This window comes from Diuraphis noxia, unplaced genomic scaffold (assembly GCF_037042655.1).
Source record: "Diuraphis noxia isolate RWA-SAM2 unplaced genomic scaffold, SU_Dnox_SAM2 contig0004, whole genome shotgun sequence".
Lineage (NCBI taxonomy): Eukaryota > Metazoa > Arthropoda > Insecta > Hemiptera > Aphididae > Diuraphis > Diuraphis noxia.
The window spans coordinates 29,682,922-29,827,100 of NW_028301714.1; the positions used below are offsets into that span (position 1 = coordinate 29,682,922).

The 144,179-nt window shown below is 27.7% G+C and overlaps 6 protein-coding genes across 8 annotated transcripts; 3 read left to right on the plus strand and 3 right to left on the minus strand.

The window, feature by feature from the left end:
- The first annotated feature begins 14,726 nt into the window (after window positions 1-14,726).
- On the plus strand, window positions 14,727-20,466 carry LOC149055935 (uncharacterized). 2 transcript variants are annotated; one of them, XM_089226612.1, is made up of 6 exons: window positions 14,727-14,835; window positions 18,210-18,296; window positions 18,374-18,463; window positions 18,534-18,620; window positions 19,011-19,167; window positions 19,489-20,466. In XM_089226612.1, exons 5-6 carry the CDS (start codon window positions 19,014-19,016, stop codon window positions 19,689-19,691), a joined length of 357 nt encoding a protein of 118 aa, XP_089082738.1. In that variant the 5' UTR covers window positions 14,727-14,835; window positions 18,210-18,296; window positions 18,374-18,463; window positions 18,534-18,620; window positions 19,011-19,013; the 3' UTR covers window positions 19,692-20,466. The 2 variants fall into 2 exon arrangements, with proteins under 2 accessions (XP_089082738.1, XP_089082737.1); XM_089226611.1 differs by lacking the exon at window positions 14,727-14,835 and having other exon boundaries at window positions 17,154-18,296.
- Window positions 20,467-24,046: 3,580 nt separating this feature from the next.
- Window positions 24,047-26,489, plus strand: Prosbeta1 (proteasome beta1 subunit). Its single transcript, XM_015510883.2, has 6 exons — window positions 24,047-24,219; window positions 24,345-24,412; window positions 24,505-24,636; window positions 24,695-24,824; window positions 26,018-26,162; window positions 26,217-26,489. Exons 1-6 carry the CDS (start codon window positions 24,145-24,147, stop codon window positions 26,390-26,392), a joined length of 726 nt encoding a protein of 241 aa, XP_015366369.2. The 5' UTR covers window positions 24,047-24,144; the 3' UTR covers window positions 26,393-26,489.
- A 5,830-nt stretch (window positions 26,490-32,319) lies between these two features.
- Window positions 32,320-36,681, minus strand: p23 (cytosolic prostaglandin E synthase). Its single transcript, XM_015510880.2, has 5 exons — window positions 36,443-36,681; window positions 33,429-33,615; window positions 33,123-33,335; window positions 32,902-33,048; window positions 32,320-32,814 (listed from the first exon to the last, which is right to left on the minus strand). Exons 1-5 carry the CDS (start codon window positions 36,454-36,456, stop codon window positions 32,743-32,745), a joined length of 633 nt encoding a protein of 210 aa, XP_015366366.1. The 5' UTR covers window positions 36,457-36,681; the 3' UTR covers window positions 32,320-32,742.
- Window positions 36,682-38,781: 2,100 nt separating this feature from the next.
- On the plus strand, window positions 38,782-47,355 carry Dhdds (Dehydrodolichyl diphosphate synthase subunit). Its single transcript, XM_015510885.2, has 5 exons — window positions 38,782-39,277; window positions 40,675-40,836; window positions 43,974-44,122; window positions 46,533-46,717; window positions 46,793-47,355. The coding sequence occupies exons 1-5, from the start codon at window positions 39,117-39,119 to the stop codon at window positions 46,997-46,999; spliced, it is 864 nt and encodes a 287-aa protein (XP_015366371.1). The 5' UTR covers window positions 38,782-39,116; the 3' UTR covers window positions 47,000-47,355.
- On the minus strand, window positions 47,056-68,274 carry cv-d (vitellogenin-like lipoprotein). Of its 2 annotated transcripts, none has more exons than XM_015510897.2 (20): window positions 67,632-68,274; window positions 59,631-59,809; window positions 59,321-59,527; window positions 58,936-59,091; window positions 58,147-58,280; window positions 57,934-58,084; window positions 57,670-57,848; window positions 57,280-57,602; window positions 56,545-56,717; window positions 56,148-56,365; window positions 55,159-55,604; window positions 54,244-54,448; window positions 53,846-54,119; window positions 53,566-53,699; window positions 52,588-52,699; window positions 51,013-51,447; window positions 48,295-48,412; window positions 47,631-47,791; window positions 47,409-47,557; window positions 47,056-47,347 (listed from the first exon to the last, which is right to left on the minus strand). In XM_015510897.2, the coding sequence occupies exons 1-20, from the start codon at window positions 67,669-67,671 to the stop codon at window positions 47,158-47,160; spliced, it is 3,984 nt and encodes a 1,327-aa protein (XP_015366383.1). In that variant the 5' UTR covers window positions 67,672-68,274; the 3' UTR covers window positions 47,056-47,157. The 2 variants fall into 2 exon arrangements, with proteins under 2 accessions (XP_015366383.1, XP_015366382.1); XM_015510896.2 differs by having other exon boundaries at window positions 55,159-55,607; window positions 67,632-68,271.
- A 7,291-nt stretch (window positions 68,275-75,565) lies between these two features.
- Window positions 75,566-115,560, minus strand: LOC107163444 (uncharacterized). Its single transcript, XM_015510886.2, has 4 exons — window positions 115,437-115,560; window positions 85,592-85,794; window positions 84,276-84,444; window positions 75,566-76,734 (listed from the first exon to the last, which is right to left on the minus strand). The coding sequence occupies exons 1-4, from the start codon at window positions 115,547-115,549 to the stop codon at window positions 76,371-76,373; spliced, it is 849 nt and encodes a 282-aa protein (XP_015366372.2). The 5' UTR covers window positions 115,550-115,560; the 3' UTR covers window positions 75,566-76,370.
- Between the last annotated feature and the right edge of the window lie 28,619 nt (window positions 115,561-144,179).

Consider the following 144,179-nt stretch of genomic DNA (forward strand, 5'->3'; position numbering starts at 1 on the left):
TACCGCCTGGATGGCGGACGGGTGATGGTTGTGATGCGGTGCGGGGAAAAGGGAGAAAGGCGCGATTTAGTTTCGGGTACAGTTTTAAAGACGAACCGCGCGGGACGGGCGCGTGGCGGGGTGTGACTGAATGGGTGGAGCAGGGTATGGACGGATGAAAAGCTACCCCGGAAAATAGAGGTGTCCGACCGCCACCGTGTCCGGTTTCCGGTGTGCCGATCGTGTCCGGACGAGCCCACTATCCTCTCCCCGCCGGCCGTGGCAACGGCCGTCACCGGTTTTAATTCCTCACCCGCGGCCGATGCCGATTTCCAACGTTTATATTTATATTTATGAGTATGAAATGTGCGCCCGATGCGCGGTAGACAGAGGTGTCGATTGCACGGCAGGGGTGAGGTGATTGAACCGTTTAAAACCCGTCGTCGTCAATGGAAAATCGAAACGAAAGACGTCGCGGCATGCCACTCGACTACCTGTTCGCCACCGTGCCGACGATTTGTTTCAGTTAAAAAGAAAAAGAAAAAAAAAAAGGAAAAGGAAAGGAAAAATATAACAAAGTTACCTTCTTAATGACAGCTACCCTCGAAGCTTTACGGTCCCGACGACTAACCCTTATCCCCTAAAGTTTTCCGCGTTTTACACCGCGGCACGCTTATTTCTTTCAATTGTTTTCCGACGAAATTCTTTTTTTTTTCTACGCTCTCGTCATGGGTTAATCTGTTGTTTTTGTTTTCTCGCACTATTTTTGCGCCATAAAAAGTTTTCGACTTAAAATAGATTAATTTTTTTTCTCACAATTTTCCTTCCGTACAGCATAATATTGTCTGATACCGATCTCATCCCACAACTTATAAGCAGGTACCTACCCGCATAATCCGACGTTAATAACAAACCACGCGTGACGTAAAAAAAAAAAAAAACGCTCGCCAACATTAGTGGGTATTATCCTACCGTCAATAAATACGTAATGTGCGTTATACCCAGAATATTACCTATAATACGACTATTACAGAGAACGATTTTGTGTTTTCGGTTCAGTCGGGTTTCACGACATTAAAGAATTATCGTTTCGACGTGTCAACCACCACCGTACAGTTGCGTTAAGATGTGCGTCACACACCTAAACATATAACATTATTACAGTATATATGTATGTAACATTATGAAGTGGTCGATATCGTAGTGGTCGTCACCGGGCGTACCTACTACGAATATATTTTTTTGCACCGAGCAACGGAAAATCTCCCTTCGGACATACGCACACACACTTATGCGCATGCAAAAGACAAAAGTTAGGGATCGGACCACGCGCGCGCACACGTACACGTACAATGTACATATATTATTATAAGCACACGCACGCACACGCACACGTATGCATATAAAGCATGTGTATTCATACACGCACACACAAACGCTTTCCGCCAGGGTCCGTGGCGTGGGCAGTGTAAAGTGGACCCAAGAGCGTCGGACCGCTGCTGGGCAAGGCGGTGGGGCGAAAGAAGAAGTGAAGCGGTGGCGGTGGCAAAGGGACAAGCGTCGGCGGTGGCGGGAGGGGGTAGTTCGGTTCGTCGACGTTAGGGAACGTTCCTCCCATATTGATCGGGGCTGACCAAGGCCCGCGCGCTCATCTTATGCAGAGCAGAGACCGCACCGCTCCGCTCCGCCGTGCCCGCAGAGGTTTGGCCGGGGACCGCCGCCACCACCGCCCTCGGGCCCTCACACCGCCCCCGCCCGTCCTGGCGCTCCGCCACCGCCACCGCCGCCCGCCGACGATCGCCTCGCCGAGCCGCGTGTCCGACGCGGCCGGACACTCAGTATGCAAGTTACATACTCGAAACGCCGCGCGCCGGCGGGAGGGTTGGTTACGACCACCACCTCCTCCACCACTTCCTATACTGCCGCTGCTACTCCTCCACCGCCGCGGAGGCTATATATACGTGGATTCTACTCGCCGCCGACCACCGTCAGCGACGTCCATTATGACCACCGCGCCGCAACGTCCGCTCATGCTTGCTGTGCTGCCGGCCGTTGTCTTATCGCAGGAACGCGACCGGCCGCGTTACGTGTGTGTGTGTGTTTGCGCGAACGCGGGGGTTGACGGAACACGGTTGTGGTGGTGGTGGTGGTGTTGGCGGCGAGGCCGGACGACGTCGTGGAAGGGGGTGGGAAGGGACCGCGTAATTAAACTACCATGTTAGCCGGTATGCCAACCCTTTCGCCCAGACCACCACGGCCACGGATTCGGCGTAATATTTCACTATATACGCACGCACACACACTATTCGCATATTATATTATAATATGTATTATATACACCTTAGTGCCCGCGATGTATACACCTCCGCCATAATATAATATTATGTTTGCTGCTGCGATAATAACTCTGCATTTTCGTTATTACCACGAGAAATATTATAAAATTCACATTTTAATTATGCGCCTGATAATGTCCGTGGGATGGCGGCGGAGGGAGACGAAGGCTCGGAAAGAATATCGCGCAACGTCTTGATGTTACGAGTGCCTACTTCCTACTTCCTACATACCAATTATATTTGATGGACAATAACACCGCGACATTAGGGAATTGTGAAAGAAACATCCCGGCTGAAGTATAAAATGATTAGGATACCGGAGTGCAAACGTCGCGGTTGGTCGTAAAATAGTCAATGCGCGCGTTTGAGATAATAGGTTTGAAATAGCGCTTTTAGAAAGTCGTCCACCCATACGCACATATTGTTTAGAGGTACGCTTAGGTCGACGATGATAATACTAGACATTTGTGAAATTATTTCTCAGTAAATCACAAAAGTGTGCGCGTGCTCGTACGCGGATTTAAAGTGACTGTAAATTTTAATAGCGTCGAGCCTCGAGCCACAGGACACCGACGACGACGAATGCGCGCGGTTAAGAAATATATTATTTGGGATCCCATAAAACTTTTCATACTAATTTTGTTTTTCTTTTCGGAAACAATTACATGTATTTATTTCGCGAGCGATCGACCGTAATCCTCAACTGGCTTTACTTGTCTACGGGTTAACGTTTCTCACACAATCGAAATAATCGAATCACCAGCGATTAACTGAGGATAGATATGATTTTTGTTGTAAAATAACATTTATCGAGAGATAAATATGAATAACTACTATATAGTTATAATAACGCGCCGTTAGCAAAGTATAATTTGTTTAAATTTTATAAGATATGTGTATTTATATTTTATCGTGTTATAATCTAAAACTAGTATAGGTAACTTTTCTTATGATATATTATAATAAACCTAAGGTACACATATGACTTTAAGGTACTATCAAATTATGAATAATGAGTCTAGACTAACGATTTCGTTTTTAAAATAACTAATTCTACGTAAATTACTAATGATATATACCAACTATATTATACAGTGTATAGAATTTACTGTACAGTATAATAGGTAGTGAGGTAGTCGTTTTCACAAAACTTCAAGGAAGTAGGTGTTTGAATTTAAATGTTTCGCTTTTATTATGGATAAAAAAAATAAAAAAATAAAAATATGCAAACAAAATTGTTTTCATCTTCACGGTAAAGACTGCCAAAGCGTAATTACATTTTATTCTTGTTCTATTTTAAATTTCTTATAATACTCACTGACTCCTGCCATTGAATTGCCATAAATTATTATTTTTAATAATACATACTGTATTAAAAAGAATTAACTAAGTCACAGGGTATAAAGGCGATAGCCTCAATCGCTACCCTTGAAATCATCCCTAATGATACTAGAAACTTTCTGCTTATGAAATATTTCCTATAAAAAAAATACTTACACTTTTTAGCGTGCAATAAAAAGTAAAATACTTTATTTTACTGAAAGTTAAATTTTTAATCAATTTCAACTTTTACTTTACTTACTAAATTATATGTATTTTTATAGAAATGTGATTTTTATGGTATTGTAGTTTTATTAAATTTAAGAAAGAGTTTCTTTCCTAAAATTGTTTTTGTCTATTAATAAAAAATAAAACATTTGACGTTTATTAATACAATTTTTTTTATTAATATAAAAAAAGTATTGGAACAGGATTATTGGTATTAATAAAAATCATTATACGCTAATTTCAAACAAATTCTCTTCTTTACGCGGCAAATTAAACTGCAATATTAATATTATAATACTAAATTATTGTTAAATCGTTATAAACATGATTAATGCAACGGTAACACGTTGAACTTTAAAAAGGAATAAATTCTTTGATTTTGTGAGAATTACAAATACAGACAACGACAAAATATGTTTGTATATGTTTTTCGAATGCAATAATTAAATTCTGATTCGATTACATTAAAAATGAAATCTAAAAACTATGCGATTTGGTATACATTTCTCGTTCTGAAAATTTAATATTTGTTTTGGATAATTAATGCATTGTATTAAATCTTAAATAATTATCCAATTGTGTGTTATTAAATTAAAATGTCATTAATTTCAGAATATTATTTGAAAATTAGTTTGTGTTTTCTATATTGAACATTATTTCAATATTAGTTGATCCAAATACTACGCACTAATATTGTGATTTATTCACATTTGAATTAATATTTAATACGTTTTCCAATACGATTTTAATGATTATATTGAATATAAATAAGAAATAGCGTATAATAGCTAGCCTTATAAGCTAGCTTATATATATAAATTGTTATGTATGATTAAGAATGTAAACAATAATATTTTGTTTTGTGAGATCAAACACAATATTATTGAACATTTGGTCATACCTACTTAAGTCTTAGAACATAGGTAGTAGATACCTAGCATTTTACAGTTAACTACATGCAAATTGCAATTAATATTATACAATTACGAGAATTTAGGATTAACAATAATTTTGATGTGTATTATTATATATACATTTATACAAACACACAAATATTCAGAAACCAAATAATTTAAAGGAAAATTTCAATTTGACTTTAGTTAGGGATATATACTTAAGTTCATATTGTGTTTAAATGATTATTTAATATGCTACGTAACATTATATTCACAGAAAATGAATTACCAAATTCTTACAAATTGTAGAATAGAAATATGAGTTGAAAGTAAGAAATATTTCTAAAAAATAAAACATCATCCGAATTAGGTAAAAAAGATAATTCAAATAGCTACATAGTAAAATGGTATGCTGAAATTATTTAGATTATTTCTATTTATAACCAAGTACCTATATACATTAAGTGTATTTTTAATTCAATTCTCATTTAGGTGAAAATTTTTTCTTTACATATTATAATAAAATAGCTTTTCAAATTAAAACCAATCACAAATTTTTTTAAATGATACCAAAACGTTTAAAATCAACCTGGTGACTGTTTTAACGGAACATCGAGGTATTTGGGGATGCAGGGTATGAACGAAATGCATAGTTTCCTTAGTTTCAAGAATTCGGACAAGGTGGACGACAAATAAAATAAAAATCAATATCATCACCTATACATGAATATTATAAACCTATATTATGTGATATATCCAATAACTTTTTACAAAGATTGAGCGTAGGTATATTGGTAGGTATATATTATTATTTTTACATAGTAATTATATAATATGTTGTACCTATTTTGATATAAATTGAAAAAATTAATAGTTTTTTTTTTAATGTAAATGACAAATGTGTATTAAGATAAAATTACATTGTTATTGATTTTCCAAGAAGAAAAAAGTAAAAAATAATAGTGAAACTTTTGGTTACTCAATTTTCATGATAAATAAATTATGATTAACAGATTAAGTGACTTAAAATAATATACTCTTAGTTGGAAAATAATATTATCAAAATAATAAATTTGTCGGCAAATTATTTTTAATTTTTAATATCAAAATTCGATGTCTCGTACATCCAATAATTGATTATAAGCGTTCGTTTTATACATTTAAACATGCTATTAATGTAATATATAATACATTATTACAATTTACAGTATACTAGACAAGTTACAATTTGTTTTTCGCTTTTCAGAGAACCAGAGTAGGTATTATTATCGTCCAGTGACCGTTCTATTGTCACGAACATATATGTAAATACCAGCTAAGGTGGCAATATCGACCGTCAATCGGGTGAACGGAGTTTAGATGACATCGGGGGGAGAACACAGTATTCAGACTAAACTTGTTAATTTTAGCAGATTTGAATTTGAATTTAATTCATCACAACGACAGAGTTACTTCAAATTGACAATATATTCTTACTGTTTTATGTCTACTTAAAAACATTTTACTCAACATTTTCGATTGTCAAAACTGAAAATTGTCATAGTCTTAAAAATGTGTAGGTGTACCTAATCAATAATCAAAAATTGAATACAATAATAATGTATATGTATATAATATGAATACATATAAATTGTATACATCATAATTCATGATTTATAAGGAAGACGATAAATATCTATAAATGTATATATTTAAAATTTTTTTTATAAATTGTTAGAGTTTGCAACAAAATAAACAAATCAATTAAATTTATTGCATTATTTGTGCAGGTAATATACGTATTTTGTTAAGTATGGACGTATAGTAATGTAGACTATCACAACTTCTAAGTAAAAGAAAATCATATTCTAATTAAATTACAATTTTAAATATAAATTATAATGTATTAGGGTAGAATTTATGTACAACACTAACAAATTACCTACCAATTTATTATTAACCTTTATTTAAGCTATTAATTTACGTAAGCTAATATATTAAACACCGTTGTATCGTACACCTTGTATGAGTTTTGGGTACATAAATGTATGATATATACGTATTGAGTACGTAGGTATAAAGTATGTAAAATAAAATAATATTCAATATAATATGTAATTTAAAATTTATATTTAATATTATAAATGAATAATGCTCAATTGGTATTTTTTCTAGACTAGTGCAGTTTATGTGTTACCTATTATACATAGAAAGTATATAAATTTATTTTAATAATTTATCAGATTAAATAAATATTATTAACAGTTATTACGATGAATAAAAACTATATACCAAAACCAAATAAATAAGCTTAAATATTTGATTAATTTAGTTAACTATGAAAGCACACTAACCGTGTCATTGTAGACATTAGATAGAGATTAAATACTTTTACAATATTTTCAGTATTATTTTACTAAATGATAAATTATTAAAAACATTTTATAATTTAACAGGACTATTATTTATTTACCAGCATAATATTAAAATATTTTTGAAACTCGGATGATTTTATATTATTAGTAGGTATTCAATATTTTAAGCCAACCGATTATAATATGTTTCACACCTATAGTAAGTATAGGTACTTTGTGTTTAATTTGGTAATATACATAATTTTTGATCATTTTGTACAATGATATAATAACGAATCATGTGGAAATTTTTGTTTATGGAAAGAGTTTCCCACGGGGTTCAAAGGACATCTGTCGTTCAAAATACTGCAGAATACCAGATAATAGCATAAACACTACCACCGCGCCGTCACCGCAAACAGACTACAACGATGTTTTTCAACGAGATATATATGCTGGAGTTGAGTTCACAAATACAATTATTGTTAAGGTGCCTACTGTATAGTAGTGAATACGGCGTGGTTATCGAAAAGGTGGACAGCTCCGTATATTGTTTAGTTTTGTGCGTCAACCAGTTACACCTGACAGCTAAGTGTTATAATATTGAACATATGAATTTTCATCAATCAAAAAACTCAATCGTGTCATTAGAACCAATAAATACCTATTTCGAAAAACTGCACAAAAATTATAAATAATTAATCAAAATAGATATGTAATTTTATTTAAATTGAAAAGGTTATTGTGAAAAAATAAATAAATACGTAAATAAGTAAATATTAATTTTTACCTAATATGTTACAATAATAATGAAATAATAGATCAGAGGTTAGATAGGATGTTAATAACTTAAGACACAATAGAAAATTAAATGTTTATGTTAGTATAGAAAAACGAAGTATCATAAGATGGTAAATTTTTCATTTAAAATGTTACCTTTTGTTGGAATTTGGAAAAAATAGATTTTTATTTTATTGTTACAATTAGTTTTTTAGTTTTAGTTTTTACGTTAAAAACTACGAAAAAATATATTATAGTATATTTCATCAAACCGATGCCCGTTTATAATAAAATCTATTTCATACATTTTCATACTCAAAAAAATATAATTTATTTAAGTTAAATTAAATGGGTAGTTAAGAATTTTTTAAATGAGATATTTATTTGTTTGATTGAGAAAAATTTCTGAATTTTTTTGTCCGAAGACACTTTTAATAGTGGAAAATATGCTTTTTAAGAGGTCAAAAACATAAAGTTCCTAGAAATTTTCTTACTTGAAGAAAAGAATTGGATAGAACGGAAATTTTTACACAAACTAGTTTTTGAAAAATTAATTTTCTTATTTAATTATAATTCAAAAATAAGCAACTCAATCAAACGCTCAAAATATTCAAATTAACTTTTATTTTTTAAGCTATTGCCTATAATACATTCATTACATTGTCCTACTCAATGACAAAGTAAAATTGTCGCCTACTGTACAGCAAAGTGGGGTTGTAGTCTATTTATCCACTTTTTTAGATTTATTGCTATAAAATGTAAAATTTGGTTTTAAAACACAATATAATAGAATGATTAAAAATGGTTAGAAAAGTCGTTGCCAAGTGTTGTCATTTCAAATTTTACTAGATTTTATAAATAATAAGTATTTATGTATCTTTCGTCCCATATATACGTTTATGATATAAAATGAATTTAATTATCTGTAACCGAGTTGATTCTTGAAATTAAAATTCCTATACTAGCGAGCCCAGGGTTATTTTAGGGGCTACATTAGTAGGGTCTGGGATTATTTTTGGTAAGTACTAAACGATAGACTAAACATTTTCTCTTCCATTTTAATAGACTTAGAAGTTAGAAGTGCTTATTATGATCTATATTAGACCACAGGCATGGTTAAAATAGTTATATAAATTATGTATAAATAAGTAGGTAATAACAAAAATCTGTAGTACCTGCAGTGTTCAATCCTTAGTATTCAGAACCCAACTTAGATGCACCAATGTTATCTTAGTATTTTATTATTCAAATGTATTTATATTTTAATATATGTATATGGATCAATAGTTAAAATATGTTACGGTAAAAAATTAAATTTTGTTATAGAAAGAAATTAATTACCTAGTACTCCTCAAGACAGGCTTATTATTGCATTTTGCATCAATTGAAGCAGATTTAATAAAACAATATGTCACTCAAAAACACAAACAAAAATCTAAATAAGTAGATAACATTTCATTTTCATAAACATTTTTTTTTTAAATAAAAGTATAATATATATATAGATAATTCATTGTTACTAGTTACTATATTACTTTTTTTATACATTCTAAGATTAGTTTTGTGAAAAAAGTTTATAAGTTATACAAGTGTTACAATCTAGCAAGGTTAAGTTTTAAAAATAAGTTTGGAACCGCTGATATAGATTATTATGCTTGTTTCATTAAACCAGTGAGGTATCAAAAATCGTTATATTTGTGTATTTCTTACCCATATTGGTCTTAATATTTTATATTCATTATATCGGTCTTTAAAAACTGTAAAACACAAAATGTAATAATATAATATAAAAAAGCACTACTCAATATTTTCCTCTACAAAAAAAATCTTGGAATCATAATTATATAATATGTTTTCGTTAACACGTACCTATAACCATGCCAATAAAAAATCAGATTTCCGAAAAATCAGTCAGAAATAAAAAAAATATTGTATCTAGTCCCAAAGCATATAAATGTTAAAAAAATAATAATTGCAATACAAATCTACTAATATCAATTGTCAATAAACACTAAAGAATTATTTTTTTAGTATGTATATATAATATATGAAAAACATTAAATTGCTCATCATATTATAATTGATTAAAACTTTTTTTTCTTTTTGAGGAGATAATCATGATTCAGGCGAATGGCCAATCCCAATTTCAATATTAACTCAGCACTCCTTTAAACTTAAACGGGGTAAATTTTCACTTCCCCCGCCAAAAATTACACCATTCTTATAAGAGTCTATTTTTTTTCAAAAGTTTGCAGTCAACTTTAAGTTGTTTGTAAATGTAAATAGTATACACATTGATAAAATATGTTTTTCCTCTGTCACGCGTATGTTGTGTGGTATATTTAGATTATTGATTTTAATTTATTTATTGTACTTATAAGGAATCATACTGAAATGCATATTAAATATATAAAAATTATATTGAATTATAATTTTCACAATTTATTTGTTATTCCTCGGTAGACTATAAACATAACATTAATAAAAAATAAAACAGCGATAGGTAAACAATATATCCATATGTCATACTTCTCTAAAACGGCATTGAGATTTTGTAGATGATTAGAATTGTAATACCATTTAAATAATACTGATATTAATTTAAGCTTATAAATAAATGATTTCTTGACATACCCAAAAATAATATTTATATTTAAAATGTCGATTCTGGTTGTTTCATTTTTTTTGTAGTTGGATTTAATTTCGTCCAATTTTGGAAGACACTCCATCAAAATGTTTAGATAATATACCAACTATATCATTAATTTTTCATTTAAGTTTTAAATTATAATGAATAATTGTATTGTTATCAGTAGTCATTGGCTCATTGCTCATATTTTCAAAGTTAAAGGAGATGAGCGGGGCTGGAACGATCAATAACAGCGCTCCTGGCAAAATAAAAATTTGCGCCCCCTCCCTAGATTTTCAAATTTAATTATATCAAATTTTACGCCCCCAATTCTTACTCCATATTTTTTATATATATGTCTAAATATAAAAACATTTTTATTGTTACAATAATTAATTATTTATTTTAATGCTTTATTTTTGAACAATTTATTTATTTCACTTTTTCCTTACCTAAAAGTACTGAGATGCATAGATAATTACTTACAAGATAATATTAATGTGCAGTGTGTATATTTGACATTTATCATCATAAATAACATTTTTAGTTGTACATCTCTAAAATGGTTTCCATTATCAACGAACTCAGTTTCATAACACATATTATGCGCAAATAGAATCGGCGGGGGGGGGGGAGGTTAAGTGTAGCCTGAAAGTAGTGACTTCGGCTATATCCCCAAATATATTTGAATAATAAAACAATGTTTATACCAAAAAACCGTTCATGTATATATCTTTTCTTTTGATGGTGGGCAGTGACTACTTTGCTATACATTATAGGTGGGCCACTGTTATGGATAAATTAAATTTAAGTTAAATGGACAAGGAGATATATCATTAGGTATACTCTAAAAAAGTTTCTGAATAGAGAAAGACCGTTAGCCAATATCACTAAGTCTAATTTTTGTTATTAGTCAGCCTAGGATATTTTATATTATGTTTAAATTGAGAAATATAATTTAATTATCTTATATTATTATGTTAGGTTGGTTTAATTTTTTAAGAAAACATAACATATTATAATATAATATTTTTATTTATTTTTATGCCCTTTGGTTTCAGCATGAACTGCTGTTTATGAGGAATCTTGTGTTACATTTCCAAATTGTTGCCCGAGTGGCCGAGTATTTTTTTTATCGACATGTCGATAGTACAGAACCCGATAAAAATATGCCCGTAATATGATGGTAATTTATTCACGAGGAAAAATTATGATCTAATTAATCAAAATTCTTTTATTTTTGATGGTATGAAAATAAGCAAAAGTGCAGAGTCCAGAATGTTGTGTAACAAAACCCATAATTCTTACAAAAATTGTGGATTTTGATTTAGACTTTATTATTATTTTATTAATTTAATTATTCATAGAAATCTATATCTGTGTAAATAATTAAAAATATAATTATGAAACATAATTAATATTTGATTTTGTCTCAACTACCGATATTTTTGTAAGAAAAAAATATATACATTTAAATTCTAACCATGAACTAAGTTAGTTCATAACATCAGATAGTTACATGGGTTCCCATAAATAATAAAATAGATTGCTAACTCATGATAATATGGTTGAAGTCAAAATCCACCATTTTCATGAAATGATTCAAATCAAAAAATTTACAACTAAAAACTATTATTATGATAGCTCCGTAGAGGGAGTAATTGCATACGCCGCACCTCCTCCCCTATGAACGCATAATGTTCGTACCTTTATTTTAACTCTTCTCGTTGCGAAATATACATTAGGTAACAAATCACACTACTAAGTAAAAATGAGTTTATAATAGAATAATAATGTGTATTGAATAGTCAGTAGATATACTATAAATACATATGCTAGATACAATAGCGTTTTTGTTTTCTAAACCATTTTCATCAATATTATATTATGTATCTTAAAAAATAGGGAAATGGTTTGTTTGGAAACTGCATGGCCAAGCCCTCTAGACCCTAGATCTTTTATTATTATACCGGCCCTCTTCACGTTTCTTCCGTGTCAAGATGGGTTGCGCTTTTTGATAACTGAGTTACTCTGGTATACTAGTAGGTATAGTACAATATATACATATACTAATACAATATGTATATAATATATATGATATAGGTGGAACCGGTCTATGCTCTAGACTCTCTCCCTAGTTTCACCACTGCTTTCATACATCTATATATGTATAGTATATACGAGTGATAGCTGGGTGTTATTCGAAAATTATTATACAATAATATCATATGCACATATATATGATGAAAATGTCTTCAAAATATGATCATAATATAGTTTTTTTTTTTAATTTTATATTAATAATGATATAAATATTGATGATTCTAATAAAAAGTTTCAAAAGACCTCTCGCATGTTGTATTTCAATATAAAATGAAAACACCCCCTAAAATGAAATTCTGACTTCGCTCCTGGTAAATGGTATTTACAATTCACAATATGGATAAATTGTTAGAACTTTATTTGGTTTTCATTGCATTCATATTTAAATACACTGGTATACTGCTTTCAGCGTATGACGTCACGCTGCATAAATATATATTTAGCCATGCTTGTTAGTATTTTACCGAAATCTGTGTACCTACGATATTTTGTATAATTTTAGATAATGCAAGCGTAAATATTAGCCATGAATCATGATTGAACTAATGGAGTAGATTGTAAATTGTCCGAAAGTAAAACATTCACGATCATTTTTCTTCTCAATTAATCGGTAGTCTAAACACTCTAAACAGTCAACAGTTGTCGGTTGTAAATCAAACAACGGTGTAAACCAAAATCCTGTTCGACTATCTCATTTTTTTTATTATGAAAATTATTAAAATTTTGTTTATGGGTAGCGCAATCTAGTGAAAAAAATATACATTCACAGTTGGTTTTTCACGTTCATAGGGCATGCTCGAGTGTCTTTATAAAGGGGCAATATACAATTTCGTTGCCACCGATCATGGCATTTGTGTTTTTTAGCCGACGACTAAATTAATGATGATTAGTGTGAGTGTGATTACTGTGATTGTATGCTGACTATGCTTGGACAGCGGTACCATAGACATGTGGGCCTATGGTTGGTACCGAGCTATCTTCACACGTGCTGCACACACACACACACACACACACACACACACGCGCGCGCGCGCGCGCGCGCGACGACAACACCGCCGACCAAAAATTAAAAAATAATCTTATTAGTAAACTGAATCATATATTTATTATTGAGTATTGTATTGTACTAAAATTCAATAGTAAAATGTCCTATAATAAAAATGATAATTAATAATACTATTACATATTATAATCACATTTTTTTCTTTTTCGTGAGGGTGGAGGTGGGTCACGTAACCAACAAGTAGTAAATTTGTAGGCAGTCATTACAAAAAGGTTGGGAAACACCATATAATTCCCCATTCATTATTATTAGAAATTGAACAAAAAGGACAAAATGACAAATTAAATGAGTGACAGGCTCAAATAAAACTAAAAGTTATAATATATTAATATTATTTTATATTATATTACCTATATGAGGGCTGTTTGTGTGTACATAAGAGATGTGGAAAATCGAGAAAAATGGAGGTGTAGGACAAAGGTGGCCGACTACAAATAGTTGGGATTAAGGCTAAGAAGAAGAAGATATTACTTATTAGTTATTAAGTAGGTAAATATTGTTATTGTTATAATCGATAAGACTGACAATAAATTATCAAAAAACAATTAATGTTATTGAATAGGTACTGAGCACAAGTCGTAAATACAAATAAACGATTGTTTAGGCATACGGTGGTTACTGGTTAGAATTGAAACTTCCAAAACAACGTGGCGTAGAAGGCACAAGTTCGCTTTGCCCTCATCGCCTATGCTATTAGATAATTTATCATAGGTAGAAATTTGGTTGAATTTTAGAGGGGGCTTAAATTTTTCTAACGAAATAAAAAGTGAGGGCTTTGTAAATGTTTAATAATTTTGGAAGCGCTTTCAATATTTTTCTTTAGTATTATTATTATCTTTTTTTTGTGGGGGGGGGGGGAGTAGAGGTAGCCCCGCTTACATTGTTTCCCCCCTTTTTTTCTGTTTGAACCAATGTAACGATTTACAGATTACTGACTCATCATTTATGTCGCGCTAGCCGATTTAGCTTAGGTTAACAGAACACAGGAACGTAGAGTACGAGCATATATGTATATTATAAAATATAGTCAGACAGTCGAGTCTAAACCACGGTCGTGTCCAAAACACATTGAAGCCTACCTTGTAAAAATCATTTAATAATTGTTCAGCTCGCGCTCCGCTATTCCTGTGATCTTCAATATACTAACCTCAAGAACAGGGTTACTCAGGTGATAGTGTACTATATACTATATAGATATTATTCAGTTATTTAATAACTTCTTGTTTTGCATTACTATATCGTGTTCTATTGTGTTAGTCTATGAACGCAGGTCATAAGTTCCTAGGACCTGTAAAATATAACTTAGGAAACTTTATTTGTATCGATCCAACAACCCGGTTCTCAAGACCGGTTCGTGTAGTAGGAATAGCTAACCAACTACTCCTTAACTGGATAGGATTTGGTATAAATATCGACAACCACTTAATTTTGATAGTCGAAGGAGGTGTGTTGCACCAAAGACGCCGCGGGGACTGCTTGCGCATTTCGTCCGCGAACATTGTTTTCCCCTACATGGTGGAAAACGTATTGTGAAAGAATTCTATTTTGCGTTTTCATCGTAACGTGTTACATCTTACATTACACGACAGACATTATTTTATCAAATGCTATAAATGATATAATATGCAATATAGGCCAGGCAAAGAAAAAAATCCCAACCAAAATTTTTTTTTTTAAGTTTTGATAGTATATGCCCTATAACATACTATAAAAGTCCCCATTTATCGGACTGGAGCTTTTTTATAAGCTCATGAAAGTTTAAAAATACCTATGAGCTTTTTTAATATTTCAAAAAATATTATAAATATTAAAAAAAATTTTAAACAAAAGTTATTTATTAGACAATTTACAAAAAAAAAGTTAATGACAAAAATCACTTACATAGGTGGCCTAGGGGCTAGAGTTATAATAAAAGTACCAAATTCCAAGTACTAACCGGGACATTTACCAAAATAATTTCAACAAAGTTTTTTTTGCTTCGGTTTGATTCGGATTACGAACTAATCACTAATGCGTGACGGACCACGGTGGGCAAAAGACATTATATTATATAATCATAATTTTTGTATGTTCTATACTTAAATCGTATTAAATATTAATTATTATCAATAAAAATATACAACCAAAGTCCTAACTACGATCGTGGAAAATCGTTGAAAACATAATCTAATGGGATGACTGTAACTGGGGTGTAAACTAGGAGTGATGAGTGCCGAGTGGTAAAATATCGCATGACCAAATATCGCAACTAAAATATCGCGAAACCATTATATCGCATGGAATAAATATCGCTAGTATACATATATTATTTGACTGATTGTAGTAGTAGATATTTTTTTATTTTTTTTTTTACTAAACGAAATATACCCTTGGCGGTACCCTTAATTGGTAGACGGTAGGTAGTATCCAGTAATTTTAATAATATATTAGATTCATTGTACAGTAAAAAATATTATAATTGACGTACATTTCGCCAGCCCCCTCCCCAACCAGTATGATTTTTGAATTTCACAAACATTTCTCCAGCCCCCTTATATATTTTTGAATTTACGGTTAAACCAATAACGCACAATAATTCTGAAATTAGTCACACAAATTCACACTAATGGCACACTAAGGTATAGCAAAAAAAAAATTAAAAAATCATACTTGGGGGGGGGGGGGCTGGCGAAATGTACGTTTATAATTGTATTAAAGTTTTAAATCCTACAAGTATTATACCAGGTGATTCTTTTATCATTGAACACTCATTATTTCAAAAATTATTATTTTACATAGTTTCAAGTTGTTCAAAAAACAACGTTTTTATAAAAAAATTATTTTTAAATATTTTTTATCCTTATCATTTTTTTACTTTTTTGAATGACAACATAGAGTTTTAATTTCATATTCTAAAGCAGAATATTTTTCTAAGTATTTTGATTCATAAAAATCGAATTTAGGACGAGTAGTTAATGAGTTATAAGTATTTAAAGTTTAGACAAGCGGCGGGAGTAGTGGACAAACATTTTGCTGCGTAAACTACTCGTCCTAAATTCAATTTTTAAGAATCAAAATACTTAGAAAAATATTCTGCTTTGGAATATGAAATTAAAACTCTTTGTTGTCATTCAAAAAAGTAAAAAAATAATAAGGATAAAAAATATTTTAAAATAAATTTTTTAATAAAAACGTTGGTTTTTGAACAACTTGAAACTATGTAAAAAAATATTTTCAAAAACACTAGTAATTTTGAAATAATGATTGTTCAATGATAAAAGAATCACCCGGTATATTATAACATAAGTATTATTAATATTTATAAATAATTTAATATTAGGGCCGAACGGATATGTGGAGGTGCCTAAATAAAATTACAGTCAGCACGGTGCAATGGTACATTATATATTTCTAGTATTTCTACGTATGCGATTTGATAAAAAATTCAGAAAGAACAAAATACGTTTATTTAATGAAGTTTGACTAATAACACTTACAAATCGAATATTTAATAATTAACTATTATTAAAAATTCTCAAAATGTCATAGGTTTTGATACGATTGAAACTGTTAAAAATCAAAATTGATCTAATGGAAATATTTGAAATGTCAGAAGTAGACACCTGAGCACATTTTGATAAAAAAAATCATGGTATGTGCAAAAATTTAATATGATTAAGTAAATTGTATAAAACAAAACTTGAATTGCATCAGTCAATTTAATAACAGTAGTATAATAAATTAAGTTATTAGGCAGAACTTCAAAATAAAATATGAACACTGCAAAATAATATAATTTTCAATGTAAATACAACCCAATACAATTTAAATTTTGTCACCTAATCGCCTATATTACCGAGGATATATTTCGTGTAAAAAAAAAAATGTATAAAAATTATAAAAATTACTCAACAAGGTGACACCAGTAAATTTCCTCCGACATCAAAATCCATTATTAGGTATTCAAAAAAACAATTAAGGACCACCCGACGAAGGATTAATAATGACCTATACTTTAAGTCGAACAAAAGCTAGGTACCACATCAAACATAAAATCTTATTAAAATCGTTTGAGTAGTTTCATTAGCATTGGTATTTTTTTATTATATCATGTTATCTGACTTAAATGAAAGTATAAACAGCATAATATTTATAAATACATCACTAGGTACCCAAGAATATATTATCTGCGTAACAATTAAAATTAATATTTGACAATTTAACGCCTGCACGGACCGTTACGTTATTTTAGTACCTATATTTTTATACACAAAATATAGTGAACGACTTAATTATTATTGCTTATTGAAAACTACAATTGTCTGGGTTTCAAGATGAAGACAAAATCATTTATAGCACTAGGAGCAATAGCCGGTATAGGATTGGTATGGATGAGCAGGCGATTTTTGTACAAAAAAGCAAGAGGACTTTTAAAGGTACACATAATTATGCCGAATATGTCAGCATAATCGAAAAGATAAATTAATTTTTTACAAACGTAGAAGTTAAATACATTTATACACGAAATTAGGTTTTATAAAATATTGTGACTTAAACTTTTAGAACGAACAAGATCTAATAAATGTACAGAGTACTTCAACTGCTCAGCCTGCAAATATAGACGACGGCATATCAAAAAATGATAGTGATGTAAGATGATCAATTAATATATCTTTTAAATATATACGCAATTAGGTTTTATAAAATATTGTGACTTACACCTTTAGAACGATCAAGATCTAGTAAATGTACTGCAGAGTACTTCGGCTGCTCAACTAACGATAGACTACGTCCGCGACATTCCAACGACTGATAGAGTAAGATTAATATGTCTTTTAAATGTATACGCAATTAGGTATTATAAAATATTGTGACTTAAACCTTTAGAACGATCAAGATTTCGTAAATGTACAGAGTACTTCAACTGCTCAGCCTGCAAATATAGACGACGGCATATCAACAAATGATAATTATGTAAGATGATTAATTAATATGTCTTTTAAATATATCCGCAATTAGGTTTTATAGAATATTGTGACTTAAAACTTTAGAACGATCAAGATCTTAATAATTACTGGATAATATTTTAAAACATTTTATTAAAAAAAATTGATAATCTTAAGCATTCATTTGTTAAGAGGACGCCACATGGACAATTGTTGTCTTCGTCTTACACACATAAAACATTTCAATTAGGTACTTAGATATTTTTTATTTTTTAATATATTTTGGTTGAGTTTGATTTTATATTACGAAATATGCTTGTATTGGCAACATTAATGTTCATTAAATTATACAGTTTAATGTTCATTATTACACTAGATATAATAGTAAATATTATAACTTAAACCATTTTTTCTTTAGGTGATGAACCACTTTGAATACAAATTGAAGTACCGACCAGTTCTCTTATTAAATGAAATTTATCCATATATCAACTACACAGTCAGCGTCATAGCGATTTCTCCGCCAGTGATAATGGTGGGGTGTGTCATCAATGGTCAATCTATTAATGCACAAAGTAATATTTTTATATTGTAGATATTGACAATTTTAATATAAACTATGACTTAATTTCAATATTATATTTAATTTAAGTTTCACTTAGATGTAATGTATGATTTTTATATGATCACTTTAATATGTATAATAATAATATAAACGATTTTCTGTCGAAAAATTAATGTCGAGATTATCTTAATCTAAAAAAAAAAAAATGTCTATTTAAGATTTAAAAAAAAGATTATTACGACAAATATTGGTTGGATTAATAATAGTATTAATATTTAAAATTGTTACAACAATAATCACTAATCACTTTTATCGTTGCTTTTTTATGTAGGTTCTTCAAAAAATGACGCCAAAAATATGCTTGCCATCTGGGTATTGAAACACTTTTGCGAAAATGAAAGTTATAACGGCGCACATACACATAAGCGCGTAAAAAGGTCTTTTTCAAGACCAACAGTGTGTACGAAACCACACGTTGACAATTTAATTTCACACTTTTGTCAGGGAAACTTGACTGACGAAGGTGGTTTGTAAAGAAATAAGTTACAAGAGGCTGATGAGGGAAAAACGCACGCACCAATCAAGTAACCCGCACCACTGCAAAAGTGCGACATTCTCTCGTCACTCTTAATAAACTCAACCAACCGGCACCGGAATTCCCCATAAATGCATTATATATAACGGACAACGGTGCAGCTACAAAACTTAAATCAGTCTTCATCCTAACCCTCAACTGTCAAAACATAATAGTACAATCAGGTGCCACCAGTGGCATACCTGAAGCGTATCCCGATTTTTATATATTATTATATTATTGTCACCAAGTGACATATATAACGGCCATTTTACGACTGATCCACTTAATTGCAGGCTTGCTGCACGTTATCGTTTGTGATACCCAACCCCGACGACCGCCAGTTGTCAACCAGTTGCACACCAGCGACACACAACCCTGAAGACGATTCAATGACCAACCGACGAATATACCCCACGCCGATTAGGACTAGTCTCAGTGGAACCAAAATTGTCCTTTTCAGGACAACCTCTATATTGTTTAGGTCACACTTATCCGAATGAGACTCACGAAACGGATGCCACTTTCATAGGCCCCGACGTGATCAGATCTCGTTCCCCACCCAATGTATGTACATACTACGAGCTAGTATTTATTATATATTGAACATTTGAAACACGTTGTTCCCATGTTTGTTCAAGGTTTCGAAGACCGCTACGCCATCGGTCCCCGATTCCTCATTTTTGTATATAACGTTATATTTACACAGAAATAAAAGAATTATTATTTACCAAATACCAACGAGTTCATTTTTACGAGACAGCAGCGCATTTAGCGTGAATAAATGTTAAAAAATTAAAAAATGCTAAACTATATATATATATATAGTTTTAAATATATATTATTGATTATTATAAGGTATTAACAGCATGTACAATTCAATTTAATTAGATAAAATAGATACTATGGTGAATGATATAAATGCATGTAACCAGGCTGTGCCGTTAAGATTTGGCGCCCAGGACAAAATTAAACCGTTAATACGGTAAGTACGGTAAGTACGGTACATAAAAAAGCTTTTGTTGCACGAGGTAATTTTTTATATTGTAACATATTTCTATTAACAACTAATATTTTAATACTTTTTTTCATTCCTTTAAATATTTCACATAAAATGTTTATAAAATAATCAGTTATTATTGGTATTAATTTATACTTAACAGCACCAACAAAAAAAGATACAAAGGTAAAAATCAGCATTATGGCCCTAAATTATTTTAATGGGTATGATTATTTACGATATTTATTAATTTCTATCTTTTTCATCAATAAATACATAACATTATTTAATTTCAGCTATGACCATTTCCTTGTGGAGAACAAGAAGGATGGATATCGCCAAAATTATTAAAGAGAATTCGTTGAAGAACACAAACATTATTAAATTAACCAATTGTTTAATTTCTTTTTACACCTATTATCCGTCATACCTACACAGTGACTTAGGCTCTCAATGTCTAAGTTATCACTCAATACCTTTATTATTTTAATATTATAGCCTAATTTTTGTCATATATATTATATTTCCAAATTATATACACTATACATAATTGTTATATTGGAAACAGTGTCGGCCTGGCCATGGCCACTAGGCCGCGAACGCATTCGGGGCCCCCGGCGGTATTTACTATTTATGTCAAGGGGCCCCGATACTATTCAAAATATAATATTTCACTACTTATAATCATTTTTTTTTTTATCATTTTATGGAAATAAAATGTTTGGAGGCCCTTCTGAAGAAATGCGTCCGGGGCTCTTTAAGTAGGTACCAGGCCGACACTGATTGGAAATATAATTGTTATGGCTAAAATATGAAAATAATAATGATATTGATTGATTACTTATTCATCGAGTTCTTATATCATTGTGTTGTGACGGTAATCTGTTTAAAAAGAAATGATCGAATTGATTAGTTAAATGTTTTTATACTTAAATTTAAATGCTTATTGTTACTGTATGAAATAATACCAATAAAACATAAAATGTATTATATAAAAGTTATACATATATACCGCCAGCATGAAATACAGCAGTAATTTCATTATAAATAAATAATATATTTCAAGCATATAATATTGTTATATTAATATATAGTAGAATTGATAAAAATGACAATTGACAATTGATTAAATATGTATAATTTAATAAAATTGATATTAAATTTGTGACTTGCAGTTTTTAAAAAATTTAACTCCATTTAAAATTAAAATAAATAAAAAAAAAAAAACTGTAAATCTGTATAAAAGTGTGAAACTGTTAAAGCGTCAGTCACGGTGTCACAGTGACAGTACAAAGTATTAATAAGTAGAAATTATAAAATGAAAAACCAGTATACTTGAATGCATTTCTAGCTAAAAGGTGAATACGATGTGATAAGATTAAGTCAAATGCAATATACAGACGCGATAATAATGTACGCAGTATTATTTCATTACGATAATACGATATAATGGTTTTGCGATATTTTGGTCACGCGATTTTTTACCGGAGATATTGTTACGAGTTACCTATTCAATATTATATATAAAAGTATTAAGATGCATATGCATAATTTGTTATCCCATTTAAATAACAATTAATTGATTATTATTATAATTATCATATCCCATATGTAGGTAATTATGTGGTAAATGATGATCATTAATTGTTTCTAATTAGGTAATATGATTTTTTTGAATATTTCGTTATTTTATCACTAAACGGCTAAAAGAATACAATATTACAAAAATGTACATAGGGCAATTATTCATATAATATTATACAAAACAGATGTGCTTATAGGCAATTACCTGGGTTTTTTGGATCTCTTGTTTTGGCCGAGAGTGTTGCGTATTTTCATGTATGATATTTGATTTTATCATTATAGCTAGGTAAGACGATTAGGTGAAAATGTATTGACAAATTTGACTGTGGGTAGTGGGTACCAATGTACCATATTATGCGATATGCACAATTTCATTAAGGGTCAATAAAAATTAAGAGTGCTTAAGCTATGTTTTTGTTCATTTTAGTTTTTTTTTTTTTTTTTTTTTGTAGAAGATTGAGGGTGCTAATTTTAAAATTGGGGGTGTTAACACCCCTACCCCCTGTTTGCGCGTTACGCCAATGGTAGGTACAACTTTACTGACTAACGGCTGTGAACCGCATGAGCTTAGTACGACGGACTAAAATATCTTAGTCCGTGCTTACTGCTTAGTACCTATATATAGATAATAAACGGTCAGTTAGATATGAAGAACAACTGATTAGACTTAATATTATCCGATTATAATTTATAGGCCGATAGACCATAAACGGTAAACTAAAACCAAGATGGATTGATCAAACAACTCTCGATGTTGTAAAAAGGATCAATTGAGAAGATCCTCTCATCCATGATAAATCATGTACTTTTGTTCTTATATAATCTATATTCCACTTTATCACCTAGCCGCATAGTCCGCATAGTTCTTATACAATTAGTCATTGGCGCAACTAGGGGGGTGCAAAAAGGTCTTTAGCACCCCTTGATATTTTAGATCTAACTATTATAATATTATAATGAAATAACATCAATTTTATGTTTTTAAAATAGTATAGCACCCCAAGTTTTAGAGGTCTGCTAGTTGCGCCTATGCATTTAGTACTATTTTAGTTCATGCCTAGGCCTTAGAAGATCTAAGCCGCGGTTCATGCTTAATGCTTTACTAATTATAATTTATAGTATAAGGTCTATGGAAGGCATTTGAAACACGCGGCCCGCGTTAATAAATATATATACATATTATGCCGTTATATGAGTATCTTTGTATTATATTATTATTTATATTTAATATTAAATATTAAATTAATTTTGATTAATACATTTTTTTTATATTATTAATATAATATTTATTTTTTATTTTAAATTTTTTAATATTATTATTTATTATATTATATTATAATATATTAGTCTGCTTATAATATATTAGATTGGTTTATCTGGTATACAAAATTATACTGTCTTATCTTCTGATAAACTGTAATCGAATACGAATTTTCGAGACTTTTTTTTACTATTAAGCTTTTATGAGCGGCCCGCTTGATACTTAAGCACAGTTGTAGTTTGAGCACAGATTAAGTAATAAGTAGGTTATTTTACTTGTCTTAATCTGTGGTTTGAGTTTAACATGCCTGCTCTATGATTAACAATAATAAATTATTATCTATGATCAAATCTACAAACCGTTAACACCGTAACTGTGGTAATGGTTCTTCTTCTTAGCAATGATTATGCGATTTCTTTTTTAGGGTTATGTACAAATAATTGAAGTATTATCAGCATAATTTAATATTATTTATTTCAATTCTTATAATTTTTATAATCATAAACGTTAGTACTTGCTCGCTGTTCCAAACTGTTGAATTCTAATAAATTCGAAAAAGTTTAAAACTATGTCTCTCCTTCATTATAGTGGATTTCAAGACAGCGGCATTCACGATATCACAAAGGATGAAGTAACCACTGGTGTATGTAATTACTAATTTTCGTAAATAAATTATTTACTCACATTTTTATTTTATCGTTATATTTGTGTACACCATTTGTATACGAATCGTAACTACCTATGTATCTTTTTAATTAAAAATTTTAGACTACCATTATTGCTGCTATTTATGACGGCGGTGTTGTAATCGGAGCTGACTCTCGTACTACGACTGGGTAATTGAAATACTGATAATTAAAACACACTTTTAATACATTTGAGATAGATTTGATTCATATACTGATATCATTTATGTTTTGCTTTCTAGAGCATATATTGCTAACCGGGTTACGGATAAATTAACAAAAGTATGTGACAATATTTACTGTTGCCGGTCAGGTTCGGCTGCCGATACACAAGCCATCACTGATATTGTTGCATACTACATGGATTTAACAAGGTAATTAATAATATATTGTTTAACAGATGTTCAAATAAAAAATATATTTATTTCATAGCATTCAAATGAATGAGCCGCCTCTTGTCAGAGCTGCTGCCAATGTGTTTAAAAATCTAATTTATGAAAACAGACATCAGCTGACTGCTGGGGTTATTGTAGCTGGATGGGACAGCAGATTTGGTGGACAAGTAATTAATAAATTTAATATTATCTTAAAATTTATTGTTTTTGTATGCGCTCTCTTAGAATAAATAAAAGTGTACTAAACACTATAAGCTTGTGCAAAATTTAATCGCTGATGTAAGCAGATTAAAGCGACCAGTTTTTTTATTATTAGTCAAAATTATAAATTGTATGATACACAGGCAGGCAGTGTTATTGTTATTACAATGGTTATTATATTATCATATAATTCGTAATCTTGACTAAACACCTATTTGTCGTAACTTGTTACGTTGTTGTTTGTTTTAGACAACAATGTATTTCAAAACAGCATATTGTCCTGGAATGAGACTTCCATAATTTCTTTTATCTTTTATTAGACATTTAATCGAAAAAAGTAACAAGTAAGATCTGAGATAATTATGAACAAAATATATACAAGATGTAGTTATAAAATAACAAGTTGAATCAATGAATAGCACGTGGACAAAATCACAAGATAAATTAAATATAAGTACTGTTGAGGCTTCATTAATAATTAAAACAAGTTTTGATAACATGACATGTAGTCAATTCTATGAGTAGATACTCGCTAAATATCAAACAACTCAGACTTCTGTCGACGGAGAACACATCGGACACAGATTAAAAATTTTTAATTTTACTTTGTATTTTTTTATTCAAATATAATAAATGTTATCTTAATAATATGTGTTACAAATTATATTGTATAGTCAAAAAATCAATAAAAAAAATTTAAAAAATTTGTTAGGTTAGGTATTGTAAAGTATAGGTTCAATTTTACATAATATCAATTATCTATTTAATGGAAAAATTGATTCAGATCTATATTATGTAATAATATATTTTAAATAAAAAATTGTCCTAGCCAGCTGCTGGCTATGCCTAAGAGGCTTTTACTTACACTCGAAAATCTCAAACTCAAAAAGTGTTGTAGGTATAAGATATAGTATAGGAACATTTATGCTAACAACACAATTTAGACATATATTTAACTTATTCAAATATAAATTTAATACTAGTATTTAAGTCAATTTTTTTGCTTAAATATGTAAAAGTAAATTTATGGTAATAGAAATATTAAGACAAAAAAACCAACTTATATATAATTTCTTCTATCTGTAAACACTATAATAATGACTGATTTAGTATCTATATTATTAAAATTTATTATAAATATGCCACTCTTTTATCATAGGTATATTCAATCAATGTAAGTGGTACAATTGTTCAACAAAACATTGCGATTGGTGGATCTGGTAGTTCCTATTTGTATGGTTTTATGGATTCACAATATAAAGATGGAATGACCCAACAAGAATGTGAAAACCTTGTACTTAACGGTAAGTTTACTTTTGATTAATACTATTACTTAATTATGAGTATATTTTGTTTAGCTATTTCATTGGCAATTAAACGTGATGGTTCAAGTGGAGGTGTTGTGCGTATGGGAATAATAAACAAAACTGGAAAAATTCAAAGAAAGTTGGTACTTGGAGATCAACTTCCAAAATTTTATGATAATATCTATGAAGAAAAACAATTTGAAGGAGGAGATGCTACTATGGATTAATTTTTTTTTTAAATTATAAATTAAATTGTTTTAGTAAAACAATATCATTTTTTTATTAAAATATCTATACACTCAATAAAACTGATTAAATTCAAAACATGTGTTTTCTTAAATTAACAAACATTTAAATACCTATGTTTTTATTGATACATAAAAAAATTAATAAATACCATATTTTTTAAAAATATTTCCAGTATTTTATAATTTAAATGAATGGAAAATAATTTTTTTTTAAAGATGTAAAGCAATTTTTACAGCTATATATTTATCTCAATACACCAAAACATTATTACATTGTGCTTTTATTTATATGATGTGTAATATTATTCCATAACATCAGATAAGTACATATATGTTACAGAACACTTTAATATTAAAATGTATAATTGAATATGATTGTGGTTGTAAAGTTTGGTTATGATCAGAGGGGATAAAAATTTAATGTTTATTAGATATTTTGGTATAAGAATAAGTTACAAATTTAAGAAAATATTATGTTTTAGTTATTATTGTCAACACGTTTTACAATTAGTCATTTCACGCTGACCTTACTCATTCATCAGCTACCACACTTTCAAACGGAAATTTTCTTAGTAAACTCTTCAAATATAAGTGAAACTTTATTTTCTTTACTCCCGGGAAAATGTTAAAATTATACCCAATCATAGGCCAAGACTGAAATACTCTTTCCTTCATTTGTTTTTTGAATAATTAGTAAATTGGATGTATGAATTCAAATATTCAATAACTATTAACAGAAATTTTGATTTTAACATGAGAAAAAAAGGTTGAACGAGTGAGTACCGCTTTGTTGTATGTTTTTTGTTAAGAATGGGTTGGATTTTATTTTTAATTATACAAGAAAAACAACTTTGAGCAGAAATGGTATGTTATCCAAAATTTAATCACACTTGTTTAACTAATTTTTAATAAAAAAAATTAAATAATTAAAAATATTTGGTTAAAATCGAAAATATATCTAAGCTTTAAATAGCATAACTTTTCGGTATAGTTTTTGTTTATTTAAGCAGGAAAACTTGTGGGGGACTTTATATTAATTTTTTTATTTTGGCTATGCTTTTTCTATTAGTTTATTTTTAACTGAAAGTATTATACAAATTTTATCAACTTTAAATGCATATAAAAATAATCGTACTATTCGTACTTATGTACCTTAGATATTTTTAAGATGCTATTAAAAACCTTACCAGAAGTCTTACATAAAACTTATGTTTTTTTATCGACAAAAATTTAAATGTGTTTATTAAATTCGAAAATTTAGTTTAAATTTCATAATAATATTATGACCACGGTTTCTTATTGGATTTTGAATTACAATAAAATATTTAAAATCAATTTATGAGAAATGATTACTTTGTAAAGATTTTTGTTGTAGAAATACATAAATTCAATAAGTAAAAATGCGTTTTTTGTGAACCCCACATTAATCCTGCAGTAGCGTGGTCTGATATGTTTCGGATTATACCGAGATTCTACTGTACTTTGATTACCTACCTATTTCAGTGCATATAAATCCGAAATCTAATACGACATGGCAAAATTGTACATTAAATCATTGTAGTAATTATTTCGGGCTTGATTAAAAAGAATTATGAATCATGTACCTACCAATAGGCAGGGCTGGATTAAGGCCCAATGCCGCCATGGAGCAAACATTTTTTGCCGCTCCTCCAGCCGCCACCCCCTCCACCACCACCAAAAAAACCATAAAAAAACATGAAGTAATATGTAAGTATTTATTTATTTATTATCTAAGTATTTATATCAAAATATTTTACATTTCATATTTATGGTAAATAGTTAAAATAAAATAATTCTGAATTTAAATATCTTTTTTTCTGGATTTCATTGTGGCAAATTGATGAATCAGTTCTTCCCACTTCATGTTTTTCACCAAATCTGATTCAATGCACAATATCGACAAGTTTGACATTTTTTCATGTATAAGAGATGATCGCAAATAATTTTTTTACAACTAAAGCGACTGCAGATATTGAGATTTGATATTAAACACAAATTGTAGATATTCGATCAAAAATACAATTATATAATATTTAATCAATGCTTATACCTATATAAGTTATAGCCGATAGGCTACTTCTATGAATTATTGTAATCGAAATCGATAAGACATCGTATATACGTTACTTAACGTCAACATGCGGGTTCCGTTCTAATGTATGTGTTATCTTATCTACCGTACGATATTCGAATCCAATTTTCAATACTTAATTTAAGAATTAGGATAGTCGACGAATGACAATAATTATTGTAACGACAATTATTCACATTTGATTCCATTATAAGTAGAATTCAAAATTGAGAAATAAAAATAATTTAGCATCATTTTCAATTTTAATTTACAAATTATTTTTAAAAATATCCATAGTAAAAAAATATTTTAACATATTGTAATTTATTATTTATTAGACTGGTAGTGCAAATTTTGCCGCCCCTCAAAATTTGCCGCCTGGAGAAAATGCTCCATTTGCACCTAGTATAATGCGGCCCTGCCAATAGGGTACAATATGATTATTACCGAATTTAAAACCTTACATTAAGTACCTATACCATTGAGCAGTATACGTTGGATTGGAACCAAAAGGTATTTTATCAAAATATAAAATTGTTTAGGAGACATTTTGAACGTTTTTTATTAATCAGCACATCTAAAAATTCACAAAATTTTTCCTCATTAACACAAGCAGTTCATTTTTTTTAGTCAAAACTTAATGTCAAAACATCTTTAGTGAGAACCTAAAAGTTCTTCAGTTCAGATAGAAGGAACCTTTTGAATTAAATGTATGCATTTACAAAGATGTAGCTAACCTCAAATTAATAACTAATTTTACATCAGCTTTATGTTTAAATAATTATCTAATTACAATAGTACCTTGGGAAGGAGTAAAGGGTTCAACCACAATTTTCACTGATTAAACAACCTCATAAATAATTATTTATTTAAAAAAATTAAAATATATTAGACATTTTAAAGTTTTATGGTTTTGATTTTCATCACTTCCCAGTCCCCTCGCATTTTTCCGAGAACTGGCGTAAGGTCATTTAGTTTGGGCGAAATGTTTTTAAAAGTAAAATTTTAACGTGAAGATAACCATTTTTTTATATGTATACGGGGGTTATATCCATTGAAAATAGATCCTAGTGGCACCATTGGTCATGACTACTTAGTACAGTGGCGTATATAAGAATTATTTTCATTATGGGCCAATTTATCCCCAGCATAGCTACAACTAAAAATTTTTTTGGGAACTGGTGGTTTTAATTATGACATAAATGATACAAATATAGGAATTAAAATGTATTAATATATATTTATTATTAAATAAGATACATAATAAATTAAGCATTTTTCTACAGTAGGTAGACTTGACATTTTTTTGTCTTAATATTATGTAAAATTCATATTTCTATTTTTTAAATAAAAATATTAACAATATCCTCAACATCGTCATCAATGCAAGGCCCGACAATCAAACGTTTCCTTGTTGATTTCTCAAAAATGTTTTAAGTCGACCTAGTGTTGAAAAACTCCTTTCAACAGATGCATTAGTAACAGGTATGGGACATAATATTTTCAACAGGCCATATATTGGTGGAAATTCAACATTGTAACATTTTTTTAAAGCTTCAATAGCATTTTTTGGAATGCTGTTAGATGAATTTAAACAAAAACAGCCTACACCAAAAAGCGCCCATGCCGCCGTCTCAATTTTTATGGCAACGACTGTATAATAAAATTTCACTATGGGCCCGGGTCTAGCCCCCCCCCCCCCCCTATATACGCCACTGACTTAGTACCACAGAACAATTAAGAACTTAATTTATAATTAAATCAATAATTTATTGTTGGTTGACAACTGTCAACCAACCCACATAACAAAATATCGAAGCTCCTAGGGTTAAAAAATATTTATAGAAATCTTTATTTTGTTTAAGGTCTAAGAAGATAAAATGGGACCGCTTCTCAGTCAGTAGACAATGTTACGTTAAGGTTAAGGTCTACGATGTCATGCTACGCTTAATTGTGGAAAAACGTTAGAAAATGCTATTGGTTAGACGTTTTTGAACTTGGGAATTGTAGTAAAAATAATTTATCAAATTTAGTCACCAAATATTATAGGGATTTAAACCCCGAGATAATGCATTTGGAAAAAAAAAATATATATTATAAACTTATAATATTTGTATAATTAATTATTATACATTATTAGTATTAGTATAGTGGCGTCGATCACCTAATTTTTCTGACATATGTCATAGTAGATAGTTTGGATTCCTATCGTAAAAATTGCATTACTTATTTGTAAATGCTTAGATTTATATCAGTTAAATTATAATTATTAATCATAAGAAACTATACATCAATATAATATTTTTGTTTTAATTGCCTAGAACTTTTTACCAAAAACCAAGACATTTGTTGAAAGGGATCCTCATAAATTAAATTGGTAATATTTAATTATAAAACAATTAAAAATTTTTAAGGAATCAATAAACAATATTATTTCGCTTTCTTTACATGAACTTACTCTTACATGTAGAATAAATATATTCATGAAGTCATGTTTATTTGATATATAGACAAGTTGATAAACAATGCATTTATTTTATAATTAGACAAATACGTATAAAATAGATAATTTAAAAACTATTTTAAAATTTAATTGTATATTCCAATATATTAGAACAGTTTATTATTAATTTTTAGCAAGATATTTATATATATATATATATAAATAATTCAGTCCATTAATGTCAAATTTAATATCTCACAAATTTCACTTTATTAATTAGTTTTGAAAAAAACTTATATCAAGATGCTAAGTGATTTTCATTTAATATGCACAAATTTGAATATTTAACATCTCAAATACTCTGTTATTAATTAATATGTGTACTAAACAGTATGCATCTCTTGGTTTCAATAATATAATCGCAGTGATAAAAATTACATAAAACTTTAAAATATGTAATATTTTAAAGCAGTTATAATTATCAGCAACTATTCAAATCACATTCAAAGATTCATCAAGAAATTATATTAATTACACATGTTATTAAACATAGAATGTTTTCAAATCTATGTCCATATAGAAATTTCATTTATTTTTGAATACACATTTACACAATCAGATATGTATTTTATACGTATCTGAAAATAGTAGATACCAGAAATCCTGAATATCATCATAAAATGCTCTAAAATTATTATCAAATGATGATGTCAATTAAATTGATGTGTACCTTTGTAAAATTACCACATTAAAAATAAATATTTGTTAGTTTATTTATGTTTAGTTGTATATTAGAAACTTTAATTACTAGGTATATTGGAATAGTTATCATTCATCAATGACAGGATTTCAAAGAATTAATTATAATATAATATAATAAGTAATAACATTAATTATGAAATTAAATCTGAATAAATTTTAAATCATTTTAAGAAGTTGGAGATGACTAACTTATAAATGCCATTATGTTAATTAAATATAAAAATAAATGATGTTGGAAAAAAAACATACTAAATATTAATTGTTTAGGTAACAAGTATCTTTGTATTTGAAATTTAAAATTATGATCTGTTATCACTATAAATTTTTTTTTTTTTTAAATAAGTATATTCCTTTAAACTAAAAAATATTTTAATTACATTCAGTCTATATAATTATATATAATGATCATTAAAAATTGAGCAGATATATCTAGATTCCTTCATATTTTACTTTTAAAAACCACAGCAATATTTTAAGTTGAGTAATGATTAATTTCACATTCAATTATTCATTTGCATATCTTACTACTATATAAGATCTGAAAAAAACTAGTAGCTTAAAAAGATAATATATAATTAATATAGACAATTAAATTTATCATAAGACAACTTAAAACAGAATGCATTAATTTTAATTTTCATTATCAATGTTTAATGAAACAATATAAAGTTAGGTGACATTAAAAAGTATTCATTACTAAAATGCCTTTCTGTAAATTGATTTTCTATAGGAATTGAAGGAATTATCATTCAACAAATAAAAAAAATTATATGACAAAATTACAGGAGTTTTCATCTAGGGGTGCAAAAAGGAATGGGACGAAGAAAATTCAAGTTTCAACCATATTTTCACAAATAAATCAGGCAGAGTGAACTATAATAGGCATTAAACTGAATGAAAAATGTTAATGCACACACTAGAGCATAAATTATGTTTGATTGATGTAAAAATTACACATACAAAATCATTTAAATTAAACCGTATTATTATGTGAACAAAAATTCGGAAGAATGAGATAATGACAATAGTAGATTAGGCGGTTGTTTTCGGTTTTACTTCTTCAAGGTTAGGCAGGGTTTCTTCACTCTTCTCTTTGCCTTTGCCCTGTAGAATAATTAATTAATTAATAAAAAATTATATGTCATTGTAAAATATGCAGCTAAACATTTAAAGAAATTGCATATTAATTACCGCAGTATCACTTTCAATGTCATCAAGTTCAGGCATTTCTTCATCGTCAGAATCTTCATCAGAAGGTATATTGTAGTCTCCTCCCAAGCCTCCTCCTAAACCACCAAACTTAGGGGCGCCGCCACCACCGCCCATCATATTGAGCATCTAGTTTACAAAAATAAATAAATATTTTAAATAAAACATAATATTAATGTTATTATTTGATCTATTGGACATACATCGTCAATGTTACCATCTCCACCCAATCCTCCACCACCACCTGCTGCAGCTTCATCTTCTGAATCATCTTCATCTTTCCATTTCTTAAAATCAACTTTTAACCAGTGGTATTTCTTTTTCTCTTTGGTTAATTGTGGCCAATATTTCGTGTCAGTAGTTGGCTTTCTCAAAATCAGTTCAATGTATCTACCACCAACTATTGTTTTGCTAATCTTTAATATAAATGTATATAAAAAAAACACATTAAAAATAACAAGGTTACCAATAAATAGATAGGCAATATGAAATCAATTAATTAAATTTACTTCAGGTTCTATTGCTCCATATAATGGTATGGTAATATCATATACTTTCTGTTCCAAGCCAGCAACACTATGGAAAACTATCTGTTCAGTTTCAATTTTAATGTCTGGATTTATACAATCATCTACACAAAAGGTAACATATACAACATCATTACGTTGTGCCCAAACGACTGGAGGGATCAAAGACCTGAAAGAAAAAATTTGAATAATGTATTATCCATTGTCATAGATGTAGTAGGTATTAGATTTTGCAAAATATACATTAAAAATAAGCAGTTCTTCATATTGGTGATTATTAATTTAAGATACGAAAAAAACAAATTCAAATATTATAAATTAAACATCGAATCATAAAAAATATTATATTTTTTCAGAATAACAGGAGTATATGTTTTCATTAAAAAGTTACATAATCAATATTGTTAATTATACCTAATATAAATCAAGATTTATTTCAAAAGTGTTGTGTCAGAAGTACAATCTGTACTTCATATACTTAATTATATATATATATATATACCTAATTTTTAGAACATTTTTATTCTAACGCTCATAGAAATTATAAGATACAAGCTAAATCTAGTATAAAGTCACAATGCAGGCAATTAAAAAAATAGTATATTTATTATTTTAACACAAAATGATAGGCAATATTAATATTAAACATACCTATATAGGTAAAAAGTTAAGTAAGGCAATGGTTTTAAAGAATTAAACACAATTATTTTATGAACATCAAAATTAAATTATATATATTTTACTTTGTTTTATAGGAACCTAAATGACTTGTTTATTTGCAAATCAGTGTCAAAATTAAATGTTACATTATGAAGTTTTTAAACTGCTTACTTGCACTTAAACTACAGAACTTTTTTGACTTTGTATTAGCATCTTATTGATTTTGAATGTTGTATTTGATATTTTAAAAATTACTTATTATTTTTCCTTTTGGAATAAATAATTATTAACAACTAATAATTGTATTTTCAACAGCACAAGCATTATTCATAACATAGCTTACAGTACATTTACCTGAGCCTATTATTAATAAACTGTCCATTAAAAATATTTATCAGTTATAAGTCATTTTTATATTTATTAAAAACAGAAATAATTAACTAACAATAATATATATCAACCCTTGGCCAACACACACTTCCAAGAGACGCCACAAAGTCATAATTAATAGACTCAGAATCGGGCATACGTGGCTTACACACAGCTTTCTCATGAGACACGACGATCCTGCCCAATGTACAACCTGCGGAGAAGCTCTAACTATCAAACATGTCCTTCTACACTGCCGAAATTTTACAGATACCAGAACCTCCTTAAACATTCCAGAACACCTCTACGAAGCACTCGGACCGGACTATGAAAATTCTATTAATATTCTAACTTTCCTAAAAATAACCAAACTTTATAACCTCATATAATTTCATATGTTTTCCTTGATATTCCCCTACTTTAATTATACATACCTACCAAAAATAATTTTATTGTAATATTGTAAAATGTATTGTAAATTGTACCTGTATATATAAGTAATATTTTAAAATATGTAAGCTAATAACCTTAGTTGTTGAGGCTTTAAAGTAATAAAAAAAAATAAAATAAAAATAATATATATATATATATATATATTACATTTTTATTAACTTAAATACTCAATTCTCATATCTACCAATATTTTAATCATTAAAATTAAGTTAACCTAGATATAAGAAATAAGTATCCTCCTAATAGTCAGGTACTAATTTTAAAAATCAAACATGAGTTTAACTTTTGAGTACCTATGTTTTAAATGTTTTTAAAACCTTATTGATACTGATAAAAATGTTTATTAAAGCAGATTATGAAAACTAAAGAAGCACTTTAAATACCTAATTATATTGTAAATTTACGACAAATCATTGATTTTTTAATAAATAACGTTTAAAATAAAATGTTTAGGAAATCTTCTCATATGTCTTTAATACCTCGTTTAATACAATTAAGTACTTGGTATTGATTTATTGAAACTAATGTTTTAAATAAAATTATGATGCCATTAAAAAAAAAAAATATTTTATATAAATTAACAATAATTACCTAGGTTGCCTTGGAATAAAATAAACTAGAATTTTAAGTACAGATATAGGGAGAATTAAATATGTATTAACGATTAGTCACGAACCATTTATTGATTGTTTAAGTACTACATGCAATTTGATACTATTGTCAGAAGTAATGTTACACAATGGGGTGTACTTGATTTGAACAAAAACACTGTTCACTAGAATTTCGTCGCTGATAGAGGAGACAGAATAATAATAATAATAATTAAAAACCCTAATCAGTCATCATAAAGTAAGAGAGCTACACACCTCAAGGTTCAAAGATAAATACTAAAAAAAAAGGTTTATCATTTCTTTTGTTCCCATGGTACATTGGCGAGTGTTAAGGTGTTTAAGAGAGGAGGGTGTCAAGGGTGGTGGGGGCGGAACGGAAGGAGGCGTTTCACGTTTGATCGATAAAGTATTAAGAGTCGAATTTGAGAGATCCATAAGTAAAGATCAACGGTTCACTGAATCACACAACTGGGTAACGAAAATGACTTAATTTACCGGTGTGCGCGCGCCCAACTTGCTAGGACACAAGCGTCTTCTGGCAGAAGTCGGCGGTTCTTTAGAAAACGGATGTCGAGAGGAACCAAGTCAAAGTTTAGAGGAGGAGGGGACTGGCAGGGATGCCCGAACTTAACTCGGGAAAGCTAACAGTTCATCTCAAGACGTGGGGAAGTTGGAATACGGAAACGGCGGGTACACGTGTGCGCAGTTGACCAGAGCACGAGGTGGTAGCGGAAGCACTTATCGTCGACGGCACAAGCGTCTTAAAGCCAAACAAACGTCTCGCGCAAATGGTCTCTCCGTTGTCTATACCCAACATGTCCCGTTACCATCCGTAGTCCAGACTCAATATGGCGCGTACGGACACACTAGCGACAGAAAAAAAAATTAAAGGTATTCACTTACTGTTGAGTGGTCATGTTGTGTTTTTACTCCTTGGTACTTGGTTCTAGTTGCGAATTGCAATGTATTGTCGCCGAACTGTGCAAAAATGAAAAGCTTATTCGACTTACGCGGGAAACGTAAAATTTGCTAACGGATCACCGGCAATTTGCAGTATTCAGCGATCGAAAAATAACAAGTAGCCACTACTCAACTCTAGGCAACCGCGGAATGAAACGAAAATCGTCCAGTAATGTGGTGAGGTGGGGTTGGAGAGGGCCGACCCGGCGGCTGGCAGTGAGTTACGATATCGGTTGATGGAAGAAACGGCGTTTGTTGCACACCTTGGAGGAATAAATCGAAGACGTCCGCCACCAAATTAACCGCGCTTGACATTTTACTACAGACTGCCATTAAAACACTTTTAGCGTTCGCTCATTACGTCTTGATGAGTGATGACTGAATTATGTTGATTTTATATTAATCAATTATTAATTATCATTAATTTTATCAAAAAACATATTATGATCCTTCAACCGATTAATAAACTAAATAAATAGAAAAAATATTTTATAAACATCGAATAGCATTGATGGGGTGTGCATAGTTTATGCAAAAATTCAAAAAAGATTTGTTAATATTATATTTATAAAAAAACAGATTCTAGATAGACAGTTTTAAAGAGAAGGTTTTAGTGTTAATATTTTTTTTTAAACCCCTCCCAGAGCAAATTTGAATGTACGCCACTGAATATGGGTAATTTTATAACCAAATAATCTTATATCAGTATATAACTATCTAGGTCAATGCATTAAACATAAAAAATAGGCTCTGGGGGGATCTATCCCCATCCCCTCTCCATAACTACACCACTGCATTACCTATTAAGCCAACTTCATTATAATTTATAAATGAATAATGATATATATAATATATGTATTATGTATAAATAATATAGATAAGCTCACCTAACCTTTTGAACTGAATTGTTTATATTTACCAGTTATTAATCATATATTATATTAGATCATTAACTATACAGTTTAATGTAAATAGATTATTCTAATAAATTATTTTATTAATTACCAGACGGCAGACACCTATGGATTGCAATTTACTAGTGCAGACCACGGTCTTAGAAGATATCTTCCAACATACTGTATTAATCAGATTTAAAACCAAGGTTTTTTTTTAGGGTGAAATAATAATACTAATAATAAATCCTTATGATAGGCTTGCTATTGTTTATTCTTTAATCGCACAATTTAGTATAGATCTGCAGGGGTGACCAGCTTTCGGCTCTCGTTATATTTGAATGTGACTCAAGTTTTATTAAAAAAAAAAACAATATTTACTTGATAATAACGATAAAATTATAAATTGTATTTATTAAAATGTTGGCTCTCAAAATTATTGTGTTTATTCATGTGGCTCGTGGACGTATTCATGTTGCCATGTTGGCCCTGGTATAGATGAATAAAAATTAGCAATTACCTTAGGTAGGTATGTATAGGTTACCTACATATTATAATTTATTCTTTGCATTATGTTAAAGACCGGTAATCAGCTATGACTATAATAATACGTTATAGGCATTAATAGTAAATTATAGTAGACAGTAATACCTTAGGTATGTATATCTAATGGTCCTAATATCCTGATAATTTATTCATAAAAATATAAAATATAATATTATTGTTTAAACTGTGCTATATAAAGTACCTATAAACCCATTTTAGTAGGAATGTATAACTGTTAATTATGTAAATCGTCGGTTCCTAAAGTTATAGTCTGGTTGAACACAGAGTCTAAAATTTATAAATTTTGCAACTGCACATCCAATTCCACTCAATAAAATATTTTAAAATAATAAATTTACAGTATTGTTCAAAATTGAATAAACATAGAAGTATTGCCATTTGCCAGTATTGCATACTTTTTAATTTACAACTGCACATTTCATTCTAGCTTTCTAGTTATTCCACATTTGCACCTAGTGTAAGTATGCTAATTGCTAGTGCTATTGCAATTTGCAGTACTTAATGCACACAACTTTAGGTCTTGGTAGAACCTACGAAAGTTCATAGAAATTAATTATAATAAATTATGCTATGATAGGTACTTCATGGATAGGTACATTTTAAAATAATAAAATGTATAATAGTCGGCATGACTTACAGTGTCGCCAGTTTACCATTAATTTTCAACGCCCTTCGTCTTATCCATACAACTTGAAACACGTATCAGATTTTCTAGGTTTGGTTTTTATATGTCAAGTACAAAGTATTTTAACGTTTTATCAATTTTGTATATTTGTTTCAAATTATTTTGATAACATTCTACTCAAGGGCCACGACTACCTTGAATTGATAGTTCATAATAAATAATATAAATAAATTTAAATAATTTAATCAACAGACACTTTAAACGTATTTAGGTTTTTGTACCTTGTTTTAAGCTTTTCACGAATAATATTCATAATAATTTATTATACTCGTATTTCTTATTTTATTCATGCACTCTGCACTTTAATTAATTAGGCGTATATTAAATTTGATCGTTATTAAATTTAGTGCTCAATAATGTACTTTTTAAAGAAAATGCTTAGATAAAATACCGTTCAAAGGTCAACTGCTCGGTTATATACTTATATCATTCGTGCAATGGCTTAGATGTTCTGTTTCTCACATACCCGGACATGTCTTGGATACGCGACAACTCCATGACGTGGATGCAACGTTTTTGCGCCCAAGTGCTAACATATGGAGAAATACCAAAACATGTAGCATTTATAATGGACGGTAATAGACGTTATGCTAAAAAAAATTGTGTTGCCAAGCGAGAAGGCCATGTTCGAGGGTGAGTTGCAACATTTAAAAACACTTTTAATAACCTTTGGGTAGGGTTTGATTCACTTTTTGTTCCATCATGATATACCTACCTAATTATTGTCTTGATCATAAGTTTTAGCTTAATATTATATACACATTTGCATGAATTTATTTTTTCATTTTCTAATGTTTTGGTGAATAGAAAATTATTTTAAAAATAAGTAGATATATTACGTTTTATAGCTAAGTTATATTTTTAGCTCAAGATCTATTGTTACACCAAGACATTAAACCTTTCTAATTCTAAATGTGCTTTTTAACTAAATCCAGATCAACTAATGAGAACCATGTAAGCTTCATAAACTTTAAAGCTAGTGTCCAATGCTGTACGATTGTGTTTCGTTCAAATATTTTCAACTCAAGCCACTTACCCACTTATGAGATATTGCATAAATTTTATATCTACTAAAGATAAATTATTCGATGTATTGATATACTTTAAATATATTTTTTATAAAGAATAAAATTTTGTGAATAAAATATTTATATACAATACTAATTATTAATCAATTCATTGTGTTAAAATTGTTATTTTTTGTTGAAATATCCAATTTGGATTCCCATGCGGTACCACTGGAATAATTGTGTAATTACGCTGTAACTTAAAATATATTTTTAATTAGAATATAATAATCATATTTGATTAATATATTTTAAGTAGATACCTATCTAAACTGAAAGAATAATTTAGGTTATTTAAGTAGTTATTGATTTTAAATGCTTTATTTTAGGTAATTAAGAGTTTCAATTTTTATGATTTGTAACTTTTATTTAAGTGATATTTGAGTTGAAAGATTTATTAAAAACTAATATTAATGCTGCATAAGCTGTCAAGTTTGTGGGTTCGTTGAGATTTATGATTCTTATCTGTTCAATAATTTCATATTTTGTGTATCATATCTTGTACAATGTAGTTATTCTTATACAATATTATAATGTTAAATAGTTTTTTTCATTTTTTTTTTTTTATTGAAGATAAAAGTTTATTTACAATCTATACATACAGTGTATAATAAGTAGGCGTGGTGACTTAAAAATAAAAAATAAATAACATTAATAACAGAGAAGGAAGGCTCCCAGCAGTGCCACCTGACAAGAAGTTAGGGTTTGAGTTTATTTATTTTATTTTTTATAATTAGGGTTTTTAATTTTTTTTTTTTTTTTTTTTTTTTTTTTAATATTAAATATTAAATAGATAGGTTTATTATAATATTATGATGAAAGTATATTTTTAAATTTAGAATGCTATCAGGTTGCTAATACATTATAATAATATACTAGTCCTATTAACTGTCAGATCTAACCAAATATGTCCTGTATTATAATTTCGACTATGATTTGTTAATTATGCACATACTTTTCTAGGTTTGATAAATTGGCTGAAACATTGCAGTGGTGCTTGCATTTAGGTATTAAAGAAGTTACTGTGTACGCATTCAGTTTAGATAACTTTAAGCGAACACAAGAAGAAATCGATGCATTGTTTGATCTTGCCAGAGAGAAATTTAAAAGACTTTTGGAAGAAAGGTAATATATTTTAGTTATCGTTAAAATGAAATATCAAAATTCAAAGATATATTATTTAATAATAATCAATTTAAATGTAAAATCATGAAACCATTAACACATATTTATATCTGTACATTTCTTTACATTTAGCCAAAGATTTTTATGTTTTATAAACAACTCGGGGTATCCATAAAAGGCACTACAAGTATTGCCGCCCAATTTTTAAGTAGGACATTTTCAAAAATTGTCTAGGTTATTTCACTGACTTAAATACAATTGGTTAATATAATACAATTTTGAATAAATGATTCTTGAAGTAAATGAGACATGGGGCTAATTTCATGGTAAGGAGTTTAAATTCTTTATTTAGAGACTTTTTTTTTTTTATTAATAGTAAAAACTATTATAGCTCGACAGTTATATAAGTACATGATATAGATACAATGACAGTGTGGTGTTACAAAAGTATACATTTACAATGGTATAGATAAGAATAGAGAAATTATACATTGAGAAGAGTTTTGGTAATTTATATAATATTAATTAATGATATAAGAGTAATGAAATAGAATCGTAAATTATGATGAGTGTATAGTTAATTTGATAATGATAATACAGGGTGTATCAAAAGTCTTCATCAGATTTCAGAATATTATATTTATATTAAAAATGAAGATATAAGGGTTAAATAAAGTAAAATACTTTGGTTACAAATGTTCAATATGACCCCCACCGGCCACCCGACACACATCTATACGGTTATCAAATTCTTCCCAAACGTTGCTGATCAAATCTGGTGTCACGGCATTAACTGCATCTTTGATTCTGATTTTAAGCTCTTCCAAGTTTGTAGGTAATGGTGGTACATACACTTTATCTTTTATGTAGCCCCATAAAAAAAATCACACACTGTGAGGTCAGGGGAACGTGGTGGCCAGGGATGAATCGCCAAATTGTCGTTTCCTTTACGCCCAATCCACCGCTGAGGGAGTTCACCGTTCAAATACCGGCGAACTTCTAACTTCCAGTGCGGTGGTGCTCCATCTTGTTGAAAAACAAACTCATCACTATCCGCTTGTAACTGTAGAAACAACCAGGTTTGCAACATGTTTAGATATGTGTTGCCCGTTACTGTGTTTTCTTCAAAAAAAAAAAATGGACCGTAAACTTTTTTACTGGAAATTGCACAGAAAACATTGATTTTTGGTGAATCTCTTTGATGCTCAACAGTTGCGTGTGGTTGCTCAAAAGCCCAAATCCTGACATTATGGCGGTTGACTTTTCCACTTAGATGAAATGTGGCTTTGTCCGAAAAAACAATGCGTGAGACAAATGACTCATTTTCTTCTTGTTTTTCGGATATGAAATTGCAAAAATCAATCCTTTTTTGTTTGTCATCCGGCAGGAGGGCTTGTAACAGTTGTATTCGGTATGCCTTCAATGTCAAACGACGTCGTAGAACACGCCTAACGGTCGAATGTGGGAGATCTAGCTCTAGGCCTGCACGACGTGTAGACTTCTGTGGACTTCGAACGAAACTTTGTCGAACTCGCTCGATGTTTTCGTCAGAGGTACGAGGTCGACTTGAGCGTTTCTGTGCACACAGACAACCACTTTCTTGGAAAGTTTGGTGTCAACGTCGAATGCTTTGAGCAGTAGGAGCTTCAGTTCCATAAGTTCTTCGAAAATCACGCTGAACGGTTATCACCGACTTGCACTTATTGAAACGTAAAACGCAAAATGCTTTCTGTTGCGGAGTCGCCATAACGAAACAAACTAACGATTCCTAGTTCACTAACCATTACGGTGCCAAATTTATCAACTAGATAACTTAAAATAAACTTGATCATCTAATCTTTCCATTAATACATTGGTCATTAACCTGTGATTAACCGTCGCCGAACTATATCAGTTCGTAATCGGATGAAGACTTTTGAAACACGTGTATATAACAAGCTGATTAGGGGAAATGGAATTTGGATTATGGTGTAAGTTGTTTTTGTAGAATAGTGGTGAGGAGGGAAATGAATGGATTTAATTTAGAGACTTAAATCTATATTTTTTCTTAATACTTAAATTATTCTTTTCAGGCATTGTAAAAAAAATCATTCTTTTATCGTATGGTACTAATAAATTTTTAAATAATTTAATATTTCTGTGGATGTTATTGTGTATTATACAGGATGATGTACCAAACATGCTTAGCCCATTTTTAACTTGTAGTTATGCATTTATTTAAATTCTGATTTTAGGAACCTTAGTAACCATATTACTTTTTATTAAATATGTTTATTTTATATAGGTAATATGACGTATAAAAATTAATAAACAAACACCAGACTTACATTTTTAATCAACTAATAAAACATAATGTATTTAATTAATTTAACATTATTATGCTAATTTATAGATTATTTTGATTGATGACTCAATCTCATTAGTGTTAGGGTTGTCAATTCAATTGAAGGGATTGAAGAGGTGGGTCTTTGTATAATAAAATTACAAAGACTGTTATTAGTAATAAAAAAAAAAAAAAAAACAACAAAACAGAATTTGAATAAATGCTTAATATAAGGGTAAACTATAAAAAAAATAGTGGTGAGCATATTTGTATTTATTCATCCAGTATTTATGTCTATCGATTTAAATAATATTGTTAGTAGGACGTTAGATTATTTTAAGTTAACATATATTATGAAAGCACATACAATTTGAGATAAATAATTAATAGTACCAATGTGTTACCAACCAACTTTATAGTTTATATTATATTGGTCAACAATTGTAGTGATGTAGAATATGCTTATTAAAAACACATTTTAAGAGCTTGTTATATAGGTATTATAGTTACTTTGATAAATAACTTGATAGATAGATGCTTACAAAACTAGTGCTGATTATTACCCAATGTCTTTTTGCGATAATTGTATAATATGTGGGTACTTTCTAGTATATTATTTATTTAAAATTTTGAAATATAACATTAACAATGCATTGTTTTTGAAAATTCCCATTAATTTATTAATTGAGAAATATCCCTCATTTATTTTTCAATAATTACTTTTAAATCCAAACTCTAAATATTATTTAATTAATTTAATAGTTTTATAAACAATAATTATACTAATAATTTATTGGTCTTAATTTTGTTTTAGAGATAAGTTGAATGAGCATGGTGTGTGTATTAATGTTATTGGTAACATTAAAAAACTTCCTGATGATTTGGTTAAGTTAATAGCAGAGTCAATGTTAATAACAAAACAAAACAACAAGACATTTTTAAATGTTGCATTTTCATATACTGGTTAGTTGAAATAATTTACATTTTAAATCGTATTCTTACATTATAACTGAATTCAATTAAGAATAAGAGGTCTTATATAATATGTTGTCTCTGTCTCATTTAAAACTGTGACATTATAAATAATTTTTCCCGGAAGGAGGGATTGACATTTTTTTGCACCCAAAATTGAAAATTGTTGCCTGTATTGAAGTGACTTGATCTATTGTCAAACTTAAAGGTAAAACCATTTTCTATGTTTTTTTGTTGGTTTTTAATATATCTTAATTTTAAAGAAAGTTATGAGTTTGTAAAAATCCAATGAAAGAACACAGATTATGACGTTCTTGATAAGTTTGATAATATTTATAATTTATTTTTCTAACATTATATAATTATTTATAATGTATTAAATGTATATAATGTATATTTAAATATAATTTATTAATTTATTATGTATTTATTATATTTTATTAGAGTAATAACATAGGTTCTAGTTAACAACTATAATTGCTTAATCAAATTTAATGGACCAATTATGGGCCATTAAATCATGTTTAAAAGCTATTAATGCACTATTGATTTATTCATAAAAAGGTTAATGATTAGGTATGCAACCTGAAATTATGTTATAGGGATTAACCTAACTTACTTTGTTGAATCTACTGTTATCCTCAAGGTTGGGCATTAACGAGTTAAAAAGTTAATTTAATTTAAACTTTTAATAATTAGTTATATTTGGATTTTCATTATTTTAACTATTAACTTACTAAATTTATTTTTTAATTTACTTTAAATTAATGAATTAATTTTTATTAAAATAAAAATAAATAAAGTTAATTTATTTTGTTTTTAATTTTTATATTTCACTACTTTGGTATATTTTGTTTTCATGTTAACATATTTTCCATGAATTGTTTTAAGTTAAACATTTTATATTTTTAAAATATTTTGTGATTATTTACTAAACATATTGTGATAGTGTAATACTTTATCACAAATGCGTACAACTAAAAATTATATTTGTTTGTGAGGCTTAAGAGGATGTTATACTAGCATGTAATGTCTCCGTCTTACAAGTGTATAACATAGTGTGTTTACGCTCAGCAGTACACATTTTTTAATTTTAAAGTGAGTATTTTAATATATACAAACAATTCACAATTTTAAAATACTCAAAATATAAAAATATAATGAGAAGCCCTTGATAATAATGTTATCTTTAATTTTTATAAGATTTCAATTCACTCTAAATTTTTAACTTGTGAAGCTAAATGTGTTCTGCTGAGCATAACATTTTCTATGTTACGCACCTGTAAAACGGAGACAACACATGCGGGTATAATGTCCTCTTAATTAAATAATATTAATTCATTATTTTCAGATATTAATTAATATTTATTACTTGGGCAGAGGACTTGTAGCTCTAAAAAAGCTCTAAATATGCAAGCACTTATGCACTTAAAATCCCCATAATATGCAAACATTTTTTTTAACATGAATGTACATTCCGCTGAACTGACTAAGACTAAATACTAAAATATTGATTATTGTCATGTCTAGAAAAGTTTTATAAATAAATCTTAATTGAATAAAAGCCCGAGTGGTGCGCACAAAGCTGTGGTGGTGATGTCGTAGGTATAGTGTACGACGTTAGATTGTTATTGCTTCTACAAAAAATGCATTCCCGCACTCACTCAACAACCATATTATACGACAAAAATTGATAATAAATACATTTTTACCCAAAAATGTTGACTGTATTGTTTGAAATAAAAATATCACAGTGTAAAAATTGATTTAAGTTAAATATGTCTCAAAAAGTATAAAATAGCGTATAAAAGTGTAAAATATACAAAAATAATAACAATAACCAAAAAACGCCAAATATGCATTTATATGCACAATAAAATTTCAAAACTAGTTTTGCAAAAGCGTGAAATGATGTTGTGTCTTACACTGCCATTCTTGTGACTGTGAAAAACAAATGCTTCAAGTCCTCTGCTCTATTTATTACTTATTAGATAAGTAACTACTGTTCGTTTTTAAGAAATGAAAACCTCGATGTAATACAATAAACTATATGTACATTTTATATCAAGTATAAAAAACTATAGTATATAATCTATAAATTAGTTTTGAGTTTGTAAAAAATAAATTATGCTAGCGTTATAAAAAAAAATAATTTTTTTTAACAAAAACATTTTTTTAAATATGTGCTTTAACTGAGCTAAAAAAAATCAGCCCAGCCTTGGTTATTCTACATGTTGAGTACCTAATATGTGAATAAAGAATTATATAAAAATTCTTTATTCAAATACTTATTATTAGATTATAATTCATTTAAAATTTTGTTATTGAAAAATTAATATTGTTCCTATGCAAGTATATAATATATATTAATAATACCTGTTGTATCTTTTTTTTTTTTTAGGACACGATGAATTAACAAATGCATTCAATCAAATATCTAATGGTATTAAAAATAATGATTTGGAGGAATCAGATTTATCAGTTGAAATTCTAGATAATTGTATGTACACCTATCCGTCCCCACCACCTGATTTATTAGTACGCACATCTGGTGAGACTAGACTAAGTGATTTCATGTTGTGGCAGGTAAATAATTATTTCTTGAAAATATATTTAGTAGAAAAAATGCTGTTTTAACATACCTTTAAAATATTTTTTCAGTGTTCTTACAGTTACATTTATTTTACACCCGTCTTATGGCCAGAATTTACTGCATGGGACTTTATGATTGCTATTTTTATGTACCAAAGAAATGTTAGAGCGTGTATACGCTATAAATTACCAACTAAACGATTGAGTTCAAGAGCTGAAAAATTTGTTGAAAATGTACAACGGAACCGGTTAAATAGTCTTTATACAATTGCGTGATAATATTATTATTGTTTTTTCTTAATTTATAAAATTTTAATTTATTTACATAATAATTATATATGTACGTATTTATTTTATGTATGTAGTACATTTATTTATATATGAAAGTTATACAATATTTTAAATATTATTTTTTTAATAAGTCTATTTTTTTTTTACAACTGTATACATTTTGGTGTTTCGTTCAATTCATCACTGTTTTCACTGTTGAAATTTCCACATAAGCCACACGTAAATCCTCGTAATTTACTTTCAACCAACATAATTACTGTATGCCCATAATGTTGAACCGTTATTCCAGAGTTAATTTCAAGATCAGTCATTTCTTCATCCCATTTTTTAACTCTAAAAATTTTTTTATTTCAAAATAAATATTGAAGTTTAAAGCAAAAAACAGTGTACCTACCTATAAATAAAAATATCATCTTTATTTTTCGGTGGGTATTGAACTCCAGTTGCCGTGACTTCAATTTCAGTTCCATTAATGTATACTTTTATATCTGAATTTTCTTGAACCATGTCCATTACACTATTCTGTGTTAATATTCGCACACTCTACAAAACCAAAAATACAATATTTTATATAATCCAATACCTATATTATTTTAACAAATGTTTTATTACTCACCAAAGTTGAATTAATAGCGTTCATTTTAATGCCAACTATAAAACGAGATGATAAAGAACAGTCTGCTAATGCTATTGTGTAGCAGTCTTGATTTAACTTGAAATTGTGTGTTGTAGAATTATCTAAACTTAACGCCGTCACAGAATTAACTGCACAGATACCTAAAATCAAATGTTTTAAGTTTAGTTTTCGTACTTCTCGATCGCCATTACTTACTTACCGTGTTGGGGAGTAATTAACTTAAGTTACTGTAACAAAATTACTTTTTAAGTAATTTGATTGTAATTTATAAATAATTCAAATTACTTTTTGGCAGTAATGTTACAAAACTACTCGTTACATTTTTTTTCTTTTATTATGATAAAAAATTATTGATATATATTATGTGTAATATATAGTTGAATATTTTAAATATTCTTGACTGTGATATTTTTCTTATAGCTATTCTTATTGCCTATTTGACATAATCAATGTTACTTTAAAAAGAGTAACTTCTATTGTAATTAAGTTACTTTTTAACTCGAAAGTCATGTAATTTGACGCCCCTTTGTATAAAGTAACTTAAGACTAATTTAGTTACAATTTTGAAAAGGAATTAGTAATGTAATTTAATTACCAAAAAAAAGTAACCTCTCCAACACTGCTTACTAAGCTAAATACTCACCCCGAGTAGTCCATGGAAGTTTAGTCGGAAAAGTAAATTTGACGGTGGTCATATTACCTTCGTCCATTACAAAATCAGAAAATAATGAATGCATTGTAATTATCATCCAACTCGGCAGCTAGAATAAGTTTAATTATGTGTGATTATTGATGTTTAAAACAAATTTTGATTTTAAATTAATTTACCGGGTGATTAATTTAACATAACACCATAGGCGCACATAGGGGGGTGCTTGGGGGTGCTTAGCACTCCCAGGTTTAAAATTAGCACCGCATAAACTATTTAAAATATTTATTACATAGTCATATCTTTTGAAATATTATTATATAAATCTGTTTATGTATATCAGGATATTTTGAAAATATCTTTTATTTTATTTTTTTTATTTTATAATAAGACATTCCTAGCCTATAAGGCTATCTACATCTATGGATAAATAACATAATTTTTTTTGACTAATTTTAACATGATATAAGTATTTACAATTACAATCAAGAGCGATAATTACAGTAGTGACTAGTTATTTAATAGCATTATCGAATAAGATCGTGCGGGCGACCGCGTTTTAGTCGTCTTTGAGGTGGTGGACGTATGTATAAGTTGAAGTGTTTTGAGCCAGTTGATTTTTGGAGTGAACTATGGAAATTTTCTGCTAGAGCTTTTATATGATCTTGAATTTTTATGATTCGGATTTTGAAAATATCAACAATTAGTTTATCAGCAGAAATGATGGTTTTAATGAATAGTCTACTAGCCAGCTTTATATATGAAGGCATGAAAAATCAATGTTATAAAAGTTCGTTTCCAAATGTCTGTAAGCTATTGGGAATAACAATTCCAATTTCTTCGTCAACGTGTGAACGCTCCTTCTCAGCTATGCGTAGATTGAAAAACTGGTTACGCACCAATATGGGCGAAGAAAGATAGAAAGATTTACCAAGCTATCTACGCTTAGCATTGAGAGTGATCTTACCAATAAAATAGAGGGGGAAATTATATTGCAAACATTTGCAATATCAAACAGAAAATTAAATCTTGTCTAACATTAATAATTAATGATTACATGTTATTATAACTTGTAATATAATTACAAAATATTTATTTTTATTTTTAATAAAATTTATAATTATTGCAATGCAATTATTATAGTATTAGGGTGGTGTAGTGGGGGGCTTCGCTCCCCACGGGTCTGTGTACTATAAATTATTTCAGCACCCCCTAAATTCACACCCTATGTGCGCCTATGCATAACACACTAATCATTTAAAGAACCATTAGCTTTTTAAAAATACTTTTTTTTATATAATTTTAATTCGTTAGAAAACAGCATTCATATTATTTGTTTTTATATTGTAAATTGTTTACTTTTTTTAATGGCAATGCATTTTTAATTTATTATTGTAGAATTATGTATTTTTTAGAATGCGTTCTTGCGTAAGATTCGAATTTCGACTGATAGTTGTAGTATAACATAAGGTATAAGTATCTAATTAAGGCATAGATGAACGGAACAGAGTTGTATGCCGCACCTATGTTGGTCCACTATTCCGCTCACGTAAACTTAAAAATATAACAAATAAATTTCTTATTCGAAAATTGATTATTACAGATCATAATACTCTGAATATTATCCCTCTCTGGAGATATGAAATTAGAAATTATACCTACACTGCTGAAATGTTATTAAAAAGAGTAAAAACAACAACGATAAAAAAAATATATATTCCTTTTAAAAAATATTATATAGTCTTGTGATGACTTAATATCATGTAAAAAAAATAATTTTAAAAACGTTAGTATTTACTGAAATAATGAGTGTCTCGTGCTAAATAAATCACCCCGTATAATACGATAACTTATGTATATTTATTTTTACTCCACAATGTACCAATATTTGTTGGGAATGTTAAAGACGAAATATTATATTATGATTATAATTTATTATGTAAGTATGTCGTATTAATGTATGTGATTTTTAGAGTTTAAATTTATTATTGATAGAATTGATAGCATCCGTTTTTACTTCTGTATTGCTATGTACGTAAATTAATAAATATAATATAGAAAATTCGATCCTAATTTTTATGGAGTGCTCAGCTCCTCGAACAAATTTCAATGGGTGTTCGGGCACTCAGCTATCATGTCTATGGCTACGCCTATACCAACATCTACTTCCAGACCAAAATCTTACCATTATAATATTTTACTGTTACGAAATAGTAGGTACCTAGCAATAGTATTACCTATCATAAAAACTATATTATAGCCTATATGTTACATAATAAAATATAATATGTCAATGTAATGGACGATTATTCGATCACATGATGTATTATATCATCGTTTTATATTCGATGATACAATAAGTTAGAGGCGTCAAAACGAACCTATATTAGTTAGGTTGAAGGATATGTTGCGGTACCTAATAGAATCACACAAGGTAGGTAGGTACAATGACATATAACATATTAGCTATATTAAACACATGATACCTTTTGCGTAACCTAGGAAGATTTGACGGTTGATCGTTTAAATCGTCGGTACGTTGGACCTACATAATATTATATTAGCTCGATTTAATTGATCTATTACATTATAAGCCGCCAAATCCTCCGGAAAATCCGTGGATTTATATTATTAATATACAATTATTATAGCATCGTGTAATATTATCGTTTGGTATCGTAGGTATATATTATATGCGTTTGTGATGCTCACGTTGACGAATTGCAGCGATATGATTTGACTGGTGGATATGTCGCTGGCGGTCTGCAGACACGTGGGCGAATCTATGACGCACTGCTCGGGCCATTCCTCGCGGGCGTTCTCCGGCTTGATGGACACGAACATCGTGGTGGCCGAGTCGTGGTAGCCCCACGATACGGTTGCCTGACCGTGCAATGGCGGCGGCGGGTGCAGGGCTCCGGACTTGCGGGACGGCAGTATGAACGATCCCTCGAACCGCAGCAGTCTCCAGTAACCATTGGTGATGGTGATGTTCCGCTCGCGGTTCGAATGGCTCAGCTTGAACGATATCTCTTGGTTGCCGTCTGCGATGCGCGCGTAGTGCGCGATCAGGCCCCACAGCGTCTGGTCATAGTGGTTCATTGTGATGTGCATAGTGTTGCCCTCTTGGACGAACACGGGAACCACCTGTAGAATGTAGAGGTAATATAGGACACACGTTCATAATATTATGTTAATACGCAGCAGTGGTTGTAATTCGCACTGAAAAAGTGCTAAGGGACCATCAATTTAAAACCGTGGCTGTTGTACAAACCCTTAGTATGAACATTTTATATAAAAATTAATTTTTATATTAAACAAACAGGTACCTAATTATAAAATTATGATATAGCCAAAAGTCTATTTTCTAACTCCTCGGTAGTTAATGTAGATATCTACACAAATATGATATACCTATGTTCTATATAATATAGTATATACACAGTATAGAGACTTGTGAAACTTGAAGTAGTTCTCTTCTTTTCTTTTTTTTTTGAAGGGGAAGGAAATATAAAAATAATTTTTATACATTATGTTTAAAATATAGTAAGCCAGTGGGGATGAGTGGGTTGGACGCTCATCTTCTATCCCACAAATAATTTAGCGATTACAAAGATATCATTAAAATTCAACATCAAAATAAATATTGGCCTTTGAAGTATTATAGAATTCTAATAGGTATTATTGACAATATTTCAAGTTATTGCTATCCATATTATATTATATTTATGTACCTACTATATAATATTTATATATGAATTAATTTGTTGAATTTCACTACTCAGGCAATTTAGCTTAATTGGATTAAATTCCATTGTGATTACCTAGATTTTATAAATTTTATTTTAAAATGATATGTTTTATTCCACTTTAAAATATCAAGGGATTCAATTCTCCTCTTCTTATTTAAATTCCAAATTTAGCCTATTTAAATGATGTATACAATAGAAATTTTAGATGGCTCGAGACCAGATAGGTTATGCTATAATATATAAATATAAAATATGTACATAAGATAAGCAAAATATGTGGAGTTTTTACGAGAATTTAATACTAAGTATATACGAGATTATTGACTAATTAATATTTTTGTTGTGTAGGCTCATTATATATTATATACCTATTATAATATAACCTCACAACCACTTCCTCCACCCGTACATCAAATACATTTAAAAACAATCCAACTTGAACTAAATATAATATTTTTATCAGCTGATGCATTAGATACATATAATAATATAGATAATAAAACAAATTATGCTATGTAAGAATTCGATGACAAACCTGCAATGGTGACAGGGACAATATTAGACCACAACTATCTTCTGGAGGAATGAACGTGAAATAGTTGGCGAGTGAATAGATGCCCAGAAAAGCAACGCCGCCGGGTATGGCCCTGATGAACAAAAATGGTTAGAATTTTATATATTTGTTGTATAGATATTATTAAATATTTATAATGGTACATATATTACTACATATATTACTGGTAAATATTAAAAGCTAAGTTAGTTATAATCATATAATAGGTATAAGTATAATATAATATAAGTATCAATTGACATAATATAAATCATATCATAATGGAAGTTGGAATATGTGTGTGTCAGTGCGGGGATTTTGAGTTAGATGGAGGTGATCGCGCACTTTTGGTCAGTCTTTGGCAAGTGAATGAAAACATTATTTATTTTCATATTGTATTGGGCCACAGGTAATACTAAATTTCTCTTTCTCAAACATGGATGTTTTTTAAAACCACTTCTAGCGTGTGTCTGTAATGTTGTTGTGAGGAAGAAGAAGGAGAATTATATGACTACTATGAACGGGTATTGTGTTAATATATGTAGCCGAGGTTTATGAAGATATTTTACTAATCCGTAAAGGCGGATCTCGTATAATATAAAATATAGAATATACAAAATTTATTGAATGCTCATCTTGTCATAACTTTACAATATTTCGGATTATTTTTATATTTTCATTTGAGTTGTTAATGTAACAAAATAATATAAGACAGGGAAAACGAATATTTAATATTTATATTGTGGTATTGATTTGTTAAGTAGGTAGTTTATTTCATTATTTACGATTTCCTTTGTAGATGTGCAATGTGTAATGTACTTCAGTTAAAATAAAGAACGTTGAGTACCATTTTATTTGGTTAGTTGTTGACGGGAAGGGCAGTATTAGCTATTTCTCCAGAGGATTGATAATTTTATGTACATACTAAAATATTATTAATTTTCAAACGGAGAAACTTACTGATAGTTTTTGTTACTAATCTGAAATGCTTCTTTGATGATGATTAACGAATTGGAAAATTTTCCTTCATCTTGGCAGTCGAACACGGTTGTGGCTATTTTTGCACCCAAATCTCTTGACTCAAAAGCCCAGTCCTAAAGATGTATAATAAATCGTATTATACAAAATATCAATACTGTATATATATATGTATATTATATATTATATATGTGTTAAGAATATTATGATGTGATAATGAGTAAGTATTTAGAATGAAGAGAAAGAAAAAATGGAAAATTACATCAGTAAGTAATTCGTCTTTCTTGACGACCGGTAACGTGTTTTCTGGTGGAACCAGTTTGGTAGCGGAATGCCAGACGATTCCCAACTTCGACCCATCGACGAAATTTTTGTACCTGTAAGCTGATGCTTTTACGTAAGATCTAAAAAAGTGTGTAATTATCTCTGTAGAAAACGGTATCCTTGCGTGGATACATCGAAAACGGTCGGCACCCCGCCAAGTGCTGCTTAGTGGGTTGAACGTTTTTAGACTGGTCACGGTGTCCATGGAGTACCTATAGTATACAGTTAAAACGGAAAAAAAATTACGAAACGTAGTACATTGCATTAAACACATTTCTTGAATTTTTTTTTGAATTTTCATGTCTGACGCTATCGAAGTCAGTAAGTGGTATTTACCGGAAGTCAAGTTCGGCATCCCTGGACTTTCCACTCTCGGTCTGCTTGATGCTTCCTCTTAATGACAGCAATGAGGCCGTCCTAAACTGTAGTAAGATCGGAGTTCCAAAATCGGTAAAGTACGTTCGCTGGAAACGTAGCGGGAACGATAGACGCTGGTAGTTCAAACTGAACTGGAAATACAACGAACTCAACCTTTTCAACACTGAAACGGTATGATCGGTACGTTATTTACTTTTAAAATCGTACGCTTTATAATATTGTTTCATCATCATTAGTAGTCATCGGAGGGGGGGGAGGTGACTTGAGGGCTATACAAGAGTTTCAAAGAGCTTCTTTCACCACTAAGATACATATTCGAAGATTATCTAACCCTAAGTACATTTTTGGAGCTATGTCGCGCTATAATAAACATAATAAGATTATAAAGGTAACACAATTTGTACTTTATTTTGAATACATTTCTTAAAAATCCTTCAAGCATGCAAACAATAATTCAGATATATGAAAAATGGGCTATATTGCAGCTATTGACTATAGGTATATGATAGGTAACTACGCGAACCATGCTTAATTATTGTATTTTAATTTTACCGAATTAGAGTAACACAAATAGAGTTACACATTTATTTATATGTTCTCTTATGAAACTTATTTATTGATATCGGCTATATTTGTTAAGTAATTCTTAGCTATATTAGTAGCTTATAGCTATTTGAATATTTAATAGAACATTCAATTATTCAAGTTTTAGGTAATTATATCATATGTTATGTCATAAAACATTGAAAAAATAAGAATAGTATTCGAGTCCCCTACACCAAGACACCAAGTCCAAATATATTGATTGAAAAAATTGTTATTGACATATATGGACTCGGAAAGACACTGATTATTAAACTATGTAGGCCGTACCGTGGGCGAAGTTCTTAAACGTGGTCCGGTTCAGGTGGTGACAGTAAATGGTCTGCTCGTTGATTTTGATAATTGTCTCGAAATGAAGGTTTTCGTCCTCCCGGATGGCGAACTTTGCCTTTTCGAGCACGTCTTGCAGGTTCTTGAAAGTGTCGGTCGTTTCGCTGGACGGTTTCACCATGGTATTGAACAGTTCTTTCTTCAAGCTATCGGCTAATCCTTCGGCTTTTATGTGGATCTGAAATTCAGACGACGTGCCAAACGAGTGCTGTTCGGCTGTCAATCGGAGCACGGACGGGAACCCGGTGCGCTGATTGGCCATTAAGATGGTCTGGATGATTCCGCCATACCCCCTCATCGGATCCTCGTAATCCAACAGGTAGTTTCCAGTGGCCCAATGATGCCATTTGTGTTGTACGAACCTTACGATTTGAGCGGCTATTTTACTGCTGAGGGAAGAATTTAAATTTTAACTGCACGTATTGTCGATGAACATGCTTATAATATTATTACCGGTTCTCGTGTCGTTGTACGTGTAGATTTAAAAATTTAAAAATTGTTGTTTAATGAAAAATTTAAATACTAAAGAATTAAAAGAATTAATAATTTTAGATTTATACTTCGTCACAAAATGTGTGCAATAATGAGTCTATCATAGACATTTTAGAATGTTCTTCAACACAGTTATGTACCTATATTGCCTATACGTAACGCCGTCCAATACATTATTCCGGATTCTCCGTTTTAATAATAATAATTTATCATAGTTTGATATACCATCATTAATATTTGAAAATGTTGATTTAACTTACACGAGAATAAAGATTTGAAATTTATTTATGAAGCAAAATAGATTATCTGAAATCTAAGATCTTAGTTTCACAAGTCATAATAATTAAGCATCTCAAAAAAACTTCTGCGTCCAACGACATAAAAGAATTACTCCAGTATACCCAGTAGGTAGTTATTGTACGTAGATAGTAACTAACTATTTGTCGTAGCAAGGATATTTGGAGTTGGCCATTGAGTTGATCGTCGTGTAGTAAAAGTTATAAATCTGTTGGCTAGGTTCGGCTTGCATGAACCAGTAGAGTGTCAAAAACCGAGACACGGTCGGCTGGGACATCATAAGCATGTTTAGTGCGGACGTTCGGATCTCCATAGGTTCAGAGTGGTTTGTCAATATCGGCCAAAACACTTCAGCGACCTGAGTAGGGATATAAACCACAGGTGTTATATAACTATTTATTAAATACATTTATATTTCACATTATTATTATCATTATTTGATACGTCTATTAAATCAATTTTATTGCACATACATTTGAATTCTTACTTTAAGTTAAATAATTAAATATTATGATATAATATAATAATGTAATCTACTTTATCTGGGTGGGCAGTAGTAGCCGATTTTGCGGCCCAAATAGCGACTAATCGGATGTGTCTGGAACGATTATGGTCTGTAATAATTGGTTGTAAAAAGTCCAGTATATTGTCGATTTTCATGTTGCTGAACGCTTCGATGAACAACATTTGTCGACTGTGTGATGTGGATTCTAAACGTAAAATTTTTAGATTCAAAGTTATGGAATTAAAATGGTAAAAAAATTGTTATCGATAGATTTGTAATAATGAAAATTAATAATTGCAATTAATCGTAAGCTTAACCAACAAAATTGTCGATTTAACTCAAAACGATAAGCTATTTTCATTATTGTAATATTAATAAAGCCGTCTTGTCAATTATATATGATGGTCTGCATTGCCCATCCATGAAAAAATAAATTAAAATATGAATATTTAGGCCGCTCTCAATGTTTTGTGAAATTGATAAAATGCAAATAAATTAATTGAGGACCAAACCAATAATTTGGCTTATACTAACAAATTGTTGATTCTACTTATATATTTGTGCCAAAAGTCAAATACACTGATGTTTTTTGTTCTCTGTTAAAGTGTTAAATAAATAAAGTAAATACCTATATAATTGAAAAAACGAAAGTAGGTACTAAGTAATAGCAAATGACAAAAATATAATGTATTCTTATTATTATTGTTAAAATCTATAGTATTTTGTAATAATACAAAATAAAGTTACTTAAAAACAATGTTACTGACCTATGAATTTGTCTAAAAATAATTTGATGTACTTATTCTGCGTATCGTCTGAGCACATTCCTTTACCACACGTTTTATGTATTAACGAAGCAAAACTTAGAATCGCTACTTTTCTAACTTCGTTTTCTAGATCTCTATCGAGATATAATAAAATTTCGGATTCTTTTAAAAGTTTCTCGTTTGGATACCTAACGTGATACGGAAACGTAATTAACAATCCAGTGGCCAAAAAGCTCGTTATTTTTTGTGTCTTAATTAGTTCACGAATAAATTCAACCGAAGAAGCTGATCCAACTTGTGGTACCAAGTCCCAAAAGAAGTGTCTAGAAAAAGAGTAAGTAAAATATTGACATATGGCTATAATAATTTATCAGTTTAAATCGTACGAACTGTATGGTTTCTTGTGAGTAACTAGTTCCGATTTTTATGGTATCGTATAATGTAGTCCAATCAGATGTATCTAACCACCACATAAGTTCTAAAGCTCTAAATTCAGTCTGGTTGTCTAGGTTAGTTGTTCCAATTTCCCAGCTTAAACTTTCTGTGAGTTGGCCAAGTGTATCGAGAATCTGTAAGATAATTTATATTATATTCATAATTTTTAGATTATAGACATTATTTGGTAGTTAATAAAATAATGTTTATAAATATTACTTCTGCCAAAAGAAGAGACTTATTGGATGGCTTGAAACCCATTGTAGGATCTTCATAGTGATTAAAATCGTATTCAATCGAGTCTTCCAACTTGCCTACCAACGTGATTGGTTCTCCGATCGGAAAAATGTCATCCAGCTCAAATGTTTGGCTGTTAAGAATCTGATGATAAAGAATCTAGTTTGTGTGTAATATTTTTTTTTTTTTACTTACTTTAAAAAAATGTGATGAGATTCTGCTAATGCTTGAAATGGTTGAAACTCTACTGTACCGATAACATTCAAATACTGAATCACATTAATCTCGTCCAGATTATAACTTCGAACACTATGGCTCATGCTCCCGTCCTAAAAATTCAATATTGATCAATATTCTATACTCACAGGGACGGACTGGGATTAAAAATGTCACCGGGATTTAGAATTAGAGTGGTCACATATATATACTTATTGATTGAACATAAAAAAGTTTATTAAAATATTAAATAGAACTCATTTTTACATTCTTCAGATTTTTAAAAAATATAACATCGAACACATAAATTATTTGACAAATTATTCCTTATTACTTATTAGCTAATTTATTATAAAAGCGTCTTAAAATTAAAACAAAAGTTTTTTTTTTAAATGTTCACTAGTCATAGCTAAGTTATTAATAATTTAATCATTATTAAGTTTAGTTAATATATCTTTTTCACATGACATTAGTATAAATGTTTCTAAGTTAGGTTGGCTTAATGAATTTCTTAATCGATTTAATATATACTTTAGAGTCGAAAAACTTCTTTCATACTAAATTTACTATCGATGTGCCTATCGAGAATAAAATTTGTTCAATATTATTATGAACGAAATTTTTTATTAATTATTTTTTATTTAATTTTGGCAACAACGACCACTGGCCACATTAGGCACTGGCCCACCGGGACGCCGGGAAATTTCCCGGTGGGCCAGTCCACCCTTGTATACTCAACACTCATTTAAACTTTAAAATTAACTTTACTTGATAACTCGATGGGCACGTGAACGCCGGAGTATTGCTCCACTGCTGTCCAAGTTTATTGTCACAAGCCGAAAAGTTGATTATTTTCTTTACATTTGTGTTGTTATTTTCTTTAGTCACAAGGTACTGAACGTTGCATTTTCCATAAACTCCAGTCTGTAATTTTAGTTTTAAATTATCTATGATATTTTAACATGTATATTTTATATAGATAGATCAGGTGTTGAGACTCAGAAATGATTTAAAAATAAAAAATAAAATTGGAATCAAAACCAACATTAAGATTTTAGAAATCAAAAATCAAGAATTCATTAAGGTTTCGGCCCAACTCTGTATGATGTTGGAACACTTTGTTAAAATGTCTCGTCCATCAATATGTACCTACCTCTTGTGCAACGAACGATGGTCGCTTTAGGGAATCTAATTTCAGCTGAAACATGGTGGCCAATGCTCTTTTGATGTTCAGTGATCCAGTCACGTCGCCGCTTTCGCTCTCGAACTTTTGTACTTCGCCGTCTCTGTAGACACATCGGAACGGCAGCGTAATCCACGGGTACTCTTGTTGGGTCTCACTCGTTTTGAATTCTTTGATCTAATGTCAGGAAATTTATTGCTATAATCTAGTCTATTGATGATATTATATGTTACGATTTTTCGTCTGTTTTAACGAATAGTTCGTTTCATTTCATACATACTTGAAAGTTTGTAAAATTTTGATCGTTTTGAACTAAAAAATATGCTTCCACTGAATAGTTGGTCAAGTGCTCCGAAGGGAACACGGTACCCACATGTGTAGTTGCCTTCCATCTGTAACCTAGCTGAACGCCCTCCGGAAACAGGTCACGATTGCAAAAGCTGGTTTGAACCAGATAACCTGTGTTAAACGCGAAATATCGAGTGTAATTATTGAGAATACGTACATCATTTTTATGCGTTAGTATTTTGAGATTATAATAGTGTATTGGTATTTAATATGTAATTCAGTTAACATGTACATAAATTTTACATTACTATAAACTGTATAAACTTGTATACACACATCTCTTAAAATAAATGTATTCATCACAAAGAAAATATTAATTATATTTATCAAGTAAGCTATAATTTTTATTAATTAGATTGTGTATAACTTAATCAATCTAATAAAACACGCGTGACTTAATATATTGTAGATTAATTCTTAATTATATCTGTGGTGCAGTATATAATTTGGTTTAGAACTTAACGCTGATATATTATTTTTCTTATTCTTAATGATAAACCAATTATAATAAAAATTTGTCAACGTTAAAAACTTTTTTTTAGGAAAGTATTTCGTCAATTTTATTTTTCATACTGAGGAATTATAATTGTATTTAATGTCATCGTTATTAAAAAAACATAATATTATAATGTTAAAAAAAATTATGCATGACTTGTTTTGTACTTGTGATAGAATATGTTTTTTTCTTATCCAAAAATATGTATTTTGAAGTACAGTCTAGTATGTATGTATGTGAAATCCAATAAACATATTAAGGTCGTGTTATTTTCAGTTACTTTTACTATATTAAAAAGAGATTTTAAGAAAAAAACTACACCACTGTATCTTAATAAAATACTCGTTTTCAAACCAAATAGCTCTCTCTTTGTATAAATAAAATGTAGGTAATTATGTATATAATTGACATCATTATTAGAAAATATGTTAAGTTATACTAGTTAAAATATAATAATAACTGTATGTATAAACCATTAATAAAATATAACATGACGACTTATGTAGTGATTGCCATGCATTTAGCTTGATAACAAACATTGCATCTACTACGAAGATATAGAGAGATAGTTATTTGTTTTAAAGCATTGTGATTTTAATTTTTATGTTAAAAAAAGTACCAATATATATTTTTGACGGAAGATTGGATAATATTGGGAGAATGTTTATCGTTATAAAGAAACGTATTTTAAAACATATTATTATTATCATAATAAAATAGAAGGATGGTGTAGGTAAAGTAATTGAGTATGATATTAAAGTGGTAGTTAAATGTAAACATAGAACATCACTACTATATAATATGTGTTTTGCTAATTTATATTCAATGCAGTATTCAGTATAACATAATGATATAATAAATATTTAACTATGGTTAGGAACTTAACATTAAGTTAAATGAAAACATTTTCGTTACTAAAAAAAAAAAAATTTAATGTATGTAAAAATGGTAATATTTATTATTACAACTATTGTTTGCAGTATTCCAGTTTGGGCGGTTAGGTTAAACTTTCGATGGGGGGAAATTAACTTAATTAAATTGGATTAAGTTTTTGAAGTAACTCTTTTAAAAGAAAATAATATTATAACATCGTTGTATGAATAATAACAGCACAGTAATAAATTTATTTTATCCTAATGATAACAATGAGAAGTTTTAAAGACAAGTTATACCTACTCATTTCATTGAATTCGAACCGTTTCAGTTCAAATTGATGATTGGTTTGAATTCGATTTTTTATTCGATTGAGAAAACTCGACTTTATAATTTATACAACTGATGAGTTTTAACTGTTTAGTGATGTTGGTTGAATTTAAAAATGAATTAATTTACTCCTACTTTGAATGTGAGTAGGTAAATATAAAATGCAAGGAACAGTTTAAGACACTATATTGTATTTACGTTTAAACCATTACGGTGTGTATATATATATATATATATATAATATACCTATATACTACAAACACGGGTATAAAGTTTTAATCCACAAGACGCCAAACTATATAATAATATATAGTACACCTTCAGACTTTAATATCAGATGTAAAAATGTCATTATATTACACGTTCCAAAAACGCGTTCGTCGGTTCCTTAATAAAACTAAATAATAATGTAATTTGTATAAATTACAATTTTGCCTGACTCAGTTCAAAAGTTCAAAAATAAAATCACATTAGTACAATAAATTGACATATTTTGCTGAAATATTTTATGGTAACTTAATGCATACCTTCTATTATGGTGTATTTTTCTAAACAAAAAAACATACAAGATTGGCTATAATCATGATTATGTTATAGGTACCTTTAAATACATTATACATATTTATTTTACTACCTCACCTGATAAACTTATTGTATAGAACGTGTCCGCATATTAATTTATTTAATTGTCGAAATTAAATTCTAATATTGTTTTATAAGACGTGCAATTTGTCATATTATATAACACTATGATTGCGTAAGTGAGAAATAGTGTGTTTGTATACGATTTATTGTTTTTGAATGAGATATTATTTTATTATTATTATTTTAATTGAATTCGGAATGTTTAAAACCTAGGAAATGCACATAATCAAAATTATTTCCATTCATATTATACGAAATATATTAGGGAAAAAAGCTTCTTAATGTTGGAAAGCATTATGATATTTAATTAATACATTGAATTATATTTATTTTTTAATTATTTCTTCCATAGGTATTATATTTTGTTTACGTAAGTCTTATGTCATAAGAAAATCGACAAATACACTGTAACCCTAACTGAAAACATCATCTCGTCGAGCGTCGAGTAGGTACCTAATAAAAATATATATAAATTAGTAGGTGTTTAAAATAATGTTATTCTAATCAATTAAAAAAACAACTCACTAAAAAGTATCCAGGCCTTATATTTATTTTACTTATATAATATACTCTGTTTATTCATGATATTCTATAATAAAATATATTTTGTTGTCATTCATTCACAGGTATTTATAAATGACTAATGACTACTTGGAACGACTAGCAAGATGTGAAATAGTCTAATTAAGAGCGGGTTGTTTTATGATAATTTAAAAAAATTATATAACGTATAAAACATAATATCAATAATATTTTTGTATAATCCTATTTGATGATATTTTTGATATTATTACCTTTATAACCGATTCATATGAAAAATGTAGTCATTATTTTATCAACAAATGTCTCAAAATAATAATATATAGGTAGTCGAAAACAGGTATTTTATATATAAATCTTGTAAAACATTAAAAAAATATAAAACGAATCATATATTCTGTTAGTTATACATATTCATTATACAAGTTATCTAACCTAATATGTTAAATGCAGTACTGCAGTAGATTAGTTACGCGTACATGATTTAATATGTACATATAAATTATAAATAAAAATGTTTAGTACTTTTAAACTCCAGGAATAAAAATAAAAATAAGGATTTAATATAATGTGCCATCTATGAAATTCAGTAAAAGGTAAATTTAATTTATTGTAAGTATTATTTACAAAAGTTATATTTGTATAATATGCAAGTGAAATAATCTATAAGTACGTATAGTACCTAGTAAATGAAAATTGGCCACTAAATGTTTGTTCATTATTTAATGATTATGATTGAAAGTGAAGAATCCTAATGACCATGATAACAAATTTCTTTACTGATAATTATTAATCTCGTATACAAAGTAAACATAATAAAAAATATTTGATTCACATGTTCTTAATGCTATACTATTACAAATAATTTAGTGTTTTATTTCTTTTTAACTTTAAAATATAGTTTTCATTGTTCATTAAATATATAAATACTGATAAGACGAAGACGATTGTCTATAATTTGATTAAAATATCGTTACATCTTATATGTAAAATATTTCTGGACAATATTAGTTATGACTTAAAATATAATATAAGTATACGTTACAATAGTATGTGTATAAAATATAATGCACTGTTATGATTTATGACGGAAAAAAACATATTGTTATCAAAAAAGTACAGTTAGAAGACTACCCAAACAGTTGTTGTTGTTGTTGTTGATAACTGTAGGTATTTGAAAAACGTGTTTATGAAACAAACGTGCACGTCCTACATATTATATTGTTTTAAATGATACCGTAGCTGAGTACCTAGGTTTATATTTTATAGTATTCTGAAACGAAACGGTTTTTAAAATAAATAAACAACCATTTCAAGTGGTGCTTTAAATGTTTAATGAATTTTTTTTCGGCACACTTTAAATGAAAAAATAAAATATCATATAAATGTAGACTTTCACTTGTACCGTTTCGAGCTATGATTAATATTTTCAAAAATCATCGGTGACAAGTTGAGTGAGAACTTTATGGTTTTTTTTTTTATGTAAAGCTCTATTCGTATTCCTAGTGGATCCCGATTGATAGATGAAAAAAAAATTAAATATTAAATTGACTACCAATCATGTCGATAATGATTGGCTTAATCACGGAAATGTCTACTTTTATTCAACTGAGCGTATACAAATCGTTCAGAAATAATTATGTTTTGTGCAACAATAATGCTATTTATCATTCCGTATTTGGCAGCTCTGCCCTTCCTCTTGCGATTCAATTAATTTGATTTGTATTAGAGCTCCTGATTCATAGAGAGGGACAACTGCTAAAATTATAATGTTTGGTTCTATCTGTTCAGTGCACCAACATTAAAATAGTTTTGAATTTAGTTTTACACTCTCTGATAACTGTTTGAAAATAATAAATTATTCATTATTTAATTTACGGAAGTACCTAAGTATATTGATTATTGGTATTGTAGGACTGTGTTTTTAGTGAATAACGTCAACAATGATGATCTATTGTTATGCAATTATAAGTATGCGATTTGTCACTGGATAAATTGTTATTGATAGACATTCGTTGTTTTTTATTTTTTATTTCATATTTTATTAGATTATTGTGGTAGGCGTGTTCCTATATTTGAAGGAAGTTTTAAAAACATAATAGAACAATGTTTTAAATTATTCGTCGTATTTTATTAAATAATAATTTACTATTGATGATGTTGTTTAACTGAATAGATCCTATTTCGACAATTTTATTTATTTTAGCTTTGAGGCGGCGAACACTTTTTGGCATTTTTAAGCATATCTTGTATGATTATATAATAAAATTTCGTTTATCGTGTGATAATGTTGGGTTTAAGAGGACTTCATATCTATATTATGTATTGTCTCCGTCTCTCGAACGCATAACATACCAAATAGTACATTCTAAATAATTAATTTAACTTTGTTATATTTAATTTTAGATTTAACTCTCTTAATTTTTTACATTTTAATTTTAAAGTGACTTTAGCATTTTAAAATGTACAAATAATTTACTATTTTAAAATGGTCGTAAATAGGCTTAAAAAAATAAAAAAATAAATCTTTGGAACATTTTATTCTTACTTCTAAATTTGGTAATATGTGAGTTCACACTAAAATTAAACATATTAACAGCAGTGTTAAATGAAATTATTCAGAACGCTAAATGTTATGCGTTTGTAAAATGATGACAATGTAGTGGATATTATATCTTTTTAAGGGGACACCACACCCGCATGTGTTTTCTTCGTTATATAAACGTACAACATAGTACAAAATGTTTTACGTGGGATAGAACCACTCAAGCTTTAGTTAAAGCTAAGCAACCAATTATTTACACTATAAAGAGGAGAACATTAACTGTGCAACATCTTATTGTTTAAAAATGCATTATTTTTATTATTTTTGTATTTGTGTGATATCGAAAAAATAAAAAACTCAGTTGTACAGTAAATGTTTTCCTATTTATAAATTATACTATAATTATAATATGAAAATTTGTCTAGCTTGATATACAGCAGCCTGAGTGGTTCTCTATCACGAAAAACAGTTTTTGTTATGTTGTACGTTTGTAAAACAGAGACAACACACGCGGGTGTGGCTTCCTCTTAAAATCTAAATATAAGTATTAGTACTGCAAATGTAATTTAAAATAATATTAATATTGATTTCAAATGAGCGTAGGTAAATGGCAAAATCAACAAAATGACAGTAAAGTTTGCATTTATTGAAGTCGAGTATTATATTATTGTATAATGTCATAGTCCACGATATACAACACTATCTCTGAATTTTAAACTAATATACGCATGCGTATACTGTGTCCACGCCTTAGTTAGTTTTTAGGCCATCAAAATGTCAAATAGCGATCTTATATCTAATAAAAATCCGCAGCTTATATTATAAAATGTCATACTTAGATATAATAATATCACACCCGACAGAAACGTTAATAGATTTTAACCGTTACAGTTTTTTTTTAAAGGACAACACATGAGGAGATTAGCATAACATAACGAGTTGACACAGAATCAGTTCCGTTGACGACCATTAGACGTATAGTTGGAGAACAAGAGAAGTTATTTCTAAGGCAGCCTCCCTTGAACAGAGTTTAGATTTTAGGGAAATCACAGATTTACTATTTGCCTCTATAAATGCCGTGTAAAACTACAATACTTCAAATATATTAATAATATATTGTATTATATTATATTGCAAATTCCAATCGACAATAAATTAAGAAATTTAATCTGTTATTAAATATAAAAATAAAATAAACATTTTCATTATGGTTATTAGTTTATTACTCATTTCTAATAATTGATTATTTTTAATATTGCCCTCTTTCTATTATAGCCATCAGAGCATAATGCATGGTAGTACAGTATACCTAATAATGTTATTTTATTGACCTTTGCATATTTGTCGAAGGAATTTAAAAGTAGATAAACTTGATGAATCTGCATTTTAAGACTATTGATATTATATTACTTAGCTATTACGTTCATGTTATACCTATCTCGAATTCGCTATAATATTATATTATTAAAACTTTGTTGTATTTATCAGTGGTGCAGCCAGGATTTCGAAAAGGGGTGGGGGAAATATAAAAACCTCTTACAATTTAAAAATTTTCCATAGCTACTTGCCACAAATCACCTATAGGTACGTATATTCCATAGTCCATTCATTAAGTTTGGAATCTGAATACAAGTATATGACTCCAAGTGTTTAACATAGAATAATATATTAATAACATATTACTTATATCAATATAATATATAAAGACCTCTCATTTAATTATTCTTATACAACTTCATTAACTGGGTGTTGAACCCACCATTATTATTTACTATTACTTATTATTATATTATATTTGTTCTTTTTAGTATTATGTTATTGTATTTATCAAATGAAACTAACCTATATATGATTAATTTTGATTCTGGGTCCTGGTTCATAGCTTGTATTGTTTTAAAATAAAATATACGTATATGATGTATAAAATGACGTGCTGTTAAAATGTAAATAAAACACATCAATACGGTGGGTTGTGAGCGGGTGTGTCATAACCCTTTTGATCCTCCTCCCTAGCAACACGCTATTGGTATTGATATCTATAGTTTAGGTACCTATTTAACACCTTTTTAGTCATGTAATGTAAAGGACACGATTATACACAGTTTTTCGACTAGAGTCGATCTTTCGAGGGAATAGTCGTGCACCAATATAAATTACCTATTTAAAGTTAAAATGTTCTCTCCTTATGGGTATAATATACGACGTGTTCAATATTATATTGCATAATAATAATAATAATAATACAACACAATGTTATAAGGTAGATAATCGGCCATCGCCTGAGTTCTGTTACTGTCATTGTTGACGATAATAGGGACATAGGGAGCGGATTAAATGCATGTTTACATTTTCTGATGTACACGAAACGATTTTTGTGTGCTTGAAAGCGATATCATACTTAAGAGCCCTCGACAAAAACATCCGTTTCCGTTAAAATCTATTCCTTATGTAAAATCTACATTGTACATAGGTAATATACATGCGGCTACGGGTAGGGTACTCACATGATACAACGGCGACTATAAAGACCAGTCTGTCGTGCATTGCGTCGTGGAATCGACGACTTCGGTGAGAGTATAATAATTATACTACTTAGTTATAATTATTATTATTATGTCGTTGTTGCGTGTCGCAGTGTTTTGCGAGGTGTCCTGCACACGCGTAACCGGCACCACACGCACAAACGCACACTGTCCCACTATATGTCCGTGTCTAAGTACGCGCGGATTTGTTGTTTTTCGGTTTTTAATTTTAATTTTTTTTTATTATTATTATTGTTTCAGTTCTGACGATCGGTCACATGACAGCTGTGCGCCAGCAGACGTCCACGACGACAATTATGGTGAACACTCGCGCGTTAATGGAAATGATAACAATACGCGTAATTTTATAAAATTTGATATAATCGTATTATACAGTTTCACGGACCGGAATTGAGCAATTCCTATATAATTTTACGACGAAACGATCAGAAAAACGCGAGTTAGAACTAACCCACTTGCACTAAACTGCACTGTAGTAAAAAATATAATTTGTCTTACTATACCATCACATCATTATAATGATTATTGTATTAGTAATTATCGTTCCTGGCGACGCGACGTCCGGCGTTCGACTGTATTGTACTATTATTATTATTATTATTATTATTACTATTATATATTATAGGTATTTATTATAATAGTATTCTGTCTCGTTATCGGCACACTGGTGCTGCCGCTTTTGAAACGGGTCCATCAAATCGGCCAACTTCTCAGACGTGTCGACCTATGGACCTGATCGATCGATTGGCTCTTCTTATCAGCATCAGTTGCGTATTAGTGTATTGGTGTACAACACGGAGAACAGTTTTCACTGTTAATATCAATATTACACTATTGTCTGTTATTAGTTTAATAATATTTAATAGGTATTATTATTATTATATTATATTAAAAAATATGTGTATTATAACACTGAAACTTGAAACTATTGTAAAGTTGATTAAAATGTTAACATAAGATATAAACCAAATAATTTTTTTATTTTATTAACACAAATTTACCTTCGGCGACATAGGCGATTGGTTTATAATATTTTTTTTACACATTATTAACATCAATTTTAGTATTATTATACATCCGGGGTATACGACTAATGTATTGGCCCCACTATTTCATGCACGATATTTTACTGCGTGGCCACCTATATTTTGTCGATGAAATTTGTCACTAGTAGGTATGTACTATAAGCAAGTTCTGTACCCTTCATTGTATAAACAGTGTTATAAACCAAAATACATAGTAGGTATATAGTATATTATACTGCATTACTGTTATATGCAGTAGTTAATAGTTATAGTATTGCGAATTTAACTGTCCAATCCTCTCTTAGAGCTTCAAGTATTTGTCATGTTATTCGTTCGTTGTCTATAATGTGCTATCATAATATATTATTACACATAAATGGAGACAGTATTGTACTCAGGTGTACGTGCTTGGTATGTACTGAATTATTATAATCATGTTGTCACAATGACACTCAGATGTTGATCTAGCTCCATCGTCACAACCGGCAGAGTCGGTCGACGAGGTAGTACTTTTTCATTTTACCCTCATCATGATATTATATTATATTTAGAATCGAAAGATCATTTTTAATGCATAATAGTAAATTGATTTATTTATATACTTAAAAAGTGATTCGTGAGCTTGGGGAAGTTTATATAGTTAACACACTTGCTGAAGTGACTAGTTCTTGCTTTAGGTTAAAAAAATATTATTAAAACAAATATTCATAACAGGAATAGTGACAAAATCTAATGAATCAGTTAAGGAACCTGTATATAATATATAAATAATAAAAATTAATAATAAGTAGGCTATAGTGTTCCTACTTTTAGACGAATTATTTATTTATATGTGCTGGAAATCTTCGTGAGTTAATTGAATTGAGAAATTTTACTTGGCAATTAAATGCTGTATTACCTTATTAACTGATAATTTTACATTCATTTTACTATAACTCTTTCAAATGGAACAAGCTATTGATTATTAATTTCAGATTCTCTGTCATTTTTAGGAGCTAAAATTACACGCACTAACTGAACCATTACATTTATTTTTATTTTATTATATAAATATCAGGATAAAGTGAACTTATAATTTGATTTAAACTACTTATTAATTACAATTTTCCTTATGTTTCCGGTATTAAAACTTTATCAGTTTGTTCTGGATACTGTTTATTTTCTATTTTAGGTAGAAGCTCAGAAAATCCTGACAATGTGAGTTTATAAAAACATTTTCTTACATGGTGGTACGATGGTATGTTGGTATAATGGTGGTACTACATTTTAAGCCTTAGCTATCATAGTTTATAAGCTCTAGACATTAAACAGTCAGTTAATTAGTCAGGTTAGGTTAGGACATGTTTGATTATATAACACATAGATTATCTATTTCTGATTTATACCGTTCAGAGTTATATACATATTATTAAACTTAAATTAAGTTTTTATAGCAAAAGCACTTGCTCACTCTATGCAAATTTCCCCCACCCCGAAAAACAGCTCTATAGAAACATTTCACGAGAGCATTCGATTTTGAAATATTATGAAGGCGCGGTTTGTATTTTTCTTGGTTAAATTCATTTCCTCGCATAAACACCTTACACCAACATAATTTTCTTCCTCAGGTTTCTGTAGTATGAAATAGAAAATATAAGAAAAATTGTGTACTTTTTTTTATAGAAATAAGAGTTGAATAACTCGTCTGTCGTTGCTTTAATTATATCGTTATTCGATTAAATACATTTTATGTATCTGCATAAATTGGATGTATTGCTCATTTAGACTTTTTAATAAATGTATTTAACCATAGAAACACGTTATCTATATATTATATTGTAATTTGTTATCTCGTGGCAGTGGCCACTTGTTGTGTATTTAATTCGGTCTATAGGGATATTATCCCCTCGAAATAGGAGACCAGAGAAACGTTCAAAAAGTTTCATGTAGCGCTTTCTATCTTTGTAGATTAGAAAATTGAACTAAGAGTGTATACCTAAAAAAGGGCACTGTTCAAGTTTTGTGTTTTCGGATAACAAATTAAAAATCTGCAATAGAATGTAATAATAAGTTGCCCCATAGTTGTTAACTCTTCGAAATTCTCTCAGGTCAATTGAATTCCGATTAGAAGTTCAAAGTTTTTCATGTGCATATTACATTGTTTAATTTTTAATAATGAGTTGGGATCGGATTTATATGTATTGATATAACCAAAGTATGTATTTATACAACAAAAGTATGTAGGTACATAAATATAAGTGTTAAAAAAATGTAAAATATGTGTTATCTACAAAAATAAATTAATGATAAAACAAATTGTAATAAAAATAAAGATTAATCATCTTAATTGGAATTTATAACAACAAGCATCTTTAAATTTTCAATTTCAAAGAATCACCGGTAGTATTGTAAAATTGGTTTATAATTTCGGCATCATCTAAAGGTTTTATAATACACGTAAATAACGAACAACGAACACAGATTAAATGCACGAAACACGCACTACATGTCTACATGTTAATCTTAATACAATACGATAAGATATTTGATATTTCAACCGATAAAATATAAAAATATAATATTATTTATGTAGATTGTGGTACCATAATAGAACAAAATTGAGTGCCATGATTGTTTGTCCGCGCGGAACTCGTATAGTCACGTCAAAAAATAAGCCCAGTCGACACCACCGACCCGATGATATTCAACTGCACAAATCTTAAACTATTGGTTCACTTATGATAAGCTTTTAATTACCTACTCTAAACTTTCATAAAACGCGTTAAAATAGTAAAATTGTCAAAATATGTGAAAAAAATTGAATAATTTATTGTGAAATATATAAAAACCATGTAGGTATTTTTGACAAAATATGTAAAATCACGCTAATTTTATCAAAAATCTTGTTAAACGAATTTATTACTATGCGAAATTAGATAATCATTTCGTGATGAACATAATATGTTATAATAATTATATTATATTGTGTATTGTGTACTTCAGATATCTACGTGAGACGATATCTTGTAATTAGTACATATTACTCGTATTAAAGTTTAATATACTAATAAGAATCATAATTATTGCGATGATAGTTTAACGTATAATTAAATATTTTTTTTTAAACTTTTTTTTAACGTAAAAAGTTGTATCAGTTAATTTATTATTAACTTTGTATTGTTATTGAAGTATAATATCTAATATTAGGAATGCGTAAATAAAACTGTTTACCACAACTACAAATTAAAATGTACAGCGCAATATGTGTACCGGCATAAGTATTTCAGTATAATATATAACATTATGTTTAATCTCGTTTTAAATGAAAATATTTTCTTTACCTTTTGATAACGAAAATATTTAATTCAGTTTATTGTATAAAAAATAATTAATTTTACCATCAAAGATTTTATAATAATTTAAAAATGGTATATTATATTACATAGAATTAACTGATTTAAGACATGTTTAATTGATACAGTTGTTAAACAAAATCCACTTTTATAATAATTATCTGAGATCACATTTTTTTTTTTTAATTTGGTAGTAGCTGGTATATAATTCATGTGTTGGATGAATAAAATATAAATGCTTACAGATGAATCGTAGTAAATTAATTAATGCTTAATATTTTTACTTTTTTATCGTGGTTCATTATTATGGGTTTTATAGTGTAAACAACGTATTTAAATATTATCGAGACAAAAATTTTAAAACACCTACTACTCAAAGTGATATCATGATAATTATTGTTCGATTTTAATTTTTTATCATATTTAATTGATATGATTGAGTGTACATAGATTTAATATTCAAAGTTCATTATACCTACTTAATAGCTTATATATGTTTTTATTTTTTTTCTATAAAATATATTATAATATTGAAATTTAAAACACAATTTTTGGCACTACATATTTAACTAAAAGTTATTTTAAGACTCAAGGACATGTTATCAATATTGATATGAGCAATAACTAATGTTTATTTATATTCTAATTATTCAGATCTAACCTTAAAATATATTAACTATGTAGTGATGTACCTATTTCAATATGAAATCTATAAATATTTAAGAGGTCAAATTTTACAAATTCCATAACATAAATATTGATGAAGGTTGAAAGTCTATAAGTCTATACATATACCTACATCAGATTTATCATCGTATGATATTTAGTGGCATATACGAGATTTAATTTTGGGAGGGAAGGGGGATTATAAATTCTTAGCCGGAATTCCTGACGGTATACTTAATAATAATGATTTAATACACGCATACTCGTACTTTAATTTTCGGAAGCTAGATTGAACCGCTAAAATCCCCTCTAAATACGCCACTGATGATATTAACATATTATATAAATTAAGGAAGGGAATTTATTGAAATTGAAAGTGTAAGCATTTTAAACATTTAATTTTAAGTTATTATGATTGGCACTCAATCAGTTATTAAAATATTAAATTAACTACCTATACATTGTTATATAAGAACAAAGAAAGTTTTTTCCAAAGTGTACTTCATGTTTTTATTACAAGTTGCGCCACTGGCACTTGCAGTAGTGTCGATATCGAAATAGGGAGGTCGGATTGGTACCCGAAAATCATAATTTTCAGCTTAAATACAAATATAGAAGTCGTAAGAAATTCTTCTGGTATAAAAATGTTGCCCTCCTCTCAAAAAATTGCATTCACGAGTTTCATTTAGGTTTTCCAACGGGTCGAAGCAAACGGCGTGGATCGTCATAATTCCAAGATCCACCATAGTAACGGATATTATTTGTCTTCTTTAACGTTTTGAAATATAATGCTGGAGAAGATTGAAGGATGTTACGTGTGTGTTGGATACAACAACGAACTATAGCATGCTCAATGAAATAAATGATTACAGAGAAATCATTATACTTAGAATAATAATAGTAAGACAATGGGACATGATTTGACACATACTGTGGCATGGAAATATGGATTAAATTTTATAGAATAATAGAAGGGAGAATTGAGGGAAAATTAAACTAAAACATCGTCTGTTAACCAAAAGATTTCCAATGCCGCATTATTAAGCAATACCGAGTTGAAGGGACTATAGCTGTGAGGGGATAAAAGATATGAAGAGTGGAGGGGAGCCGAGTATGAAAAACTAAAAAACCAAACCAATCTCGGATTGAAAAAATAAACAGTTGGTAAATCTACCTAATGCTATTATCAAAGCTATTATATTATGTACATAAATATGGTAATATATTATTATTATAACAGTATATTAAGATTGATTGGGGTTAATGTACTTATATTTTATAATATATTATGGACGCAATAACAGCTAAACAGGTGCTTTTCGAATATAAATAGATACCATAATTATATTATATTGGTACGAACCTGCCGTGTCGGAGAAGAATGAAATGATAAATATTATTTTATGCATTTCGTATACAGCTTTGTTGTTTTACTGTAACAGCGTGTAGTCATCATCACATGCACACGACATATGGATCGTCATAATATTATTTTTCTAGCCAAAAAAAAATTTAAAAACAAATCATTTACTTACCGGCAAGTAGGTATTAGTGAGTACATTCAACTTTCGAGAGATGACCGTCGACGTCGGACGTTTTCATTTCCGCTTACTATATTGTTAAGGCTTTCACCCTCACCAGACCGTGTGAAACTTTCCGTGTTTGTGTATAATGACTCCCCGTTTGCAAGAGACACGTATACATAAGCCCCCTTCACCACACCTGTATCACTTATGGGCAGTTACCTAAGTATAACGGGGTACTATGCGTTGTATTTTCAAAATGGTTTGCTTTGATGTGCAAAAATGCTTTTACGTGAATTACACGCAAGCTATATTGGTAAAAACGTGTTATTTATCATATAAGTATAGGTAAGTATTCGTATAGATATCGGAAACTCATAGTTTGTATACATATTTTACGTGCCGAAACTACACCAAACAATTTCCTGCTTAGAAAACACATACTATATATAGAGTTTAAAAACAAAAAAACATCCCAAACTTCATAGCATAATAAGTAGTTATGTATTGATAGTTTATTCAAGTTTGAAACATGTGAGCTTATACGTATTGGTGTTTGGAAAAAAATCGTAAATTATTGACTATGATACAATGAACTACTGAACATATTATTAAAATACTCAACAAGGAAATATAGGAAATACTTAGTCAACATCTCATATTATTTTATATACTAAAAGTTCTCATATAGCATACATATTGAATCATGTTATTAATTAGTTTAAAACAATAATTTAGAATAACCGAGCGATATTTATATTTTTACCTTCATGGTTTTTAGAGCTGTAATTTTTCGTGATGCTTTAAATTTAAATAATTGTAAGCTTAAAACTTAACTGCAAACCCACTTGTTTAATTTAATTATAAACTAGTGGATAAAATTAAAAAATTGTAAAAAATATTTTTCAAAAAAAAAAGATAAATTAACATGATTAAATTTTGAATCGACTCATGAATAAAATTAAAAGGTTTATTGAATACTAACATGTATATTATACAGATATCTTTTTTAATAACTGGCGTTTACTGAAAATATATAATTTATATGTGTGATTTATTATGTATACTTTACAGTTATAATTAATTATTTCAAATGACTATTGGCGTGATTAACAAAGAATAGCAATTTCCAATATAAGTGCTGGGATAAAGGGACTACGAAGGTCATTTGTTTCGAAAAAAATGCGAATAAGACGTAAAGTTTATTCAGTAGTCGTGAAAAATATTGTCGTTTGTTTATTATCAACATTATCTTCATCTGCAGCTCTGACACAACAGTATAGCATTTATCAAAACATCTTGAACAATTTTTTTTTATGTCACACCGTGTAACCATAGAAACCAACAAATGTGTACATATCTCATTTATTTCAGATTATAATTTAGAACAAAAATTAGTTTATAATAAAGTAGTTATCGACACATTATACACATCTATGTGACTATGTATAATATTATAATAGGTATATAACATCGCACATATATCACACCGATCGTCCATCGTTTCAATCAATTGCAATAATAATATTAATGATAATGAAAGTAATAAGCATTGACGGAAGTCGTGCAAGGAGAGTGAATTTAGATTTCCTCAAAGCTAGCAAAGCCTCTAAAGATTGAACATTTTTTATTTAAAACATTGTGTTTAATATTGTTTTTTGCTCTTAGAAATATTGCCCATACAAACGTAGGTTACTAAACGTGTTAAGAATTCATTAACAGATAATATAAATTACATGGGAGACTGAACAGCAGTACATGATATAATATAATATAGACGAGTATATCCATCAAAAAAGCACAGAAGTATTTTTTTTTAAATGTTGTTTGTTATGAAATCGTAACTTTGTTTATTTGTCTCGAAAAATAGATGAATTAAGTGTTTTAATATGTTATGGTCTCTCTCATAGCAATAGACGTGCACATGATTTCCGCCTACGGTAATAAGTCTCTCTATATAATATAATAATATTTGAATCCAATTTCTACTGTCTATAAATACGTATATTATATTTTCGTATTTGTATTATAATATTAAAAAACGTCGACAACGATGACGACGGAGGCGATGGCGACTGCAACGACGACGTGAGTACTCCTTCTGTGGATGACGTTGGGGTAGTGACGGTGGTGGTGAAATTCCGCCACCGTAGCCTACTCTTGTCGCCCGCTGAACAACCGACCTGCGTGGGCGGACGACGTGGGGTGGGCCGGGTTCTTGTCGTCGCCGTCGTCCCTCTTCATGGTCTCGAACCCGCCGAAACCGGTGAACGAGTCACCCTCGAAACCGGTTTCGTCCATTTCGGGCCTGCGCTTCATCGTGTCGAACCGGTCGAAACCGCCAGTGAACGAATCGCCGTGGAAACCGTTGGCGTCCATCTCGGGCCGGCGCTTGGCCGTGGCTATTTTCTGGGTGTGCTCAGGTTGGCGCAGTCTGATGCCTCCACCGCTGGCGCCTGTTTTCGGGTATAGGCGCCGCAACATGTTTGCAACCGATGGTGATGTTCTAGACACCGACCTGTGGAAAAAACCGTCATCGCATGACGTATTATTATAATATTATCATTATCATATTATAATATCGTATACTATAATGCAGTTGTTGTTGTTGTAATGATTATAAAACGTTAGTGAAAATCGTCCATTAAGAAGCAGACTTGATTTGCTTTTGCATCATTTCAGAGGTATCGAATTTTAGTACATTCGTGGAGTGAAAAATAATTTACTGATAACCAAGGTCGGTCACAAAATATCGTCAAATTTAAAAATGAAAATAATTTGAACAACTTATTTAATCAATAAGAATATCTTTTTCTTAAATACAAATCAAAACAAATAAGGTTATGCTATAAAATAATTTTTTCGATCAAAATTGATTTGGGAGACCGATATTTACCTTTGAAATGATTCTGATTTTTATAAGATAAAAATATATGATTTTTCATTAGAAGAGCCTAGATTATAAAAATATTTATATTTATGTTGGATAAACATTTGTCGATTTCAACAAGAAATCTGTAAATAAATCCACACCCTTGCATCCACTAAATACTAAATGGTACACATGTATATTTTTAATTGCTGGTGAAAAAAAAATAGCATGAAATTGTATTTCATGACATGACGATACTGTACGTATGGAAATCTGAATTTATTATAAATGTCATATTTAGTAATATTTAATAACATTATTGTTACGTCCATTCGGGTAACGAGCGAGCGTGGACATAAATTCGTCGTTGTGATTTGCAACAAATACTAATTGCTACGTCGTCGATTCATTATTACTTTTTTACTCAAAAATGTTATTTTAACCGTGACAATCTTCGGTATAAATAGTATAACTATCGATCTTATACACAATTTGATCACTAATCAGCATTAACCGCTTATTAATTGGTTTTTAGTATTCATTTGATATGTCATAACACTCATAACACATCATATTATAATAAATAAAAATATTATATAGGATTTTAAACCGTAAATAAAAGTTAATCAAATTGAAAACATAAACAGACATGATATGAATAGAATGACAATATTAGGTAAATATCAATATTATTATAATATAATAAACTATCAACTACAGCAGTCTTATCATTGCAGATATTTAAGATTGACGTTTAAAAAAAATATATTTTTTAAAAAGCAAATATAGGTATCGCTGAGAAGGTCCGAAGACGAATTCGTATTTCGTTTTCACTTTTCGAAGATTAATCACCTATCATGCCTGAAAAGGGACTGGTGTAGGGACCTACTCTCTCCTTAAATCCTTTTCCACGGAATGCTGCCACTTGGTATTTCCCCCTCCTGTTAATCAAATATCATCAAATTTGCCTATTGTATAACATGTAAATACATATTGTAAATATATAAACTTTATTTCAATATAAAAATAAACCTATTATAATGAAAGTGTAATATTTATCTGTAATATTATTTTTGTTGTTAATCTTGCTTTCATATGTAATATTTATAATCATAATTGTCGAAGCTAATTGTTTACAAAGTTTCTTTTAATAAAAAAAAAAAAAAAAAAAAAAAAAAATAATGAAAGTGTAATGCTTAGGAAAAATTATTTGCTGTTATAATAAATTTCAAATAGAATAAATAGATATAGTAAGTGAAAACGTAGTTATGATATATCTAGATATAAACACTACTAGGTATACACATATTAGTACATAAATACATAATAATACTCTTTTGATTTCATAATACTACATAATAGGTCAATGTATCTGGATTTTAACATGAAACGGAAAATTGTTATGGTTTTTTTTTCATTTTCGATAATTATTATGGTTATCTGTAAGACACGAACACAATTTAAGTTATCTTTCTCGAAAATGGGGCTAAACATATGCGCATGTATTGCATGAGCGTGCAATGTACGTAGGTCATGTAAGAAACAATATAGCAACCTACATACCAATCATCTAGTATACTTATCAAATAGTTGATTGTTTTTATCTGGGACATGATTTCATTTGTTTTAGTCATCTTTTATGCACATTCATATACAATTTTTTTTTTAATCACAACTCTAATGATATAAAATAAAAATTACAAAAATGAAGCATCGTAACATTGTGTTCCTGTTTTATAATTCGGGTTGATTATTATATAGTTGTAAAGATAATTAATGTTCAAATATGTTTTATATGCTAAATATGTTTCGTCTTAATGACATATTTGTATAAATCAAATAATCAAGTACTTATACAAAACTATCACACTGTACTGTATATGTAACAAAAGGAAAAACTTTGTAATATTAAATCATTAAACATTTTTGCTAGTAAAAACTATTTTTGTTTAATAGTAATTAATATTAATGAACTCTAATATATATTTTAATAAAAATCATTTATAATTTAGAAATGCACACGAAAAAATAAAAATACAATGCTTAATAAAATATAATAATTTATTAAAGTTATTTCATTTTTCATTTTAATGACAATAAAAAATATTTACACCGAAAAGTTGATCAAATTAATCAAAAATATTAATTCAGGTTTGAATTCGGATGATTAAAATTAATTTTAAATTTTGAACCTCAATGGTTGAAAAAAGTTTTATTAAAAAATATTTACTCCATTACAAATAAATAATGTGAAAAGTGTTTTTTAATACAAATCAATTAGATGATTAGGTTGATGTTATACAATTTATGCAATTATTATTTACTTTTTAAATAATTATTTTGTGGGTATAACCATTTTGATCTATGTGTCGATGAACTAACTAATCATTTGCATAATATAATTCGATGGCCAATGAGTAAACTGACTGATGAAAATAATGAATTATAAATAATTCAAATGGGTGAATAAAAATAACAAATGAAAATATCTAAATGCATGATAACATTAATAATTTAGTTTAGTATCTACTTAACTAAAGCGAAATAGTTAATAAAAAAGAATCATTTAAACAAAATGCTTAATAAATACAGATTAAAAGACAAAATGTTTAAGAATAAACCACTTATAAATTTACCGGCAATTTGTATAATTTTTGTATGCATTTGTTATAGGATTATAAATGTTTTCCTTCATAATATGTTGTTCATATAAAAATTAATTTTCACTTTATTATAATATACGTATATATTCCACACGGCCAACACGTTGACACAGTAAACTTGTAAGCTGCAGTAATTAAACATTTGTGAACTAATTCAATGTGTGATTCACGTTTATAATAAGTGATTTTTTATTTTTTATTTTTTTTATGTATAATTATTTAACCATTTAATATAATAATGTATTTTATAGCTTGATTATCGTATTATATAAGATGTTCTTATTTTATGAACGTTTTTCAAGAAATCAGTCATTTGTAAAACAATTTCGAGTTGAAAATAAATCAAGAATCTAAATACGATTGTAATTTAAGTTTTTTTTTACCGGTTAGGTTAGAGTTATTAAAGTCAAATTAAATATTATTTCCCTACTGTAACCAAATTCATTATGATAAATATGTAATCATACTTATATTTTCACGTAAAAAAATATTAACGAATTCGTCAATTTAATATAATATATATAAGGGAATAATAATAATAATAATAATAATAATAGTATTTTACGCACTCGTATTTTTATATAAACCACAGAATAATAATCAGAATGTATAATTTACGTTTAAATACTTAATTATAATACTGTTCAATCTAATCTCTTCTATTGTGATTTCTGAATTATATATTATTTAATTATTTAGATTTGATTTATAATTATTACGATTTTTGCTCGAGTTTATTCGAAATATCATACAATGTTATATAACTCATAAGTTATACTTATGTATATAATTGGATTATAAAATGCATATTATTTTTATGATTTAGACGAGTAATATTGCTAATACTACTCACCGGATATTTTATCTTGGTGCAAGGTCCAGTTATAAGTGAACACAAGTCTTAATTGTATTTATTTGTTTATTATGATTAATGGCCAACGATGTAGGTATTACTGTATAATGTACACATAGTATTAAATACATAATATATGAATCTTTGCATGTGTATTTCAAGATGTGCCTAACTAGACGACCACAATTGTCACGGTTGTCTTATGATGAAGTAACATTACGAATACGCACAAAAATTAATCGAAGTCATGGCTTACAAAATATTGTTTATAAATCTTATTGTGCTAATATATATAATATATATATATATATACGCATTATTAGTCAATAATTTGCTTTTTATAACACAACTATATTTTCGAATAGTTTTTTAACCAAATTTAACCAAAAGTTAAATCAGCCGACGTGACGACGTGAAATATAATTATCACGACTAGCGTCGGTTATTACTTAGCGGTATTTTCGTACGATTTGCTCGTATGCTTACTTTGTGAAACGTTCACGCTATTTCATATCATAAACTATATTCAAATTGTTTTTCATACTTTATTAGTATTATTTAATACTTAATCAATCATAAATACGCAACTATAAATTAATAATAGAAACGAGTTTTAAAAATATACTCAGAATTCGTCTAATTTTAAACATTATTTCGTAATAAACAGAACAATGCTGTACGTTTATTTACCAGATAATGTTTTGATTATAATTAGTAAGGTATATGATTTATCTTTCTTATAGATTGATTACACTTAGACGTAACACATGTATTAACTATAATATATAATATTAATATGTACATACTGACTACTCCGTATAATAATATATAAGTACCTACCTGTGTATGATATGTATGATATGCATACCACACGGTGATAAACTATAAAATATTATCTTTTTTGTTTACTCTAATCTGGTAATGGAATATAATAATAATAATAATAATAATAATAATGATAATAATAGTACGAGTTAGCTGTTTCTAACGAAAATTTGAGAAAGTCGACAATATTTTACACAGCTTTATAATAACAGCAAACAATAAAAAAAAAAATGCATACGTCTAAGTATAGTAAGCAAAAGGTACCTAAGAGTATTTTCTAAATGTATGTAATATGTAAATATAAGCTTTGTAGAGTTTTTAATTTTTTTATTCATGGGTCGAAAATATAGAATGTACAACTTATATTGTAGTGTATACCCAAGTCAAATTTAATTTTTTAATTTCTGAAACAAAAGAATGTGTTTAAATTAAGTATTAGTAAAAATTTAAGATATATATGATACCACAGGCTTAATATATTTTATCAAAAATCATATTTTAGATTCTAAGCGGAGCAATTAATGTATTGATTTTACCATGATGTGTGTGTGTGTTTTTTTTTTGTGTCTGTCATCACGTTTTGGGGCAGTAAAAGTGCTTCGATTTTTGACTTCAGTACCTCGTTCGATCAGAAAGTGAATGTAGTTGGTACATTGGAGTCAAAAGTTAAGAAAAATTCTTAATACTTTTCTAAATAATCGAGCAAAACAAACTAAAATTTAAAGGAAAAACGGGAATTTTTACGCACACACATTTTTCGACAAAATCGATTTTGGTTTTTGATGTAACTTTAAAACAAATGACCATAGATACATGAAATTTTGACCGAATTTTTATATAAGTATATTCTATCCACCATGCAATTTTTCAAAAATTTTCGACTTAAGTTGAACTTTTCATAGGTATTTGAAATTTTCGATTTTTATCGATTTAATTTGATTATTAGTTTTTTTTAAATTAATATCGATAAAAATGTATTTGTTAGGCAGAAAAGCTTGACAATTTAATACAAGGCTCTTAACATATTATTACAATAGCAGTTGAAACATAAAAGAAATTCAGTCACAATTTTTTTTTATAAGCATTCAAAGTTTGAATTTTGACAAAATACATAAAAATCACAAAACTTCACAAAATATTTTAAGCTAGAAATTCATAAAAAATTTTCTTCTTAAATCTAAGATTTGAAAATGTATACAATATTCCTTAAAAGTTTTTCAATCTTTATCTCAAATGAAAAGTCCACCGGAAATTCAAATTAAATTTTTATGAGCATGTGAAATTTAAATTTTTAGAACATTGGATTTTCATTTTTAGCGATTTTTTTATTTTGGTGTAACTCTAAAACAGATATGACCGCAGATACTTGAAATTTTTACTGAATGTTTATATAGGCATTGTTTTGAGCTGTTTATTGACATTTTAATTTTTCAACTTTTTTAGTTTTTTTTTCTATAAATATCGATAAAAATTTATGTGTTCGGTAGAAACGGTTGAAAATTTTTTTTATAAGTATTTAAAGTTCAAACTTGACTAAATACGTCAAAATTACGGCAATGTTCAAATTATCTTAGATAGAAATTCATAAAAGTTTTTCTTTTTAATTCTAAGATTTGAAAATTTAATACAAAGCTCCTAACATATTTTTACAATAGCAGTTGAAACATAAAAGAAATGCTTAGTCACAATTTTTTTTTACAAGCATTCAAAGTTTGAATTTTAGACAACATACGTAAAAATCACGAAAATTCATAAATTATTTTATGCTAGAAATTCATTAAAAATTTTCCTTTTATATCTTAGAATTTAAAATTTTATATAAGGCTCCTAATATTTTTACAATAGCAGGTGAAAAATAAAAGAAATATATTAGCACAATTTTTTTTTTTTACAAGCATTCAAAGTTTGAATTTTAGACAACATACGTAAAAATCACGAAAATTCATAAATTATTTTATGCTAGAAATTCATAAAAAAATTTCTTTTTAAATCTAAGATTTGAAAATTTTTAATAATCTATAATATATATTCTAGACAGATAAACCGTCTTAGTTCAGAATCGTTTTTCGTATACAATGATATAATATCATTGGATTCAAATTTAATTCCACCCATTACAGTAACCCACTTGTAACCTACTGTACAGCAGAGCGACATCCACGACTTACCCGCCTTTTTTTGTATCATTTTTATCTCTTCAGAGTTAATATATTTTTTTTTTAAATTCAGATGTGTAATTTTTTGAAGGAATGTTTTATTTGAAATGAAATAAAATTATATACAAAAATCTAAAAAAAAATACCACTTATATTTATATTTATTAAAATTTTAAGCTTTTTATGATTAATAATAACGATCAATTTGTATATTTTTGCAGCGTGAATGATTTTTGTACGGTATTTCGTTTAAGTGGATGTTAGCATTGGCGTAATCTGACGATACAAAGAGGAGAATGGTTGCCTCCAGATATTTTAAAGAGGAGAAATTATATTTTACACCACTTTGTAAGCTCTAATCTATTTTCACATTTTTTTTTAAGCATTAACGAGCTTGATATTATTTTCTGTGCGTGTTGTTTGTAATTACTAATTATTAATAACAAATAAGTTATTATGAGATTTATAATTTGTATAGGTAAACTATAAGTTGTGGTTTTTAAAATATGGACAAGTCTAACTTGATTAATTATCATCACAATACTTTATGGACTTCTATAGTATAGTGTTTACATGTATAGATTTATTATTAATAAAGTATTTACTGTTTTTTATTTTATTGAGTTTCAACTTGACCATTTAATGAGTTTATTTGTTTATTATTTAGTAAATAATATATCCACTACATACCGTTTTAAAGGCTCGAACATTCCAAAGCTTTGGTGAAAAATATCATCGCTGAATCCTCGGGACGTAATTCCTTGCGGATAATAGTTCCTTTTAAATTTAATTGACGGCCACTGAAAATCCGGCTGTAGTCCATCGAAGACATATTCATGAAATCCTCTGGCATCCATTTCTGTAAGATATATTGTCAAAAATATTTTAACAGAACTTTGAGAATCGTAAATTTAGGTAATGTGTTAAATAAATACTTGGGTAGTAACATTTAATATTATTATATACGAATAATTTCAATAAGTTCAGTTAACTGTATCCATTTCGTTTAAATTATTATCAATGGGAATTATTGTTAGATAACTACTATTAAACCAATGGACTAATATAAATATAACAACAATTATTTTTATAAATGAGAATGCGTCAAAATTTAAAACGAGCTTAGTCATTTTCTCAGGAAATCGTTAAAATATATATATTTTTTTTGGTTTTCTGTGATAAAATAGTTGTACTTTATTAGATTTGAGAAAAAATATCTACATTTAACTGAGAGAAAAAGTAAATGTATAGAAAATATACCTTTATAAGAAAAAACTCATTTAAAGCTTTCCTTTAAGATAGCAGTTGAATAAAATGTATTTAAAGAATTTAAATCAATTATTATATTCCTAAAAAGATAAGCTAATTATTTCTATATTCTTTATAAAATGTAGAACAAAATAAGTCGAAATCCATATAAAATATTTAAAAGTTCTCTAAAAGTTTCATATATTTTTTATATTGTCATTCATTTTTTAAATATTATTTGAGCGATAATTTAAATATCGAATGTCAACTTTTATTAAACTGTCAAAATGCCAAAGTGTAAATAGTAAATCTATAATAATATTTGAAATAAACTTTCAAGTTAATTGATTATTTTTTAATGTTTTAAGTCTTGATAAAATAAATATATACATGCATATTATAATATGTTAAATAATATAATAAATAATGTGTATTATTATTATAAGCTATATTATTTATAAATTGTTATCGAGACAGTATTTAGTCTAGGTACTATAAAATTAATTTTATGTCTTGTTTTTGATGTAAAATGTCATGAGATTTATCATTTTTAATTCGTATGACAGAGCTAGACAGGATCAAAAATTGGGTGTTGAGATCTTATTTAAGTTCACTTGTTTATAGACTATTACTTTTTGTATTTACGAAGAAATTGTAAAACATTTAGATTGCCTACTTAGTATGAAGGTGGTTGACGTCTTTTTTTGTATGTGTCATAAAATTATAAATAATTTACTATTAAACATATTATTAAATACCAGGGAATACGGAAGTAACGAAATGTTTATTTCCTCCTCCTTTGACCATATAGGTTTTCAACATGTTGTCAATTTGATAACGACCAACGTCATCGGATTTCGTGTCCTCCCAGTAACGTTGACTCCTGGTGGAATCCAAAATGGCGGAGACCGTGGCCAAAGACCAGGCCATTAGAAGCACTGCGTTCCAATACATTTGGTCTCTATAAGTATAAACATAAATAAATTTGTAATTTATAATATGCATATGCCTTAGAATATAATGTATCAAAAGTTATAAGTTAAAAACACCTATTTTGGCATTAACTTAAATTTTCAATTGTTTGCTAGGTTTTTAGAATTTGCTAAATTTCTATCTAAATTACCTATATAATATAATCTTATGTGTGTGTTACATAAAAATATAAAAACATATCGTGTAGGTAGGATGTAGATCTTGGTGTCATAGTAGCTATGTATTCCATAATATTTTATAGTCAAACTATCTAAATGAAAAAAAAAGTCAATATTGGAATTATTATCGTTGTGTACAATTAGAAAAGCTTAATGAAAAATATCGTTTGTTTGATGATAAACTATGGTGAGTTATTCATACAAATACGACCTTTCAGTGATATAGACAAAAACATTAAATGTAGACAGCCTGCAGTCGCCTTTTTATGTTATTACAGTATAAGTGCTATCTAATATCAATGGTGGAATCGTGTAGTTGCTACACACAGCTGATAATATGGTGTATAACAGCTATACTGCAGTTTCGGTATGTTTTAATTACATGTTATGAAAGCGCAAGTATCACTGTACAGTCATAAAATAAACCCTGTATTTCACCATAAGCTTAATGGAATTTATACCCATAAAATATATTACAATATATATCGTGTCAAAATCCAAAGTATAAACAATCATTTTGATAGATGTTTAAATACAAAATATTTTTTTTAATCGAGCAATGGGAAAACTTAATTTTTTTTGTACTGGTTAACCCATTTATACTGTGCGTCCATGCCAGATTTTTTTTAGATTTTAAAAATAAATATTCAAGTTTTTGGAACCTGGTAAAGTTCAAAATCATTTCTCTAATTTTTCTAAATTATTATGTTTTATGACATAATGATTTAAGTTTTTAAAGTAAGTCAATAATTGTTACAATCAATATCCAAAATATATAGCTTAAGATATGCACTCAGTTTAAAATATTTTTTGGAATTATGACAATTAATATTTTTTAATTTAAAATATGTATACTTTGAATGTATTAACAGTTTAATACTCATAGCTAAATAAAATAAATATCGAAAACACAAATTTTGTGAGACTAATATTTGAATGAAAGTGGACAAGTAGCATAAATACTTATTGTTATTTGATATAAGCATGATTGTCCTATTGAAAACAAATTTTTGAAAACTGACGCAGATTCTTGGAGTCGATCTAATCTTAGTGTTTGTATTTTTTTATTTTATGTTTGATCTCATAATTAATTTACAGAAATAGAAAAAAAAACTAGTCATTGTCTAAGACCTAAGTGTACTAATTAATATTATATAAGTCAATGATATTTTATTGATACCTACTATTTAAATGTAAATTTCAGAGGACATTTATTTTCAAAATACCATATTTGATTTGCTATTGAGAATTTTAAATGTTTTGAATTTTTTTAAGACAATATATGAATGTTAAAGTTAATTGAAGATATACAATACAAAAATAATTAATGAATTGAAATTGAATGGAACATAGAAGATAATTATTCTGTATAATATTATATCATCCTTACTATCATGGATTCTTTCAGATATTGTTCTCCCGAAAGTTCGACTAATACTATTACACATACACCACAAGTATAATAATAACATATACGTTTCCGTATAATAATATATTATGTAAAACTGTTTAAATCATATTCGTTTTTGTTTGATAATATTATAATAATACCTTAAACTATATAATATTATGTTCATTTAGGGATATGTGCTTATTACATATAAAGAGTATGCCACGAGAAATACTGAATAATAATTGGTTTCTTGTTCATAATATTGTTACAGTTTCGTGATTGTAAATTAAAATAGTATTTAACTAATTAATATATGTACCACTTTATTAAATTACTGTTATGTAATATACTATTTTCAAGTATGAGTGGAAGGGTTGGCAATAAATATGGAAGTAAGTACTTACAGAATATAAAGAATTTTTGAAAATATAATTCTCATTTGATTGAAAAATCTTTGTTATGCAAACTTAATATACAATAAGTTTCAGCGCGACGTGACGTAATGGTCATTGGCTTTATTAATAATAGGTACTTTTATTCGTTGTATAATATTATATACCAAATCGTGTAATAATACTATTGCGTTTGTATGCATTTCAAAATGTTGAATATTTTTTTAATATATCGCGAAAATAAAATTTTCCTCGCAAATATTTTTCGAATGCATACATATATTAAATTATTATTATAATTATAGCGTACGTGAACGTCGTTACGTCATAATATATATATATATATATTATATTGAATATTTGTATATTATAAGTGTATAAATATAGGTATGTGTTGGGATTTTAGGATTATACGTGGTATCTTCGAAGTCATGCCAAGCCGTGACTGTAATTTTTGACAGCGAATAAAACTTTTTGTTTGTACAATACACATAGGTATAGATACTTTGAATTCATCAGATGACGACACCGACAGTAACATGGATGCGAATGGGTACTAACCTACGTGTTTGGTAAAAAATTAATCTTTTAAAACCCGTGTTTTTAGATTTAACCGTCACGGGTCTTATGAATATATTATTTTTTTTACGTTCTATTTCATTATTGAAGCCAGACAACGTCTAACAGTTGAAGCACGTAATACAAAATATACTATGTAATCGTACATAGGTGAATATCACATAGCTGTCGTCTATAGTAAAACGACTGTGATGAGTACCTACAAATACTATGAACACCTAATTTTAGTTTTAATTTCAAGAGTTATAAAATAGTTTTATGTATGTTAATATCATAACTTACTGTTGTATTAGCTGTTATGTCTTATAAATTATTATTTAACTTATTAAATAAATGAAAAGTTCAGACGTTTGGATATCTTTTGAACATAATTTATATAATGAAGCGTGTTGTTTTATTAATTATTTAACTTGAAAATGGTTATTTCGGATATTTTTAAAATTCATTTGAAATAAAACATACTTAGATCTTTTGAAGTACCTAGTTAAATTTTATTTGTGATAAAATGTAATGCTTAATTTGTTGTATTTAAGTTTCGGAAGAATATTGATCGAAACCAAAGAGAGTGTTTTCCTTTAAGCTATCACCATCTAAAAATTACTAGAATCTATATGGCAATGAAATCAATATGTAACTTCACCTCAAAACCCAAAACTATTATTTAAAAGTAAATCACAAAAAAAAAAAAAAAAATGATTACAAGTTTGATTTAGGTGGGTATTATATATATACAGGTACTCAATCAATTTCAACTAAAGTTATTTTATGTGCACTCCACTGCACACAGGGCTTTTCATAGCAATTTTTACAGTTAATTAAGTAATTTGTTCTATATACATAGTTATCGTCACTTATCTGATGACATGTCAATGCTTACGAAAAACGAATAGCCATTAGTATCCTATAATTATTATCTATGTTAGGTTAGTATACTATTTGTATTTGTGTAGGGACGCGTTATCTTATAGGTAACTGGAGTTAAAAATATCCTGGCGTTAACTCTGAAAAATTATTTAAAACTTTTCTACTGTAACAAAAAGTGTTATTGATTATTCATACATATATTTTACAACTGTTATAACTAAGTTCAAAAAGACCAAGTATAATAATGTATGTAATATTGATTTTTTTCATATAATGCTAAGACACAAATTAGCTGGTAGATGTTTATCATTCAGATTTAAGAATATATTATAATTTATATTTTTGATACTCTTTCGCTTAAATTATTATGTATGTTGATGTATCAATGGTCATTAGTCAAATCTTATAATTTATGATTTTAATAATTTCCCTATATTTGTAGAAGCCAATTAAATATTATAATTATTGTTATGAAAACAGTGAACCTGATTGTAAATGATACATCAACAACCAACACCTTTTGATCCTAAATTATTCAAATCGTATTAAGTTCCAATAAGATAATTTAGTAGATTGTCCTATAATGTAAATTTTTATCAAGAGTAAATTTAAAATTTTGTAAAAACGACTAGGTATGTAGTACAATGTTATTTCAATATTGTTTTTCTTTATACTCTGGAATACAATGCGTAAAAAAATATAATAGGTCCCATTTATAAAGTAAATCCAGAAAGGTGAACGTCATACATATTTATATTATTCATGAAGTCATATGTGTTTTACTATACTTACGTTATTTTATTATGATAAAAATATATTTTTAAAATACAACGCGATGAGCCTTATAAGACGTAAAATACATTAAAAAAAAAAATACTCATAACTTTGTAAACTGTATTTATATGTCACGATTAAAACAAATAAGGGTAGTAAAGTAAAAATTATTTTTTTAACTCTTTAGAATTTAGATTATTACTACTTACTATAACGTTATTAGATGAAAAAAACAATTGTAGACGCATTATTGTGTTTATAATTTTTGAAAACGTTGATGTTTTAATATTCGTAAAAATAATAATTTTAATTATAAGAAGTTGAATGAACATCAAATATATAGCTTTTGTATAATATATTATAAAATAATGTATATGAGTATAGGTAATAATAAGTTCACAATTTCAGTTGGTAAAATTGTATTTTAAATTATGTTTACTTTTGGCAATATATTGAATATTCAATGTTTATATTGAGAACTGGATTTTATAAAAAAAAACTATATTAAGATACGTTTACAAATGCATACTTAAATATATACATTTGAATTGTGAAATATGTATTATATATGTTACAGCTTATCCATTTACGTAAAATGGATCGAAAGCTTATTTTCATATTGTATTGTTGTAATAAAATTACAATTTTCAGTTTATTCAGATAAAAATAATACGTCAAATAATCCCTAAATAACAATACACACACAGCATATGTTATATATTATTCGACAATACGTTCTGAAATAAATAATAATAAGTATAAGTAGGCGACGGGCGTAAAAAAAATATACCATACTATTAGGTGCTATAATGATTTGTATACTTACACTTTAAAGAAAAGTATTTAAACGATAATAAGGACATGTCTTTTTTTTTTGTCTGATAGAAAAGCTTGTTGGAAAAAATAATAGTAAGTACTCAGTCGTATACAATAATACTGACATTAAATAACATCGAGTGTAAAACATACATTATTCCTTTTCTGACCCTTTGAATGTGTTTTTTAGACATTTGCACTACTTTATAAATTCACAGAAAACAATCATTAGCGAGCCGATCATCAACTGTTTAAACCGTGAATTACCTGTGGAGTGTATTTAGCGCTTTCAAATTGAATTAATTGAACGTTAATTATTTTAAAACATAAGAATAATACCAATATTTGCAAATAAAACCGCACAGAAACTTAAAACTTTAATAGCATTCCAGTGTGATAACATTTGATTGACATCGTTCATAACTGTATCACGCATCTATGTATATAAGTAGTTTAAATTGATATTATTTGAACCGATTTATTTACCTTAGCTACATACTTATAGTTATATGCATAGATATTGTAAAATTATACTAAATTAATATTCTGTGTTTGGCTCATGTATCAAATACTAATTACGGACAACATTAAAATATTTTAATCACGAAAAGTACAAAATCTGAATTTTAATAAGAGTCTATGTATAATATGTATGAAATGTAAATGAATTCGAGGTAGAAAAAAATCTGTTTGGAAAAGGGTCAACCTCAAACGATAGTAGTGTGACATATGATGCATATATTATTATTATAATCATTTAAGCCCATCATAGATATATAATAACGGTGAAACGGTTAAGCCATGCTCTTATATATTATTATATTGTAAACACTAAACACGACACACAACAGAAAGAACAGCTTAATCGGATTTTTTTGCCGACATTTGGATTTGACGTCGAAGGGACATGCTGAGAAAAAAGTGTATAGTCACGTGTTACTCGCAGATATATACGCGACAGTTTAATCGCGTGTACCTATAAGATATTGATGACTTTAAAATTTTCTTGAAATTATTTTTACATTTTTTCCACCCCAAAAGTTCGGATATCCATTAACGGCATATTTCAGAGTAGGTACCTATATGATAGTTTATATATACAAAAGAACGATAAATGTCTTGTAATGTATTTATAATATTATTATTTATATGGTCTAAGATAACGTATACGATGTCGGCAAAAACGCTAACTAACAATAACGCACAAGTATAAAAAATAATTTAATAATCCCAAAAAAAATATAATATTATGTGCGTATGAAATATTAAAATATAATAAATATCTGGGAAATCACTACACGTACTATATAGTACGACGAAATAATAAAATATGCATCCCAGTTCAAAGTGATCTTGATCTTCTTTAATAACATCTCGTAAAACGTAATTGCATTTCCGGTGAAGATGAAATTTTTTCATTCCTTCATTTCACTTTTTTTTTTCTTATGGTTCAGAGTACAAAGGAGTCGACGACGTTATTTCAGAATATCTGTAATTTATTTAGCTGCGATAATTTATTGTTTTTCGTGGAGTGGTTGAGTGCCCGTGATGATATTTTATCATTCACGAGAAAATCACGCCGACGAGTGGACCGACTGCAGATCGAGTACCCTGCAGGTATTAAATGTCAAACGACCAAAGACAGTAAGTATCCGCGTCTCGTTCACTATATATAACAGGTAATACAATAGAATAATATATCCTATGATATTGGTGACGGATCACCTTCGTAATTAATATTGTGCGTCATTCGTTTTATGTAGCGTGGCGTGAGGTATATGTCTGGAACGTCTACTCGCGTTAAGTTCCCTTAAAACCCGCTAACTGTTTGATATTATGTCGAATTCAAAATAAATAGGTAACTAATCAACAGAAGTTAGAGAAATAAATCCACATATTATAATATTATGTTAAAAATTGTAATGAAACACCATTACTGCACGACTTAATAATAATTGTTGTTGTGTTTACTTAGTAGGTATAGGTACTGTTAAAAGTGGCGATAGTTTAAAATAAAGATTTTTTATATACACTGATATTATGTGGCTGTATATAACTATATATACGTTTCTATTATAAAGTTTATACATATTTAGTATTTTATTTATCAGAATTCATAATATAATGCCAGTTAATTATTTATGATATTTACCTATAACTTTTTCTTAGCACTGTGGCTTATCATTTTTTAAATCGTTTCAAAAATAACGGATATCTAAAAAATAATTTTTCTATACCTAGTTATATTTCGGTACTATTAAAATATATTAATACAAATTATCTTAAACGTATCATTAAGTGAACATTAATATCAAATTGCGCATGCAAGTTTCTTGTAGGAATTATGTTATAATTTATAATTGAATAGAATGATAATTATTATAACTGAATGTAGCATCTAATTATGCTACTAGCGAATACTGAACTACCTAGGTATATTAAGTTTGATCAATTCCATTAAAATTATGTGATATACAATAATATAATGAGCTTTACTCCAATCACTATTCACTTTAAATTAACAGACTTAAATCGTAGATTTTGAGAACTTCAGTGGATTCTGTGAAAAGTACATTGTGATGCTTAAATGTATTTAATAAATATGAGATTCTGTATATGTTCTCCAGGCTACTTTAGAAACTTTAAATTTTAATATAGATGATTACGTAATAAACTAGACTTCTATACACAGAGCTCGAGAATCATACCGTTGCGAGCGTGGTGAACTAATAAAATTACAAACCAACCAAAAACCCAACTAAACGATTGATTATTCAACCAAACCAAATAGATAATACATTTTTAGGTAAGTAAAACATCTAGTTTATTTAATAGATTTAAAAAAAATTAAAAATTAATATAAAACAATAAACAATCAATTTACCATCTTTTCAGAAAAAAAATATTGATGAATTTCTATCAGAAAGTAGCTTGAAATTATTTTCTCGATTCAAAATTAATGATGGCTTCTTATAAAACTATCCTAAATCTTGGGAAGGTCAAATTTTAACTTCAAGTCGTCACGGGTTAACTTTATTTGATTGACCTAAAAATGTTTGCAGTTCATTTTTATATGTATACACACCGATTTAGGGGGTTAGACCAAAAAAATATCATTATTTTTTTTTCTCATATGGCTAAGGAACACCCTAGTATTTATATATCTTTAGTACAGTAAAACCTAGTAACCATCTATAAATATAATCTAAAAACCTATCATATCGGTTTATATTTGTAATTATTTTCAGAAAAATGATACAAAAACCTTGTATATGATCCAAAAAAATGTCAACAGAAAAACATTATTGTGAAATGAACAAGTATAATATATCCCATTTCAGTTGAGCTCTAAAATGAAAAATGTGTACCTATGTACATATAACCTATAAATGATTGTTATTCCAATTTTTTTCAAAATAATACACAATTGTGATTTATATAAAATATTTAACAGACCTAATTCCTACGGATAACCCAATATATCATATAAAAATTAAAAAACGATTTAGAAAAACATGAAATGCGTTTTTTTCTGTTCAATGCAAATTTTTTTATTTTAGTTAATCTATAGATTATCTGGTTGACCAAAGAATATCCACGGATTTATTAATACAGACGGTAATACAGACATTTAGTTCGTTTTTTCAATATCTATACCTAATCGTTTTGATTGGAAAGTTGCCGAACAATTTCAATTCCAAAACTATTCCGTATAATTGTTTAGTTTTTTTTGCCCGGTAACAGAATTGATAGTATTATTTTTCGAAAGAACATAAGTACCTATAATATCAGTTTAAACGAAAAATTCAATTAATAAAATCAACTTTTTGTGAAAAAAATATATTATGACTTCCATAAAAACACTCAATGTGTACCATACGTAACGCAATCTAGAAGATTTCGACACAATATGGTATTTTCTTCTTAAAAGTTTGGCGTAGTATTACAGCCCTTGTACGTGCTGGATTGAGGTATTATAGTAGGTAACGCGAGAGTTGGATTTTTGTGTTCAAGATGACGTAAATTATAGTGACTAAAATGGAAAAGACAACATAATCACGACTGATCTGAACGTAAATAGCTGTCGGTACACGCATTGACACGCAGAGTCATCTACAATACCTTAAGTTTTGAAAACCATACTGATGATAAAATATCATCATTTTTTTCGAATTTTATATTTATTGGAAATTCAAGAAAAGACAACTTCCATGTAGTATTGCTAAATCAAACAGAAATTTGAAAAATTTTCAATTGAAAGTATATAAAATCTACCCATTAAAAAAATTATGTGCTTTAAAAGTAGAATACGCATTATAATTTACATATAGATTATATATTGGTTAATGATTATTGATGTTTTGCGATTGTATTTTAGCTCAAAAAATATAATTTTATATAAGACAGATTTTCGGAGTAAAGATAAAGAAACTTTCTTTAGTCTCAACCAAAAAGAAAGTATACTTTATTTCTGTATAATGTGGGTTAAGTAAGAGTTTCGTTTAGCAAGCAGAGTATAGATAAAAGTTTTAGATGACTTATCCGTTAATAAATTTAACCATTTATATTTAAAACAATTAGAAAATTAATAACCACAATATTTTATGATAAATAGATTTTCACAAATTCGTTAACTTCTATATAGCGATTTAAGATTTGGTTATTTATAAAAGTTTTGTAACATCTTGAACAATAAAAAATAAAACATTTGTTATGAATAACATGTATTTTGTAGTACCTATCTATGTAATTGAAAATTCAAATTTGATTTTTATGTAGTTAAGTTCCTTCCTATTACTACAGTTACATAATTGTTAGATAAACGCACATTGAATTTCCTGCTCTTTTTCGATTTATTTGTATTTCATAACGAAGTTCCACGGATAAGGTCTAACGCCGTGTCCTACGTGAATCTGGCGAGTGAGGCGAGTGCGAACGAATTCTATCCTGACGATGCTGTTCCGCCACAGTGTGGTGCGTCCGATGCGGCGAAATACAAGCTGTTTTGTTTTTCGCCGCACTCGCCGCACTCACGTAGGACACGACGTTAGTCTCATTGTCATATATTAAATTCATATGTGCTGTGTTCGTTTTATACGCACAGTTCATATATTATTATGTGCGATGTATGCGCGATACACGATAAGCAACAAAAGTGTTACCTAAAATTGTATAAATTTAATATTATGGCAACAGAATCGCCAGCGGACGGTTACAGTGTTTTTTAGAGTAACGTATTTGGGTATCTGACGAGTTCAATAAGTTGCGCATTCACTGTGGCGGCGAGGGCCACCGAGGGAAACGTGACATTTTACGAACAATATCAAATTATAATATTATATTAAATGTATGTATGTATGTATGCATATATAGTTATTATTCAAATTCAATACTGCATGTGTATCGACTAGGTACAACTGACTCGTCGAAAGTATACGATATTGAAACAATCGATTCAGTATATACACAGCAAATATTATACGTACCTACGATTCCGCATCGTTGCAGTGCTGCTCAACATAATATTTTATATTGTGTTTGTTTTTGTACAGCAAATAATGATGTTTGGAGTAGAATATAATCGAATGCAGCGAAAACCAAATAAAGAAGTCGACGTACGACTTATGTGTTGTAGCCGTGAGAGTGAACTTTATTTCAATGCATCCACTCGACCCCGTTGGGCTATTATATACATACAAATTGTTATTTTTTATACGCACACTTCGCCAAAATACATATTATTCTTTCTATATAACATAATTGATTACATCCGGTAGTATCGGAAATCGGTCAATTTATATTGATAAGGATAACAAAATAATATCTACGCATGTATGCGAATGTAGGTATCATCGGTGTCACCAAAATTAGTTTTAATTTTAATTTACATAATACTATTGTTATTATGCATGGTTTTCGTTAAACTCTGTCGTGTGGCGAATCAGGTGACAAACAATTTTATCCTTTGTTTCGACTTTTAGATATAAGCGTAAAAGTGTAAAACTGTTTAATTGAAAATGAAAAAAAAAAAAAATGTAAAGCCCTTCGAAGTTGAAAAAAATAAAAACTAAAACCGTATAATGACCGGTTAAGAAGATAATATATTGACTTGCGATAAGTAGAAAATCAGTCTCGACATTATACCTTTCACTCATTTAAATTTTATGGCCTTTCGTCTACTTGACGCTCTCGTTTCACATAGGTACAAGGTACGTGCAACAATAGTGGATTAAAAAAAAAAAAGCAACGTAATAATAATAGTGAAAAATGTTCAGATCGATTGAAAAATAAAAAATATTATACGTTACATCGAATTCAAGAGGTCTTTTGCTGACACCATTAATACGGTTGCGAAACGTACATAATATAAAATCACGGTATGTGCAATGAACAATATGTTTTAGGTACACTACTTTTAATAACTATAATATAATCCAGTCGGAGGCATAAATATATATGAACGACACATAATATTATATATTATATATGGAATAAAAACGCAATTAAAGGCTTACGGAAACACTCTTCCGGTGACGACCAGCTATGCAGACGTCGGAAAAAACGCTCTTTTCGACATAACACGACGATAATAAATTGTATCAGTAGCTCGAACAATAAAATCGAGTTATACGGCGTAGTGTCGGATAAATGAAGTAAGTATATTTAACGACTATTATTGATCCAAATATCCAAATCTGCGTCGAACATTTTATTGCCGACCAATTTCTCGGCGTCATAAGTTGGCGTAGTCCTTCCGACTATAGTCATGATTTTCACCAGGACAAAAAAAATAAAAAATATATTTTTGTTTCCATGTATAATGAAATACTTATATCATCATCGTAATTTTAAGTTTTAATAGAAGAGAGATGCATTTTGCCTAGCTCTTTTACAAATAATAAATGTTTTTTTTTTTAATTTACTACTCTCGGTCTACCCCTTTCTGTTTCAATTTTCCTAGTAAGGTAGTACTTGGTATTATCGCTTTTATTTTGACCATACAGTCAAATATTTAGTTTCTTGGGATTTCTGGGAGTGCTTCCCCCTTTCAGTCTCTTTACTGAAAAATATAATATCTAATATCTATATTACAGAAGTCAACAAAACTAAAAACTACGGGATAATTTTCTTAAGTGCAGGAAATTTACTAATAATTATAACATATCTACCGATATAACATATTTCTACAAATTTTTTTTTTCCGTAGGTTTTAGTAGGTCTAATAGCCTTTAAAAATTAAATAGAAAAGGTGCTGATTCCCACTAAGTTCTCCTCCCCACACTAATAACGCTATTGAAGATATGTAACAAATTAATGTTTACTAATTTATGATCCTTCATCCATATTTAACTTTGTATTTTATTAAATCCATATTTTTATTCTGTATAATCATTCTACATTTTTTAAATTATTTAGTAAATATTTCTTTATTTTGTCACATTAATTATATTTTAATTGGACGTTTCGATAATTTGTTGTTTAATTACCATTTTATGTTATGTCAGTGTTATATTTCAGTAATTATTCTACTTCAATGTTGTCACATGACACATAATTTAAACAAAATTTTAAAAACTAAGTTTTATCATGGTATTTTAACAATATGATACTTTAAAATTGATAAGAATCAGTTTAATAAGAAGCATATGTTTACTTTGTAATTACATATTTCTCAAAATTATTATCTCCTAAACAAATTGCAAAGTCGAAATAAAATACCTATGTTTATAAATAAGATTTTATAAATAAGATATATAAAACTTATCATTTTAGACCACTGTATTGATACTTTACGTTTATATTTCAATATAATATTTTTCACCATACCTACTTCCATCAAGAAAATAAAATTATACTTCAATTTAAAAAAACTGATCTTCTATCACTTCATTTCTAATTAAGAATTTAAACCAACGCATTAATAACAAAAGCGTGCATGACTATTTACTTGCGACCTATGGAATATTATTCAATATTTTTAAAAACTTAGAAAAACCTTCAGTATATTGAAATTGGTTGGTTTAAATTTGCGTCAAAATCTATTCATAATGAAAAATATGGCTCAATTGTTATTTTATATGAATTTCGAATAAAAGTTAAGATAAACCTACTTATGATGTATAACAAAAATTTATTTTTTTATATATGAAATTCGCTTATCTTACAAAAAATTAAAACGTAAGTATTTATTTCTGCAGGTTTATAATTATAATTATGTAATAATTATGTTATTATATGTCAGATATATCATAATATATATTACGTTGTTGAAATTCATAAATACACATTTTAAATTGCATCGAGTATCCGATATATTAAAATATAACGTTGTAATGTCATACTGGCTTATTGCAGTAATTCCATAAATTCTCCACAAGTCCTAACTTCCGATAGTATGTAATTTATAAACATCTGTTAAACAAATAGATAATAGCTACTAAATGTTTTGAACGTTTTCGTTATTTTCATTAACACAATACCATTAATACGCAACAATGTAAATGACTTAACAGTAACAGTACAATAATATATCATCGTTTTTAAAAAATCTTTTTGTTTTTTTTAAAATTATTATCTCGGAAGCAGCAAAACACAACACATGCATCATTGACTTCAAACGTTATTATAAGTGGAATGTTTACATATTTATAGCAAGTATCAATGGCCAATTTGTTTAAAACTTTTCAAACATTTGTAAAGATAAACATCACAAGCTACATAATATATCATTGCAAAAACTATTATATATATATAAATATATTTATTATAAGAATTCACAGTTGAGATTTTTTTTATTTATATCATTGTGTTATAAATTATAATTTAATAATATACTACTTCTAATATTACATTGAATTTCAACTTTCAAGTAAATAAAATTTAATATTTAATAATTTTATGTTATTATAATTTCTATAATATTAGACTAATTTTCTGAACTGATATAAAATACATGATAATAAATGTTATTATTTTTAAGAAAACGATAAAGTAACAATGAAAAGTTATACAAACAAAATCAAAATATTCCATATGATATTTAATAAGACCAGTAGTTACTAAATAAATTTAACATTTAAGCGATACACCTATACTTTAATAATCAGTTTTTATTGAAAATATATCAATCATAACAATATAATATATTAGGTATATTGAAAAGAAAAAGTTTATAATATGCATTATATTTATAAATGATATATTTTGTATCTACATTAAATACAATATATTATTATTCTGAAATATATATGTTATTTTTAAGGAACAGCCTTTGTAATTATTCGTACAACGAGTTTAAAGTGTTGTGAATTCAGTTTATTTTATTGTTAAATTATGATTGGTATAAATATAAGGTATAGTGTACTTTTTAAATTGTAATTGGTGGGTTATAAATTTGTATGATAATATAATTTAAGTATCTGAACTATATCGAATCATTATATACAATTATTTTGTATTAAGATGTTTTGTTTTTTTTTATTGGGGTTGAGGCTTCGACAACAAGTGCTATTAGCTTGTGGAACTGTGGGTTTTAGTACTCGTGGATGTTTTTTGGCAGAATTTCGAATGGGTATCCGTAGGTTTTTGTCATGCCCGGAGGGGGGGGCTATCTTTCCAGATAGCATGAACTGCCTGGAAAGCGATGCCGCCCATGACCGGTATTCGAACCGGCGACGGTGCGCATCGCAACCGACGCCTTAATCCACCCGGCCTTTAATTAATGATTCACGTTAAGTGATATTCTGCAGCTAACCACTTCTGTAAGTCTTAATTCGTGTGTCAAAATTTATTAGGTACGACAGAGGCTAATATTTAACGCGACGGCCAATTGAAAATTTGAGCTGTTAAAACATAAGAGAGACAATTAGGAACAACAATAATATACATAATATATTACACACCACGTATGTGCGTATACAACATGATCACAGTAATTTTTTCAAATTATCTAGCCGATTTGAAGTAGATACTAGATACACACACATTTTTATTAGATTTTATGAGACATACAATATAATATCTATGTTTCTAAACGTAATAATATTAAAAACCAGATCTTCATCTTAATCATAAAAAATCATAAGTTCGTCGGATTTTCTATTCTTTGATGTTAATTTTATCAAAATATCTAAAGAATTTAAATAATTTATTATTTGTCAATGATTTGATAACTTATTTGTGTTCATTTTTTCATTCTATAGAAAATCACAAAAGAACGTTTGAGAATTACGGGCATCTCGAGGTAATAATAATATTCAAAGTTGTAAGTAATATTGGTATTGAATTTATTTTCTATTTTTTTTTTTTGATTTGATCATTTTGAAGTACCTACATTTTCTTAAAAATTATTCTTAAAGTTTATTTCTATACATCAAATATCTAGTATAATGTATGTCTGAATTTAAAAGTACACTATTATTTAATTATTTAGTGAATAAATAATTATTTTAAGTAGCTATGTTCTTGTAAATAGTTTAAATTAACAATGTCCAAATCTAAATAAGTTAACTCTTAAAATAAATTTAATTTTACTTAAGTACCTACTAAATAGGTTTTTTAAAACACTAAAAAATTTGACGCACATTTGCGTAAAAATTCTAATATTATTTTTATTAAAGTAAAATCATTCTAAATTTATTTGGAGATCAAAAATTAAATTACGAAATTAGTTGAAAACTATGTGCCTATAAAATACAAAATAAGTAATCTGCTGAAAATCATAAAAACATTCTGTGAGATCCGTCAGTTTTTCCGGTAATACTAAAAAGTAAAATGTTCTCGACTATAAAATATAGGTCGTACTGCGTTTGTGTTTCATTCTATATGTAGGAATGATACAGAACTTTTAGAGAGTACTTTTTTCCAAAATTGTATTTGCTCCTAAAAATTAAGAAAAACAAATAAACGTCATCTTAAACCAATTGATTTCAAACCATAGTTTAAAGAAATGCCCATCTATAATGGATAACAGAACTTCAAACCCAACATCTGTGATCCTTAATAGTTTTTAAATATCTTTGGTAGATTTTTCACCGTTTATATAGTTCTGTGCAATTAGAATTACCGAATTTAGAGAAAATAAATAATTACGTTTAGATCGCAGTTGTATGTAAAAACCTCTAAAAAAAAAAAAAAAAAACGGTCTTCTTTATTCATAGGTACATCAGATATAACTGTATTTAGTATTTACCAATTTTACATAGCGTGAAAAATCAATTTGTAAACAAGGAATATTAAACATGTCCGTCAGATGAAAAATAAATTAGAGAGGAAAAATCCGTGATTTATGTCTTAACATTTTGAAGAAATGTAATTTATTTATAAGACAAAAGTTTTTGTATGATAAAAAAAAATATGTTCAAATAATACTGGTTTTTAGGAGTTCAAAACTAGACGTAACTTTTATCATGCACAAAATATCATCAATTTTGGTTCCACCTTATATACGTAGGTAATAATACTATATGAAAAAAGCTTAGATTAAAAAAAAAGCGGGAAAGTAAATATCGCTCTGCTGTACAGTAGGTTACTAGTGAGTTACTGTAATGAATGGAATTGAATTTGAATCCAATGATATAATTATATCATTGTATACGAGAAATGATTCTGCGTGGAGACGGTTTATCTGTCTAGGATATATTATAGATTCTTATTACATTTTATTAATTTATAAGGAAACTTGAATTAAATTTTCAAATCTTAGATTTAAATATAAACATTTTCATGAATTTCTATCTAAGATAATTTGAACATTACCATAATTTTCACGTATTTAGTAAAAATTTGAAATTTAAATGCTTATAAAAAAAATCGTGCCTATGTATTATTAATATTTTTCAACTGCTATTGTAACAATACTTTTGAAGTCTTGTATTAAATTTTCAAGCTTTTTGACCCAACCAATACATTTTTATCAATATTAATTTTAAAAAACTAATAATGATCAAAAATTGCATATAACTATAAATAGTTCAGCGTTAATATCGACATTTTTTTGAAAATTTCATAGCGGATAGAATATATTTATATAAAAATTCGGTAAAAATTTCATGTATCTATGGTCATTTTTTTCAAAGTTACATTAAAAACCAAAATCAATTTTGTCGAAAACCGATTGTGCATACAATTTTCCGTTTTCCCCTTAATTTTTAGTTTGTTCATCCCGATTATTTAGTAAAATGAGACCCGCTACTTTTGACCCCTTAAGTACCAACTAGATTCACTTTCTGATCTAACAAGGTATTGAAGTCGAAAATCGAAGCATTTTTACTGCCCCAAAACGTGATCACCGACACACACAAAAAAACACACATGCGTATGATGCATCATAGTAAAATCAATACATTCCTTGCTCCACTCAGAATCTATAATGTTAATATATTGAATTTAAATTCTATTATTATTTTATACTAAAGGCTTAAGAAATAATTTTTTTCTTAATACATTAATTTACTAATATGAAATATACCTATATTGAGTGATTTTAAAATTTTTAAATTTAATCGACTAACAAAAATGTAATTAAATATTATCAAATTTTTAATATAATTGCCCACGTGATTGTAATAGCGAACAACAGAATGATAGATTTTAAAAATTCACATTTACTAATACGGATAGATTAATAATAACATCAAATTAAATTACAATTTTACATACCTAATCTTTTGTAAATCTATTGTATTATCTATGATAATAATGATATGAGGCTATAGGAGAGTTATAACGTCCACCACTCGATAGGTATTATATTATAGCACAGGGAACCTGAGCTAACAAATATATTTTTTATACTACAAACTTTGAATTAGGTTAAAATATTAACGGTTGAGATTAAATATATTACTAAATATCAGTACAACTGTCCTCTGCGTTCATAGGACTACATCAACAGAATATGTAAAATAATGTTTGTATTTTAAAAATTTGACTATTTACTGTAAAAAGAAAAAAATTTTATAATTGATCAGCTTCTTTTCTGAGTGTCTAGATAGCTTATAGTGAGAAATCATTGATTCAATATTTCAATATTTAGATTCTGAGTAGAGCGAGAAATGTACTAATTGGTTTTATGGTGACGAGTTTTATATTTTCCGTCTGATTAAATTTTGTTTTTGGAACTGTAAAAATGATTAAACTTTCAACATTGAAAGTCATTTCTGTTAGAAAAGTTGAACTAGTTAATACCTTTTAAATAACAAATAGCAAATTCCTGTGATTTTTATGTTAAATTTTGGGTTTCCAAAAAAAGTTGTGTGGCTGTGTATTTTCAATAATTTTTAACTGCTATAAGATCAGATAACGAAAAAATTTGTGTTCGATTATCAAGGGTTTTTAATTTGAAAGTCGAAACAAATATTTTATACACAGAAATAAAAAAAATATTTTTATTTAAAATTTTCAAAACATTTATTGTTTTATGACTCTTATCTTTTGAGTAACAAAAAAATAAATGAAAATGATTTTCCCACCAGACGTCGAGAATTCAATAAGTAGCTTGCAAATAATCGTTGGTAAATTGAATCCCTTCTATGGCTTATACTGTCGTCAATAACATATTTGGGTAGGTAATCATCGTAATATCCTGCACTTAAAACGTCTAAATTCGGTAACTGGATTCGCGTGTACCTACACTACGCTTACTCATTAATTTATCTTATGTTAATGTAACATGTATCGGTGTATATATCTGTGCGATACGATTCCGATGCATTCCCAGAACGTTTACTGTAGGCGGTCTTCGCGATTAATCAGTATAGCGTTTAACAATTATATGCAATAATATTACCTTCGAATTTGATTTAATACCACAAACACGTGTATTATTAGCACGTGGAAATAATGCGGACAAACGTCCAAGGCGCACGATTCGGTGCTTTGGTAATAACGATTTATTATAATATTATATGAACATAATATTATATATTCGCATGTTTAACTTATATTACAATATGTCAGTAGTATAATCAATGTATCTACTCACAAAAACAATATGTAGCTTAAACATTAAACTTAAATCAGGTACAAAATACATATTAGAAAATATTATACAACAATATTGACTCTAGATACCCTTATACAACATTTATAGAAAAGTTTTCGATCGGTAATTATTATTAGAATATATTAGAGAAAAATAAACAATGGTTATAAACGCTTCGGGTATAAATTCACGTCGCTCTAGTTCAACAATCATTTCTGCAGAAAATCCAAGAATCGAAGGGTTTTCGATTTTATTACAAATCACGTTTTGCATATAGAATAAAAGTTAGACTTATAACAAGTAACTAGTATTTCAAGTATTTGTAATTCAACATTTTTTCCAGATACACGAGAACAAGAAGTATCTATATGAAAAACATTAAAATTTTTACTTGAATATTTTTGTCTTATAGGCAATTCAACACATTTATTTTTGTTAATTTTTATGTTTAAAATTATATCAAATTCAATGGTTGTTTTCCTGTTATACTTATTTGTTAAAACTTAATACAAATAAATATATGATAGTTGTTTATTTAATGATTATCCTCTATAGTTAGTTAAAACTTGTTAGCGGATTTGAAGTGGCCCTGCATATGAAAAAGTATTAAGACAACCCTGACTTATCGTATTGGAACAAAATGCTTAATATCGAAAATAGTCCTATTTGTCTATTCAGAGAGTGTGTGATCAATTGTGCGATTTACAAGATAATTTGACGAATTTTAAAACTTTAGAGTACAATCAAATTAAATATAATGGCTAGATAAAAGCACATTTTGAAATTAAAAGTTTATTTCTGTAAGAAGTGCTTGTGATTTATTAATAGCTGTATAATAAATATTTGAATTTGCTTAAAAATATCTTAAATAACTTTGTAATATTCATGACTAACAATATATTTATGTAAATTAAACATGCATTGCTATTTCACAGTTTAATAACGATGATAAAGTTTGCATACATATAAATATATAATACTGTTGTATACAATATTTGAGAATAATTTGTATAAATGTATACATATCTAATGTGCACTATACAAATTGCATTCAAATTTTAAACACTTTGATGAAACAATTCAAGTTCTCAAGATAAATATTTTTTTAATTCCAAAAAAATGTTGTCAAAAATTTGTGTTGCATAAAATACACTCGTGTTTTTCACGTAATTATTTTATATGGATTTTTTCACATATTAAAAAAATAACGCGCAATTGTTGACCCTAACAGTACCACCAACTGAAGATATGATTGGCAACCAGAATTTAAGATTTAAGCATTTTACTTTTCCAAGTAAATTAATTAATAATAATCATAAAACACACATGATTGTAAGACCAATAGGTATAGATTCATATATTCGCTCAGAACTAATCTAAAGTATAGCGTATTGTGCTGGTGGAGAAATTGTTGATGTAATGAAAATGTGTGTCCTGATTCTTGATATAAAACAGTTGTGGCCGCTACTGCAGCAGCTGTTTCAGTGTAATTATGAGTTAAACCTTAACCCTTTCCTGCTTATAGCTTGAACAACTTTGAAAATTTATATTTTTATTATTATCTTTTTAAATTAGTTATTTAAGAACAAATATGAAAAAAATATATTTTTTTTCCTTCATATTTTTGTAGTCTTAAGATTTTATAGTACCCATCAGGCATCTACGAGCTGAACTCAAAAGTCGCGTCAGGTAGTTGGGTAAATTTTATGTCCTACATAGAAGTACTTATGAGAAATTTAAGGAAAAAATAAGGCTACTTCATTATTTTAGTTTTATAAGTACAAGAAATTAAATAAATACATTTTTATCAATGATTAAAATAATACAAATTTATATTTATTTTTCGTGTTGTTCAGCAAAAAAAAAAAATCATTAACAAAATAGTAAAAAAAACAAAAAAATGGTAATATGAGATATAAGTAAAATATTAACTTACGTAACTATTATATATAGTATTATTTTGGTTGCAGAATTCTAAGTCTCATTAGGCGAGAAAGGACTGAACACTACCAAACAACAACTGACTTAAAAAGTTTGAAAATAGAATATTGTATAATATATTACTGTATATATGAATTAGTTTTAAAATAACTTTAGTAAGTATTATTCCTACCTTACGAACCAGATTAAGAAAATGGATTATTGATAATTTGTAATTTGTACATATTATATAAGGAATATTTTATTAATACAGTATTAACATACAATGTTTATTCTAGTAATTATAATAAGTTTAAAACATCTCAAGTACTACAATATTTATATATTTATTCAGAGATTTTAACAATTTATTTAATTTGAGTATTTTAATAATAAATAATCAATAAAAACATCTATGAATACAAATTAAAAGTAGTTGATAAGCTCAAAATTCAGAGAAAAAATACAATATAAGCATAAAAAAAGTTGAGCTATATGAATTTTTGATTGCATTATATTTAAAAAAATGAAAACCGCAGTTTTTGTGAATTTTTTTAAATTATTAAATGCATTTATTATTATAACACAAGATGGATCTAAAATTCAAAAAATGATCACCTCACGTAACCCAGAAAATAGAATGAAAAATCTCATCAAGTGTTCAAGTGAATAATAAATACCTACCAAGACAGTTTATCAAAAATAAAGATCTGTTGAGTATTTGTAGAATGACATTTCCGTACTAAATGTTTGAATATTTTGTTGAGTCCTTAATAAGTTGCAGATAAGTTGTATAGGTAAAGGCGTGTTTATTACGTATAATACTTAATTCCACGTATAATACTCGTATGCAACGTCTCAGATATTTTGTTTTTGTAACACATAGGATATAAAAACTAGTTTATTAGTTATTTAAAATTATCATATAAAATACATTTGAATAACCTTAATAATTTTCTTTGAAACTCTTAGTTGTTAATCATATATCATAATATAATATAAATTAAATACTCGTTACTCGTGTATAAAACTTAAAAATAAATTGTTATAATACTAAAACTGACATGGTTAAAATTTTAAGATGTGAATAAATTTTGAATTGGTTACAACAGAACTGCTTGCTATGGGAAATAGCAAAAACATGGTTAAATGTACCATACAAATTATTTCAATTTTAATTTTAATATAATTTGAAATATATAGTGTGGTTGAATATTTTGTTTATGTTTATCAAATATAAACTTTCGGTATATATTATTTAACATGTACAACAGTATCCATCTCCTCATTAAATAACATCGTGTTTATGAAATTTCTAAATCTCAACAAGCATTTTTTTATAATCATTTAAGTAAAAACAATAAACGACTAACACGTGTTATTAAATTGAAACCGCCAGGTAGAATCAAATTACAAATGTGATTATATCTCTTTCGTTTCGAATTAAATATTAATATTAATAAACGACAACACTATACTATTCCAAGGTTATTGAAGTAAATGTGAAGCCTTATACCGACATATACAAGTGTTAGCCACACTCCCCCTTGAATTTTTTTTAACTTTGCGTATAGATTATAGATATATAAAAATGAATACAATTAATAGAATATTTTGATATTTATACATAAAATTTATCCATTTAATTGTTGATGAATCTCCTCCAAATTAAAAATATCGGTGTAAGCTACTGGAGTCATATAGACTTATTATATCAACTATTTTTCCATATTTTTATTTAAGAAAGGTGAAGATACTATAAAACATTTAACTATCTCCATAAATGTATTACACTTTTCTTTTTTAGGCATATGTTTTGATCCTATTAAGTGAGTATTAATTTATATTTTACTCACGCTGGAAATTTCAATGATTCTTTAAATTTTTCTTTTTTATTAGAAATAAGCCTCGGCAGCGGTGACCATTGGCTGACATTGTTTACATTGTTTTTAAATAATTTTTATATAGGTAGTTTTGTTTTTACATATTATTTTGTATTATTTGTTTACTATAAATTTTTGATTTCAGTTTCTTTTATGAAATTTAGTGTCCGTTTGATGGCTGAAACGTTTGGACCTAGTGATTGGTATAGAAATTCTGGGATGTTCTGTTTGGTTCTTGCAGCTTCTGTTTGTTTGCATTTGACGAGATTCTTTAAATTATTATTCAAGAAAAAGTTAAATAGAATATTTAAAGTTTGTAGAAATAACTAATAACTAATAATCAAACAATTTAGTTTTAGAAAATCTACTTCTTCGGATGTATCAAATTATCATTTTGTTTTTGTAAAGATTATTTTACAATAATCACTGCAGTATGTGATTTACGTAAGTTATTTTTATTTGTTTGAACATGAATGATTTGAAGAAACTACTCAACAGTAATACATAATATTACTTACAAAACTAGTGTTAAATTTAATTTTCATTTAATTAATCACAATATTACCACAGATTATATAAAATTAATTTTATATAATCTGTGATATTACCTTGAAGAAAATAAAAATCATAAGCAGTTTAATTGCATTTTTAATGAAAAATAATTTTATAAACTATACAGTACTCACTCAGAAAACATATAATAGAAATCTTATTAAAATAAACTAACACCATAAAGTAAATATTATGTAATTGGGCTATTATGTGAACCAAATAATGCCAAAAGGTATATCCCCTATTTTAATTTATAATATAAATCAGTCATGCCCAACCCGCGGCCCGCGGGCCACATGTGGCCCGCCAAGGTATTCCATGTGGCCCGTTACAAATTATTAAAATAAAACAAAATATAACAGCTTTTCTATTAATTTCAATGAAAAAGTAACTTATTGACCATTTTTCGTTAAAAATTCGGTAATCATCATTGTATTTGCGCTTTTTTCTGTCGGACATTTTAAAATAGAAATTTTATGATTTAAAATCGATATCACCCGTGCACTATAAAGAGCGTACTGATCAAGTTAATGTGTACCTACAACGTGTACCTCAATTTGTAATCTGTGCTATAGTCAATAAAAAAGATAAGAAAATCAGTCCAACATGACGTACCTCCATATTATATTGCAACCTACGATGTGTAACTAAATTATATTAAGATTGAGATTATGAGTACTTTTATATTTGGTGGCCCGCTCGATTACAAATGTTTACCAAAGTGGCCCGCCGAGGAAAAAAGGTTGGGCATCACTGATATAAATAGTATAATAGTGGGTTTACACTACTTTTATACAATTTTTAATACCTACACCATTTTATAATTAACAATCAGATAATAGATAATAACATGTAAATTGAACTAACCAAACAGTAAACACAAAATGTGTAAGTTAAACAAATTTACAATCAATTCAATAAAACAATTTGATGTTGATAATTTTTCTTTTTAGTTGTTGAAAAATATATTAAAACCAATATAATGTATTTAACTGTAGCTTTTAATAATAGATATTACAAATGTTCAATTAAATTATTTAAGTAGATTTAAATAATGTTTGAGTTTAATATTCAGTCTTTGCATTTTAAACGCCTAGTCACAGACCATTTCTCTTCTAAAAAACCTAATTGTATTATATCTTAAGCAATATAGCTCACAGCTGTTCCGCCTGTTCTACATAAACATTAACATTATTCCCTAAGTATTATACTCATACCCTAACTATTGTGAAACTTTTCTACAAACTTGTGTTGAAAAAATATACATAAGTGATATGGCCATTCTTTTTACGGCGATTAACTATCTTCAATGATATATTTTAACATTAAAGAGGCTATGAACGGTTTTTCTCTATCACAGGTCACTAATTTACCACTGCTTTATTGCAATATACGATTCCATTATATACTCAAAACTTAGGTACTTAATTTCATACGAGTAGCACACATGTAAGGTCTTAGAATGCGTATAAAACTTATAAATGTATTCATAACCATTTTCTTGAAGACATACAAAAAACTTATTTTAAAATTTATAAATGCATTGCTAAAAGTAAGTGAAATCCTCGCAAATGACTATGTACTATCAATTTGAATTTGATAATAGCACTCTGAAAATTACGATAATATTCATATACATAATGTGTCAACCATTACAATACGATAAAGTTATTATAGGAATATTATAAGATACTTTTTTTGAGAAATTAACAGTCATATTTCAAAGCTAACATCAATAAATAAAATTAAAGAACGAATAGTTTAACGTGATCTTCACTTTTCATTCTTTCACGACCGTTATATTTGCTAAAACTCAATTCTACAAAAAACTGAGCTCCTTAAAATTATTATGAAGGATCTAACAAAATAAAGTCCGAAATGGATATAAACAGAGTTAATATACGTACTAAACAAGCGTTTTTGAAAACTCTGACCCTTTAGAGAAAATGCTATAATGAAAATTACCCGATCAACGTCCAACTAAACTTTTACAATGAAACCACACTTTTGAAATTATGTGGACATATTAAACTAAATTCTGAGATAACGCAAAGTCTAGAGCCAAATAAAAAACAAATACAAATACAATTAATTTTCTATACATACAATATAAATGTCATTCTGGTGCATAAAATCAAATGTTCCATTACAACTGCAACTTTCTCACAGTCAATTTTATTTGAAATAACCTATATGGAATGTGTCAAGAGTCGAAAACATGGAATGGTGAGTGAAGTCGATGAAGTTATATTGTTTTCACATATTTTAAGAATCAAAACCAAACATTGTAAATATTAAAAAAAAAAATTAGAAACTTCGATAATACAAATTATAAATGTGTTAAAAATTCTGCAATATATGGCTGGAACTAGTAGCACAAAAATAAAAAAATAAACCACTAAATATCACGCGAAGCTAATGTAAAATACATTTTTAATTTCCATTATTTGAACCATAAAACAAATTTTTACGTAATACACTTTATATTTTAAAGAAATGTACAAATTCTAACGAAATAATTCCAGTTTAAAACTATGTAAATTAAATTATTATGACATTTCTATAGTGAACATAATTTCTGTGAAGTGTATACCTACGTGTAATTACGAATTTTTACGCCAAAAATTTAGATCTAATAAAAATTGTATTAATTACATAAATCCCAAGCCATCATACAAAAATCTTAAAAGAATGAAAAAATGAAAAAATGCACATAACTTTAATAACACTGACTATAATAATATAAATAATGTTATGTATCTAGTATAGTAATAAATCTTACAAATATGATTAAAGCAATTGAACATAAAGCTTTATTTTTATTTATTTTAAGTACTAATTACAAAGTATTATTTTCAGCTATAACGACTTAAGAATATCAACTATAAAAAACTACTAATTCATCAAATAATAATAAAAATTCAGTTGTTCATAAAAAATATAATATGATTTTTAGATAGTTTTTAAGATCTAACTTACCTCATCTAATATTAATTTTGATATTTTTAGTACCTATAGAAGCAGACATTTTTTGTTATCATCATAAAAAATCATGTTATTAAGAATAAATAAATATATTTTTCCTGAATTTTATTTTTTAACAATTTTAACAAGGTTTTGTGTTTTAATTCAAATAATATTTTTCAATACTTAGTTTCACATTAGTTCTAATATAAAATAACGTACTTATGAAAAAAAATAATTTCAGAAAAAAATAAAGTAAACAATTTTCATTAATTTATTTTAACACGGTTAATTAGTTCCAAAGTTAATCTACAAAAATAATATGTTTTTTTATCAACTTCAAACACTATTGGTAAATATTTGTTTAAAATCGTATTCCGACGAACACAAAATAATATTACTGTTATTTTTAGTAGATAGACAAGTTATTACAGAGCTGATACAGATCAATGAATTCAAAATTAAAATATCCATTAATCAATTTTAATTGCATTTACTATAGTCTATAAGCCTATTAATAATATGTCTAAAGAATAGTGTTATAATGCAGATGAATAATAAAAGTATTCATATATCCATTGTATATTCAGTATATTCCATTGCTCAACTTTGGTTTTTAATATTTCACTGTGTGAAAACAATTTTTCAAGGTACGATTTTAAATATAGATTTTGCATGATAAAAAAAATGAACAAATTCTTATAAACTATTTCAAAGTAAATAAGTATAAATTACTCATTTTCAAAACAATTAGACAGTGCATATATATTATATACGTTTCAATAAGATTGAACATAATATTGGTAGATTTTAATATTTTCTCTGTTACTGTATAAAATATAGATTTATCTTTAAATTAATATTATAGTTATTAGTTATTGCACACTATAAATTATTATATCATGAACCAAGGTAATTGATTGGAAATTCTGACCACATTTATAAGATAATACAACAATAAATATTATTTTATAGAGCTATATTGAGAATGATTGAAGCTTTATACATATGATAACTTTTAGTATTAATTTTAAATTTTAAAATGCATTTATACTTTTTTCTTTTTCTATATTAATTTAGCGAACACATTATAAAATTTTATACATTTTTATGATCAATAAAGGTAGACAAACATCTTTAACAAACATATTGTGCATTTGAATTGAATTGAATTATACCTACTTAGGCATAATAACATTAACATTTAGTATATTCGGTGTTTCTACGTTAAAATCGGTACTAAAATGTTCTAAAACACTATGCCTTAAAGCGAAATACCAGTTACCACTGTGACTATAACAACATAAGTGAGGATATTCATGATGTTTCACTGTAGTGACTAGTGGTGTGAACTTAAAATGTCGATTTCGGGTGCTGAAGTAACAAAAAAAAAAAATAATAAAAAAAAATGAACAAAATAGTATGTTCTTATGAAAAATATCTCTGGAACAATCAATCAGCTAACCTAATGATGAATCGTAAGAACTGCCATACTTGTAGTAGTAGTCTAAAGATCTAACATGTCGAATGCATGTAATTTGAAAATTGAAACCCAAAAAATAAGTACACAAAGCAGAATGTCCGAGTTCAATCCCCAGGATAAAAACAATGCATACGCGTTTATAAAATGAATCTATACACTAGATATAAATAAACCTACGCCCGCGCCCATAGGTATTAGGCAGGTCTATATAATATCATATACATAGTCAAAGTAAATGACATATTATTATCATTATTATAAATATCACGGTTGTTGTTATTATAAATACTTATCGTGAACGATGTGAACTCTATAACTACCATTACTATAACTATAATAATAATAAACATTATTATTACGATGATATATTTTTCCATATTATATTATGCATAATGAATAACCATACTATCCAACTTTATTTATGTAATTTTGTATAGAACATTAAGTTTGTTGTTTTTATTTTTCACTCATCCGTATGATAATTAGTTATCAATACAGATTAGTAGTTATTATAATAATGTAGATGTGTGTAACACCAATGGGTAAATTTTCAAAGCAAAACAAAAATTAAATGAAAAAAAGGTTAAAAGTTATCACGAGTATTCTTGTAAAAAGATATCCAATCTGCAGATATTAAAAATCGAATGAATAATTTTCTCTACAATTTGCCAAATTAACTCGGTTACAATAATTGTTATTCTAGAATTCAGAAACTAAAAAGAATGTTGGTTTTTTTAGTCTTTGTTCCAGTGTATAACGTTATACGTGTTATTTATTTTATTCTAATAATAAACATAAAATACAATTACAAAATGTTATACGTATATTCGAGTATATTCAATGATAACAATTGGCAGTTAAAAATTTGTTCTACAATCTACAATCAGAACAATGAAATGTTGAATTAATTTAAGAATTAATAGCATATCATAATGAGACGAACGAAACAGAATAATTGCAGCACTAGTAAAACAAGGCTTTTAATCTTTTATGGAAAAATTAAACTTCTCTCAGTATTTGTTAGATGTTTTGTTGTAGTCATTTTTAGTACTCAAATTATTTTAATTTGTATTAAGCCCTTACAGAAAAATTATCATATTAAATATTAACATACTGACATACTGCAAATTGTATAAAAATTAAATATTAAATACTTAATAAAATTCTGTGTTTTCCTCAATATTATAATGGATATTTTTTATTTTAGTTCACCGAGTATAACTGTATCATAACAAACGATATAATATAGTATGCGTATTTATATTATGTTATAAACATAAATATTTAATACAATTATTAATTAAGTTCAATATAATTTTGTAAATTATTTATTATTAACTAATTAACTATATAGTTTTGATGTTTTGTCTAGAAAAAAAACGCATGAATCGAAACTTCATAATATTTTAAAATTATTATAAGCTGCTGAAATATTCCGAAATACTATGTCATATACCTACAATCAAATAACTAAAATTAATTTGAAGTAAATATTTATTGAAATGTTTTAATTTATTATTTTACCATAAAAATGTCTAAATTGTTTTAGGTTATCGTTATTTTTTTAGTTGAATGTTTTTTTTCAATATTATTATAATGTTTATATCTTACCATGTTAAATTAAATAGAGATCGGTAATTTCATTAATTCATTTCATTTAAAAAATATAGTTATATTTAATATATTTAATATAATTAATTTTTAACATAACGTCATACTTGAATATTCAAACAGAACTAATAGAACCTACACATCTATTTGTTTTGGAAAATGTATCGTAAATTTTTCATATAAATGCTATATTTAAAAACGGTAAAAGAGCGAGAAAAAATATTAAACACCACTTACCTGTGCCCCAGAGCGCGACCAGTTTGGTACAAACAAAGATACTGTACAGAGTGAAATCTACTTTTCCGTTTAAATATATAGGTACGTCCTACGTTGTTACGAACACTACGCATCCGTACGGGTGGATCAGTCTGAGGGGGTAATATTCTGTATTTCTCCTTTCAGCGTGCGCAACAAGTCCCACCTCCCTTTGGGGGTTTGTCTAAAATTCGCAACAGTTATATCGCATCTACGAGAAAAAAAATACCGCTTAATAAACATAATAGGTACTTTTTACGTATGCACTTATATATTATTAGTTATATTGTGTTTGGTTATAGATAATCACGTATTTTTTAATAGTTGAAAAATAAATAAAACTAAGTTTGCTTTCTGTAAGCACATACATTTTATTTTTCACCTTTAATGCGATAAAAATAACTATTTGATTCTAAAATTATAATTTTAAATGTAAATTAACTATAACAATAATATCTCTCACCTGGTGGATTTTTTAAATAAAAAAAAAAATAACGATTTATCATCATCGTATGATTTTCAAAAACATTGAGCATATATATAATGAAATATGATCATATTATATTGATATATAGTTTTTTTTTTTTTACAATTTGTAGTTTAAACTTGCAATTAATTGTTTAGATGTTTTATTCACTTGAATTATTAGTTAGGTAATCTATTGAATTGCAGTTTTCTACAGATTTTATTTTTCATAAAACTTAAATATAATTATATTATGTGCTATAATATTCTTATTTTCATCATTAATTCAAGTCTTGAATCATGTGTGTTGTACTGTTGTGTATACATTTTGAGTGACTCTTGTTATGTTAATTTTTAATTTAAAATTAAAGTTTAAACTATTTCGTATTTTTAAAAATACTTTTTTATGCTTATTTTGTTTCAAAATTTAGTACATAAATACAAATAAAATTTAGATCAATTATCTTTAAACCAAATGTATTGATATCTAGTTATTTATAAACATACTTTGCTAATTACTGTTATATTTAATATAAATATATAGAATATAAATAAGATAATACATTATCATGCATATTTTACTATACTCGTATTTTCCACAACTTATCAATTTGTCACAGTGAAAATATTATATATTATGCAGTATACTCAAAGAATATAATTTTTATGATTTTTTTTATTTCAGTACGCCCGCTATGATCTTAATGTTTAGTATCAGTGTAAGTAGGTAGAATTTATTAGCCTAGGTTATTTACAATCAAAACAAACTCGGGAATAATGTTTAGAATATCATTAGATTTTAATGAATGGCCCTCGAGTTCACTTGAACACGATCATATTAAAGATAATCTTTCTATAGAACTGTGGCATAATATAAGTCTTTTTCACCAGATTTACCATATTTATATTTTCGATGGGATATAAAAACTAAAAAATTTTCCAGTGTGTCCGTCGACATAATATTGAGATAATCCGTCATCATTGATAAAAATTATACTATTTTTTAACAATAGGGCACGGGAATTAATGTTCCGTATAACCATGTTATATATTATTGGTTCATGTGTAATAGTTACTTTGGAATTTGTTCTGACATTTTTTTAAATTTATTTCTTTAAAGCCTCAACAATTAAGGTTATTAGCTTACATATTTAAATATTACTTCTACATTATGGTACAATTTACAATACATTTTACAAATTACAATATAATTATTTTTGATATGTGCAATGAAAAGGAAAAAGAACAAAGAAAAAATATAAAATTATACAGTTTGGTTATTTTTAGAAAGGTTAAAATATTGTTAAAATTTTCATAATCTGGTCCAAGTGCTTTATAAAGGTGTTCTGGAATCATTGCGGCAGTGAAGGACGTGTTTAATGGTTAGAGGTTCACCGCAGGTTAAACATTGGACGGGATTTTCGTGTCTCATAAGGAAATCGTGTGTAAGCCACGTATGGCCGATTCTGAGTCTGTTAATTATGATTTCATGACGTCTCTTGGTAGTGAATGTTGACCAAGGGTTGATAGAGGGTGGTCTGAAATTAAAATGTTATATAAATGATTATACCTAGTACGATCGTAGGTTAGGTTAATTCTCCCATTTAAATTTGATGATAAATAATTGTACTCTTATTTTAACCTATAAACCTTGGGTATCCTCCATGATAGAAATGAGAAGTGACTTTTTTTTCATAAACCCATATATAGGACACCAGTAAATGTTCGAGTAACGTCCCCTTTATAATGAACTTATAAAATACACAGGGCGTGTGTCCATATTATGTTTAGAATTTATTATTATTATTTTTTTTTTTAATTTAACTTATTTTATTAAATGTTGTATGCTGTTATTAGATTTCTGTATCTATATTCACAACCTGCAGTAACATAACTTGATTTTTGAATAGAAAGATTGGGGTGGGGGGAAGGTTGATGATGAAATTAAATTTATGGATGATAAAGCTAGACTAGTAGACTATATAGCCAGGTACATGCAATTTGCACCTCTAACAAGTACCTGTATGCTTTTATACATATAAATAAAATAAACTATAATATAAATATTCTATAATTATAATAAGATCTAATAATTGTCTTCAGAAATTTAAGAACTTTTTAATGATACACTAGATATCTGTGGATAAAATAAGATAAAATGAGTTATGATTCTAGGTGTTGCAGTTTTTTTGTTCAGCCATTTTAGAGGTCGTGGGACATTAATTCGTTCCTCGATCAAACCAAATATAAATCTGCTAAACCAGCGGACACAAAGTCCGTGCGCCTTTGTTCCAGTAGTGATTCAAGTCTGAGTATTTGAGTAATACTCGTATGACTGAATCGTGAGGTGGGTGAACAATTTTCTGAAATTATTTATTGCTTGAAAAATAAAAATAATAAAATACAAAAGTTCTTAGAAGGATATAATATATACTTCTGATTCAAACCATATATTTACGTGGACGATGGGATTTATCAGCTGATAAATTACATTTATTCCATAATTTGAGTTTCATCATACGGACTGTCATTTGTCAATTTGGTATTATAATCTTAAATATAATCTAAATCAGCATAGGCTAGGTCACTAGGACCAATTAGGACCAAAAACAAAAATAAATTTACGCCTCCAATTATAATGAAATTGTAATATATACATTATATTTACTTATAGGCTTTTATTTTAAACGGTCGTAAACAGAAGACATGGAACACTTTTAAGAGACTTTTTTACCCTAACTTTTCCTAGAAAACTGTATAATGCCTTTTCACAAATCCAAATATTTAAACATTTCACTTTAAACAGGTATTACCAACGCTTTGCTAATGTACTCTATTCAATCATTCAATGTTCGCAGCAGATCTCGTGTAATTTTTTTACTTTTTTCAAAACATAAAAGGAACGTATTCCTCATTTCTCACCTACTCTATACGTCTGTACTCTTGGCAAATGTACCTATACAATTAAATCCTTCAAAAATAAAACGATTTTCAAGTTAAACATTTCTACCGTATAATCATTTTATAAATGTTTTGAAATAGAGATTTTACGCGGTTTTTCATTATTTTCGACAGCAAAGATTTGTTTAAAACACAAATATTATCATATTATACCATTTTATTTAAATTATTAAATCACTATAATTTTGATATAAATATCGGACGAATGAAACATCTTGTTTTATATGATAATATTATGATTCAAAACTTCACGTTCAGCAGTAATTTGGTACGTATTTCAAATTAAAAGAGATGTAAGTTAGGTGCAAATATTTTTGATGATTATTACTTTATTTACAATATATTTGTCTTTTTTAGGTACTTTTTGTAATCAAATATTCGATTGGTTATTATTTTAACACTGTTAAATAAATTATAGCATTACCATTCAAATAATTATTAATGGAATTATACTCTATATAATATTTTTTAAAGGAACATATTAGTTTCCACTTAGCAAATTAATTGACTTGTTTAGTTTAAACTATTTTATTTTTACCTACTTAATTATTTTTATAGTTTTGTATAAAATAATACCTATCAAACATAATATGGGCCTAATTTAAATCATGTTCTTTTAACAAAATAATTTAAAAACTAAACATTTATATAAAGAGAATATAACTGATAGTAATTAACAATATTTATCATGGTGTATTTACATATAAATATCTAATTAGATTATGTCTTTGGCATATAATGCATAATAATATTATTAAACAGATAGGTGTAGATACTTTCTAACGTTATGTTGATAATAATTACTAATATTTTTAATCATTGGATATTATATTACCGTTTATTGGCTATTTCATAAAATAATCTACAAAAAAAAAAATAAATATTTTCTAATAAATCAAAAAAATATATACTTATTATATATTTATTAATTATATCAATACAATATACAAAAAAAAATATTTAATATGTATCCGAACCGAAAATACTTAATTATAGTACGCCTAGGATTATATAATTTTAAATATTTAATATGGATAGTTAAATGTTTTTTATGAATCGGGGATAACAATTATTTGGATACATTTTAGTTGATAATACATCGGAATAATATATAAGACATCGAACTATGAGATTTTAACTAAACTTTTTTTAAATTTTCTTCTATAGCTGTAGAAATAAATATTATTGTGCCTATATTATTGATAAAACCATTGTTAAAGATACATTATCCGTTAATGAATTTTATCTTTTGCATATTATAAACAATTTCTTATGAGTATACCTACAAAGTAAGTAGTAGTGTAGTATCCTACACAAAATCTAAAAATTGCATTTGCCCATAATCGATCGAACAACTGAACAAGTCAGTCGTTAACCGCGTAAGTAGAATGTATCAATAATGAAGTTAAAAAGTTATAACCGATTCTAAATTATTTAACGAAGAACACTACGAACAAATTATAAACATTTTTCAAAGTTTTTCCAAAATATATGTTGTAGTTTAGTACATATTATACTCTAATGATTATTATCTATACCTACATATTATATGTTATATTAAATGCTTTTAGTTTGTCGAACATTGCAAAAATATTTCAAAATAAATACGAAACATGGAATACAAATGCGCATTTGAATGCGAGAGAAAAATAATTGGACTAAATATAATACATAGACTGAACCTATGGATTCATATTCGCACGTGTTGTCTCAGTCTAACAACCGTTACTATAGCTATTTGTAGAAAATTAAATTATCAAACCATCAAATTTAATATTTAAATAATGTAATATCATTAAATTTGTGTCTTTACGATTTTTCAATTTTAAATAGGCAATGAGACACTAAAAATATTAAAATTAAAAATTCACATAACTAGCCAACAATTAAATTATTATCGTAAAAACCCAATATCAAAATGTCTCTAAAAATAAGCAAACAATATCAATACTTAGGTATTGGTGAATCATTCTTTAGACTTTAGTGGTATATATTATAAGCTAGAAGGAATTTATAGTTACTTAGGATTATAGGCTATTATTATCAGGATATATATTTCATCAATCATTGTAGATATGCTATTAGCAAAAAACAAACAAAATGGTTCAAGTTGTTTGAATACACGTAGATAATATTATGATCAAGCACATGATGTGTATAAACAATCAAAACATTTTTTTAATCAACTAATCTAACAAAACTATAATTAATTTTAATATCTATCTACTTTTTTTTTATTAAATCTTTATAATGGCTAATACGTTGAAGTTCCTTTTTTGCTTTGTAGAATTAATTTTAGGGTTCAAGCTTCAAGCCATCAATTCTCGTTTAATTAGTATTTAGTAGTTGTCTCGTTCTCTATTCCTATAATCAGTGGTTACTATTTGTTCAGTCCTTTAACCTTTAGAACGAAGAAATTACAGCCATTTATGCAGTACCGTATCCAAAGGTTGGGCTTTTGGGCTTAAGCCCCCCCCCCCCGAAATCTCAGGCGAAATAGTTTTTTCATTGCATTTATTATTGGTAAAGCGGCAGCTACTGCTTCAGAAGAACATGACATTTGAGTAACAATTTGTTGGGGAGTTGACTCACTTTGATTTGACATTTCTTTTATTTGTGAAATACATATTTTAACACCAATTTCTTCAGCATTCGGTGTATGATTATGATCGTCTTTATGAAAAGAAACCTTACCATTTTTTGTATGTGCCCTTCCATGGCATTTATTAGTATTGTATCTGATGCATTTCCAATAAGTTTTTTTCTTTTTTCATGTAATCTTTTTCAAAAATATATCCCGAGTACACCAACAAGTCTTTTCCTTTGGAACTTTTAACGTAATTTATAGACATTGTAAATCGCGTTATAACAATAAACAAATCGATGAACGTGAAAAAGCGGACTGACGACTGCTCGCCCGTCATCAGATTATTATCTCTGTCGTCGAATAAATAGTAGATAATATTAGAGATACCAATCATAATGTTTATCGACGAATCATTTGAATTTTACACCGATAACGAAAAATATTAGTCGAAAACATATATAACAATAAAATATCTAGATGTAGACGTATAGAAAATATTGTGTCTACATAATATGATGAACGTGATCTAGATGAGTACTTAATAATTGAAATCGCTCATAATTTAGAACTACAACATTAAAATATTTTATATTTTTATGGTAATTTTTTGTATTTTTATTACTTATATTTTATATTTATGAGTATACTTATAATAGACGGGGATATGTCGTACGGGGAAACGTATTAGACGGGGAAATATCTTATACGGGGAAATGTCCATGAATCTTTTAATAATGCGTAATGGGTTCATATTATAGTAATAATGTTGACGGGTGAACTTGGATTCAAAATTGTGACAATTTACATTAATATATTAAATGTATAATACATTAAATAGTATGTGTATATATATATATGTTTTTAAATTTTTTCCTATAGAGTTAAGTATGAATGTTTAAGCTCCCCCCTCCCCAAAAACAAATCTTGGGTATGGTACTGAATTGATGAGTACAACTTAGCAACTTATAAATGTATAATATGATTGTGTTAAATTTATAATATGGAATATCATTAACGTATCGAATATCGTAAACATTAATTAAATTAAGTACCTAGATAAGAATCGTGCCGGTATTAAATACAAATAAGTGTAAATTCATATGCGACAGAAACGCCGCAAGAAGTCTGACTATATAATTTCATGGCAAAATATCCTTATTACTTGTGTACAAACAATAATAAGTGGTTAGTGAAGTCATGTCAAAAATTTTCACATGCATCACATATCACATAATATCATATTGACAACTATTAATTTAACGGCAGTTAAAAATTGTAATACCACAAGTTCATGCTAAAAAGCCAAAACAATAATTCGTTGAACTAAGTTTATTTAAACTAAGAAAAAGTTCTAAGTGATATTTGTGTATTTTTTATTACAAGCTAATTATATAGTTATCCATTGTTCGCGGAAAACGTTATTATAAATAAGACCGAATAGTTAACATTTTGGTCATTAGCGTTAGGTAAACTTACTTAGATTTATTCACTCGTAAAATTGAGCATCATGCAAATATACATGAAATTGTAATGTTTGTGTAAATCTATATTCATGTACACGTGGACATAAATGTCAAATTTAAACTTTTCAAATTGTTACTGTTATAAACCTAGCTATCGTAAGTTGACGTGTATATAATAATAAGTGTAATACGCATGTTATGTAAATTAAAACATTTTTTTAGATTCAATAACTAGTTCTTTAGTATTTCATCATAAGATATCATTTATATGTCACATTGTCACTATATTCGTCAACAGAAAACATTGTGAGTTTATTATTAATTTGTTTACACAATACGCCATGTAAACTTTTGAAAAGAAAAATTGAAAGTTGAAATTACATTTATTGTGATGAGACGTCGATAAATTATTCATTTATGGTACATCAATACAATATCGTGTTATGGCGAATAACCCTAAGTGCAAACCCATATTTGGCTGTCGATAAAATTAATAACCAATTTCCATAATATAACCATATCAATCCATACTATATAGTATATACAATATAATTATTGAATACCTGTTTGAATATACATAGTTATTATGTTAAGTTTGATATTAACGTTTAATAGTTTAAAATTTCACAGTTATATTTTCACTTTAAAGATTACACTATAACAATTAGCAACATCAATATTGCACCAAAAATCCTACCCAGCTCCATATTATTTTAGTGAACATATTTATATAAGAGTAGCGAATACCCTCTATGATTGGCGTCAGTTATATTGATGAGTTATTAGTTCAGATAATTTAAAATGCTTAATGATTTACAAGATATATATTTTTCTTTTTGTAAACAATTGTTTTAGATTCTGAACGAAGTGATGAATGTATTGATTTTACAATGATGTGTGTTTTTTAATGTCTTTGTACAGCCTAACTAGTCGGAATAATGCTTCAATTTCAAACTTTGGGGATGGCGGGTTTTTGATGTAAAAGTGAATATCTTTGGTGCATTATAGAGGTCAAAAGTAAACAATTTCCAACAGTTTTCAAAAAAAGTGTCAGAAAAACGGGAATTTTTCGACCGAATCAATTTTTTTATATGGTTGTAATTCAAAAACTAATCATTGTAAATACTTGAAATTGTTGAGAATTTTTTTTGAAGTGTTGGTAAAAAAATTTTGGATGACCAAAAAAACTTGAAAATTTAATACAAGGTTCCTTATGAGTTGTTCTTATTTTAGCTAAAAAAAATTAAAAATCGTTGGTCACAATTTTTTTTTATTATCGTTTGAAGTTCAAATTTTTACGAAATCCGTCGAAAATGCGAAAATTTGCAAGTAATTTTGAAGTTGAAAAATCGTAAAATTTTTTTTGTTTATAACTAAGGATTCAAAATACAACACTAAGTTTTCCATAAGTTTTCCTTAAAGTAGCTATAAAGAAAACTCGAAGCATCACTATAGGAAAAATTTTAAGTGCGTTTGAATTTTAAATTTTTATGCAATAGCGTAACGATAACGATTTATCCTCAAACGATTTTAAATATTTGTTATTATTCAAAAAGTATAGGCCGTAGATACTTAAAAATTTTACCAGTTATTTAGATTGGAATTTTCTTTACATGATTTAATTTTCAAAATATTTTGACTTTTTTGAGATATTTATAGACAACTGAAATTTTCAATTCTTCTGAAATTTTTTTTTTTGAAGTGTATAAAATTTTTTGGCCCAATAAAATACTTGAACATTTAATTCAAAGTTCCTCAAAAGTATTCTTATAGTGATTAAAAAATTATTAGAATACATAAACACAATTTTTTTTATTAGCATTTGAAGTTCAAATATTGACAAAAATTCGTAAAAACCATGAATATTTGCTAATTGTTTTGTAGTTCAAAATTCATAAAATTGTTTGTATTTATATCTAAGGTTAAAAAACTCAACACTAAGTTTTCCATAAGTTTTGCTTCAAATAGCTATAGAGAAAATTTGAAGTGTCATTATAGGAAAATTGTTTTGAGCGTTTGAGTTTTAAATTTTTATGAAATCGCGTAACGATAACGATTTATCCTCGAACCAGGTATATATGTATACATATATCTATGATAATATGAGGTATTATGAATTATGATAACTACATGCAATGTTTTTGGAAAAATTGATTAACCATGCCTTATGCAAAATGCGTCTTAATTGAAAAATAAAATATTTGTTTCAAAATAGAATATATGACAATATTTAAATATTATAATATATCATATATCCTAGACTGACAAATCATCTCCGTTCAGAATCGTTTTTCGTATACAATGATACCTATCATTGCATTCAAATTTAACCTACCCTAGTCAGAGATTCACCCCGCCCCTTAATGTACAGCAGAGCGACATCCAATTTCTCGATTTTTTTTTTATCTCTAAGATTTAATTTTTTTTTTTTTAAAGTCTATGAATCATATTGTTGTATGATTTTTATTATGCGGGTAATAATCAATAAACCCTGATGACCTACAGACATGTTATATCTTATGCGTGATGAGTAATATGTATGTGATTACTTATTTGTAATACGACTATAATGTAGCTCGTGGTTAGTAACCTATAAACCATTAGCGCAATGTGGGTGATAGGATATAAATGTTAACATTTATATTGTTTCATGTCATAATCATTTTGATACGTGTTTGAGGTTTATAAATAGAAAACTAAGATTTCAGGAATTTAAAAAAATTATACATCATTATTAATTAGTATATTTCTGTTAATTAATATTTTCAAATTAAAACTAAGTTATTAGCGAGTTAAGTAAATTAAATTTACTTATTGATACATCTGTATGGAATGTTAATGCCGTATAGGTATACCAAAATGACAAAGGTACATTACTTCACACAATTCTTTACCTTACAAAAGATAAGATGCTTGTATAAAATGGAAATTAATTCGAAATCAATATGTTTTGCTATAATAATATTAACATTTAAGTTACCCATGAGCAATGAGCTGTATAAATAATATTAACCATAATTTATTTTGAGGAAAAACAAAAATGATTTTAACTACCTAGGGTATGTAAAGTTGTACTAGCTTATTAAATCTATTTTATTTTATAAATTAAAAAAACATCATACATTTTTAGTTCTTGATACTAAAAAAATGTATTGATTTGTATATAATGATACTTCGGTATATAAAATATATTGCTAGACCATCTTTATTTTCTGATGTACACAAATGCCTAGTAAGAAAATAAAAAAAATAAATTTTGTTTATGATTTCAATAAATTTCAAAATAAAAATCTTCCTGTGGACAATCATTTTATATTTGTTTATACGTGATAAAAATTATTCCACTGTAGTTGCTCTATATAAATATAATTCAGGATCTCTCCTTATATGATTAGGTACATATGATACGTGACTTATTATTAAACCTCTAGTTCAACATTCAGCTACAGTAATTTAATTTATTAGCCAAAAATGTAATAGCTTTTTTTGTTTTTATCCTTGTGGAATTAAGTTTATTAGATTATAGATTTTAATTTAAGCAAATTTTTTTAATGAATTATGTGTGAACACTTTCCTATTTTTGTTATAAAAATAAACTATTATTTATTAATGGTTTATAATGTTTAAATATAAAATCTCAATAGTTAAATTTCTTGTTAGGGACTTAATGCGTAATTTATTTTTTTATTGGTGCACAGCATCAACAACTAAGGTTATTCGCTTACAACAATAATAATATTACTACATATTAATGAATACAAACATAATTTTATTTAAATTTATAACGCAATAAATTTAATGTGATGGGAAAAAATAAAGGAAACGGAATAAATTGTGAACTTAATAATTTAATTTTGAAACATATTAAGTTCTATCATACTTTTTATATATATATTAATAAATTTATAAAACCATTATATAACAAGCAACAACTTCTCTTCAAACTTATATTTTCTCATATCTTTATTTAGAAACTTTAAATGATAGTTTGATTATTGATTAACGTTTTTATGTTTTGTTATCTGTTCTGAAAGATTTTTAAATGTATAGGCGATATAAGTGTGTAAATTAATTGGGATTTCAGAGTATTCAACGTTCTTTCTTCAACAGATTTATCCATTAAATACATTTGTTTAGTCAGCTGTGGAAAAAAACATTGTTCAGTTTAATAGGTTTCTTCGCTGAAAGTTAATTATCTCATTAATGTTTAATACAATTACTTTCATTTATAAGATAAGTTTAAAGTATATAAAATTAAATTTATTGTGGAATAATAAACATTATAGATTATCTGTATATTCTGCAATATTTGTTGAAAATTATAAAGCTGTTTCTATATTATATAATTATAAATACATATTTATATCTACATAATATTATTTTATTTCACTGAAACTTTTATAAGTAAGAAAAAAACAATACAAGTTTGAAGATTATAAGTATTTGGCTTTCTGCAGACTAAAATCGAGAATATTTTTAGCACAATTATCACGTATTTCTATTGCAACAATTGTTGAAAATTGATGTTCGTATAATCGTATTATTTTGTTATATTTGTATGCTAAAAACGACTTATAATTATTAAACTGTTTTTTATAAGACCCTTTTCATCCAGCTATTAGACGTCAAATATATACAAAACAAAACAATGTTTAATGAGCGTCAATATTAATAATTTATAAATTATAATACCTACAGACAAATATAAATACGAGTAGTAACAATAATTATGAAAATATGCTTAAGTAGGTAATAATCACATAAACTCTGAGTTTTAAAATCATATTACAATGATACAAAACAAATATAATTTAAGATATAGTAATAATACAAAGATTATGCATTTGTTATTTTGTACGATTGCAACTTTCCTATTCGTTAATGGCATAAATACCCAGGTAGTAAAAAAATGTAGAAAGTAATACTTATCAAGAGTATTAGTATTATTATTATTATTATTATTAATAAGTTAAGTAACAAAAATACCATATATTTTTACTGGTAAAAAGTTAATTGGTATTTTATAGAAATAAAAAAATTGATTTTAATTTATTTCGTCATTGTCCTGTTCACGCATAGTTATTTAAAACATATTTTTGAAATATGTATTACATTATATTAAAAATGTTTTCTGAATTTGTTTTATTTTTTATTTTTTATACAATCTGTCACTATTGTGTTCTTAATGTGGTTATAATATTTATAATATAACATAAAGTACAACATATTTTAGATTAAATAGAGTTTAGGTAGTATTAAAAAAAAATATACATATACCTAAACTTATTTTTAACTAATATTTTTGCATCATAAATTCTAGAAGAAACAGTGAAAATACATATATGTAAATTAAACAAAATTGAGAACTGTGAACTTATAAAATTACGCAAAATCACATTTATTAAAAGATTATGTTTCAAAAACAAAACAACATTATACTTAGAGTATCTTGGATGATTATAGTTATAATATTAATTGATAATATTTTTTTCCAGCTGCATACTACTAAGTTGCGTTCGTGTCTTAAATAATAATAACAAACAATTTAAAACAAAAAAATTCAAGATAAATGATCAGGTTCATTTAGGATGTATGTATGAAAGGGTTATACCTCACAATAAGTAACTTTATGAATATCAAAGATGATATTTTAATGGTGGCTCTAAGGTCTACTGTCTCAGATCTCAGCACCTTCTAATGATCGATGACAAAGGTAGCTGAACTTTTAGTATTGTCACTATAACCATATTACCGTGAGTATATAAACAATAGTATAGAAACAAACAATTTATTGTCAGTGACACAAAGTGCTTTTAGCTGTTTTATTTTAAAATGTATTGTTATACTAATGTTCATATGTTAAATTGGGTCTAAAGTTACAGGTCAACAAATCATCGGGTTATCTAGATCACGATTAAACTTCAACCATCATTACTTTCGTTTAAAACCGCGACAGTCCCGAAAGTATTACGAGCACGTTCGTCCTTGTCTAAAAATAATAATTAATAATCACACACTTCAAGTATTACAGAGACTTGTAGAATGATGAGCTAACTCGAACAAACACAATTGCGCCTGTTTTCTAAGATATGCAAATTGTTTTGGTTATAAGATTCAAAAAACTCTTAAATATAAAGTATACTCCCTCTTGAGATTACAACTTGTGGTTATGTATACATTTTCGTTGTACATAATTAAATAAATAATTATTGAAAAGCATAATAATTTATATATATATATATATTTAAAGAAAATGAAATAATTAAAAGTAAGGAGGTGATACTGCAGATACTACAGATATAGCTGAGTGTTCCACCTCGTTTCGCTCACTCTTTCCCACGCTTGCAGAGGTGTAAATATTATGAATTTAAAAACAATAAATTCGTTGCAATGATAATAGTATTCTAAGACAAGTGTTATATAACAATTTGCATGGATAAAAACTGAAAAAGAAATACATTTATTTTAGTTTAAAAATTTTCAAAAATAGGTATTTTTAAAACCTAACATATCAACGATATCCTCAAATACTGGATGAATTAATCTAATAGGTAATAAATTAAGGAATCACAAAAAATAAAAGGCCTTTTAAGTATTATTTTTTTTTTTTATTTTTTGAATCACCGCAAGTCCACAAAAATTTAATTTAATTCTTCAAATAAAATATTGTTCTAAAAATTACCTCTTTGAAAAAATTACCAAATGTTTTATTTTTATATTCTAATAATATAGTCTAAAAATTTTACTCTGCAATAAAAAGCTATATTTTATTTAAAAAAAAAAACATTCCCAACATTATAAAATCAGTAACTAGTATACGTTCATCCAACACACCATTTTTTTTAAATCTAAAAATTAAATATTCTATATTTTGGAATTTATTTAATTTAATGCAAAAAAAAAAAATGTTATTCATTAATATTATACATACCTGCCTACTACATGAATAATTACTGCTGGTTAAATAGAAAGTTATTTGTATTATTCATGTTTGGAAACATACGAGTTTTTAATCACAAGTTGAAAGCGGAATATATATATATATATATATGTGAAGCTAAAACAATAATTTTTTGATCACAATATTATGCAACAGCATAATAAACATATACATTGTACTAGAGTACAACCAGACATTTTGGCGTAACTAAATATTAAAAATAAATGTACAAATTTAATATATACTGTACCTTCATTATGAAGTACAAACATATAATTATTATTGCATTCATATTGAGTCATTAAATATAAATTGTTAATCGGCCTACTACTTCAAATAGATACTTATTACAGATTTATATACGACAATACAATTTTAAACTAAGAGAAAACCCGCTGAGTTCCGTCACAAATTCTCACAAGATAAAAAAAAATATAATTCCATAGTGAATACATTTTGCAGCAGTGATCCTTTGATATTCTTTAAATCAAAATTATACATTTTATTTACGCATTAAGTTCTTTTGTTTATATAATTTACGCTACACAGTAACTAGCGATTAAATCGACATGATATTAATATAATTTGCATAATATGTATAACACAGTCAAAACAATCTGTTAACCAAATTTAAATTTGTTTCCTTAATGTGATATATGCGCGTGTATACATGAAATTGTTTAGGTTGAAAATAAGATTGAAATTAATTACACGAATATATAAAATAAATAATGACCTAATATTATTACGTACAGTAATAGACTAATTATAAGTGTAGGTGCACTATTACCGTTATTCAGATAAATTAGCCTATCCTAACAAATATTTGCATTTGTTTGTATTACCGAAAGCTTGATGGAAAAATAATGTTAGTACAACAATAATGTGTGGGATATAATAATACCTTATATATCTAATGATTTGCTTATTTTTTAAAGCAGTTAACCGTCTACACTAATGCGTTGAAACCATTAAACACATAACACAAACATATATATATATATATATATATATTATATATACTATATAGGTATAATGTAATCAGTTGATCTTACCAACATCTAAAGAGTAGCATTATAGCAATGTAAGGAAAAATAAACGATAAATTAGCACTATTGTGATTTATGAATATATAACAATATTATATAATTCAACCTAGTACATGGAATTAATTATATAATGTTATAATTACTTTATAAACAGAGTGATTAAATAAGCATGCTTACCCAATTTTTTCATTTAATAACGAATTTGTTCAAATTCTGATTTGTCGAATTTTTAATTATGGTACCGCGAAAAAATAACCCCGGAAATTTAGACCCCGAAAAAAAGAACCCCGATTAAATAACCCCGTGAAAAAATAACCCCAAATGAGATTTTGCAAATTAATCTAAATATTGGTGTTATTATGTCATTGCGTGAAAAAAATTTAAAAATGTTTAATATACCTATTACCTACGAACAATTTTTATGTTCCCACAAATAACGTTAATTTTGGATTCAATGATAAATTATTGATTACCTACGATAAAAACGATTCAGAGCACGATGCCAGTCTGTTTGTGATATCGATCAGATATATAATAACAAGGTACAACGACAATGTGAAATAATATTATAATGGATAAGAAAGGTACCTTTATCTTTAATGTTCTGATAGAAGCGGTAATTTATAAAATTTGTCAAGTCCTGTGAGTTCATTTCTCAGTATTTGGTACTACAGTGTGCTTTCGTATATTATATATTTCTCTGTGCTTTGTTTTAATTTCTATTTGAATAATAATATGGATATACTAGATATTTTTGAGAGCCAGAAGGGCAAAGAAAAGTTGGAATTTAAAAAGTATATGTATGTTGTACACAAAGAGTGTTTAAATTTTATAAGGGGGAAATGCTGCAAAAAAAAATAGTCACAAATGTCCATGTATTTTAAAAACTTCCCTGGATAAAAAACGTTTAATTAAAATTGATCATGAACATCATTGTGTTACACATTTATGGTGAATATTTTTTATTTATATATTATTGACATTTTCATTCGTTTTTACCGTAATTGAAAAATTTGACAATTTGTTTTAAATTATTATTATATTATTGAAATTGCCTGCAGGTACATCTTACAAATCAATTTTTTTTTTTTATTTGTTTCCAGTAAAAACTATTATAGCTCGACAATTATATAAGTACATACTACATGATATAGATACAAAGACAATGTGGTGTTACAAAAGTATACATTTACAATAGTATAGATAAGAATAGAGAAATTATACATTGAGAAGAGTCTTGATAATTTATATAATATTAATTAATGGTATAAGAGTAATGAAAAAGAATCGTAAATCATGATGAGTGCATAGTTAATTTGATAATGATAATATATAATGAGCTGATTAGGGGAAATGGAATTTGGATTATGGTGTAAGTTGTTTTTGTAGAATAGTGGTGAGGAGGGAAATGAGTGGATTTATTAGAGCGGAGAGTTCTGTGATAAACTTAGTTAACAAATTATTATTTGGGAAATTATTTTGTGATAAACTATTATTGGAATTGGTGATAGAGGCATAAGAAGCTTCGGGAAGATGAAGAGGAATTCGGAGAGGGGGGAGCGTAGGAGCAGTATTCGGATTTAAGTAATTTGATTTTTGTTGAATCGGCTGAAAACGTTTCTTATGTTTGAGAAGTTCATTATATTTTGTTGCTTTGAGGTTAGCTTGGTTTTTGATAATATTTTTGTACACGGGACAACCCTTGTAGGAGGCGAAAATCAATTTTATTATAGGGTTATTTTTTCCGTGGTTATTTTTTCACGGGGCTATTTTTTCGGGGTTATTTATTAGGAAAATCTTTAATTATGACAAATAAAGACAATATTTTCAAATCCTCGACATTTTTGTACTACTTATGAACAACTCTGCAATAATTCAAACTTCTGTTTCACAAATAATAAACCTCCTTTTTTACTGTTAATTATTTAGTTAATAATTTTGTAGAAAATATTGGAATACATATCTAGCTCAAAATTCGAACGAGTAATTTATCGGTTGCTACAATAATTATATTTAGGATGATATTACTAAAAAAATTATTTTACAATGACATAAAATAGATATAATATCAGATCTAGTATTTATTATACTTAGGCAGGGCTCCACAAGAGGGGATCAGTAGAATTCATGGGACTGGGGCCCGGACTTTTAAAGGGCCTGGCGTTCATGTTAATAATTACATCAAAATTACTCCACTTTATATTAGAAAAATATTCGGGACCCAGACTTAGTTCTATACTTTTATCAAAAATATGATTCAGGGGCCTGTACTTAGATCATTTTTAGGATCAACATAAATTACCTTTTTTTTTTTTACATTTTTGAATCGATAACTGGGGGTGGAACCGACGTTAGTCATTACACCCCCCAGTCAACATCGTTTATTGAAGAAAATTACAATAACATCAAGGAAAATTACACATTTTTGGGGGGAAAATACAACAAAGGTGAGAGGCCTCTACTCCTCTCGCAAGTTTTTGCCTTCGGTATACATATATTAAACTTAAATAATTTATTTTATAGCTGATTTGCAGTTTGTCGCCTTCGCTCCTCTTCTTCTTTCTTACAAAGAACCTCGTTGACGAAGTCGTCTATGGTGATCCATGCGTCTTTTCTTGTCCACATCACTTCGGTCATGTTATCTGGCGTGATCTGTCTCCCGAGTATCGAGTTCATCCTGGTACGCCTTGAGTGCCATGCGTCACACACAAAAAATGTGTGGTACGTATTGTCTGATTCGTGGCCGCAATACCAGCACGACGGGGAAGCTAGTTTCCCAAAACGGTGTAGGTAGTAAGGAAAGCAACCAACATAAATTACCTAACAGTTTTAATTATAATTACCTCTATATCTTCCAAACCCATTATCGTGGACCTATAGATTATTGACATTTAGAACCCAAATTTAAATAACTACAACATTTTTAGTTTGAATTTCGATTTCAATATGTCAAAATCTTCAAAAAAAATATCCACCAAATAATTTACATTAAACAACGGGGGGGGGGGGCTGTCATTTAAAAATAAAAGTTTACGTATCATCGCAAAATATTCCGTAAGTAGGAAATACCCTAAGAATTTTAATGTATGGTCAGTAAATTTTATAAATTAGATTTTGAATAAATTTATTATTAAAGAAAAAAAAATATATTTTTTTAAATTTACTATATAATATGCCAATTTAATTGTCAAAGTAGGTACTCACTCGATTTTCGATTTTGTTAAACTGACAACTGACTAATTATTATGCACATTTGAGAAAATAATTCGTTTAAATGGAAATAATTGTTTTGAAATTACATTGTAGAACGTAAAGCATACCAATTTAAAAAAAAATAGGTTTACATAGTATATAATAATTTTGAATATAGAACGAAAATGTTTTTAGTTTTAACCATTTAAAGTTAAGACAAACAGAGTATCGGACAACAATTTTCATGAATTCGCTTCTCAAAGTAGGTACTTTATGTTTAGAAATTATGAGTTAAAGGTCATATATTATTATGGTATATCAAAATGTATTATGTTGGCTTACATATTTATAAGAAATGTAATTTATTTTATAAATTATAATATAGATGGATTTTTTAAGGGTAACTGAATAGAATTTCAAAGGGTATTTTTTTATTATTTATTACATTTTATTTTAAAAGTATATTTTTGTAATTTATTTTTTAATCATAATATGTGACGAGTAGAGACAACTAAAAAATGTATTTATGCATATTGCATATCATAATGTGTTAAATGATATAACACAAATACATTTAAAATTTAACTAAAAGTGAATCATTGATATTGTAGTAATAATAAATTCAAATAATATTATGTACCTAATTGTTTTTGTACTAATATAATTTACTTAAGTTTTTGGATTTTAATGATTGTAAGAAATATTTATTTGTTTAAGCAAGTGTATTGTATGTGAAATTATCCTGTAAATATTACAGGTATACAATTTCCAGGATATTGTAATTTGCATTAGCTTTATAACTAAAATACTTTTTGATTATCTAAATAACTATTCTATTTACTGTTTGTTTAGAATGTTGCAATATTTTGCAATAAACCAGAGAGCAGCGTTAATATTGCCTTTTATTGTAACTAAAAATGTACATTTATTCACAGACTACCTTTTTTTATGTTATTACTAATCAACACTGTCAGACTTGACAGCCTGAAGTTTATGTGGGGTTCAGTGGCATTCGATGAAAAGAGTAACGTTTGAATTAAAAATAAATTTATGAATTATAAATATTCATAAACAAAACTGTATTTGTTTATTGTCATTGTGGCAATAGTGTCATGGAATTTAAAAATGTTTTACACATATAAAACATGTATATTATGTATAGTGCATAATACATTATATTATACTATAGGTACAGCGTACTGTTTACAGTTCATAAACATTAATTAACTTATAAAAAATAAGAAAAGCTTTTATGACAGAGAAATAGTCTTAACACGACACTATAAAACAACTTGAAAAAATAGCTGAAGGGTTTCACATAATTTTTCACGAGCTATAGACATTTCGGATTATTTAAACGTGTGTGTATTAAAATTGTATAAACAATGCGCCGTGTTGCCGACTATATGTGAATCTCTTTTATTAGATATATTATTTTTATTATTTTTATACCACTGAAAATAAGTAAGTATCTCGGGCTCATGTTCGACAAAAAAGGATCCACCTTCTCAAAACACAACTCGAATAATACTTATTAAATAAGTAAATTATTCAATAACAATTATTTTGTTTATTTTACAAAACTACAAACGTATTTATGTTTGTCAACCAAAAACATATAACGTCATTCGACTATGTTTGATTTTCCCCTAAAACATCTTCGTATCAATAAATTGATTCACGCGTTAATTACCAATACGTATAGTAAAGTTACGATTGTTGATAGATGCAATTGATAAATAACGGCTAGGTATTTGAAACTTTTAGTAGAACACTGCTTCAACTACCTTTAATATTGCAGATAAGTCACAAAGTATTTCATGTAATAATTATGTGTACGAGTCCAATTCTCCGTGACGGTATAAGAAAAATATTATTACACTATCAAAAAATCCAACCATCACGTGGATTGAGTTCTGTTTTATGTATTTTAAGGTTGAATTTTGGAAACATTTAACAGTGTGCAGCTTTGGTCTTGTATTATCGTCATCATCATCATCATCATCATCATCATCATTATTTTAATATACGTAGACGTATACAATATATTATACTGAATGGTGGGTGTGGATAACCCTGAGCTATAAAGCCGTATAAACCTAGTCGATTATAAATAAGTATGCCTCATCAATTTGTTTTGTTGTACATACGGTTCACTCATGATAATATAAACAACGTGAGTCATCAAACACGTTTACCCACATGATGTTAGGTATCCTTCAATTATGCATTTAGTTAAAATATCATGATTTCTGGAACTTTCAAGCATACCTATACTAAATGATCCATTTTATGTACTCCAAGCTTAATAACTCAATAATCCTTCATTTTAATTTCAATTTATACATCAAAATGAAAAAATGTTCAATAATATATTGACTTTACGCATAAAAAATTACTGTAAAAGTGAACAGTAATGATTTGAAAAATTTAGTTTGTATCGGTTCTAGACTCCCGCTAAATGGCATATACAAGCTAAGTGTTTGAAAATAAAGTGTCTTTAAATATATAGGTAAGTACTTAAAGTTTAAAAAAATTATTACTTTAATAAAATATGCGTTGGAATAAGATAAAACGTTGACAAACATGATCGGTGAATTACCCTGTATTTTTTTATAATATATTAATATAACGGAGAATATATTGTTATATTAAACAGCCACAGTAGCCCGCCGGCAACCATCAACAATCGTATAATGCACGTTCTAAAGGCTAAAGTTCTTAAACTTAAGATATTGAAATTTATTCTCGCTATGTAGTGGAAGAAATTATTAAAGTGTGTGTAGTGTCTCATTTCCATTCGCACACACACACACACACACACACACACACACACACACACACACACATAGATGCATATACATACATATATTATATATGTTTTACTTTTACCATGGCCTCGCTGCACGAATTTAAAACCGAAACTATATAATAATTATATATAAAATATATATATATATATATGTGTGTGTGTATATACGCCAATATTCTATGTGATCACAAGAATTGAAAATATTCCATTTGATATTTTTACAATCTGCAGTATTGACATATTATATAATTAGCAATTTTTAATTATCTATTATTTAGAGGGCATTTTTCTGTTTTCAATACAAAATTGTTTTTTTAAATTCAATAAACAAAATAAAAGAAGTTCAAAAGTTCAAAAAAAAACTATGATTGGCTCATTAAGTTTGATAAATAATATATAGTATCAACAGGAATACGACTTATTAGATAGGCACATTATCTCGGGAAACTTATAATGACGTTTGTATTTAAGTTAGGAGATTATTTACTCCACATGGCTGAAAGGAGGTTAAAAATAAAATGAGACTTATATGGAAATTGTATCTTTATATTTAAAACGCACTCAACGAACTTTGTATAATTGTTATGTTTACACATGTTATTATTGATTAAACAAAGTGTTAAAAATAATAGTATTAAAAATATTTGAGTATAATACGAGTAGGTATGTATTATTATCGAGACTAAATCATATATTTTATAAGCTATGACAAAAAACAGTCTGTACCTATACGTTTATTTTTAAGTGATTTTAATCAGTTTATGTTTTCTCAATATTTAGTGAACGGAGTAAATAAGAAGATCGCGTTTACCCATACTTTACAATGTAAAGTTTACATGACGTAACGTCATACAACTTTCAAAAATTTTCATGACTAGTGATATATGGATTATATTATATAATAAATAAAACTTGAAGTCAATCTTTTAACATTTTTTCTATAGATTCAGAGATGAGAGAAGAAGCTATTGATTTTTTGTTATGTACATCATGAATATTCATGATGATATGACGAGAGCTTTATTTTTGGTTTAGACTTTTTGATTTTTTTTTTGAGTAGGTTGTGAAAAAGCTCAACAATATTTTAAAATATGAATTGGCACTATAGACAAGCATTTTAGAAACTGAACACAGATGTTATTTTGGAGGCCTTACAATAGTTACAGGGTTGGATTAGTGTGATATTAGTAAACTTCGATAGTGATATAGTAAACTTTTCAACATTACCCAAAGGACACGAAACCGTGGCTGTAATTTTATCCGCTGAAAACATTGACTACCTACCTGCCAACCTATTTTATAATATAAATTATTGAACCCAATTCAATTGTTCTAGTTGAGGTTATATAAACTTATAAACACATAATTATAATAATATTATAACCATATCGTTATATTTATGTTTTTTTAAATAAACTAATTAACATAGTTAATGACATTTGATTCAATATAAAATATTCATTATCACATACATTACTTACACACGTTCAAGAAAAATATGGAAAATAAATTTTATTTGAGTGTTATTTAAATCTACGACGACTGAAGATTATTACTGTTTTGTGTGTTATCGATTGTCCCGTATTTACAATACATTTTATTTTTTATTTCAGTGAATTTCCCTGCGGAGAAGACCCGACGTTCAGTTTTTTAATAGTTATACATAATATAGACAAATGCAATATACGCATTGATACAAATATAATAGTAAATACACTGCCTCGGGTGGACAATTTGTAACGATTTTTTGAATTTACTACCCTTTTCTAACAAACATAACCACTTTGCAAACACAATTTTAAAACTGTTTGGCTATATTAATAATAGGTACCTTCTTTTAACCACGGAGATAAGAGTCATCAAACCGCAGTTGTACAAACGCCAATTCAAAAGCTCATCTTAATCGATCGAGCTCTTAGCCGGAACGGAAACTTGCCCGAGGTGTTAATATAACGCAGATCGGGCAAGACATGTATATTGATCATTGATGGTTTTTGTTTAGGGCGAAATCATGTTGATTAGGTCGCGCAGAGTCCGTAAGTCTATATGTAAACATTTCCTGTACACGTTTTATTTTTTACTAAGCGTAGATTGTTATCTGTAGGACGCAATACACGTTGATGTAATACTATATCGTATTATTTGCTCAAATTATGTTTGAAAATATTTATCGGACAAAAATCACATCAACCCTAGATTATTATAATAATTTATGATATTTTTCTGTATTAAAGAGGTACGTATGTATACATGTATAATATGTATTTTTAATTTGCATGCCACTCGTACGCCTAACGACAGTCGAGCACATTATCATTTGAGTAAGAAATTATTTGTGCAATGTGCCGTCGATGTAACCAAGTACACCATATTATATTATACACCGTCGTTATGTTTACATGGTTTCCTACTTATATATCTTCACAACGCCACCGCGGGCTTATGTAACTGTGGCACAGTTACGGAAAACGGTTCAGAATCCCCACTAAGAACTGAGAAAGTATTCTTGTAATTATTATTAAATACACAATGGTATAGAAATTAGTTGTGTTGAAATTCATTTATTTTTTTTTATTGTTTTTCTCTCGCCATTGGGGAAATGTTCCCAATTTTTATGAGTTATTTTTTTATGAACCATGATGTTAATAAATATGTGCTCATACAATATGTCGCTAACATTATAATGGACCTAAAGAATCCACGTTGAAATCAATTTTCAAACAGTATCTAGATGTCCCGTATTATCAGTTTATCAACTACTTAAATGGCTATATAAAGTCGATAGATTAGTTAAAATATATATTTTAAAATACACCGGCACTACGAGCTACGGGTATCTATGCATTATTATTTTTTTTTTTTTAATTATATTTTCAGGTTTATCATAATATCAGAAGAATGACTATATAGCCTAGTCAAAAATTTAATATAAATGTAGTTATTCCTAATTAGTAAATACAATTATAAGTTGTTAAATTTTAACTGTAATGGTTTCATATTGCACATATTTTAATAATATCTATTATTAATTATATTATATAATTTAAAATTATTTCAATATTCTAATAAAATTCTAAATTATTTTGTTAAATCTTTTAAATAAGAGAACGATAACTTTAAAAAAATAAAAAAATAATACTATCATAATATGTTTGTATAGAATATGGAAAATCAACAAATACAGCCTTAAATAAATAAGTCGGGGAAAACTAAAAAAATATATTTCTTATATTAGTTCAAGTAACGATATTATAATTTAGTTGTAATAATAAATGTAAATTTTTCATTATTTTTAAGTTATGTACTTACAATATCAAATATTTTAAGTTAAACTCTATATGACTATTTGTAATAATAAATAATAGCATTAATATTTTAACCTACAGTTACACTTGGGCACCAGGCTATTTTGTTTGTTCATAGTTCAATAATCTGTACTGTATAAATATTCCATTTAATCAGCTACACTTTATAATATTTTTGCAAAAAAAAAATAATTTTTTATATTATTTATCATCGTAATTGCTCATAGCAGAGGCCAAAATAGGGAGGAGGCTTTAGAGGTCAAGCCCCTAAAAATAATTTTAAAAAATAACAGTGTAGTACAATCGTCACATGTACGTAATTCAAATACTAGCAGAAGGTTAGATTAAATGGGCTTCTACTTCCCTGTTTATTGATTTTCTTTGAAAGGCCCCTTATTCACAGATTGAAATTCTTATTCATTTCCATAATTTAATATTTAAGATAACGCCATATTACTATTATTATTATTGCATATTCATGGATTAATCCAACATGCATTCGATGACTGTAAATGAATCTCATTACACAAAATCTAAGCGTATCAAGTTAGTTTTTGTACATACCATGTTTTCTTTTCACTGTTTTCAAATTAATTTTAGTTTATACTAGCGTACCTATAGTGACTTTTATAAATTATAATAATATTATATAGATAGCTGAATGTGTATAAATATAAATTGTGTATACATTTATTTTACATTATGCATTATACATGTTTTAATAAGTCATATCTCATATATTATATACCGGTGGCTAGGAAATATTGAAATTCAGTAATTTAAGTTTCTAATTGTAAAGTCCTCTAGAGCAGTGATTCTGAAACTATTTTCCCTTGCGGCACATTAGTATTAGTTATTTTAAGTCACGATTCACTTTTGAATAAATATCATTTAAATATAAATATAATAATTTTATTATGATTCTTTTTAAATTAATAAAAACGTTCAAGTTGCCACTGCTCTCAAGTCTAGATGCATACTATAGCTACAGAAAACATATTTTATTTGTGAAAAATTATTATAATATTGTCTACCGTTGTGTTTTAACCTTACAATTGTTTCGATGTATATTTAATTCCTACAAATTGCAAACAATAAATATTGGCAGTCCATATTTTTAGACACCCTAATAATAAATCAAATTAGTCTCATTGGATAATAATAACGCAAATATAGCTGGGGGTATATACTTTTGACCAATTTAATTGATTTATCATAGGTAGGTAGCATATTATATTATGTAAAAGTGTAGTACAATTTATTTTTTTATTCTCAAAAAATTAAACGAGAACAAATGGTAGCTCAGATGATCAAAATATGTTATTTTATAATTAAATTATGTGTTTGAAAACTCCTTCTGCTACTTCTCATCTGTCACATATATTTTAAAACTTTTATACTAATGTTTAATGCGGTATAAATTAGTTTAAGCTCGGTTTCTCGAAAGTCATGTTTAACAACAATATAAAAACTTGGTAAGACATTTTTTAAATTTATACAATGTATAATAATATTAATATAATGGAGTAGATAGGTAACTAATGTAAAATTAACCTTATGGAATCTAATTACTTCTGTAGCTCGTTACAAGTTACAAATTTTGAAAGTCGTTTTAGGTTTATTAAGCTTAATTCTTTTGGAATTATCGATATTGATCGATACTTTTATTAACTATTAAAAGTTTGGAAAACAATGTTAAATAGTTAGTTTTCGAAACGGCTTTAAGGACTAAGCGCTTTTAGATTAAGCTGATTTACAAAATGTTATAACTATACAATACAGTGATACACGATTAAAATTACGAATTATTCACATCGATTTTTAGAAATATAATACGAAAATGTATTATTTATGAGTTTTATGATTTCAATACTTATTATTAGAGTTACACTTACTGTAATAGTATGCTAAACTTTGCGAGTTCCGCTCGCTTTGACGTCAAATAAATTGGAAAATACGCAAGGAATTTGTTGTGATACAAAACTTAAAAGAATAAAATATAATTTCGGCTCATAAATAATTGTGGTGGATCATTAGTATATAATAGTGTTTAAGATGTATAGATATTGATGTATATCTTGTAGATGTCCAGATAGATTAAAAAAAATCACACTATTATTTCAGGACGAAATTCGAGGTTAGTATATATATTCATGCAAGAATTATTTATTATTTTAAATATTTGTAGTATGTATAGGCGTATAGCCATACAATATGCAATATATTTATTTGTTCATGTCATATAGAAATTAGAATAAATAATTATGGTATAGTATAAATAATGAAGTGACTATATAATATGTATTGACTTCGTTAAATTTATGTTTGTTCATAACTTATCAACTTATATACTAATATTTAAATATTACAGCATAACAAATATTGTTTTAGCATTGTATGACCACTTTTCAACAAAAAATTAACGAACAGAATAGGAAAATTGTAGAACTTAATTACCATGTTAATTATCGCTGGCCCTTACTTTCTGTGAACCGTAAGTTTATGAAATATTTGTTTACTATACTTTTCCTACCAGTAGGGACCTACGTCAATACTTTGAAGTTTGTTCAATCTCATAACCAAATCTACATGTTTATGATATGCACTAGAATGCGTATGAGAAGCCATATTTTCGTTTGAAAACTAATTAAAATAAACTGTGATAAATATAAGAACGAAAATAATCAAAATTCAAGTTAGTTTATAAAGATAATATGAACATTAGTATTAACATAAGTTAAGGCATTTTCAATGTACACTTTTATTTTTGTTCTCTTTCTATAATATATATTCATGTGGTACAAAACAATTCGCTTGTAGTTTACACACTAATAAAACAACTAATTTAAATGAGATCAAAATAAAATAATTTACTTAAGAGGACGATACACCCGCATGTGTTGTCTCCGTCTAACAAAATGTACAATATACTAAAAACTGTTTTACGTGAGATAGAATCACTCGAGTGGAAGATATAGCTAAGACTCATATTATTTGATATACAATATAATTGAGAACATAATCTCGGATAACAGTATCGTTTGTTCTGTAAATATTATCAAATTATAGGAACTACCGCCACAATGTCTCAGTAAATCAGAGTAGTATTACTTATTAGGAAATTTATTAGTAATTATGCGATCCTTTATATTCTGTATTTATACGTTGACATCATTCATATAGTCGATAGATATATTTTCGTGTAACATACTAATAGTATTCTTCGCTTGACGCAAAACGGCACATGTATAAGAATTGCATATCTAATGCGCCGTCTTACGAAAAATATATTATTCGAATACCATCTACTGATAAGTAATATCTAACTTTATGAAACAATTTAAACCTATATTTTACATGTATAATTGTCTACCAAAAATGATTATCGACGATTGACTTCTCGTATATAAAAATATTCTATACCTAGTTACACGCATTATGTCCTTATTTCGATACTTAACACATATTGTTTTGAAATATTAAAATATGAGTACTTAATATTTTAATTTAATTTTAAATTGTATTTAACACATGGCAATGTATTTCTCAGAAGGTATATTAAATTAATTAATAATTCCAATAATTATATAAAAATACTATGAAGAAATACCATAGCGGAAACCGCTTTACAATACAAACGCGAACGTTTGAAACGTTTGTAAAATTGAAATTCATAAGCTCGACCTAACCTAATCTAATCTCGGTTGTTAGACATAAATTGTTAATCATGATAAGTCATAATATTAGATGGCCGCTAAAGTATAAACAAAGTCTACCACAGTTCTGATTAATAGAGTTAAACAAACCAAGTGCTGGATCATGGCGATGACGTTTGCAATGTTTGCGATGTTTGCAAACGATTTAGGCTTCGCATTTCTATAGTTTTATGTTTTAGTTTTTAAGAAAGCCAAGTGTGGCTTGGTAGTTGTCCTCAATCACAAACGTGATATG

Excerpts from the sequence above, each read along its gene's own strand:
- LOC149055935 (XM_089226612.1), top strand. The coding sequence starts at position 19,014 with ATGAACCACTTTGAATACAAATTGAAGTACCGACCAGTTCTCTTATTA. Across the intron at positions 19,168-19,488 it reads TCAATCTATTAATGCACAAA|GTTCTTCAAAAAATGACGCC; the intron begins GTAATATTTTTA and ends TTTTTTATGTAG.
- Prosbeta1 (XM_015510883.2), top strand. The coding sequence starts at position 24,145 with ATGTCTCTCCTTCATTATAGTGGATTTCAAGACAGCGGCATTCACGAT. Across the intron at positions 24,637-24,694 it reads TACTACATGGATTTAACAAG|CATTCAAATGAATGAGCCGC; the intron begins GTAATTAATAAT and ends TTTATTTCATAG. Across the intron at positions 24,825-26,017 it reads ACAGCAGATTTGGTGGACAA|GTATATTCAATCAATGTAAG; the intron begins GTAATTAATAAA and ends CTTTTATCATAG.
- p23 (XM_015510880.2), bottom strand. Across the intron at positions 33,336-33,428 it reads ATGGAGCAATAGAACCTGAA|ATTAGCAAAACAATAGTTGG; the intron begins GTAAATTTAATT and ends TTTATATTAAAG. Across the intron at positions 33,049-33,122 it reads GAGATGGTAACATTGACGAT|ATGCTCAATATGATGGGCGG; the intron begins GTATGTCCAATA and ends TTTGTAAACTAG.
- Dhdds (XM_015510885.2), top strand. The coding sequence starts at position 39,117 with ATGTCTTGGATACGCGACAACTCCATGACGTGGATGCAACGTTTTTGC. Across the intron at positions 39,278-40,674 it reads CGAGAAGGCCATGTTCGAGG|GTTTGATAAATTGGCTGAAA; the intron begins GTGAGTTGCAAC and ends ATACTTTTCTAG. Across the intron at positions 44,123-46,532 it reads TGTTGCATTTTCATATACTG|GACACGATGAATTAACAAAT; the intron begins GTTAGTTGAAAT and ends TTTTTTTTTTAG.
- cv-d (XM_015510896.2), bottom strand. The coding sequence starts at position 67,671 with ATGCACGACAGACTGGTCTTTATAGTCGCCGTTGTATCAT. Across the intron at positions 54,449-55,158 it reads GTTTAAGAACTTCGCCCACG|TGTTGAAAAGGTTGAGTTCG; the intron begins GTACGGCCTACA and ends ATACCGTTTCAG. Across the intron at positions 47,558-47,630 it reads ACGCTATTAATTCAACTTTG|AGTGTGCGAATATTAACACA; the intron begins GTGAGTAATAAA and ends TTGGTTTTGTAG.
- LOC107163444 (XM_015510886.2), bottom strand. The coding sequence starts at position 115,549 with ATGCGTAGTGTTCGTAACAACGTAGGACGTACCTATATATTTAAACGG. Across the intron at positions 84,445-85,591 it reads CGTTACTTCCGTATTCCCTG|AAATGGATGCCAGAGGATTT; the intron begins GTATTTAATAAT and ends TATATCTTACAG. Across the intron at positions 76,735-84,275 it reads ATGTTCGAGCCTTTAAAACG|GTCGGTGTCTAGAACATCAC; the intron begins GTATGTAGTGGA and ends TTTTTTCCACAG.